Below are 125,704 nucleotides of genomic sequence, written 5' to 3'. Positions count from 1 at the left end.
ATCAAAAGTATAAGGAACTTCTTAGCTTCTTAGCCTGTGAAAAAAAGTTTTGGATATGAAACACAAACTTACTGCCTTATATCATTGAATGCTTTCTTGCATATATTCTAATTATGATAATTTCAAAACAGTGAAGCAATTCTCTGAGTCTGACTGCAATTTCACAAATGAACTTCAGAAAAAATGCTGTATATTGCTATTAGAAGCAGTATCACTTGCATATAAGTAATATCTATACACAGTCACCCCATACAACTCCTTGTTGCTGTTTCCATATTGTACAATTTTGTTGCCCCTTTTTTATTTTGTGAAAAACTGTGTTTCATAACATGTTTTGTATATTCTCTTCTTAAAAGTTAAGGACTAAATTTCAAACATTTGCACTTAAATTTGATAATAACAACAAGAGCACCTTGATCAAAGTTCAAAGTTAAAAAGGGGAATGCCTCCAAAAATATTGCTTTCAGAATTATGCCCCTAGTCTTAGAACTGCTTCTTGTCATGATAAGCAGACATTCCTAGTTTCATGCTGAGAACTTCTTAAGTATATGAATAATGGGCAACATTAAAATTTAAAGCATGACTTATTCTTAAAAATAGACAAGCTAAGTAAAATATCTTTTATTATGCTTTTTGCAATACGCAAAAATTCTCCCTTTTATTTATACATTTTTTAACATTTTAAGCTTATTTCACAGAATACTACTTTTTAGAACCCACTTTTTCAGATGTTGTCCTTTTTGTTAGTAGAACCTATATCAATTTGTTCTTCTTTTTTTTTTAAATAAAAACGATTGAGTCAATCTTAAAGAAAACATGTATTGTATTGTATGTAAAACCCCAGTCTAATAATTACAACAGATGGCCATAAGTTTAATTCTCCATGTCATTTAACTTAAAACAGACTGTTTACATCCCGGTGGCTCTCTCTTTGAACAGTTTCTTCAAATAGTCACATGACACAAGCAAGATTTCTTATATTTGAACTATTACACCAGAACTACACCTTATAAACAAGTATGGAAACATTGCCATTAAAATTTTCTTATGCATATACACCTCAAAGATTTTCTTTTTGATAAATATATATCTATATATATCAATATAAACTACACCTATACTGTATTTTGATTTGCAATTTTATAAATGTATCTAAATGCAAAAGAACAAAACATGAGTGTGTGTGAAAAATGATAATAATTCAGATATCATGGTACAGGTATTTCCACAAAAAACAACATTCAACAAGGCTTATGTCCACAGGAATGATCAGTACATTACAATATACAAAATAATAATTGAAATGTCAAATAATTCACATAAAGGTACTTACAGTAAATAAAAAACACTTATTTTATTAATCATATTTTTGTTTTAATTTATACCATCCTGTTTCTTTGATACGTTTTAAACAATTACAAAATAGCTATGGATAATTTTTCAATTTTGATGGGGTTTTTTTACATATAAGCATTATTTTTTTGTTCAGTTATTATTTGTAAACAGTCAAAAGATCTCTGATTTATTATGAAAAAAAAGGATTTGTGAATATGACTTCTTTCTGAATGAAATTCTAAATCTTAAAAAGAATACATTATAGAATCATACACACCTAATACAATCAAATTTGGCATGTACATAAGTTTATTCATATATCAATATATTTGTATATGCAAACATTGTACACCATTTGACAAGAAAAACACAACAAAAATTCAGTTTCGTTGTCAAAATGGTCTCTTTTTATATAAAGAGGAACGGGAAGAAAAAAAAAAACAATGATAAAATCTCAACCTCAATTGAAGGTATCCCTGAAATAAACATTTTAATAACAAGATATTAAAATGGTAAAACTCTTTTAAACTTTAAATAAAAACTTTTCAACTTCTGAATCTTAAAAATTGAATCCACTCAAAACATCAGCATTACCTTATTGCCAATGGCCAACATTTCCCTGTATACATGATAATATTGACTTTACTTGTTGTTATTCTTTCCAACCTTATTAATATTGATCCAAATAATAAAACCCAGGAATTTAAAACCAAAAACTGGGGGCCCAAACCTTTTGTACCTTTCCCAAAAAGGCCCAAACAAGTTTACAACACTTTTAAAACTATGTGATTTTTAAAAATTTCCCTTATATTAATAATGGGAAAAAATTTCCAAAAAATTTAAGCAAAAAAAGTCTAAAAACATAAAATTAGCATGGGAAAAAATGACCAAGTTGCAGGCAAAACTGCTTCGAAATCAAGATTTATTTCATTTCAATTTAAAAGAAGTTATTATTTAAAAGTTTTCAATAAAATATACCACAAAATTCAAAATTACATAACAAACTCATCATCATATACAGGGGAATACTATGTTATAACATTCAAATATATATAGAGAGAAATTTTGACATTACAATAAAAGACTTGTCAATCAGGAATGCATTTATATCTTACATACATACAATTTCTTGGGCATCCATTTGTACATCATAATTACATACACATATACACAAACCTAGAAATCTTAAAAAATAAAGAGTTCCTAGATTATAAGATAGATTTATATATTGAAGTCACCATTTCAAATACATGCAAGATAAATCTTTGAATTAATGTGGAAGTGAATGGCACAGTGAGTAATAAAATATATGTATCATATCTTGATACAGGAAAGTTGAAGACTGGTCAGAACATTTTGGCAAATTTATAGGCCTACACTTTTAATTGTCATTGATATAAATATAGAAACATTGCTGACAAATCTAAGACACCTTACTGACATTTGATTACTAATTAACATATATATCTTATTGTGCAAAAATTCTGGAAAGATAAAATAATAATTTCATTTTTAATTCCTCAGTGGGACAGAAAAAATGGGATGATATCATGATAATAAAGATATTCCTGTAAGACATGACCTTAAACCTTTAGAAAACCTTATTACCAATAAGCCACCTCCTTGATCATGAAATTTGCTCTTAATCAACAGGAACTTATGAAATAATATTGGAAAGTAAAAATAATTTTCAATTATGTATTCATGATGGAAACTGTCCATAAACAAGAGGGCCATGATGGCCCTGAGGTCGCTCACCTGTATATAGCCCCCCCCCCCCCCCGGCGCCCAATTTTTACCCAAGGGCTTTTATTTGTTTATTTGAACAGACTTGGTAGACACCCATAAGAAGATGTTTCATGCAAAACATCTAAGTTTCTAGCTCATTGGGTTTTTTAAAAGAAGATTTTTTAAGTTTTTTACTATACAACACATATAGTTAAAAACAATGACACCCTCGGGCAGGGCCAGTTTTGACCCCTGGGGCTTTTATTTGAACAAACTTTGTAGATATTTACTTAAAGATGTTTCATGCTTAATATTAAACTCTAGTTTATTTGGGTTTTTTTCAAAGAAGATTTTTAAGTTTTTTGCTATGTATATAAGGAAAATCAATGACCCCGGGGCGGGGCCAGTTTTTGACCCCAGGGCATTTTTTATTTTTGAACATACTTGGTAGACACCCATTAGAAACATGTCTCATGCTAAATATCTTAGCTCTAGCTCTTTGGGTTCTTTAAAAGAAGATTTTATAAGTTTTTACTATATGCATATAAGGAAAATCAATGACCCCCCGGGGCGGGGCCAATTTGGACCCAGGGCTTTTATTTGAACAAAATTTGGTAGAATTTCACTAGAAGATGTTTCATGCCAAATATCTAAGCTCTAGCTCTTACAGTTCTTTAAAAAGAATTTTTTTAAGTTTTTACTATATGCATAAAGGATAAATCAATGACCCCCCCGGGGCGGGCCAATTTTGACACCTGGGCTTTTTATTTGAACAAATTTGGTAGACACTCACTAGAAGATGTTTTATGCCAAATATCTAAGCTCTAGCTCTTACGGTTTCTTTAAAAGAAGATTTTTTTAAGTTTTTACTATATGCATATAGGGAAATCAATTACCCCCCAGGGCGGGGCCAATTTTGACCCCAGGGCTTTTATTTGAACAAAACTTGGGGTAGACATTCACTAGAAGATGTTTCATGCCAAATATCTAAGCTCTAGCTCTTTGGGTTCTTTAAAAGAAGATTTTTTAAGTTTTTACTTTATGCATATAGGGAAAATCAATGACCCCCTGGGGCGGGGCCAATTTTGACCACAGGGCTTTTATTTGAACAAACTTGGTAGACATTCACTAGAAGATGTTTCATGCCAAAAATCTAAGCTCTAGCTCTTACAGTTCTTTAAAAGAAGATTTTTTAAGTGTTTACTATATGCATATAGGGAAAATCAATGACCCCCCCGGGGCGGGGCCAATTTTGACCCCAGGGCTTTTATTTGAACAAACTTGGTAGACACTCACTAGAAGATGTTCTATGCCAAATATCTTAGCTCTAGCTCTTACAGTTCTTTAAAAGAAGATTTTTTAAGTTTTTTACTATATGCATATAGGGAAAATCAAATGACCCCCGGGGCGGGGCAATTTTGACCCCCAGGGCTTTTATTTGAACAAACTTGGTAGACACTCATTAGAAGATGTTTCATGCCAAATATCTAAGCTCTAGCTCCTAGGGTTGTTTAAAAGAAGATATTTAAAGATTTTTCTTTCGGTTGCCATGGCAACCAGAGTTCTGCATGGAATTAAAATTCTTTGAACAATTTTTAAAGGTGACCACCAAAGGAACATTCCTGTGAAGTTTGGATGAAATTGGCTCAGTGGTTTATGAGGAGATGTCATTTAAAGCAAAAGTTTACGGACGGACGACGGACGGACGACGGACGGACGGACGGACGCCGGACGAAAAGCGATCACAAAAGCTCACCCTGTCACTTTGTGACAGGTGAGCTAAAAACAAAGTCAAGTTATGTATTGATAGCTAGGAAAAAATAAACATAATTATATTGTAATGAGATTTATTTTTATTTTGAGCTACACATTATCTTAGTTGATTTACATCTCTTCATTTTTTGCCATAAAAAAATCATGAAATTAGACCACTAAACAAAATATTCCTTATGGGTTTTTTTTAAAGTTTTTTTATTTTTATTTTAGAGAATTTTCTTTCCTTACATCTGAACCCTGACATAGAATTGTTTCCATTTTAGAAGCAAATTTCATATCACTTCACTACTCAACATTTGAACATTCAAAATCATATTCTTCATTTTAACTTTTATCCATCCAAAAAACACCATTTATACCTAATAACCCAGTCATAACCCACAATTTACATTTCCACAAAAGGAAAACAAGTTTATTCATTGTACTTTAAACTCTCTTTCAAATCTTTTAATTTCTTAATATGCATTAATTTCTTTATTTCTGGCCTTTTATTACCCAAATAAATACATCTAGCAGCATGTATACAAAGCAGATATATGTCCTAACAATTTTCTACTGCAGACATCCGTCATAAACTAACAGGTGTTGCTAATCCATTCATGATTCTCTGCCAGAGCTCTTTTCTACAAGATTTTGTTCGTCGTAAACTTTGTAGCAGTTCTTGAAACTGGACCATACCCCCAGGTGTAATGTAGAACACATTTCTAGCACTACAGATGATGCTAACAAAGTCATCGTATTCTGATGTATTTATATGATGAATTCTCTGATGAGCACACTGCATGAACCTGCATGAAAAAATATAAAATAGTAAACTTTAAATGTGTGAATGACTGAATGATTTGCTTTGTCAGCAACAATGTCAATAAATTTCAGTCATCTACAAAAATAACAACAAGAGCAATCAGTGATCACATGTGTCGCCTCATGATGGCCAATTTCATGTTGGGACAAGTTTTGTGACAGACAGACAGACAGACGGACAGTGCACAACAAGACTTGGTACTGATCATTCCTGTAAAGTTTGGATAAAATTGCACCAGTAGTTTATGATAAGTAGTCCGGACAAGCTTTTGTGTATCTGGCAACACGCAGAAAAAAAAACACCTTTTTATCAAAGCGCCATAACTCGGCCAAAATTATTCAACCGGAAAACCTGTGCAATATGCGCAAGGATTTGAGCTACAGATCAATCCTGTAGTTTCATTGAAATTGCATTAGTGGTATAAGAGAAGTAGTCCGGACAAACTTTAAAAATAAAAATTATTAAAGGGCCATAACTGTTACAAAAATCATTGAACCTGAAAATGCTGACAATATGCACAACTAGACTTGATACTGATCATTCCTGTAAAGTTTGGATGAAATTGCACCAGTAGTTTATGAGGTGTAATCCGGACAAGCTTTTGTGTATCTGGCAACACACAGAAAAAAACACCTTTTTATCAAAGGGCCATAACTCGTCCAAAAATCATTCAACCGGAAAACCCATGCAATATGCTCAAGGACTTTAGCTACAGATCAATCCTGTAAAGTTTCATTGAAATTGCATTAGTGGTATAAGAGAAGTAGTCCGGACAAACTTTAAAAATAAAAATTATTAAAGGGCCATAACTCTTACAAAAATCATTGAACCGGAAAATGCTGACAATATGCACATCTAGATGTGGTACTGATCATTCCTGTAAAGTTTGGATGAAATTGCACCAGTAGTTTATGAGTAGTAGTCCTGACAAGTTTTGTGACGGACGGACGGACAGACAAACAGACAGACAGACAGACGGAGGAGAAGTAATCCCTATATGTCGCCACTACTCTGTAGAGACGACACAAAAATGACAGATTATGTATCAATGGAACAAAAATAACAAGGTTTCTTGGATTTTCTACTAATACAAACATTTTTTTTTTTTCAATTCAATTTCTTCACGTATTTCACTAAGGGCCACTTTCAAGTTTTACTTCTGACGCAACCTCAGTTGCACTTCTGTGCATTATTTAAGGCACAAACAGGCACCTGAGTAGAACCACTCTTGTTCCGTAAGCTGCCTTGATAGCTTCCTCACATGAAAAAATCCAAAGTTTAATCCACAGCAAGCCATTTGAAGTCAATGACCTTAACCATTCGACCAAGGATGCCCCAAAGTATAAGACATACTCTTTGTCATAACAAAACAAGAGCCACGCAACTACTAGCATATCAGAGATCTGTAGACCTAATGCTTTCTGCCAGTTTAATCTGATAAAATGGGAGTCTTATTTGTATGGTTGTTATTTACGCAAATTTTAACAGACTTTTTTGTTATATCATAGCAATTGGTCCATCTTACTAGTTCTACTGGATAACTAACCAATAATCTAACTACTATATCAACATGATTTTTTATCATAAAGTTATACTTTCTTAATATCTATAATCGAACTTTAGTATTGCTGTAGAACATAAATTAAAATACCTCCTATGACTTTATTCACTTACATTTGAAGACATTTTTGTACAAGTGGGTTGAGTATACCAGATCTAAGATGACTCTGTACAGCTACAGGGTTGTTCCTGGCTAATACCTGAGCAGCCTCTATGGCAATGTCATACAGTAGGAATGGACTCACTACTGCATTCACAACACTAGCTGTAAACTGCTGCAGGTAACTTGTACCTAAAATTGTATCAAATCAATTAAAACTTACTTACATTCACCGATGTCATTAAGTTGGTAAATCAAAACAATAGCTTGTAGTGAGGTAAAGCCTTCCATTATATAATTCTTAGTTACATTCTACATAAGAATAAATATACAAATTGACAGTGTCATAGTAATATCACCTCTATTTCACATAATACAACTGGCTTGGTCACAATACTAAGTGACATGTTATTTTCGTTATGAAAAAACAAAACAACAAAACATGTACATTATTCACAGTTAAACTAAACAATGTCTATAGAAAAATAGTACAGTATCAAGAATACAATATAACTAATATATCAGATGATATCTTATCACTATAAAAATTTACTTTCAAAGTGTGAAGACTCTGGTGATAGAATTATGATATTATGGCTAAAATTAAAGTTGTTTATCTATCAATCTATGTGTATTGACAGGGTATACAAAACAATGTTACTATTAAATATCAAGATCTTAAATAAAGGGATTTTTTACTTATCAAACTTGGGGTATCTTTTTTTAATATGAAATGACTTTTTAGCAATTGCGAAATTTATGAACAAAAATATCATACCAAGTTTCATTGAGATATTTAGGAGCCATTTTACATCATCTCCCATTGGTGGGTTTCTGGCATATTTTGTCTGTGGTCTGTCATCATGTACTCTTCTTGCAAGAGTTTCTACAGCTAAAATTCCTACTCTGAATGCAGCATGAAGATAATGTGCTTGTGTAGGATTCAATATAGGATTAGTCCCTGAAGTATGTAGATGATTAACATCCTCATTTGGTTGCTGAGGCAACGGCAAAGGAGCCTGTTGCGCTAGAATTCCCTGAATAGAAGCAACCTGACAGTTCTGACTAGGTAAAACTTGAACTTGCTGTCCCGGGGCAAGTTGGCGGTAGTGAGTGCCTGATGAGTATGCCGACTGTGGGATGTTGTTAAACTGCATTGGACTGTTGTATGTGAATGTCGCCACATATGGATGAATGTTCTGTGCATGCATGGGAATGGATTGTGAATATGGTGGGACAAATGGCTGGATCTGTTGAACAATGTTATATGTAGGTTGTACAAACGTTTGTTGATGTTGCATGGGGTGATGATGGTGGGGACTAGGCTGTGGGACTGGTGGAATGGCAAAAGGTAACACTACAGCTTGTGTAGCTAACTGTCCATTGTGTGAGAATATCTGAGCTGATGATACAGTAACTTGATTCATTTGATTAGCATTTGGTGGAGTGTTGCTGTATGGAGCAGCCTGCAAGTTTGCAGGACTCGAGCTTCCAGCTTGAACAGGAGACTGTGAGGGTGCCACAGGCACTGTAGGTGCTGACTGTGGTCTGCTCTCCCTTCCATTCCGATGCTGGTTATCATGACCAGGTTGATTGGCAGCTTCTTCTGATAATTCATACCATCTCTTAGCAACATGAAACAACACTTCCGGATAAACTCCTCCCCCTTTTGCTGCACTTTCAACAGCTAAACATGCCTTCTCCAGCATTTCCCTACTCTGTTCCTTACACTGGAACAATGCTCTTTGAACTTCAGATGGGTTAAGAGCATGAGCTTGGGGTAAGCATGACAAAGCAAGTTCAGCAGCAGCTCTAACAATGTTATGGTCCCGGCCTCTTGATGCTCTATCTGCCAATGAAGCAACTTCCGGAGGAGTCAGGTGCCCCTCCCATGTATCAATCAAAATATGGATAGCAGCACTGCCTATCTCCATAGCCTGTCCTGTTATTTTTAAAAGTAAGATTTAGATGACACTTTTATCAACAAAAAAAGCATGTAACATTATGAACATTATCTGTATTTACTTTTCTACATAATTTAACAGGAAAGACTCTTTATTACAAGTTTATTGCTTTTTTTAACATATATTTTGTTTATTCTTAAATAACAAGAGCAATCAGGACAGCAATCTCAACTATTCTCAGTGCTTGATAGTAAAACAAGTACCTGGATAATGTAGAACTCTCTTAGTTCAAAAAGGGCCATAATTCTGTCAAAATCTAGGCCTTGGACAGTAATCTATAAAGCACTCAAATAAGTATGTGAAGTTTCGCCAAAACAACCTCTCTCTTTCCATAAATTTAAATCTTCAGTAAATGGTATACAGTCGAACTTCGTTCGCTCGAACTCGGAGGGCCTGTGCAAATTTGTTCGAGAGATCGGTAGTTCGAGCCAACCGAGTTTGAACTATAATTACGTTGATCATATGCCTAAAGGTTTTTCTAGCTTACATCGGTCGAATGATAAATGCGTCAACATAATTGTTTGTTAGTACATCTATTTGTCGAATATTTCATATTCAGAATTATTAGCCCAGTGTTTTAATTAAGTATTAACGGTACGCTGTGTCAATCTATATTCATGCATATTGTAATTGGTTGAGTTCGATTGGGCAATCACACCAAACTTATTGAACAATGTTCAAAATGTATTTATATGTTTTCTAATGAGATGAATTTAATTTTTGAAAATAAATTAATGAACTATTTATTAAAAACATTTACAGCAGCATCTATTTGTAGTCATTTACTAAAATAAACACACATAGAAGTATCATTCTATAAAAAGATAACACTGTTACGATTCACTTTACATGAACCACGTTTGTAGTTAAAGCCGTCCTGGTAAACGGCATTCTTTATTGGCATGATTATTTTACTTATTTCACAAGTATTTTCTTTTTATTGTTACCATAAACGGCAAATCAATTATATTATCATACAAATAAATCGGTTACAACACCTCTTATTTTGTATCAATTAACCTTAATTACCCTTGTCACGACCACGAGGTGTTAAAAACATGCGTCGCCGACTGTCATTTATTTAAGGACATACCAACTTGTCTTTTTGTGTTCGACCAAAAAGGTGTGATTTTCACTATATTTCTGCCGAAGGAACCAGAAATCAGGTTCGAGAGTTCGAGCGATCGGTGTTCGAGCAATCCGAGGTAGAACAATATATATTATATAGGAATTTTGCCGGGACTGGGCATTGAGTTCGAGCGAAGGGAGGTATTCGAGCGATCCGAGTTCGAGCGAACGAAGCTTAACTGTATATCTTTTATTTTGTTGTCATACTCAACATTTATTTTAATAATTTAACCTACTTAGAAATATTTTATTCAATCAAAAACATACCATTCCTTTCTTTTATAAACATATTCAAACAATTTTCTTACCTGAAATCCATGAAACATGTGATGAGTATGTCCTGGAGAGCCAATTAGGAGCCACACAATTCTGTAAACCTAAAGCATAGAGACCAATTTGGAAAGAACACAACTGTAAATTGCGATGTGGACCAGTGGGTTGATTTGTATTGGACGGCTGAATAAACTGTGAGGTGGAGCTACTGCCCCCTGCCTTGTTTAATATTGTCTTAGCAACCTCCCACATCCAGTGTGCAGATGCTTCACTAGGCTGGTTTGGCACTGTGGGCATAATTCTACTCTTGCCCTTAAATCTGGTGATAAATACAAGAAATTTTGTGAAATTTATTTGCATAAATAACAGAATCATGTAATTAAGGAAAAAGTTATATTTACAGTATATACTGTATTAAGAGCACTTTAAACCCTGAGAAAAAGTCAACACAAGTGCTGTCAACTAACCTGAAAACATATTTTTTACTTAGAATTATTCTGTTCAAACTAGAACTGCCACTATCATGGCGTGAATACCCCCGCATACCACTTTGTCAGAATCAACAGTGGCCATTTAGAGCTCAAGGACAACCTCCCTGCCAAATCTGAGGTTACTAAGCCAGTGCATTGCTAAATTATGTATTCTACATGCTTCAAATGTGAAAATGTCAAAATCAATACATTGCGGACAGGACATACTTTAGCAATTGAGAAGAAAAGCTTTTTTTGTCAAGGTCCCTGTGACCTTGACCTTTGACCCAGTGACCTCAAAATCAATAGGGGTCACCTTATAGTCATGACCAACATCCATGCCAAATATGAAGACTGTGGGTCAAAGGAATCTAAAGTTATTGGGTAGACAAACTTTTTGAAGTCAAAGTCCCTGTGACCTTGACCTTTGACATGGTGACCTCAAAATAAATAGGGGTCATTTACTAATCATGACTAACCTCCATCGCAAATATGAAGACTGTGGGTCAAAGGAATCTTAAGTTATTGGGCGGACAAGCTTTTTGCAGTCAAGGCCCCTGTGACCTTGACCTTTGACATGGTGACCTCAAAATCAATAGGGGTCATCTACTACTCATGACTAACCTCAATGCCAAATATGAAGACTTTGGGTCAAAGGAATCTTAAGTTATTGGGCGGACAAGCTTTTTGAAGTCAAGGCCCCTGTGACCTTGACCTTTGACCTGGTGACCTCAAAATCAATAGGGGTCATCTACTACTCATGACTTACCTCCATGCCAAATATGAAGACTGCGGGTCAAAGGAATCTTAAGTTATTGGGCGGACAAGCTTTTTGAAGTCCAGGCCCCTGTGACCTTGACCTTTGACCTAGTGACCTCAAAATCAACATGGGTCATCTACTAATCATGACTAACCTCCATGCCAAATATGAAGACTATGGGTCAAAGGAATCTTAAGTTATTGGGCGGACAAGCTTTTTGAAGTCCAGGCCCCTGTGACCTTGACCTTTGACCTAGTGACCTCAAAATCAATAGGGGTCATCTACTAATCATGACTAACCTCCATGCCAAATATGAAGACTGTGGGTCAAAGGAATCTTAAGTTATTGGGCGGACAAGAAAAAACCGACGGACGGACGGACCGACAAGCTGATTCCAGTATACCCCCCTTACAACTTTGTTGTGCGGGGGTATAACTATACATTGTTTTTTTATTTACATTTATAGCTTCAGTGCATGAGAATTTAGCACTTATTATGTATCAGTATTATAACAAATATTGCGAATGCTCATCTCATGGTTTTGATAAAGTAATAAATGAACATGATTTACCAAATTTCAAACAATTTAAAAACAACATATATATACCCTTACCTTATCCCTTTAAGATTCGGTGTTGAGCTTCTCGAATCTAAGATAAACTGAGATGTTGCAGCAATTCTTTGATTTAGTTGACCAACAGGACTGTAACAGAAGTCAATGAAAAATTTCACATCAGATCATTTTTGTGTGACTTTAAACTTCATAAGTTTAGTGATAAACAAATTCCTTAGAGCTAATAATTCATACTTGTCTGAATGCAATCTTCCTTATCCTTTATCAAAATATCTAACTAATCTACAGCAAATTTAAGTCACACGGTGAGAAAAATGTGCAGCCTGACATGGACTCGAACCCTGAACCCTGGGAATACCGTACCGCAGCTCTACAGACCGAGCTAACGGGCCGCTTACACATCATCTCCCCTAAATAGTGAACAGTTCTGAACGGTGACATACTCCCCTGCTATACTGAAATTTGTCCTCAAATTTCTCAGGGTTACAGATGCTAATTGCTAATTAAACTCTGAGCTATATGCAATCACGGTTCACCGTTGGGCGCCAAATGTCAAAGGGTGAGAAAAATGTGCAGCCTGACCAGCACTCGAAACAGGGACCCTCGGAATACCGTACTGCCTCTCTACCGACTGAGCTATCCGGCCGCTTACACATCTCCCCTAAATAGTGAACAGTTCTGAACGGTGACATTTACTATCAAACTAAATCATGAATTACAAAGAAGACCACTACAATACCTTTCATCCCTGATTTTTGCTCTCAAGTCTCCCTTATCCCCTGAACTAGATGATCCTAGAGAGTCACTATCACCACTAGATCCACTATCACTGCCTGGCCCCTGATGTTTGCCCCAAGCTCGACGTACTAGTGTAGGAGAGTTATCACTTGAAGTTGTTTCAGGGGCACTACTGTCAATGGCAGCCATACCTAGTATTCAATTAAAAGTATTTTAAAAGCATTCTTAAATGACTCAGATTATTTACATTTCAATCTACTCAAATTCATATGACCTTTACAGTGTTGGTGTGAAATTAAACCCAACAAACAATATATCTTTCAATATATAGAACATATCAATCATAGATTAAAGTCATTAAGTTATAATGAATTATTATATTATAAATTTTGCAACACTTTCATACAACTATCATTCATAAATGTATACTGCTTAGATTCCACGTTGAGGACATGTAGTTTGCTAATAAGTGACATTATGCCCATCTAAGTCAAAATAACTTTAGATTTTGCCATAATTCTATAGTTTTCAATTTACAGTCTATTCTATGTATATAATCAATATTACACGCCTTACTCAGATATTCTATAAGTAGCCTTCGGAATGTATTGTTTATATTCAGTTGATAGAAAGAGTGGAGCAGTCTTTTTATATTGCAGGCAGTTGCTTTACTGTTTTTTTATCCTAAACATTTTTCACTATCAATTACTGGTCAACTTGACAGTGAAACAAATGAGCATAATGTCACATTAAGCTCTTAGATAGTTTTTTTCTTTTAAAAATTTATACTTTTTTAAAAACTAAAACACCCATTAGAAGAAAAGAATAGGGAAAGCAACTTAATCTTTAGAACAAAGACAAATATAGACAACATTTATATCTCTTTACAGATTCCATTTCGAATAATCGCATACAACCAGTTTGAAACCATTAAGATACCTTGCGATGGTTTCTTCTTCAAAGCCATACACCTCAACTTAGCCTCCAACGCCTTGTAATTGTCCCCTTCTTCCTCCACAGCTGAACTGTCTGTGTCTCTACTACAATTAACAGAGAATTTGCCTTATCAGACCTTATTCAAACAAACATCTGTTGAAAAATTACTGCTAAATATTCATTACAAAAGGACTAGAAAGCTGTTTTCTCCAATAACAAGGTCACCATATAAATTTACATAAAGTATATTAATGCCTCCATATGAGCCAAAATATTTCAAGAAAATCAAACTTGAGAAAAATGTACTAAGATTTTAAGTAAAAAGACTTAAGTAATAATTTACATGCTATGTGCAATTTATAACTGATTTTGCAGTATTTATCACTACATTTTTACTGCTTGACCACTGCAGTACGAGCTTTTTTGTACACTTTTACCTCTTTTTGGTAATTTACATATATATTAAGTGCTATTTACAATGTGTACATTACTTTTTTTGTTCGCTTCACAATATTTTACTTTTAAATACATTTTTAAAATCTTCATGACAATAAACACGAATGTGGATGCATGGTGCTTTGATAGTGGAAATGGTTCAAAGGTTAAAATTTGTCTTACCTTTGACCATATGTTAATGTATATGTTGTTTTTGGTCTGGCTCCTGATCCTGCTGCACCTGAGCTAGAAGTTGCCCCTGATGGTCCAGGTCGTGGATCAAAGTCATCTGTTGGAGGGAACTCATCAAGTTCCGAGGCTCTTGTTCCTCCAGACACAGATGGTCTCCCTGTACCTCTGTTTGTATGATGATCTCTAGACTCACCATTTGCAGCAGAGGGAGCTGAAGTGGGTGGTGTAACAGTGACTGTATTTCTAGGTGTCAGGTATGTTACCAAACTAGGTGCCTTATAAGAGGGATGTACTTCTTTGTCCAACAACTTGTCCATTATCTATATAATATAATACAAAACACACATTTAAAGATATAAATTTTTTCATTCTTATCAGTTCCTAGTCAGAAAATGAGATCTGCCAATTTTTTAACAAAATAACAATCCCTTGATGAAAATTCATTTTCAAATCCATTAATTCAATCATCCGGCTTGAATAATTGCAAATATTGATTTACAAAAGTTGCTTAGTACTTCACTTCAGGGTTGTTATATTCCTCTAGTCCTTTAAGATTCCAGCACAATTAACTGTTTAAAATTGAATTATAGCTTAAGTCAGCGCTAAGGGGTGTGAGAGAATGATGCACTTTTACATTATCTCTCATGGACAGAATCAAATTGCAATTTTCATGTAACTTTGTTGCTTTCATTGTTCCAAGGTATATCCCCTTTTCCAGATTTCTTTACTTGATAGTTAATTAAAAGTTGTCTTAAAGTTGCTAAAGGTAAAATAATTCCTTCAGAAGACAGGATAATAGAATTAATTAATAAGTCACAAATCTTAACATATGATATATAAATCTTACTTTGCTCAATTTAACAACATCATCTTTGTAATGTATCAGCATGGCAAGAGCAAGTTCCCCTCTCTGTTTTCTAGTACTCTCACACAACAGTGGATGGTCAGCTTCAGATACATTTGCTTTCATTCCTAAAAAAAGCATATACAGTAAACTCCGCTTATAACGAACTCATTGGGACATTCAAATTCTGTTCCTTATATCCGGAGTTCCTTGTAAGCATATAGCGAATTAGTTCCTTGTATCAGGAGTTTTTATAGCGAACAGATTTACATATAACGAACTGATTGTTAAACATCATCCGCCATTTTTAAGAGCATTTGATTAAGAATAATTAATCATTTATTTCTTTTTTAGACACAATACCCGAGAGCGTACATTTTGGAATTTGAAAATCCTTTGCTATTTCAGTTTTAGTGTTACTCCCTTTCTCAATTCTTCATAAAACATCATATTTTGTTTCTTAACTCACTGCACTGTGCTTTTCATTTTCTTTCAATGAATAAGAATAAACAAAATTTTCCATTTTTCTTCCTTTTATATTGAATATATTCTATTATATTTTAAGGGTGACTTTAACTAATAATATATAGATTTCTTTTCATTTCAATCAAGCATACTTTGTAGTTTTCTATGGATTATGTTTGCAAGCATGCGTGATTATGTTGAAAACCGATAATTATTTTACTCGAGCAAACTATTAAAGAAAAGAAATTATAGAATAAAAGGAATTACCGTTTTATCTTTGTGACAAGAACTCAAGCTAAAACAATTCTAAATAGAAAACTATTACATACTTCTATACAAATTCATTTTCATATATTGAATTACATACAACAATAAACGGTACATTCCGCGAGATTTATTCCGTGCCAATGAAAACGAAAGTTGAAAATGCGGGATATATTTACAAATAGACGATATTTGGAGTTCGTTATAAAAGTGTAATTTGATGCACTTTTAACTAAATTGGGACTAAGAAATGAGTTCCTTGTAAGCGATAATTCCTTATAACCGTGTTCGCTGTAACCGTATATTTTTTTATGAAATAAAGAAGGGCAAAATTCGGGCCAAAATAAATTGTTCCTTATAACCGGAAGTTCGCTATAACCGTGTTCGCTATAAGTGAAGTTTACTGTACTACTAATTTCAGATTAAGCATTAAACATTATCATGTCCTGAAAACATCATCAGAATTAATAGTTTATTTACAAAAATACATGCATATCAAATTTATTCTAGCTCCTGATCAGTTCTTGTAGTTTTCATAAGTAAGAAAATGAATGATCAAATAAGACAAATAATCTTATTAGAAACCAACACTGTCCAATAACTTTAACAAATGATGCAAACTTAATTCAGCCACACATATACCACAGCATTCTAACATGTATAAAAAAAACATTTACCAAGGGAGGCAACACATCCATCAAAACCAAGTTTTTCATCTCCAGGCTGTTTACATACTGATGCACCTTGATGGGACATACATGACAGAGATGATGTCATGGGACATGCTAAAAAAGACAAAACATAATCTAAAATCATACTGATTCATAAATTATTTGCAAGATTTACTACACCATCAAAATAGCCATTCAGTACAAGATTATTAACATTCTAGAGTCTAAATTTCAAAGATTCATTTGTTAATGGCCTTTTTTTCTGCTTTTTTTTGTTGGGTTTAACATCACACCAACACAATACAAGTCATATGGCGATTTCCAAGTTTTAATGGTGAAGGAAGACCTTAACCCTTTACTCCACAGATACGCGAATCTACTCAATTATCCATTCCCCCATAGATACGTGAATCACCGCACTCATCTCATCTCCATGTATACTCGAATCACCGCAACTGTCTTATCTCCATACATACGCGAATCACCGCAAGCAAGTTTAAATGCAATTTATAAATAAAGTATAAATGCGAGGAATCCCATGAAATCATTTATGTAAACTTTAATCAAAGTTCTACCAGTTGCCGATGTAAAATTTTGTGGTTTATATTGAAAATTTCTGGACAGGTAGAGTTTAAATCACCACGTGTTTACTGCAGATTTACTGGTAAATCTTACGACCTTGACCACGGAAAAGTACTGGGAGTTTTTCCCTAGCCGAGATAAATATAGCTTGGCATGCCCCAGTTACATGACAAATTCAATATTTTTAGCACATTTATATTTAGAAAGAAGAATTGATCATGTAATCACCAAAATGTGTAAATCAAGGGGTATTTTACATGTTAACAGTTGGACATGCTTTGTGCTATTTAATTTTAAAAAGTTTGTTGATAGAAAAGAAAAAAGGATTAAACATTAGTTTTGTGTAAATGTGTTGACAGTTTTGGTGTTATGTAAGTGCAAATTAATTAGCCAATAAAATCACGGAGAACGGTATATCACGCTGTGCAATGGAATTTATGCAAATTAGCAAGGGGCCATTTAATTAGTTGACTCGTGGTACATTGTTTATTCAGTATCGCACAGCTGTCAAAACAAAGCAATCAAGGCTGATTGTCGGCATTATTTTAAGATGGTTTTTTTTTAAAGAAAAATGCATAATATATATACATGGATTATTAAATAAATAGGCATTAAAAATATTACATTCATAATGAAAACAGAAATAAAATATAGTAATACTATTGTGTTTTTGCCTTTTTATCTTCAAAGCCCCTCACTTTATAGATCTTTAACCCTAAAACATTATATGCCAGCCCTTTTCTAAAATTACATTTAAAAAAACCTTTTACACCAAACATTTTTTTTAATAGAATTTAAAAGTGCAAAAAATAATTAAATTATCTGAAAAGTAGCTAAATCATTGTAAATTAGTAAACTGTTTGGTTTAAAGCCTCATATCTCTAGATATATTTTTCACATTTTCATGAAAAATACACCATTAGAAAGATAATTCAATTTAGAAAATACTTTATATTGGTCACTAATTGATTACTACAAGATTTAATAAAGTAATACTGATTTAAATAACACTGATGTAGATGTTTGTATTTTTCCCAATAACCTGTATGGAGATAGTGTACAGTACACTGATAAGAGTGTATTGGTTATCAGTCATCAATAGTGATAAGGTAGTATGGACATGATAAGGGCAATTAAGTTAAATGTGTATGGGGTAAAGGGTTAAGTATCCTTCTCTGCATTATTTTAGGCACAAACAGTCACCTGAGTAAACCACCAAAATCCCGTAAGATAGCTGTATAGCTTTCTCAAATGAGGGAATCCAAATTCCTTGTTGGGATTCAAACCCACAGCTGTAAGGGGCAAGTGGTTTAAAGTTGATGACCATAACCACTGGTCTTTAAAAGTGAAAATCATTTTCTTTCTAGTTATAAAGTAAGATCCTCTGGCATAACATAAGCTATAAGGATAGTTTAAGGTTATATAGCCCAGTAAGAAAGATTGTAGGCATACAGCATGCAACCATTTGTGCTCAAACATATGACCTGTAATTCAAACTAGTACATAAAATTACCTCCAAGACAAAAAGCATCAAATATAAAGCTGGCAAGAGAGAGAGGTAACAATGCTTCTCCCCTTGATTTTATTGTTCCTTCTTTTAGTTGATCTGCCCTCTGACGTAATATTGCCATCTCCAAAGGTCCTAGTGGGATTTTCTTCAACAATGTCAAAAGTTCTGTCTCCTGGTAGGCCAATTTTACCTGAAAAATTATTTACAAGTTCTCATAACTTTAAACTTACACTTAAACATGAGCTGAAGGACAGCTTCCTGGACTTTTTCAGTCCTCATATATGCAAAAAACAACAACATTAAGTGAATTCAGTTAATGGTTATCACAATTTTATAACAATTTTGTAGTCACAAATGGGCATAATTCTGAGATAAAAAATATATAGATCTTAGATGATGACCTGTAAATATGATCACATAGAATGTTTATGAAAATTAAGAAATTCTCATATATTAAGACAGATGTTACACACAAAGAATTTTATTGTTCATTCAAATGATATGAATAGGCTGATGCTGCTAGGTTGCATATGTCAAACCCATTATTCAATGAACCCACTACTTCTTTAAAATTATTTAAGCTAAAAAATATATTTCCATATTCAATAGACATCAAGCACTTGTAAATTGTAATATGAACAATAAGATTGCATGTTCATAAATGAAAACATTATAAAACAAAAATGTGGTAAGGTAAATTTCTAACCTCCATGCTTTTACAGGATGCAGGTGGTCGTGGCATCTCTAATACAAACATTCCCATCTGGAAGGCTAGATGCCAAGTTTCATGTTCCTCAAGTAGGACACTACACAAGAATGCAGCCTTTGAAAGTGTTGTACTTGCCAGCATTGTAATACTTGTCAATGCCTTCTTTCTCTTTCCTAAACAAAAATAAATACATTTAATAATAACCTTAATCATGTAATCATAAGTGATGATTAAAATGAAAGCTGGTTAGATTTTTTCTGAGATGAGTTTATTTTGAATACGAGGTGGTCATTTTGCTTTTATCACATACAGCTAAGAGTTTTTCAAGTTCTGAGGCAGCTAAAATGCATTCAAGACAGGCATCAAGCTACCTCCTAATGACACCCCTGTGCCTATGCTTGTAGTATAAAAGCAAAATACTGTAGTCTGACCAGACTCTTTACCTTTGATTTCTCTTTTTTAACATCTGATTGAAAATTCCTTAAAATAAAGGGTATTTCGCAATACTTACATTAAATAATTTTGCGATCCTAGTCACAATCACAGATTCGAGGTGGAAATTTTTTTTCAAGCAAAATCAATCCTTTGTTAAATAATAATATATTGACAATTTAATGAGTAATCTGATGACAAATGTTAAAACAACAATAAAACCACATGGCAAACTTATTTCAAACACCTATAAAAAAAATAACATCTCAACATTACTCCAGTATTGTACAATAAATTTACAAAATCGATCTTACCTTTCACATTAGGTACAGCAGCACTCTCTGCCAGCAAATCTGGAGGGTTTTGAAGCAGGTCCTCAGCTAACTGCTGAGCTAGCTTACAGGCCTCTTTTGTATGACCATGAGCATGCAACGCTTCAGCTCTAGCAAACAAGATCTGACAAGTAAAAAAATACTGTGTTTTCAATATCCAAACTTTGAGTTAATACTTGTAACTGCTAGGGGTGTAACAATACAGCAAAAACCGTGTTGCAATATATTGCCATTTTGCTGAAGCGTATTGCAATATATTGCAATACGTATTGTCGTGTATGTTTTGATGTAAAGATGGAGTAACATTTATATATTATTATTAATATATGTAAATATTTTTAGTAGAAACTTAATAAAAATGTAAGGAATAAATAGAAAGTAGTGTCACACAATTTGATAAACAAAACTAGTCGCGTGTGAGCTTCACATCTGGGCCGCTTATGTAAAGTTTGCGGCCGCTTATTGACTTTTAAGTGTACTAATTGTCGGATACTTTTATCTTACGTTGGCGCCAACAAAATTTGCCAATTAAAGATTTTATGTGAAATTTGTACAAAATTTATGGTGGCATATTTCTGCCACCAGATAACCTGATAACTTACTAGTTAATTAAGAGGTTAACTAGTTACGTAACTAGTTAACCTAATACCTAACTAGTTAATTAAGAGGTTAACTAGTTACGTAACTAGTTAACCTGATAATTTACTAGTTAATTAAGAGGTTAACTATAGTTACTTAACTAGTTAACCTGATAATTAACTATTTAGTAATATGGTTATCTGGTGGCAAAAATATGCCACCATAAAAATTAGAAGGCAATTAATTGAAAATTATGATTTTTTATAAAATACCGGTTTTCCAAAAATCGTACCGCGGTTCGAAATTTATTTTTTCATATTGCAATATATTGGTATACCGGTAAACCGTTACACCCTTAGTAACTGCACTAATTTAAAAAAAATGAAAAGCGACAATGCAAATCTGCGAGTGTGAAAAAAGGTAAAAACAATTCATTATTCACGTAACAATACTATAAACAGTAATATTATGCAACCATTTTGCCAAAAAGATCTTTGTCAGAAAACCATTTATAATATGTGTGAAAGTGTATTATATGAATAATTTAAAATCTTTTTGTATCATTACACTCATGATTTCAAGAAAATTATATAGCATTATGATAACAAGAATTAATATTTCTTAGGGTCATGTAATGATTGGAAAGCATCATCATAAGTTTATGACAAACAACAATGACAACTTTTTCTAAAACTATGAGAAATAAATTACTTACATCTTGTCTATTCTCCAGACATTTAACACCAGCGAAGAAATTGGGTTCTTCAGTGTTCTTTTCTTTCCTTTTCTTGTCTAACTCGGTCGCTTTAGCTCTATCATAAAAATACATAGAATATTCATCTCCAGACATTTGTGACTCAGAGGATTGCTCAGCATTTACACTCGCCCCAGCACTAGCTACTGATAAGCCAGATGTTGAGGGTTGCACTTCATCATTTCTTCCTTGTGCAGCTAACTCCATAAAACAGTCAACATCATTATTTTGATTATCAATTTTACTATTATTGTTTTGTTTTGATTCCCTACTACTGGGATTAAATAATCCAAAAGATTCAGCATCTTCTAAAGAGTTACTTCTTGATGTGTGTTCTTTCATTTCAGACCCGGAATCTGAATCTCGGAACAAAGAGCTACCTCTCTCCGGTTCACAGAAACCCTCTGAACCAGAGCTCATGGCACCGTCATTATTGTGACCCTGACCTGGCCTACTTGGGTGACGATGTCGCTTGTTTTTCATTTCTTGTGGGGAATGATGTTCATTTAACATATTTGTTGCCTGAGCTAGTGTTGTCATGTCATCTGTGCTTATTAGATTTTCAGAGCATACAGCCATTGGCTGTATCCTTGATGGTTTTTTGGCATCAGGATCTAAGTTTCTATTAAACCTATATCTCAAACAAGAGAACATCTGAGAGTCAGAGTATGTCACACCAGGTATATGATAATCATTCCACTGTAATATACAAGCTTCTATTCCAGGTTTAAATCCACTAAAATTCTCTATTTCAGACTTCTTTAATGTGCCACCACTACTTCCTGAATTACTGTTCCGAGCTCGTTTCACTTTGTCAACAGTAGATATATGCCATTCTTTAAACTTTGCACACATGTCATCTTTCTGAGATGGACTGAGTTTAGGATTAAGGGCAGCCAATTTCCATAGGTTGACTATTTCGTCACATAGACTAGAAGCTGCATGCTGTGTAATACTTGCACTGCTGTTACTACTTGACCTTGAACTGATCTGATTGTTGTTATTGTTTGAAATCTTCGTCATAAACCACCATATCAAAATCTGAAAAATATACATTCTTAAATTGAAATATCAAGCAATTTTTTCTGCACCTTACAATAAAAAGCATACAAAATCATTGATCTTCATCTGTATAGTATATTTGTAATTTAAATATTCACAAAAGACATTTTACAATTCATTTTTCCAAGGTCTATATAAATTTGCTTATAAGTTTTATATATATACGTTACATACTCAGAATAATTTCCAGCACAACTTAAAACTATGTACAAACATTAACTAATAAATCCTTAAACACCATTTTATGATAAAATCATAAACTAGATGATTTAAAAAAGAAAACAATGCATATGAAAAATATTAAAATTTTTGAAAAAAAAATTATTATTGTACACTTTTATACGTTTTCAATAGAAAAGTATCTGTGTACCTGTTCACATTGGAGAACCTCATCTGTAATGATTTCCAGGAGTGGCAGGGCATTATGGTCACTTCTTCTGAACATTTCTCGTGCAATAGACAGCAAGTTCCACATGCCTTCAGGTTCACGTCCCCTCAGAGGCCGTAACAAACTTTGCCATTCAGCAGCTGCTGGTGGTGCTGTCTGTGTCAGGAAATTTACATCACTGTAATGAATAAACAATGCTTTTATTGTTCACATTTAAACACACTTAAAGTGTCAAGACAGGTAAAAATTAATTTGGAAAATTTAAAATTTATTCAATGTTTAACACAGTAAAAATCCCCACTAGTGAATTAATATAAACTAGAAAGTTTTTTTGTCACATAAACATGTTTCCCATGTTTCAGGGCTCTAGCTAGACCAAAATTTTAGGGAGAAGTGACTTCTCCCTCAGCTCCTATCAGGGAGAAGTTTGACGACATAAGGAGAAGTGAAAAAGTGCTTAGTACATTGATTTGATCTATAAAAAAGAGTTTTACCTATTTATTGATAGTAATATTTGAAGTATAAGTTCTAAAACCCTCTATCATCAGACCATTATAATGTTTTCTTCCTGATTAACTCCACACACCCCCCTCCCTTAAGAAAATATTCATTGTACAACACATACTGGCAAAATTCTCAATGAAAATTGATGTAAACGATACCTTAAGGAATTTTCATTAATAAACTATATTTGAAGTGCTATTGGACATATTTTAACAAAACAATTTTTCCTTTTGGTAACTATTATTTTCATCGTAAAAATCGGCATCGCGAAAATATGTGACAAATGAAAATTTGTCTGTTTCCTGCAGAAACACTTACAATTCTCGTTGTTGTTGATTTTGGTTATATTTAATTAAATATTCAATGATTATTTTTAGATTGTTATTCATCCGCTATTGCAACAGGCATTGTAAAACAAAATTTTCAAATTTGTAGTTTACCGCATAATTTACCGACGTTTATGTAACTTTTTGAAGACAAAGTTTATCTACTACTGTTTTTGACTTGTCCAAAATTGGTCTAATGTGGGTCAATGTTTTTTAAGTTCTTTAACAAATTTCATTTTTACTATCAAACAGGTATCAAACCATTTACTTGTGCTTCTGTGTGTATTAATTTATATGCAAGTAAATTTACACGGTCTGTGTGAGGTTGCGTGTAATTACTGTCAAATATGGTAAAAGCAATTCTTGGTGTAATCTTTTTACACAAAATAGTGGCAGGTGTCGTAAAATTATGCCTAAAAAATGTGATGTTTACATCGGCGAATTTCTGATGCATCTGCATATCATGTCACTTAAATGTGTTAATTGATGTCAATTATCGGCAGTAACTGCATGTGCGTCACCAATTCACTTTGATTTATGCCTGGAGGCAAGGATTAACTTAATTAACATGCACTGTATGATATATATGTACATGTGGTCAGTAAAAAAATGCGGCGAAATCGTTTTCGCTTTGATGTTCAAACTCGGCGAAGTTCTGACACTTTAGGCGACTAAGTCGCCGAAATCGCCCAGTTGCTAGAGCCCTGTGTTTGTACTCTAGAATGGAACAGCAGCATGTAAATCCCACCAGCAGTTTGACCTGTGAAAGCCAGACAAGATTTTTTCTATTTTAAGCTGTAGCAGTCATTTTGTGCAGGGAAGCGGAACATGCCGGACATATGCCAACAAGGGTTGGCACTGATCACTCCTGTTAAGTTTCATCATATTCCCATCAGCAGTTTGACCTGTGAAAGCTGGACAAAGATTTTCTATTTTAAGCTCTGGCAACCAGTTTTTGCAGCAAACAGAACATGCCAGCAATATGCACACAAAGGGTTTATACTAATAACTCCAGTGAAGTTTCATCATTTTTCAGCCAAAAAGGATTTTCTATTTCTAGCTCTTCAGCCATTTCATGCAGCAAAGCCGAATGTGCTAGCAATATGCATAAAAAGGGTTTCTACTGATCACTCCAGAGTAGTTTTGTGGAAATCCCTTCAGCAGTTTGTCCTGTGAAAGCTGGACAAGGATTTGCTATTTTAAGCACTGGTGACCATTTTGTACAGCGAACAGAACATGCCAGAGATATGCATAAAAAGGGTTTCTACTGATCACTAGTTTCTTTGTAGTTTCTTCAAATTCCTGCCAGCAGTTTCACCTGTGACGGACAAGGTCTTGTGGCCATTTTGTGCAGCAAAGCGGAATGTGCCAGTGATATGCACAACTAGGGTTGGTACTGATCATTCCTGTGAAGTTTTATCAAAATCCCATCTGCATTTTGACCTGTGAAAGCCAGACAAGTTCAATACAGACAGACAGATGGCGGAAGCAAAAACAATATGTATCCCGAAAATTTTCGTACACATAATACTACATCTTTAAAATATATTCAGTCAAATACCTGAAAACAACTGGAGAAGGTACACAAAACTTGACTAATGTTTTCTTCACATTTTCATGAAGTTGTTTCTCATCAAGACACCATGAAGTCTCCTCATTGGCTTCTGGCCCAGCAGTTGGGTCTGGAGCACCACTTATTGTGTTCATTTCACACTCTTTGGATGATATAAGCTTGTCAAGCAATTCTTGGGCTATTGGAAGAATCTGAAAAAGAATGTTGCAACCTATTAATATAAAGGCAGTGCATTATTTATACAGTGAGCCTTGAATAAAGCAAACTCATCAGGATCATTGAGTTATTGTAAGCTATATCCAAAATTTCTTATAGCAAATATATGGAATAACTATCTTATGAACAACATAATTATAACAAACACAACTTTATAACCTGAATCCAACAGAAGTGAAAAAGAAAGCAAGTTGTAGAACAATTACCTAGACAAGCGTTCTGACCAAGTTTCATGACAGGTGTGTCAAAAATGTGACCACTTTGACCTAGTTTTCCATCCGAAATGACCCAGTTTCGAACTCATCCTAGCAATTGACTAAACAAGCATCCTGACAAAGTTTGATGATGATTGAGTCATAAGTGTGACCACTAGTGTGTTCACAAGCAATTGTGGACGTACGACGGACATTAACCGATCCTAATAGCTCACCCTGAGCAAGCTCAGGTGAGCTAAAAAGGATTGGAGTTATGCTGCAAGTAAGTATTCTATCAACAAAATTATTATTTAAGATAAAGAGGGAGGAAGATTAAGTCCTAGCAAGAGTATTCCTTGTATCAGAGTTTGTGCTATATCCAAGTTCACTTCAAGTCAGGGTCACTGTAATGATTTATATAGAAGCAAAGGGCAGTATCTATATAATATAATCTTGGAATATTGAAAGTACTTGACTTCCAATGAATCCCAGTCTTACCTCTTTTGGCATTTCAACAATAAGATATTGGGCAAATTTCTGCAACTGATCTCTCTGCAACTGTGCCAGACTTTCAGACACTGGTACACGCTGTGTTACTGACGAGCACTAAAATATATAACAAAACTTTAAGACTCCAATGTTCAACCTAAGTATTCTAAAGACCTAAACTAAAGTAATAATATGTTTTTCGGTGTGCAACCAGTTTTTTTTTAAAGTATTTCAGCCATGCTTAGGCAGGCAATTATTTATAGAAAATTATGTTTATGATTATGAGCTACTTACATTACCAAGCAATGTTGCAAACTATTAACATATAAACCACTACATAAATCAGAATTCATAAAAGAAAGTTATTTTTAGTATTCTGACACTATATGAAACTAGATTGGAAAAAAAATTACATTGGGCTTGCTTATTTTCTTAGACTGGTAATTTTTAATCACGTGGCATGTCTTGTGCTTTAATATCTTGTTATAATCAGTAAGTTTTTGAGTGGCATCATTCCAGCAAACTATACTTTCTGAGCACATTAAAACTTGTATTAAAATATTAATATACTGTGTCTGCAATCTTTAACTCAAGTTAACTCTAATGCATTAAGTTCCATATATACCCCTTTGATTATGAATTGATAAATGCAAAAGAGATGTTTTATATAAAACTCATCTGGCTTTTTGTTCAATACACAAGTCATCCTCAACTAACCTGGTGAATCCTGAAGAGACAGACAGCTACAACATGGGAACACCAGAATGCATTGCTGTTGCAAGTACATGTGCACTGAGTGATCCTTCTTCTGTCAAACAGTATTGCCACTTTATAACTTCCTTTTTGCTGTGGCAAGTTGTGGGGTGGATCAACAGTTGCACTGAGGTGAAATCCTGCAAGAGACGTCACATGCATGAATATTTGTTCATGATACGATTTTTAACCAATACATAATTATTACTTTAATGTAACATTTTTTAGATCTTTAATTTTTTTGTTATGTTCAGCTTGGTACTTTCCCTTCAATGCCAAAAGTTTTTTCTAAGCTAAAAACTTTATTTAATACCATGTTATGCATTTTTCTGCAATGATTTCCTTTACATCTAACAATCATTTCCTGTAAAAAAAAATCAGTTTTCTGAAACTATGATTTACAATTTAATCATAAATTATATAGTACATGTCAAATTAACTAATCATGAGCCAAGGCCTGTTCAATCTTTTCAAGCATTTTTGAGGAGATAACATGATAAATATTCAAAGATTAGTCAATTTGCTCACTTCCATTAACTAAATATCTAACTGACCCAATAATTGATATGATAACCAGTGATAATTTATCAAGATCTACTATCATATACATTAATTACCAATTTGCAAGGCTTTTTTGACAGCCTTCCCCTTGTATAAATGATCTCCTTTCTGAAACTCCTCTGCACTGCCATTTGCTAGGCAAGAGTAAAGCCTGAAATAAACATAATATTACCTACAATTTTCAATTCTGCTCAGTATGTTAGAAACTGGTTGGACATGACTGAAAATAGTAAGACTCCATGTCAGATGAAAAGTAAATAATACATACAATCAAGACATTGAAATGCCATATCACAAACACGATATATATTATTGGATACTATAAATGAAAAAGACCTTAAATAAAGCATAAATTCCATTACATTTCAATGTAAAACAAAATAAAATGTAGACCTGATATCTTCCTCGCTATCTGGGAAGCTCCAGTATGTGATTCTAAGCTGAAGTGGTTCTGGTATGGGCTGGGGGTATTTCTCTACCACGCCATAGGGGATATTACATGCCACAGTCTGAGAAGCAAGCTCTACCAATGACATTACTGGGTGACCTTCTGAAAAATATATTAACATGTTAAGATAAAAGAGGTAATAATACAATTAGCAATACTAGACTATCATTTTCAGTATCATTACTGTGTTATACAGAGTAGTAAATCATTTCTTATGTTAAATGTGTTGAGTTTGTAAAATTTTGTAAAAATACACACATTTGCACCTATATTAATTATATCTATTTGAGTGTTAATAAAGGAACATTTATCACATGTGTACCAGCTGTTCAAACAATCAGCATCATTGTTGGTTTTCTTTACTTCTCACTAAGTAGCTCATCAATCAATTCTGGATCTTTATAAATTAACTTTTGAATTCATATTTCAAATTAATTGCTTTCTGTGGCACATATTGTCTGTCAAAAAAGGGGGGTCATGATTTTATCAATCAGAAGCTTTAAAGCACTTAAAAATCTTTTTGTAAGATAGTTAACCGAAATTTAAAAAGGAGTTCATATATAATATGCAGTGTTTACAAATTCACAAAAGAAAATTTTCAATTTCGTTGAAAGTATACATTTTAATATACATTTGACAACTATGTTCTTTATCATTTGAAAGTGACAAAAGGGTGGTAGACCCTATCTCAAACTGTGGTTTTAAATTCTATAGAGCTCCACTTTGAACACATAATGAATGTGTCTGACAACAAAGCCTGAATATGTGTAGGATCAATGAATCAATAACATTAGATTTATTACGGCAGGTTCAGTTAAACATGCACAAATGAAGTCAAACCAATAAACCAAGCTGAATGACTATCCCAGAGAGTTTAATGGTTTTGTATTTTTACAGAGCAGAATCTTTAATCCATTTTAAGAATAAGGCTCTGAGATAAAAGTGGGTCAGTCTAGCACCTGCTCTATAGTTACATGCAGTGCAGTCATATCACATAAAACAATACTGTTTTGTTTTTTTTAACAAATGCATCAAGGCAAATTCTGATACATTATGATCTTTTCAATTCTAATACCCAATTAGCTTTAATAGTCAAGTTAACAATGGAGAACCCAAGGTATATTAGACAGTAATCTACAGAAAAACTGAATTCATTTAAGAAAGTACATGTCAGCCTATATTCAATTAAGTAAATGTGCTTTTCAGTTTAAAAAAAAAAATTGTTTTTTAATCATTATGTAGACGCTAAACTAAAACATTACTGACTGCAGTGATTCTTTTTTTTTTACATTGCAGAGTCTGAATACAGACTTTTTCCCTTTTGAAAATTCTCTACTGAAGTCTGAAAATTGCCAACAATTCTCCAAACCACTTAACTTTAAGACATGCACCATTTATGTTTTGTACCACCTGAATATCAGTGAATTTTGATCTATAAGGTTTTGATAAATGTTCTGAAAAATACTATTTAGTGAAACTCAGGGGGTTACTAATACTAAAGAAATCACTAAAAAGAATAAGAATGTTTGTAATAATGCGACCAAATCAACAAACATCTAAATTGTAAATGGTGCTTCTCCAGTTAGACCTCAAAAACATGCATTGTTGTTTTTTTTCAAAACTGATCAAAAGATAAAATGGGTATTGTTACTGCACAAAAGATGTGTTATGTCTATTATTAATACCTTCAATACATGTGAATGTCCTGTACTAATATATATAGGTCAATAACCCATTGGGTCCTGACTTAACTAGTGTATGATTACTTAGTATAATCTGACAAGAATGACTATGTTGACATATGAGCTTAATGACCTGTGGGTGATTAAAACTAAATATTAGATCATTCATGTCTAGATACATGTACTTATTTCACATATTACAACAGTTCTTTGTTCATTTTAAGTATAACAGTGTAACAACTAAATTCTTCTTGTTTCCATTTATTTAAAAAGAAAATCTGTTATAAGTTATTAATTTAATAAATGCAGGTTACTTTTCTTCAGATATATAAAATTCATATTATATAAATATGTATGTACATGTATATATAAAACCAACATAAGAGGACAGTAAAGTGTTAATTCAGAAGTATACATGATAATATAAACTATTTTCAATGGAAGTGGTATTAAAATAATGATGACCAAAGAATTGACCAACAGGATGGTTCAATTACAACTAGACAATAAATTAAGCTATTATTACCTAACAAGGCTTCAAAAAGGCTTCTTTTTAGAAGTAAATAACTAACAAGAACCATTTGGACCATAAGTAACAAAGCAAAAAATCACTTAATTTCTAACTATAAGTATAAATCAATAATTGGCATTTGTCCTACTTAAGGTTTTTATTCAATTCATGTTCACAATATAATGTATTTGACATGAATAACATAAATATGAATAAAACAAGCAAATTCATTGATGAATACTGGTTTTTACTAACCACAAAAAGTGCACAAAAGATAACTTTAATAACTTATCACATTAGTTTTTCTTTCTCTAAGTAATGATAAATGTTATGTCCAAGTATAAATCAAAGCTGTGTATTATTTAGTATCAATAACAATTTATGGCATTTTAGCAACATTCAATAATTTGACATTGAAGGTTAAGGTCATTTCAAAGTCAATATCATGAATGATTGAAGTATTGATGGTTGCCATAAAGTTATGTTAAATACTGTCAGCAGTTGCTTAGAAATACCACAGAAACCTCAATGTTACTCTGTATAAAACTGCAAAGTTTATCAAGGTTCAAAAAACTGACAAGGACATGCCAAGGTCATGTTCATCTCCTTTTGGTATTGATGGCTCTTATAATGTTTTAATCAAATCTAGTCAGAAGTTGAATTTTATTTTGTATACCTTGTACATACTCAGCACAACCCATCAGGGATCTCGAAAGTTGAATGGTCCTACCAAGATATGCAAACACAATTGCCAGAAAAGCCATCATTAGCATACTATATGTTTTAACATTGTTTGGTTCCAGTGATTTTTCCCCTAAATTTTACAGCTGAATAAAGCTGTTTCCCTATTCTTCCTTAGAACAGCAGCTGACTTCAGCTTGTAGATAGATTTAATAGACTGAAACACACAAAGCTGCCCATATATATAGCCTCTGCTATATACCAAGCATGTTAAATTGAAAAGAATTTAATTTCAGGTTTTATACTTTTTTTATTTATTGTGCTATATTTTCCATATCAGAAAGTCACAGATTATTTTGAAAATTGAAAAAAAAATCACTGGGATGAATTCAGATTTTCAGTCTTCGTAAAAGACAAACATATGGCCCAATGGCTTACAAATATTCCTCTAGCCTACATGTAAGCTTTGTGTTATGTTGTTTTATTTTCAAAGGCGTATTACTCTAGGTAAGTAGGTGAATGATTTATGCTTGTTTAAGTACAGCATAATTATGAAAGTAGGCAAAAATTATGAACAATGTCTGCTCATTTTTTTTAAACATCTTTTCAAATTGGTTTAATAGATATAGTACAGGTGTCATTCAGTATTTTCATGATCTATTTTCAGTTGGTTTACCTTGATGATTATTCCTTATCCCAACGCGATTGATGACTTCCCGCATATGAGAGCATATAATATGTTTTATCAATATGTCAATTTTGTTTTTATTCTAATTCATATTTCAAAACATCTTTGCAAACATAATAGCTGTACATGGTGCAAATACTCAGGGGACCAAAAGCCAGCCAACATATACATGTAGCTCAATTGGGGCATCTTTCTGTAGCTTGCAATGTCCTCAAAAATCTAACATATCTAATATTCTTCTGCAACCTGTGGTATCAATAAACTCAAATACACACACATTAGGGGATCAATCAATGAGTTGTCAGTAGGACAGCATGATCAACTATTCTCAGTGTTTAATGGTAAAACTGGATAATGTAGGAATTAACAATAAGGAAGGTTTAATTAAAAAAGTTCACAAAGGGCCATAATTCATTCATATTCCATACCAGAGTTATGGATCTTGGACAGTGACATATGTGATGATCTGAGAGACATGTGTTAGTTTCAAGTGAATGCCCTGTGCTGTTTTGAAAATTGATGTTGCATTCAAAACTTTAACCAGAAATTGTTTTAGCTTACAAAGGGTTATATATTCAAGTCAAAACAAATTTTTGTTACAGTTATGGGCCTTAGACAATGACCTCCAATTTTTTCTCAATCAAATGTCTCAAGTCAAAAGGAAACATCTTTCATGGTTGATGAGATATGATGTTATTACAGTTATACAAGAAGTTGTGTGTAAAAATTAAAATAAAATTTATGCAATCAGTCCATCATAAAACAGCTGACCGTGATAGAATAGACTTGCTATGGTATATTAAGCAGATTGTTGCTTCTGAAATATTCAGTACACACTGACCTTAATGGGTCTGGATCAATATAAAACTATAAAATTTTCATTGAAGTCTTTTACATGTAAGTAATAACTTGTAAATACCAGGTTAAAACTGAAACACCATCTTTACCTACATGTGAGCAATAAATATAGAAACTTCATCTCCAAAGATTAATATTAATAAAACAAAAACACAGAACATACACAGTGCCACCACTTGTCTATTCAAGGCAACAAGTAAAATAATTAAATTCAAAAGCGTTATTATTGCTGTTTCGCACTTTCCATCTTTGCATGTTTAAGATACAAAAGTTCCATATTTTTCATGTGACAAAGGGGCATAACTCTAGAAAGACTGATCACCGTAGTTAATACCTTGTCCTGCTTATGTGCTTTGTGACCCCTAACAGAACACCTTGATGATTACTCACAATCATTTCCAAGTTAATACTGTTTAAAAATAATTCTACAAAGCGTGAACCGAAAAACGATACATTGAATTATTTTATTAGCAAAAAATTGCTGTGAAATTATCACAGTGAGAGGAAAAACATATGAATCTATTTTCATACTTGACGACCAGGACTCAAGTGACCCCCTTACTCATTTACAAAGTAAACCAACCACTAACAGCATTGTTCAATTAAATATGAAAAACATCACTCACTTAATAATAAAGAATGTAGAAGGAGAATTGCATGAATTTAATTTAGCACTGGTAAGCCCTACCAGCGTCTTCCCCTCTTCCTAAAAAAACCTGTAAATACAATGTTTCCATATTGGATGATTGTGATACTCAGTATAACCAAATGAGCAATATTCGTACCCATTTCACTTCATAGCAAATCAGTGATTTTTTTTCCCAATTTTCAAAACAACCTATGGCTTTCTGACGGGGAAAATATAGCTGGATAAATCAGCAAAGGGGTAAACCTGAAATCAAATTCCAACAACTGAAAATGGAATTTACCCAGACATTTTAAGAAAAAAATTAATTTCAATTTCATTCAAACAAGCATGGTACATAGCAGATGATATATATAGGGACAGATTTCTGTCTTCTAGCTGATATTAGTCAGATTCTGTTAAGTCATGGTTCTGGTAAGGAAGAGCACTAGGCATTTTAGGGGCAAGTTTTAGTATTTTAGGGGAAAATATACCTTTTTGGGGCTAGGGGAAACAGCCTTTATGCGGCTGTTAAATACAGTGAAAAAAAATCACTGCACCTCATGTAAAGTATAAACATTATTCTCACACCCAATTTATTCTCCTTTTTTTGTCCTCTTATTTTTCTAAAATATTGTTTAAAATGTTTATAAATGCATAATTGTCAATACTCCTGTGAAATTCAGAATTTCCACCAATTTTCACACACAATCCCCCCCCCCCCCCCCCCGCCCTTAAGCTGCTTGTGCAAAACAGCTTGATTTCTTTTTGGTCTGGTGAATGGTAATTTCTTCAGGTCTCATCTAGATATACTTTATTTTACTTCATGGCATGCTGTTTAAATAAATACTAGCATGCCAGATTCCTGGCACAATCAATGATTGACCTTCACAGACAATATTGGCTTAAGCATACACATTCATATCTAAACTTTTTATTTTGTCGGGTTTTTACATTGTTCTAACATTGTAATGGTCATATGGCGATAGTCCAGCTTAACAGTTACATGTAACTCGGCGCATTCCTCTGCATTATTTCAAGCCAAATGGGCACCACAGGGAAGCAGTGGTCTAGTACTAGACAAGTTAAGGTGTCTAACTTTCAACCCAGGGATCATAGGTTCAAGCCAGTATCAGGTCACAACCATGTTTCTTCATATAACACCAGAAAATGGACTCGAAAATGATAAAAATAAGTTGCAATAACATGTTTTTGCAATCAAACTTTTAAAAAATAAATATGTTTAAACCAAACTGGCACCTCAATAAAACCACCAATGTTCTGTTACTACATGGATATCTTCCCAAGTTTCCCACGTGAAACAGTCCAAAGTCCTTGGTGGTTCATAGTGCTGAGGGGCAAGTTGTTTTAATGATCTCAACAACTCGACAATGTATGGCTCTGGTATGTAAACTGGAATCTTAATATTAAACCAGTGATTTTTTTCACTTAATTGGGAAGAGGCCTTAGCCTCTTGATTTTGGGAAAAAATGTCGCTAAAATTGCTAATTTGGGACGAAAAAAGCGGGTTTCAGTTAAGATTTTTGGGAAAACTGCATGATTTTAAAGAAAATTTCAATTGGGAAGAGGCCTTTTATCGGAGTCTGTTATATAAGCAGGAAAATCACTGTAAACTGACTGTCATTATCATTTATAAATAGAAATTGCATCAGGTATGGAATATATACATATAATGGATTATTGAAATCGAACAGGAATCTCATCACTAGTGAGTAGTGAGAATCAAACTAGGGCCTGATCCAGTCTACTTTTCTTCAGATGTTTTTAAAAAATTTGTATTGTCTGTGACATAGATTCATCCTTGACCTAATGAAATCAATTGAATATTTATCAGCATCGAAGTAAAATTTAATGTATCTTCCAAATTTCTTGAGCATAGAAAGCTTGGATTATTGGAAAATATGTAACACACTAGTAGAACTGCTTATAAATGCTTTGGATCACAAATCATGGCCAACCTTCGAATAAAATGTTTGACAGGACTTTGTTTTACTTTATTTAAAAACACTGTAATTGTGTTTATTTTATTTTTTTCAAACGAAGCAAAATGTACAAACCTTGCGATTTTGAAAAGGATGGACTTGTCTGTCCACCATTTTGACGTTTCCATCCCCTCCAATTGTTATTTAAACTTTCAGTTTCACTTAGCCAAGAGCACATGGACTCTTCCTCAAAACGCTCACTATCATCGAAGGAGAACCTATCAACATCATTGTCCCAATCAAACATGAAATCCATAATTCAAGAAACCGTAAAATATTCAAGAACAAAAATCGACTAAAAATCAGTCAAAAATCGAAGCAGCAGACGTCCAAATTTTGTTCTGAAATCTTCAAAAATCATGCTCATTTTTCTCTTTTGTTCCAGTAAACATGTTGTTGAACTACTAATCTTTGATATTCAATTTATTAAGGAGTGGAAATTTGCTATATAAAGGATATTTTGTGGTTAAATCAGTCTCTTTGTTGAAAATTCATGTTGATCGTCACAACAATAACAAACCTACTCGCAAATTTCCGTGGAAATCCGGTAATTTCCGTACACACTTCCTGCAGGTGCTCTACAGTTTCGCGGAAGGATAATTTTTCCACGGAAGAATTGTTTTCATTATATATTCGGGTAGATATACATATACAAAAATAAGAAAACGTGCTTTGCCTAAAGCTAGATTATGGCAACTTTATGTTCAAAGTATATAAAGTACATAAAAAGGACCCACAAAGCCAGCCTTGTAACAAGTACAGTACTACTTAGAACAGTTTATAAGACATGTGGGACAAAAACAGTACCCAGATTATGAAAGTAGCAAAAGTTAGTTAACATAAAAGGTAAATGAATGAATGAATGAACGAACGAACGAACGAACGAATGAATGAACGAACGAACGAATGAATGAACGAACGAACGAACGAACGTGAATGAATGAATGAAGAACGAACGAACGTGAATGAATGAATCAATCAATCAATCAACGAACGAATGAATGAATCATATATGAGCAAAGTCTAAATGTGTCTGGTAGCGAGTTCTACAACAGTTTGGTGATTTTCCCTTCACATATCAATAGTCACCAATATCTGTGAGCACTATACCTAAAGTAGTTTCGCGGGCATCACAATATAATCAAATCTGAGAGATAATAATATTGTAACTAACCAATCTGGCGTATACATTTTATATATTTTGGTGTTCACCTGTCAGTTTGTGTATCTATCATTTATAATTGGTAGTACACATGTAAGGATCTATTGTTGATATTGTATTAACATTATTTTCCTTTAAATATACTAATAATAATTATAGTAAAATAATAAAATGAGTAACTCAATGAAACACCAGACTATTTCTGTACTGTAGACCTTCATAGAAACAGCATCAAATCAACCAAAATTATACAGTGTTGTTAGCTACGTAATTTACATTCGAGGATATAACACTGTACCAGAGACATAGAGTTATCTATGTCTCTGACTGTACTATACACCCCCCCCCCCCCCCACCCCCACCCAAAAAAAAAAAAAACATTACAAAGCGTGGAAATATAAAGTTTTATTCATTTAAGCGTTCTCTGGATTATTTCTTAGTTATAACAATAAACATTAAACCTACTGTACCTACAATATTTTGATAATTATATAAATATAATTCATCTTCATTTTTATTCCGATTATCAAATTCTTTATCCACTTTATCCAAAAAAAATGCTTAGTTGACTATCTAGTAAAAGAATTACAAGAAATCACAAAGTGAAGCTCTTCTTAAACTTTATTTTATATGCACACATTGCATTGTTGATCTATATCCCTATTTTACATTCAAAATACATGTATCCTTTTTTCTCGTCTTATCAGGGAATTAAATTAATAGTAAATTCCAACTTTAATTTTAATTATACTAAACTAAGTTTAATTGAATCATAAAACACAAATATTTCCTATCATAATATTTTTAAACACTTTATTAAGAGTGGGACTAATGATTTGAATTTATGTTCATAACATATATGTAGCGAGCAACTTTCAGCAACTAATCAAAGTCTCAGATAATACGAGAAAGTATAAGTGCTTGAGGGCCAGTATTTACAAATAGAATTTTTTTCGTTATTCTTTCAGACATGATGTTTCATTTATTCAAAATGTCTAAAAGGGGCATTTTCTGTGTATAGGGCAAAAATCACTATCTAGGAATGATATGTACAGTAAAGCTCATTTATGCCCATTTAGGCCTTAGTCCCACGATAATACGAAAAAAAAAAAAAAACAAAACAAAAAAAAACAAAAAAAAACACACACACACATTATTATATGTTTTGACATGTCGTTCAATTTAAAGAGATGCAAACATTTTTATTGCATAAATTTTATTATAAAAACCTTGCACTCTTGAATAGCAACGTTATGAAAATTGTGAAAAGTAATTAGGCCTAAGGGCTTAAAGAAATTAAATAAGGCGCCACGATTTTCCGAACAATTTTTATAGCGTTTTATTGTTGCTTTTTTCCCCAAGAATAAGAGCGAATGTTTTTATGTTATTATTTTTCTTTTCATTTTTTTGAAATGCATAAATCGATTCTTCTAATCATTTATTTTATCATCGTTTATACTTTTGGCAAATTATACGGAATTGGTTCTTTCCGTTATGATACGTCGATTTCGTTAATTGAAAAGAAATCAACTTCCTTTTCATAAAAACATCCGAAATATAGAAGGTTTACAGAATTGCTTTATAAAATCCAAATAATCTGATAAACTTAAGTAATGAATAAATATTTTAAGCATTCATAATGAAAATTTCAAATGTCATACAATAGATTGTGTTGTTATTTTTAATATATTAATTTGTCAATTTGATTATCGTAAGTAACAATGTCATGACTGTCGAGTGCATCTTGGTTTTGTACTCGAGGGGCTTATTTGAAGTATCCGTCAAGACATACTTTTACTATTTATAGTCTTAGTTGGTTCTTATGTTAGACAGAATTTTTGTTTTCATACTGAAACACTACAAATTTCAAAGTTGCTCATAACTGGACAGAAAATAAAATAAATTTACTAGATTCTAGTTCACTCCCCAGTTGCAAGAATATCTACCAGCAAGCAAGCTTTTGGATTGTGCATTGGTACCTGCATGTGATTTAAACATTGGGAAGATGTCTAAATAAAATCTATAACTGTCATGCTCATTATCCTAAAGTTTATCTTGTGTGATATGAAACCGTGAAAGTTTCTTGGCTATTATGTCTTAACCAGTAGATTGCTGGGCCTATTAATATGACATCGCTTTGAGATATTTTTTACTTCTTGGTAAAGCAACATTGTATCGAAAATGCTCATAAACAAAGAGTAATAAAAGAAAACGCACAAGTCCGCGCAGAAATACATTTATTTTGAGCTGTTCATGAAAAAATGTAAAAAAAGAAATACCTTGTAACAAAAATAGTGTGTCACATCTGAAAAATCATGTTTAAATCCTTTTGTATAATTAAAATCCTTATACAGCCGACAAACAAATGGCTGTCACACAGTATTTGATTGGCTAATGCCGGTATTCCATTCATATGGGAGCGCGACATGAACATTTAGTGTGAGGCGTGAGTTTTCACGCTCACACTATTCCATTCATCAGGTTAGCGTGAAAATAATTGTTTTGTCCAATTTGTTGGAAAGAAAATATGTCGCAAGATGAGTGGTAGTAATTTCTTACTCTCATGTTATTATAACAGAATTGTCATAAGCATGCTTGCAAAAACGATTCAGAGTCAACTCGTCCCCTGGTCAACTCGTCCTCTGGTCAACTCGTCACCTTTTTGGTCAACTCGTCCCTTGGACAACTCGTCCCCTAGTCAACTCGTCCCCAACTCGTCCCCTATATTTCATTATTATTTGTTATTCATATATTCCATAAATTATTATAGACTGTTAAAATATATTATATAATGACTGAATTATGACATATTTTGACGCTTTTTGTATGCGAATATTTGGAGTTTGAGTTTTTTTTTATCTAATAATAAGTATATATATGCATAAATCTGATTAAATTATATACAGAAAAAAACACGAAGACGATCAATAGCAACAACATTTACTGTATAAAAACATGTTTCAAATGCAATGATGAAATATCATATAGTATGTCTTTTTTGTCAATATTATATCATATATATTCACTTTCACTTTCATTGTTTTTTGCATGCACATATTTCATTGTCTTTTTTTTGACATTTTACGACTCTTTGGGTTTATATAAGTTCCCGAATTCTCTTAGAAGTCCCGTTGATGACAACTCCCCATTCCTGTACCTGTCCCACAGCTGGTGCGTCTGTCCCTGGAGAAAGGTGTATTTTTTCCGTTGGTAGCGGCATTGGTCAACTATAATAGATATATTTATCTCTTTAATGCGAGGACATGGAGGATGTATGAATCCATGAAGGCATTTCTCAAATTCGCTACAAATTTGTCTAAGACATATACAGTCTAAAAATCAAAGAGTTGGACCTAATTTTAGTTTTAATTAACATTAAAAATCCGATTGATTAAACATTAATTGAATTTTTGCAAATTTTAAAATTTTACGTAAAAAGACGTTATTTTATTAATATTTCGATATCAATCAAATTCATTATTAATTCTACATAAAAAGAACTATTTAAAGACATTGGTTTACAACATAATAGTGACAAATAGATCGAAAGTAGGGGACGAGTTGACCATATTAGGGACGATTTGACTCTTTGAGGACGAGTTGACCAAAAGTAGGGGACGAGTTGACCAAAAAGGTGACGAGTTGACCAGAGGACGAGTTGACCAGGGGACGAGTTGACCGGATTGCGCAAAAACCACACACTTAAATTAACATTGTTTTGCAACTGAAATTAATTTATGTTAGGTGTACCTCTCAAGCCAGGAATGTTGAGTCAGCAATTGTCTGTGTCCCTGTACTCCTTTAGGGACTGGGCGTACAGAATAGGGCATTTTCTAATTGCTTCTATAAGTTTTTCTGTTGCATCTGGCATGGACAGAGGGCCTTTCATCATGGTGGCTTTCTGTCTGTGAATGATGTGCGTGAATGTGAAAAATCACTACATGTAGCGATCGGTTTAACGCTCGCGTTACACGATCACATGTCATAAGTTCACGTTTTACGCTCGCGTCAATAAGGAATACATAGTGATACAATAGAAAATAGTTTGTATGATTTTTTACGTTCGGGCATCACATTCACGCTTTATGTTCACGTATAGATGGAATACCGGCCTAATAGAATGCAAGTGTTTATGTGGGTACGAAATATTTTTGAATGAAGTATTTGCTCATGATGCAATGTCAGCGTGTACAAAAAGGTTTCTTCATTATAAAATATGGAATCAATCAATGAGTGAGCATGACATTGAAAAAAAAATTTGTAAAATTTTGATTAAAGCTTTGAAAGGTTAAACATGTTCTGAAGTTTTCATTTTTCTATTCCATTTATGAGCAATATCTATTAGAGACGTGGGACTTGGCCATCTAAACATAAACTATAACAAGCACATAACATCAATTATTCTGGACTAAGAGATTCCTGATATAGAGTGGAAACTAATATGAGCATGTGTTATAAACTGTAATTGTGGTTTTGTACATGCTTGTTTTTGTAATCGCAAAGAAAACATTAAATTGAAATATAAAACTAAAAGAAAGTATGATTTCTTGTAATAAGGTCTCAATGATCTCAGTAAATTAGATGTCGGGTTTCTAGCCAAAAAACAGTGGTCAGGCATAGGATTGCCCCACCCCTGACAAGGGATTTTCCCCACTCATAACTCAAAGTAAATTTCTTAAGCTCTGCACATGAGTAGTACTGGCCTTGCAAGAAATTAAACCATAATGAGTACATAATAATGATTGATTTGTTAAATTGAATGTTGATGTACAAATTTTTCTTTCAGGATGGCACCCAGAAAGGGAAAGACCCAAAAACAGGAAGAGCAGGTCACATTAGGACCCCAAGTCAAAGATGGGGAAAATGTGTTTGGTGTGGCCCACATTTTTGCTAGTTTCAATGATACATTTGTCCATGTAACAGATTTATCTGGAAAGTAAGTTTATAATGCTTAAATAAAGGAAAATTATATTGTTATAACATAAGATGGTTAGTCATTTCCAGCCAGAATTTTCTACAATGTTGACATCTGGCTAAAAACATTAATCATCACTAAATATAGCATCTTGCTTAGACTTATGATTAGGAAGAATATTAGAAATATTGCATGTACAAATATGTTAACAATTATAATGATAATAATAATGCATAGGAAAGGAATTAATTATTATACTCCTACCACATAATGTGGAGGGGGCTAAGCTATTATACTACCATCACTGCTGTGTCATGCCATCTGGTCCGTATGTCAAAAACTTTGGTCAAATCTTCATCTTAAAGCAATGAGCAAAACAAATGCCACCACTGCGCCGGGGTCATAGTTGCCCTTAAAGGTCAAAGGTGAATGTTTATGAAGATAATTGTATAAAGCTTATAATACACAGCTTTTAAGATTAATATCCTGATTCCATTACCACTTGCCTAAAATAGAATTAAATTTGTTTCCCCTTCCCTACCTACCAAACAAATTTGCCCCTACCCAAGATTTTTTCAGGCTCTTGAAAGTATTTTTTTTTCTTTCAGAGTACATGGTAATGCATGTACATTACTATTGCACTAAATAAATTAATTTAAATAGTTCATTATACATATATGCAGAGTATTTATTATTATGCACATATAAAAAAATTTTCCTACCTACCTCATTTTAATGGGTCGTGAAGGGGAAACAAACATATTTTTGGCCCTATCAGAATTTATAATGCATGGCCTCATAAGTATTTCAATATAGAGCTGGCATGTTTTGAAGTGCCAATAATGAAGTGCATGTCTGATGATGGGGAACAACAATTGTGATATATTTTTTTAGACAATACATTACAAAATATGCTTAAAAAGTTTCTTAAGGAAACTGTCAAAAACTGTTTCTTTAAAGAAACTGTCAAAGCGGGCCCTGGATTTTTACAATTTTACCAGATATTCTTTATTCACAGATTTCATTAGGATCCATTTTCAAAATGTTATGTAAAGAGGAATCAAGTTTGTTAAAATGTAGTATGACTTGTATGTAAACTTTGGTTAAAATACTTAATATTCTTTTTCTTAAGGGAAACAATTGCACGTGTAACTGGTGGTATGAAAGTGAAGGCCGACAGAGATGAGGCTTCACCATATGCTGCTATGTTGGCAGCTCAAGATGTAGCTGAAAAATGCAAAAATCTTGGAATTACAGCTCTTCACATTAAATTGAGGGCTACAGGTGGAAACAGGTAGGACAAGACAAAAAATTCTTTCTCTGAACGATTAAGATTTTTTTTAGCATAATGTAATATTTTTCTTTTTAGCTCACCTGAACCAAAGGTTCAGGGTGATCATCGTGTGTCAACAAAACTGATGGGCAGATTTACTTAAAATTTGGTCTGTAGCATCCTTGTAACAGTCATACTAAAATTTGCTCATGCCATTTCAATAGGCCCCTTTTAGGGTTCAACATGGCTAAAAAAAGAAAAACCTGTAAACATCTTCTACTACTAAATAAAATGATGGATGATCACCAAACTTTGTCTGTAGCATTCTTAGGTAGTTTTGTATCAAATTTGCTCATTTTAATTTGATTGGCTCCTTTAAGGGGTCTCTAGAGCTAAAAATAGAAAAATCTTTAGACATCTTCTACAGAACTAATTGATGGATAATCACCAAACTTTGAAATTTTGTCTAGCATTCTTGGGTAGTCTTTTATCTTAGACTGAAAAGCAGTTGTTTCTGGTGAGTGACTCAGGGCCATCATGGCTCTCTTGTTTGTTACTGTTATTTTATTACTAGTCCAACATTGAACTACAGTGTTTGTTTTTTTCACCAAAATATTTGGCGAAATTCTGCCTCATTCCCCCCTCAAAATAGTTTTTTTTTTTCCTCCAAGCAGAAATTTCCCCCCATACGGCAGCCCGAATTTGCCTGCAATGAATATCATTTTTTTGCAACTTACTGCCGAAAAATGTTTTATTTGAATTTTTATGCCTGTAAGACTTACTGTTAGGCAAGGTTGTTTACAAATCTATCTCAGGGAGGCAAGGGGAGCTACTCCGGACGTCCAAACAAGTTTAACATGTGACACATCAATATTTTAGATCCTATATTAAGAAAACGCGACGTATTTTTTAAACTTGTGTTGCAAGAGTTGCTCCCCTATTCTACCGGGAAGAAAACAATATAAAATAAATAAATAAGTAAAATCCCCCCTCCTATTGCATTTTTCCCCCTCCAAAGGGCAAGGATCCCCTTCCCCCAAAAGTGAAAAAAAAACCACTGAACTAAACCATCATTATTGTTCTTTATATGATTTTGATATATGATTACTTTGATGCTGAATTAAAATTTTGTTAGTTCAAGTGCTATTATAGAGAGCACTACATGTGAAGGTCAACTACCTCTGCTGTTTGTTAATTCCTTTATCTTTGCTGTGCATTTGGGTACGAAGTAACAAAATAAAGTAGCCTATCCTTTTTCAATACATTAAATGTAAAGCTTTTTGTTATGAAATATAAAATGGATTTTTATACCCCCAAAAACGAAGTTTGGGGGGGTATATAGGAGTCACCCGGTGGTCGGTTGGTCGGTCGGTCGGGCGGTCGGTCGGTCGGTCCAGACGTCCGTTGCATTTTCCTTGTCCGGACCATAATTTGAAGACTAATGGTTGGAATTCAATATAACTACATACAATGGTCAAGCACATTGAGAGGAAGTGCAGTGCACAAGAACCATAACTCTATCTTGACTAATTACAGAGTTATTGCCCTTTGTTACTTTTCCTTGTCCGGGGCATAACTTGAAAACTACTGGTTGGAATTCAAAACAACTTCATACAATTGTCAAACACAATAAGGGGAAGTGCAGTGCACAAGAACCATAACTCTATCTAAAGTAATTACAGAGTTATTGCCCTTTGTTACTTTTACGTTGCTTTCTTTTGTCCTGACCATAACTTGAAGACTAATGGTTGGAATTCAATATAACTACATACAATGGTCAAGCACAATGAGAGGAAGTGCAGTGCACAAGAGCCATAACTCTATCTTGACTAATTACAGAGTTACTGCCCTTTGTTACTTTTCCTTGTCCGGGGCATAACTTGAACACTACTGGTTGGAATTCAAAACAACTTCATACAATTGTCAAACACAATAAGGGGAAGTGCAGTGCACAAGAACCATAACTCTATCTAAAGTAATCAAAGAGTTATTGCCCTTTGTTACTTTTCCATTGCTTTCTTTTGTCCGGACCATTACTTGAAGACTAATGGTTGGAATTAAATATAACTACATACAATGGTCAAGCAGATTGAGAGGAAGTGCAGTGCACAAGAACCATAACTCTATCTTGACTAATTACAGAGTTATTGCCCTTTGTTACTTTTCCTTGTCCGAGGCATAACTTGAAAATTACTGGTTGGAATTCAAAACAACTTCATACAATTGTCAAACACAGAAAGGGGAAGTGCAGTGCATAAGAACCATAACTCTATCTAAAGTAATTACAGAGTTATTGCCCTTTGTTACTTTTCCATTGCTTTCTTTTGTCCGGAGTATAACTTGAAGACTAATTGTTGGAATTCATTATAAATTCATACAATGGTCAAGCACATTGAGAGGAAGTGCAGTGCACAAGAACCATAACTCCATCTTGACTAATTACAGAGTTACTGCCCTTTGTTACTTTTCCATTGCTTTTTTTTGTCCGGAGCATAACTTAAAGACTAATGGTTGGAATTCAATATAACTTCATACAATGGTCAAGCACATTGAGAGGAAGTGCAGTGCAACAAGAATCATAACTCCATCTTGACAAATTACAGAGTTATTGCCCTTTGTTACTTTTCCTTGTCCAGAGCATAACTTAAAAACTACTGTTTGGAATTTAATACAACTTCATACAGTTGTCAAGGACATTAAAAGGAAGTGCAGTGCATAAAGAGCCATAACTCCATTTTGACAAAATACAGAGTTACTGCCCTTTGATACTTTTCCTTGTCTGGAGCATAACTTAAAACGTACTGGTTGAAATTCAAAACAACTTCATACAATGGTCAAGCACAAAAAGAGGAAGTGCAGTGCACAAGAACTATAACTCCATCTTCAGTATTTATAGAGTTATTGCCCTTTGTTCCTTTTCTTTGTCTTTCTGGACTTATTACAGAGTAATTCAATAAAACTTCATCAATGGCCAACCACATTGAAAGGAAATGCAATATACAAGAACCACAACTATCTTTAATTGCCCACAACCATAACTCTATATTTTAATTCTTTTACAAGATATTCTGTTACTAGTAACATCCTCATTTCCGAAGCAGTCTTGTGGGGGTATTAATCACATTTAGTGATAGTTCTAGTTTGTATCTTTTTTTTTTTACAGGACAAAGACCCCAGGACCAGGTGCACAGTCTGCTTTGAGGGCTTTAGCCAGATCTGGGATGAAGATTGGCAGAATTGGTAAGCAATAGAACAACTTGTGAAACGCCTATTGGTGTATTTATTTTGTACTGAAATTAAGCCATATCTGACAGGTCACAGTAAGGGATTGAACTTGTTATATTTGTCATACAGTCCTTAGTGCAGTTGGAGTACAGTCAATATTTGCATGCATTATTGGTTTTCAAAATACATACGTACATACATCCACAATAAGTAGACAATGTGTTGCATGCTAGATCCAGCTTACTATCTTGTGTTAAGGTCACTGAAATGGATTAAACTTGGCTTTTGTGCAGCTGTAGTGTGTATTATATGGTCCGTAACTTCTGCATTTGTTATTGGATTTAGTACAATTGGCAGGGTCTTGCCCATCTTATTTAGGATAGGCCTCTGACATAAATTGGGACAAGTAATTCAACATTTTTAGAAAGTTATACATGGCTTCAAAGTATAATAATATATAATATAACCTGTCACTTATTTTAAGAAACAAGTCAAACAGTTCTATTTTTCACTAAGTTGAACAGTTGGATTTGTTAACTGCTTTTAGAATTTGGTCTTGAAATGGGGAGGGGGGGGGAGGCTATTTTGGATTGAAACCCAGAAAAGGATGAAAATGCCCTGTATGGACACCATTAGTAATTTGTAAGATTATTTGTGCAAGACCCATATCTGCAACTTCAAAGTCTAGGCTGTACTGTAGATGTAAAATGTCAATTATTGATTTTGAAATATTGGACATATATGTCTTCATGTGTTCTGTGCAAGACCTATGTCCACTTCTAATCTTAATTCCGGGGTATGATGTTTAGCACCTGGTCGTCCATCGGTCCATCTGTTAGCAGTTTTTGTGTCATCTTTTGAACCTGTTGAAGGAAATTTGAAGCTTCATGGCAGAAATGTTAAACGTAATGAGACAATGTGCAGAGCAAAGTTTGGCCTTCCTTAGGTCAAGGTCACACTTATGTCATTTTTGTATCAGTTTCAAAATTTTGTGTCTGCTCCGTTAGAATGAAATTAAAACTTTTTGTCAGAAATATATGTTACAGTGAGGCTAATCTTGTTGTTTTGTAAATGAAAATCTGCTCTGCTGAGGGTTAATGCCTCATGTCAGTTTTTCCTGCCACACATTGGACCAATTACAATTCAGATTAAGACAATGTATCATATTGATGTAAATTAAACATTAATGTTTTCATTTTTCAGAGGATGTTACTCCAATCCCCTCAGACAGCACCAGAAGGAAGGGAGGTCGTCGTGGTCGCAGATTGTAAATTTGTATTTGTTCTGTAGCTACATAAACTGCAAAGAAAAAAATGTAAAAAACATAGAGTTGTTGGTGGTATATTTACAGATCTTTGGATAAAATTAATTTTGATTCCATATGGATTGGTGTTGATTCAACTGTTGATGCATATAGGATTTTAATTAGCTTCTCTGTTTTGAAGAAAAAGTCGAGCTATTGCGATGGCTGAGTCGTACTGGTTGTTATTGTGCAATAACTTCCATATAGCCCTTTTAAGCTTCACTCAAATAATTTTATAGATATTTATACACCTGGAAATAAGTTCAGCACATCAGGCATTTTGCCTCTATTTTCACATGACCACAACTGAAATTTTAAATTTTATTTGGGCAATGGTATGAACCATCTGTAGTCAACCTGCCACAACTAGAACAAGCTCTGCACCGAGAATGGCAAAATCCCCTCAAAATTGCATTAGACGCCTTACTGGTAGTATGAGGAGGATTGAGACTATCATCCTTACACATGTTTGTAAAAATTGGCTACATAATGTAATTTTAGGTTACGTTATCGTCAACATTTACCAAAAATATCCACCAGTAGTAAATGTTTCGAAACGCTCCAACACCATACTTTAAAAACATTTTTGTTATAAAAAAAAACACATTTGCAATTAAGCCCTCATCTGTTGACAGTGCTTTCAATCACAACCAGTTTTTAATTTCTGGGGTGTGCTTTACTTATTTCCAGGTGTATATATGAAACTTAAAATGCTTATGACCAGAAGCAATTTTGTAATATGAGGGGAATTATTCTGAATGCTATATTCTTGGGAGTTATGTCTCTTTTTACCTTGACTAATTATCATAATTGCTTCTTAAGTTAAATGATTTCAACTGAGTTTTATCAACATGAAACTTGATACACTTGCAAAACAAGGGGCATAATCCTGAAAACAATGTAATAAAGAGATGGATAGAAATGGTATTAAAGAAGAACAATATATTTGTATTTATAGTTGTGCCCCTTTTTACCGTGACTTGCTGTCATAATTGCTTATTAAGTTGACCTTGCATGATTTCATGTTTGTTATCTCAACATGAAACTTGGAACTCTTGATCTTGAAAAGGCGTAATTGTAAAACAAGGGGCATTATCCTGAAAGCATGATATAAAACATATTTGTCAAAATTGTCTATTTAGTAAAATGATTTCAGAAGTTTAAAAGATCAAGATAAAAGTTGGAATATGTGTCTTGGCACTGTTTAAAGGCAAGGAACATTAAATTCAGAAAGCTATATCTTTCTGTCCCTTTTTTTTTTACATTGAATTTTTTCATAATTACTTTTTCAAAGGCTATCTACTCACAATTGTAAGACAAGGGACATAATCAGATTAATCCTGAAAGATATACTTGTAGGAGCTATGACCCTTAAAACATGAACTAGTTAAAGAAAATAGGTTATTGATAGTGGTTGCCATTTGCAGATGAGCATTGGCACCACAATTGTGCAGTGCTCTTGATAAATAGAAATTCTTTTGTGTGATAACACTGTTGAAACACCTACTCATTAAAAGCCAAGTAAGTAAAATTGCAGAATACATGCTTGCATATTTGATAGAAATATGTTTAACTTGTATGAGGAAGCAATCCAGGTTGCTAGCAGGTCAGTGATTCTACTCTGGTGTTGCTTGTGCTGAAATATGCACAGAGGGGCACCTTGAAGTCTTGCTCTGTCAGTAAAGTTGTTTAGTCAAACATTTAGACCTTGATAGTGTTGGCCTGTTTGGTATGACTTAGAATCCAACCAAACAAGAGCTGTCCGTAAGACAGCGCGCTCGACTTTTTTATTGCTTGCCAATAAAAAAAGTTTTTGCAGTAAAAGGCAATACAAGAATCTCTGTATTTTTAAAGTGAACTAGTTGTTTGATACCCTTGAATATTACAGCAATGTTTATATGACATAATTTATGGTAAAGTGAACAAGTGGATAGGAATGAAATTTTTTTAGATTTTTTAAGTTTTTTAGTGCTTGCCTATAATACAAAACATTGACAGTTAAGGGCCATAATTCAAATAAAATCTTTGACAGAATTACCTTCTCCTGGACATGTTTGGGAATCATGATTGTAAACAAGTATTCCAACTTTCAAATTAATATCTCAAACAGTTCAGTCAAAAAAGTGGACTGGTACTAAAAACTTAAACCAAGATTCTAAGTCGATAAAAGGCCTTAATTTTTAAAACAAATCCTTGACAGAGTTACCTTCTCTTGCGTACAGATGGGGGTAATGATGTGAAAAATAGCATTAAAAGTTTCAAAGCAATATCTCAAAGGGTTAAGGCAATAAGTGGATTTTACCCATATTCAATGTATTTTCTAAGTCAAAAAGGGGCATAATTCTGTCAAAAAACCTTGACAGAGTTATGTCCTCTTGTCTGTTGATGAAGGTCGTGATGGTAAACAAGTATGGTCAGTTTCAAAGCAATACCTCCAATGGTTTTGAAATAAAGTGAGGTGGTACAAAAAACTTAACCAAGCTCAATACACTTTCTAAGTCAAAAAAGGGCCATAATTCTGTCAAAAACCTTGACAGAGTTATGTACTCTTGTCTGTAGATGGAGGTTATGATGGTGAACAAGTATGGTAAGTTTCAAAGCCATACTTGTAATACTTCTGAAATAAAGTGGGGTGGTACGAAAAACTTAACCAAGGTGTGACGCCGACGCCGGGGCAAGTAGGATAGCTCCCCTTTTCATAGAAAAGTCGAGCTAAAAAGTAAAGCTCTAATTTTAAAAAAGCTCTTGACATTTAAAATTTTAAAGTTAAATATACATGTATAATGAGAAGATTATAACTGATATGAAAAAGGATATTAGGTTCAAGCTGGTGGTAAGCTTCAAGTACTAGAAACATTTTGGAGGGCTAAAGCTCCAAAAAAGGAAGGTGCCATTTAAACCTGACCAATTCTGAATACCAGTATGACTTGATTACTTACTTAATGTGAAAACAGTGCTATTTTACATGTTACAAACTTTGTCCCAGCTTAGAAAAGGAATGTTTTAATATGACAAAATTGAAAATGTGACTTAAAACTTGTGTGTTTCCTGCTTATACAAAATGGCCAATTCCTTTAACTTGAAAGGAATTTCTGAAAAAGACCTGATTCTAGTAGGCACATGTTATTTTGTCAATATAACAGAATAAAATATTGGCCATTTTCATTTTTCTTTAATAGAATGTCATTTCCTCAGCTGTGAAAAGTGATGTTCCATTATCATTTCTTAAATGATTCTGTCGATTGATTTATGCACGTTTCACATTTTCATCATATGAAATTGGATGGAAAGATGGTAAAATATCAGACAGGCTTTAATATAATTGTTAAAGTGCAAAGAAAAGTACTTTGCATTATGTAGTGGTTTATGTACTTAATTGGAAGAAATTACATGCATCTTTAAAAAAAGATCTTAATGAAAAAACTATACTTTGTCCATTACAATCTGTAAACTATTGATAATTGTTGAGCATTTTAATGAAAAACAAAAGGTAACTTTTCATAATTGGTGTTTGAAATAATATCCAAGGCAAGGGTTTCAAGGTATTTAGCTGCTTTTTCTGACGTTAGCAGTAACTGTTGTCCTATGATGTTAGGTATTTAAAATGAAATACCTGCACCTTAATTTGCTGACCAAGGTATTTGAATGCATTTGGTGTTGATGTATATAGGATTTCAATTAGCTTGTGAAGTTGTCTGTTTTGAAGAAAAATTCGAGCTATTTATTGTGATGGCCGAGTTGTACTATTGTCATAGTGGCTGTCGTTGTGCAGTTTCTTTCATATAGCCCTTTTAGGCCACAGGCGCTAGTCACATAATCAAATATTTTACATAATCGGTCCATATATGTATATAAAGACACAGGCGCTAGTCACATAATCAAATATTTTACATAATCGGTCCATATATGTATATAAAGATATATATCTTTATATACATATACCAGTATGGACCGATTATGTAAAATATTTGATTATGTGACTAGCGCCTGTGTTTTAGGCTTAACTCTAACAATTTTTAAGGTATCTATATGAAACTTAAAATGCTTACTTATTATGACAACAGGCAAATGTAATATGAGGGGCTTATTCTGAAAGCTATATTCTGGAGTTATGTCTCTTTTTACTTTGTATTTCCCTCTGTTAAAAAGGATGAAAGTTCAAGGGCTTAAGAGACATTGACCTTTAACTACTTTAAATACGAATATACAGGATATTGCACTCTTCAATTGAGACAAAGAAACATGTTTACAATTTTGGTTTAATATTTATCACTCATTATTGTGATGTATTCCACATTACTTCCGTATCAGTTAATAAGTTGTCATGATTTTGCACAAAATATGTTGTAACAATTCATTTCTGACACCAAAACTTTTTGATAAACAAGAGCATGGCATCAAGAGAAGCACATAATTATGGTGTCAAAGCTCGTCTGATAAAATAACCATTTTTGACAAAGAATTGAAGTAAATTAGGCGCATTATTCTAGAATATAATAAGGGGCAATACTTTAAAATATAGCTTCCAGAATTATGCTCCTTGTTGAGATAAGCAAGTATTCCATGTTAATGTTTATAACTTAAAATTTATGAATAATGGGTTACACTAAAGATTTTGCAACAAAGGTGATGATCAAACAGACAAGCTACAATTAAATTTTGCTCATAAATTATGACCATTTTTTTTTAAATATTCAAAAGAAGTGGACTTTGTTGCTATAGAATTTGTTCACTGTACAGGAGTCCGCCTAACTAAATGAAGGCATGTCTTTTTAAAGTGTTCATAGTCCGGATATATGACAATTTTCTTGTTTAAAGTACTTATTTACATTTGGTTTTGAAGTTACCTATAATTAAGTGCTTCACTGATGCAAAAGAAAGGTGCTGGTGAAGATACTTATTAGAACGAGAGTTTTCAATAACAACAAAATAATTCCTATTTGTTTCAACAGCATATAAAAGCCAATTTATATACCCACTTGTACAAAACTGGGCTTGATAATGCAGGCATGTTTTCCTATATTACCATAACTCTAGCCTTCAAGTTAAGGAGTATACCTATTACCTGATTATCTGGGGCGTCCGTGGCCGAGTGGTTAAGGTCGTTTACTTCAAACCACTTGCCCCTCACCGCTGTGGGTTCGAATCCCGACAGGGACTTTGGATTCTTTCATTTGAGGAAGCTATCCAGCTAGCTTACGGAACGTCGGTGGTTCTACTCAGGTGCCCGTTCGTGCCTGAAATAATGCATGGAAGGGCACCTGAGGTCTTCCTCCACCAGTAAAGCTGGAACGTCGCGATATGACCTATACTGTGTCGATGTGACGTAAAACCCAAACAAGTGCTGTCGGTAGGACAGCAACGCTCAACTATTCTTAGTGCTTGATAGTAAAAAAAGCCTTGATTAAAAGGTAAAATTTTCTAAGTAAAGAAAAAGGCAAAATTTTTCTTTAAATCCATATTACAGTTATAGGCCTTGGAGAGAGTCCTATTATGCTCTCAAAGAAGAGTATAAAATTTCAACATGTTTCAAAGCCTTATGTCAATGAATTTTGAAAATATTTGAGGTATTCCAAAAACTTTAACGAAAATTCTAAGTCGAAAAAGGGGCATTATTCTGTCAAAATGCTTGATAGAGTTACCTCCTCCTGTGTACAGGTTGGGGTCATGATGGTGAACAAGTGTGCAAAGTTTCAAAGGCATATGTCAATGGACTTTGAAAATATTTGAGGTATTACAAAAACTTTAACGTAAATTCTAAGTCGAAAAAGGGGCATAATTCTGTCAAAATGCTTGATAGAGTTACCTCCTCCTGTCTACAGGTTGGGGTCATGATGGTGAACAAGTGTGCAAAGTTTCAAAGCCATATGTCAATGGACTTTAAAAATATTTAAACTATTACAAAAACTTTAACATAAGTGGTTACGCCGACGCTCGGGTGACTACAATAGCTCTACTTATTTTTATCGAATAGTTGAGCTAAAAAACAAACAAACCTGATTATCTTTAAGTAAAGGTGTAATAAACAAATTAAGGGATGTTCCTTGCAATGTGGCAAATGCAATGGGACCCACATGTTCAACTATTTATAACAAATTCCTTCATGTTTCAAATAACATAGGATATCACGAGTTCAAGACGAAATTGTTAAAAGCAGGCTTTTCATAATTATGACAATATGAAATTAAAACACAACTTAAAATGCTTAAAGCTAAATCATGTTTTGCAGACTTTTCTATATTTGTTTCATGTGATGAATAGTATAGGTTTTGATAGTTTTGCTTAGAATAGAGTACATGAAGAAATAATATTTTGTATTAAATGTACTATAAGAGTTGGCTTGATTTTTTAAACAAATCAGACATTCTTACCTTTTCATACTTCAACAGAAATATTCTCCATTATTCTATTTTTAGGCTTGGTCTAATTTGTGTATTTATCAGATCTATGCAAGAAGTTGTAATATTATTCTCTCTAATCAAACTCATTTAAGTTGAAACTCAAAACTCAACACATGTTACAATGTATATACTTAAAATGATGACAGAAGGATAAAAAAGTTCCAATTCATTGTGATGTCTTTATTAAGTATGATTTTAATTATATATAAAGATATAGCATTAAAAAATGAATACATTCAACAAATTTGAAAAATATACAAAGTATACATATAAGTAATAAAAGCACCCCTAGAGCTTCTTACAAATAACCATGCTGCTATTCCCAACTCTACCACTATATAAAACAACTCTTACAACATTTAGCTTATCAACAACTAATTAAGCTGTTTACATTTGTTCAAACTAACCATTACAGTTCAAGCAAGAGGATACCCATATCATCTTTGTAGATGATATAAAATGCTTGTAAGAAACGATATATAACAAGAATGTATATGAATTCTGAAGCGAGCAAAATACACAAAATTAACTGAATAATTTGTAAGTTATAGCAACTTAAAAGCAAACCAACGCAAATCTTGCTGTTAGTTTCCCTTCAAGAAGTATACCTTACCTAACATTTATTTAATTAACTATCAATTAATTAAATACTGACTCAATTGCTCAACATCATTATTTACATTTCCAAAATCTTTTTTCTGTCATATTAATTCTGAAGAGTTGACTGGAGATGTTATTTTAAGTAATTATCGATAGTGGTAGTGTTTATCCTTAAGCCTTAAATAGACAAAGTAAATACACTTCAGACTTTAGCAACCACACTCTGGGGTTACATTCTCATCACCAAAAATAAATTCTGGATAATTTACATTGTAGCATGTATCATAAAGTAAGATTTCTGTTTACATGTTATATCAATGCCCATGAACACAACCTAGAATTGGTCTATTTTTTTCATGAAATAAGAAACTTGAAGATGGTCAATCCCTGCTATATATATACAATATAGAATGGAAACATTACTTATTAGTTATTCTGTTCTGCTTTTCCGCTTATAAATATTTATTTTTTTTAAGTTTATCTTGCATAAAATCATTTAGAGCAGATCCCCAGGCACTTAATTGAAAGTGTTTAAAAAGAATTACTTAACAAAAGATCTAATAACAACCACAATTAAGCTTTCATTTACAAAGACTGACTTCTGTTTATTGAACTGTTTCTGTCCAAATTTGTATATGTAAAGGCGATCTAGAGTAAATTTAATTCTGCTAATCAGTACAGACTTGCAATCTATAATGCATGTATGTTATAAATGCTATCTATACAAATCATAAACTTTAAATATATATAAACTGTCACATTAAATATACAGAACAGAACCAAACAGGTCACAGCATGTCCCTCACTAAACTAGCATAGTCATTTTACATTGTAAAAGAAAAACTTAAGAAACTATGTGAATTTAAATTTGACAGAAGATGATTTAAATGGTGAAAAAAAAACCACAAGACAAAAAACGCCCCATAAGGAATTATTTCAATTTCTAATTATCTGGTCAAACTTATTTTTATTTTTTGCAACCTGAAAAACGTATAACTACTTAACATACATATTGGTCTATTTGAATCTTAATTCAATGCACTATAATTTGGTGTACATGTAACCAGACAAGTAAATGTAACAAAGGGCGGATAAGCATCAATAGATCACAACAGGTTACACCGGAACCACCTAAACAGTAAGCTAGCCTCAAGCTAGCATTGATAAGGACACAAAGAGGAATGAAGGGTGTATAAGCACTTAAAACAAAGGCTGAAGCAAACTAGATCAACAGCTTATAGAGTATATAAAGCCTCCAAATAAACATCTGCATACATACATATGAAATGATCACAGAAAATAAACTTCTAACAGCAACATTAAAAAGAAATCACACATGTTTAAACATGTAACATTGCAACTGTGCAAAGCTGCAAATATAGAGTGATCAATGGTTTAAAATAACTTCATAGAATATACAAATCACTAAATTCCACAAAACTTTCATATTACAATTAAACATAAATAAAATAATTAAACAGAATGTTGTACGTATGCTTATGCTAGCAGTTTTTTATGTTTCAGATTTTATATGTGCAATATAGTTTAAACCAACACCATAGATAAAATTTTAAAAAAAAAGACAAATATATCTTGAATTTAGTCAGCATGTTCAAGAAACAATAGAAGAATGATAACACTTATCTATGTCATATGTGCATAATGTCTTCTAAGAAAACCTACTAATTTCAACATTATCAACAAGATTGTATAAAAATTGTCTAGAAAATACAAATCTTATGTACACATTTTTGGAACTATACAAGTATGTACATTCAGACATTTTTTGTATGTTTGATATACAAAAAAAATAATAAAAAAATCTGAATTTTTGGAAGCTGGTAACATTTTATTAATACCCCCCACCGACCCACATCTTGTAACACTAGTGGAGCAGTCTTATTCAACAAACATTCACTGCCAAACTAAGTTCCTCAGGTGGAGGTTATCTAGCTCTTTGCAAAACTTTCATTGCTTTATATTCTGAAAATTGTTAATATTTTTAATAAAGTACATGTGTATATTTAAATTGTATATTGTAATCTATCAATATTTTAAGTTCATTTTGTCCCTTAAAGTGAAAGCAAGATCAATCACTTACACCAACATCAAAGGCAAAAGCATTATCCAATCATCAGATGCTCTGTTACATAGATAACAAAATATGAACCTTGACTTTCGAGCTATAACAAACGTGAAAATCACATGACAATTGTGATGTACAGGTTGATCATTTTTAAAAAGGTATGTATAGCATTCATTTAGGCCATGGTTGCAAGTAAACATGTTTATTCCAAATATAAACAAGTCAAAAAGTAGTGACGTATCAGCTAGAACTTGCAACTTAAAGTAGACTTTATAAGTAATAACTTTTCTAATAAAAAAAAAAAAAAAAAAAGGTTTCAATTGCTTCATAATCAAAATTCTGATTTAACATTCATTTTAACTTGACGTTTGATTTGTACAATGGCAAAAAACATGTTTGACACGTAAACAATAACACTGTAACAAGATTCAGTCAACAAACACTGAAGCTTAAAGAACACTTAACGGAACTTTGTTCACTTAATATAAAAAAACCTTGTGCATCCATTTCTTCTCAAATTCTGACATTCTTTTCATTTTGACTAAACTTGTTTTATCTTCTGGCTGAATATCTTTACATTTTACGAACTTGGATTTGACCAACCCTTATTGAAAAAAGTTAAAAGGTGGAAATTTTCAGTTTTGAAAATGATGTGAAAACTTGTGAATTTCATTTACACCATCACATGTAAATTTGTTTATAAAATGAAACAAAATAATTTCAAGTTAAAGTCAGAGATGTTAAGAAATAGAAAAACAACGCATGTCTAACAAATACTATGCATGATCAATTTTATCTTTTTTACACATAAAGATGGAAGTCCTCATAAAAGATTACACTTGGGCTTTTTCTTAGGCTTGGGTTTTGGACACAGTACTGCTCTGATGGCTTCATCAAACACCGTCTTCAGTCCCTTCTGTGTCAGAGCAGAGCATTCTAGATATTTGACGGCCCCAATTTCTTTTGCCATTGCAAGGCTTTGTGGGTAAGTAATAGGCGATAACTTCTTTTCCCGTAGTTTCTCAACAGTTTCTTTGTCTTCTCTCAGATCAAGCTTGGTTCCAACAAGTATAATAGGTGTATTTGGACAATGGTGGCTAACTTCTGGGTACCACTGAAACCAGAAAAGTTCCATGTCTCAGTTATTTATTTACATTAAGTAACTTCTTCATAAAATGAATAGTAAAGTCATACCCCTATGGTCTTGACAAATGTTTTTCTTTTACATTTGTATATGCTGTGTATGTGAATATTTTTGCATCAAAAAAATTTAAGAATACCTAAAAGTGGACTTTTTGAATACTTAATATCATTCCAATGAAACCATTTCTTGACATGTTGAAATAAAACAAGCAATCCATAAGTCCCCTACCGGTTAGAACCCCAGCAACATTCTGATGGGCCATTGGCCATTCAATTTTACCAGTGAATGAATGACATGAATGAATTTAAATCTTTTGAGTTCTAAGTTTGTCTATATCACAGTAATGTGTTAAGTTTCCCTGCCTAGTAAGGAAATTATGTTTATACAACCTTGTCATATTATTACGATGTGGGATTTTAAAGTAAATCCTATAAGGAATGAAGAAGTTGGAGTGAAAAATACCAATTTCTCGAAAAAAAATCTAAGTTCAAGGGGGACATAATTCTGGAAATAGTCTTGCTAGAGTATTTAACCTTCTCAAAAATGTTGAGTGATAATAAGAAACATATATATGAAGTTTGAAGTAGATACATTAGGAAATAAAGAAGTTATTTAAAAAAGACAACATTTTTTTTCATAAAAATTCTAAGTTCAAGGGAGGTAATACTGATAATTTTTGTGCTAGAGTTGTAAACCTTGTCACTTATGATGTGGTTGATGACCAGAAACTTATATTTAAATATTGATGTAAACACCTTAAGAAATAAAGAACTTATAGTGAAAAAGCTGAAAAAATTAAATCAGAAATCTTGAAATTCAGGCTATTTGTTGCCATAGCAACCAGAATTTTCAACATAGGAAGAAAAGAAAAAGATATGCATAATCTCCAGACTGCCATCTACCCATATTTCAAGTTTCATAACAATATTTTCAGTACTTTTTGAGTTATCACTGGATCCAGTTAATATGTTAAATTTGCCATATTTTCAGACTATTTGTTACCATAGCAACCAGAATTTTCAACACAGGAAGAAAAAAAAAGACGTGCATAATCTCCATACTGCCATCTATCCATATATCAAGTTTCATAAAAATATTTTCAGTACTTTTTGCGTTATCGCGGGATCCAGTTTTGTGGACGGACGGACTGACAGACAGATGGACGGAGGGTAAACCTAAAGTCCCCTCCGGTTAAACCGGTAGGGGACTAATAACACATTCATGGTATACGCTTATCATTAAAATAGCTATGGAAAATCAGGCCATTAATTTAGAAAAGGTAATGTGCTCTAGCCTAGTTATTAATCAGTCACGTCATACAACAATTTAGTGATTTATCTTTAATGAAATAACAACTTTAACAAGCTTTGTAAAATTTCTTTTATGTTTAATATGTCACTCATTATGTGTAACAGCATTTATATGTTAATAATAGCAATAATTCAGGATACTCATACTTAGTTTAGAATAGTTTTTGTTTGAAGTAATAAAAAATTCACAGTTAAAGTGACATGTTTAAAAATACTGTATGATAAATAAACAAGAAACTTTATTATGTCATGATTCAATTGAGTGCAATCATAAATGAAATAATGGAAAAAATTGGCAATTTGTTAACTTTGATTTTTAGAAAAAGTAACATCTAAGTTCTTAACACTGTGCCGCCCACTACTCATGAAAAACAAAATATCCCTGTACTACTTACAAGAACTATAACCTCAGTTCACACTTTCCATGTGATTTTTTTTGGATAAATCACAAATATATTTGCAAATTAATTCATCATTCTACTTGCACTGTAGGCAGACTGTATTTACCTTTAACAGAAATCTGTTTTTTTTGCTATTTATAAACTGATTTTGATACTCAGAGGCAAATATCTTAGTTTCTAAGTTGAATATTAGGAAACAAATACAATTTCACTATGATAATAAAAATAATAATAAAATATATTAAATGAAACTAACCAACGGAACATATATCAAGTTAATTTTCAGAAAATGGGGTTTAAATACTATGGTCTTTCCACACATTAACTTACAAAAAAAATATTATTTTGTCATATGAATGACACATTATCTTATGATAATTTTCTTTAAAAAAGTGATCAGGTGTACATAAACTTGAACTAATTTTGTTACAATAGTGAGTTAAAGCTGTTGAAGGGCCATTACAAGTCATGTAATTAAAATACCCTGTGAGTGTCCAAAAAAAAAACTATCATTAAATTGCTTCCCTTAATATATTTCTAATCTTTTTTAAGCAAAACATGTACATTTGCTGTATCCATTTTTAATAACAAAAATAAAAGTTAAATGGTTAACTAATTATCTCAAATGATATGCTGTTTACTTTAATTGATACCAGATATATCTTAATTTAGAAAAGAATTGTCAATACATATATGGTTTACTATTGACGCAAGCAGGAAGAGATGAACACTTTTTATTGAATATAAGAGGGTCACAATGATAAGTATAACAAATATTTATTTAATACACTACAAGTGCACTTTATCTTAGCATACATGTAGGTACATGTATTAAGCTAAAAATAGAGCACTGTATGTTAAAGGGCTCCAGTGGGGTTTTTGGACAGGTTGGGACTGGATATTTTTTTCCAGATGTGTGTACCATTTGATGTATGTTTGATCCAATAACATGTGTGCAAAAATTCAAATCATTTGCTCACTCAGATTTTTTTTAGAATAATCATTTATCTAATTGGGCAAAATGACCCAAAAATAAAGTGTTTAAATGGCTTATAGTCAAAAGGCACACATTAAAATGATTTTCAATTTAATTCTAAATACATTGTATATTACCTTTTTTTCATTTGCTCAGTTTCCTGTTTGGGGGCCCCAGTTGATTTATGTAAAAATTTCAAATTTTATGTTCTAAGAGTTGAGCTCCTTTAAAACAGTACTATTTTATCATGTTTAAAAACGTAATTTTTAACAAGACATTCCTTTATCAAAGACCTCAAGTTTTCGTCATACTAGTCTTAAAATAAAGACAATCTCTAGGAATTAGTCAATAGATCTGAGTCTGATGTGAACAAAGATCTAGATCAGCTTGATAATGTTAAAAGAGATTATTGAAAAAGAAAAAAAAATGTTTTTAAATTTAAAATAAAACAAGAAGCTAATGTAACCTACCTTAGCCCTAACATTTTCAAAACTGGCAGGGCTTATCAAGGAGAAACAGATCAAAAAAACATCCTGAAACACAAAATATAAAAGATCATATTCAAACAGATTTAAAACATCAAACATCACATTTATTTTTTTTTAATTTGTGTGCCTTTATGTCCAAAAGTTTTTGCTTTCCTTTCCCATGTCATTTCAAAGCAACTTTAATGTATATATGCCAGCTAACATCTCAAGACATTTTACCACTGCTTTCAAGTTAAGAACTTTTGAAGCTCTGATACATGTATTGATGCATGCAGTGCCAGAAGTAAAATGAAACTCATCATTTATTAAAGATCCTGTGTGTTTTATTTAAGGTTGTTACCACACTTAAGTGAAATTTTATACATGTATATAATTATGATTCTAGAACAATTTTCAAACATCGGAGAATATGTAAAATATGAACTGCAAATACTTGTCAAACTTGTCAACATTATATGCAATCATTTAAAATATATGCATTCATTTCTTATTAAAAAATTTGACTTAGACTTTATAAAAAAAATTTCTAATTACCTCCTTTATTAGCATGAAATGTAAATTCTGTAATATCTTTACAAATCATGCTTTTTGGAACTTACAAGATTGATAAATCTTCATTTGAGCATTATATTTTTGATATAAAACCATAAAAAAATTGAGTTACAGGATCTTTAACTGCAATAAAAACAATTATTTTTTCTGTGCCCTTGTAACAATGTAAAGTAATTATTTTCCTACATAATGTAATATAGAGAATACATTGATGGTTCATGTTGGGATGGAAAAGGTTTATCTGGCGAGCGAGAAAGTGTATCTTGACAAGCTTTAGTGAATCATGATTCTTTTTTGCAGTGAACCAGATAAACCTTCTCCTATCCCAACATAAACCATGTAATTGATTTATCCTGCTTTTGTTTACTTTGATCATGTTTTTAGATTATTTAAATGGTTTCATTCTTCCTTTTCCTCGATAAAACAGCTTCTATATGTAGTTTTGTTTTGCTGCTAACCATGTGACGTCATCATATGACGTAATGACTGGAGATAGGTAAGTTGGATAAACTTGCTACTGTCTATAATATTATCATGCAACTGCTATGGTAACTGCCCGATAACAATTGCCTGATAATTATTTTTGATATCACGTCAGTAGCCTGATATTAGCCCCGCCCATTTTAACGGACTTTTTTCAATTGCTTATATTCGAGCATTTTCATCAGCATGTGAATTCTACAATGTAATCTCATACCCTTACAAGTCTACAATCAATATGGGAAATTTATTTATTTATTTATTATTTGGATTTCAATTACGAATAAATTAGATAGCGAATAGTTTTAGCACCAACTAAATGAAGTGACGTCATAATTTATATTGCAAATGACATCATCGATGTTCATGTCATACTATACATGTAATCATAACAAACAGGCTGACGATTTTCTTTGAGAACTTGTAAATGTTTACTTTATTTGCCGGATTATTATTTAATAAGTGAACAAATTGTTTCGTTTAAAAAATAAGACGCATGTTTGTGTAGCTTGTGTTTGATTGCCGATTTGACTTTTCTTTGATTGAAATTATCGTGAACTTTTTGAATTTGACAATTCAAGACAAAAATTGCAGTAACGTTTAGTTTATGTGATTCTAAGCGGATTTTTGGATCCATGTTTACATTAAAGGTAAGAATGTTATCGTATTAGGCCTACATTCTGTTGTATCTTTTATCCGAGTCGAAAGAAAAAATGGCCGCCAATTACAAATTCAAAGTGTCAGGGGCGGAGTTTCAAGAACAAAAATTCCCCTTTTTAACGAAATTCGGCAAGCCTCGCCCTTTCTAGCCCATATCAGCCTCGCCTGATAAAATTGATATCAAAAGACAGTAGCATGTTATTCTCTATTTATCAGCTTCTATATGTAGTTTTGTTTTGCTGCTTACCATGTGACGTCATCAAATGACGTAATGACTGGAGATAGATAAGTTGGATAAACTTGCTAAGTACTGTCTATAATATTATCAGCTGGATAAAGCCTTGCCAGAGAAGCAGGATAAAATGAATTTTGTAATCATCCAAATAGGCTTAACCTTGAAATGCTTAGAGAAGTCATATTCAGAATTAATGATGAGAAAGTTAAAACACCTGGATCCAAACCTTTAAGCTTGTTTAAAGCGAACTCTTACATATAATATAGCAATACAAAGCTTGATTGTTTGCTACTTGTGTATTTTATCCAAAAAAAACAAACAAAAAACTACAAGATTAAAAAGGTAATACATACTGTCTGTGGGTATGAAAGAGGTCGTAACCTGTCATAGTCTTCCTGCCCTGCAGTATCCCATAATCCTAGATTAATAGGCTTGCCATCTACCATTACATTGGCTGAATAATTGTCAAACCTGAAAATTTATTTCAATGAAATCAAGTAACATCCAATTACATATAAAAACTTGGATATTGACATATCCTAACAACTTAAGAAATAGAAAGGATAGTCCAAAAATAACATATATATTATGATTGTACAGCAAAACATTAATTTGACACAAAGTCTCACCTGTGTAACATTATATCAATTTCATATTTGTGCAAAACAAAACAACAGAAGCACAATTTTTCATGTCCTTCAAAATATAAATAATACCGCTAAATCTATATATATAGTATGCCTTATTCAAATAAAGATACTGGCAAACCTTCTTGACACTAATAATAATTAGCTAAGATTCAATACTTACACAGTTGGAATATATTCCCCAGGGAAGGCATTCGTTGTGTAACTGATCAGCAGGCATGTCTTACCAACAGCACTGAAAAAAGACAATTTACTTATTATTCAACAGAATAATGATTGACAAACGATTTGTTCTCTAAAATACTTTTTAAAAAACTAATTGTGAAGTTATCGCATGTATGTCTGTAATATCACCATTATTTACACCTCCAAAAAGCCAAAATAGCTGCAGTAAATTACCATACATGTGGCCTACATAACCTTTGACAGGTTACATTCAGGCTAACTTTCTAAAAATCTATAAAAGTATAAAGTTTATTTACAAGATGTTATGACATAACAAATGATTAGAATATTAAGAATTATCATCAACAATATGATATTTATGGATTGTAAATTTGACCAAGTCAATAATTATACCCAGTTATAGAAATGAAGTATGGATAATTGAAAAGTCTTTTAGAATATAATTGAAAAAGAAAGATAAAGTTTGCAAAACACTGTTCTAAAGAATAGATCCATGCAAAAAGTAAGTTAAACCAGTTAGCGAGAAACTGAACATTCATTGCTTAGTTATGGTTGGTTCCAGGAATGGTTAAAAGACTGTTACAATAAGTTTATAGTTCTGGCTTCCATAACTTTATATGTTGTTTTTATTTTGACGTTGTGCAGCAGTAAAGTTATGGGTCAAGTTTAACCCTATTTGTAAAGGCTTCAACAATTCTGAATGAATTCATGTTTTTTTTTTTAAAAAGAAACTTCAATGACATCGTGTACCCAACTATTTGTTAGGGAAATATGTAGAGATTGTTTACCAATATGGAGTCTGCTTTCAAATGATATTTTGTGGGACTTCAAGTTTTGGGAATTCTAGCATCTATTTTTAGTAATGGACCATACACTGTTTTTAGTACTGTATGATTTTAAATACATTTGTAAATACAAAAAAAATAATCATGAATCATCACTCAAAACATATAAATCCAATGTTTTTGGTACAATGTCAACAAATACATGTTGGATTCTTATTGTTCTGAGTGATGCTACGTGAATTATATGCTGTATATGTTTTGGGTGAATTTTCATAATTTACAGACATTTAAATAATTAATCAACAGTATTGATTTTTCAAATATGTAATTATCAACAGAAAAATATCAAAACCATACATTGATATTGTCAAGGGGAGCGGTGGCCTAGTGGTTAAGGTGTCTGCCACTCAACCCAGAGATCATGGGTTCGAGCCCTACTCGGGTCAGGACCATGTTTCTTCATATGACACCAGTACTGGTTGGTTACCTAAATTCTCGCAAATGACATGATGATTAAGCATATATCATATGTGTTTAGGGCAGTAATGGCAGTGAATTTTATAAAATGTAAACGCACTTATAAAATTTGAGGCATTTTTTCATCGATCTAACATTCTTTGTTCAAAAATATAGACTGAAGTGTACAAAATATATCTAAATAGCTCTTGTCCAGATAACGCAAATTTATTGAATTACATAGAGGATATTGAATGAGTGTAAGTCCAATACTGAACTTATTGAACGAGTTGAGTAAAATTTATATTATGCGAGCCTCTGGCGAGCATAATATTATTTTATTCAACGAGTTCAATAAATTCAGTAATGAACTTACACAAATTTAATATTCTATTTATCACATACCAAAAAATAAAGACCGTTTAAAGTGAAAAAGAGTCATTTTTCATTGACGCGCCTACAGAACAACGCTAACATTTAGCACGTCTTTTTTACACTATGTTTGTTTAACGCAAGTGACGTCACATCAAAATATATGCACGGTCGTGCAATACCATTTTTACGGAGTCGCAAAATCGGCACAGATATGTGATAAACTAATTTACAGCATGACATAAATATGTCAGACTCTCAGAGCGCAAACAGGACGTTTCGGCCCCAAACCAAATCGGCCCCAGTATAAAAATCGGCCCCTGGACGTTTCGGCCCTTTTCCGCGAGACGTTTCGGCCCTACTATATAGTACAGACAATTAATTAACAACAATTGATTTAAAAAAAACAATTATGACCCTTTAATTCTTTAAATAATTATTTATTATCTTTTGATCTCTTGAACCATTTAGATATACGTTAATGTTTTTAAAGGTGTAACAAACAATAAAGGCAGGTTAATCCTTAATTTATAAAACAAACCACTAAAACTTCTTGATTAAGAAAGTTAATTACAATTATTCCTTAGAAAACATTATTTTTTTATCTTAATTAAACTATAGGCCTACGTATTTTTTTCAAGGTGTAACTAATTAACTGTTTATAGCTTTATGTAAGTAATATCAGAGAAAACTTCAAAAGATTTAAAAAAACGGTTTGCTATAATCTCCTGATAATATTTTTAATTATTATTGTTATTAGATAATGATAGATGCTAGATGTTATAAAAGTGATTGAAAGACTGAAACCAAATCATAAATGTACCTGCTATATATTTATTAATTAGTTTAATCAAACAATGTTGACAGTGACAAAAGAATTATAGATATTATGGCTTCTGTTTTCTTTTCATTGTAAAATTACATGACCGGATATTTCGATTTTCACGTGCATGAACAACTAACTTTCCTTACCTGATAATTAAATGTGTTAGATTTTTCTATATCAAGGAAATAATTACGAGTAGCTATTTATTATGAGATATACATAAACATTGAAGTTAACATTAAATGCAACAAGTTTCTAATCGTTGATGGTTTTGGTAAAGATTTAATCTTTTACGTAAAATATATAAGACGTATCGTAAATCTTTCAAGGTACTTGGAAATTGGCGTTCCACTTCATGAAAATTGTCATTTATGATTATTATAACTATGAAATTTTAATATACCGGTTTAAAACACAGCACTTATTCTGGGGCCGATTTGGTAAAGGGCCGAAACGTCTGGGGCCGAAACGTCTTGGGTAATTTGGGGCCGATACGTCTTGGGGCCGAAATGTCTCGAAATCCTCAGAGCTCTGGTCAGGTCGACTTTCGATATGGAATTTGGCTTCAGCGAACATGTCTAGCAGTAATATAAAACCTGTTCGCTGAAGCCTCTTTAGGTAATAAGCGTACTGTATAGCTTCCAACACAATTTATAACTAAAATAAATTTGTATCTATAATAGTAGAAAGTAATCAGGAATGAATGTAGGTGGCTTATGTCACTGTGTGCTCACTGCCATGAAAAGGAGGGTAACTACCAACACCTCCATTTTGGACACATAGAAGTGTCATATAACACAGTATTTGTGACTTAAAAGGCTACTATTAATGATGTCATCTTGTCTTACCTTAGTCATGGAAGAATCATTTCCTGATCAGCATGACCAATAAAACAAGCCATAAACTCAAGGATTTTAATGTCACAAAGAAATCAACAGTCAGGGAAATACTACATTAAATAGACAGATATGCAAAAGAACTTATAAAAAATCAGAAATTTGATATTAATCAGCCGAGCAGAACGAAAAAACTTCAGGAACTTGTGCTCATAAAAAGTAAAATATTTCACGTTTCTTACCCGTCTCCAACAACCACGCATTTAATCGCTTGCATGTTTGTACAATAAATTATATCCCTGAATAAATACGGAGTGGTCGAAACGATTCCAAAAGTGGTTATGGGGTAAATTTAGATAGCAACATGTATTTATAACTGGTTCAAAATGGAGGAGCAGCTTGCTTTATATATGTGCCCCCAGCAAAGTTACTATTTTTGGATAAGCCGCTTGCAACGTTGACAAAATCTTGTTAGACCTCCGGAACGTACCGGACAAAATTGACTATTGTCCGTCATATTCCGAATCGAGGAGAATTAAGCGTAAAAGCTTCGTATCTTCTCAGTACCTTTATAATACGTACATTTCAACAATTAATTACCTCTGTCTCCAGTTAACATCACTTAACAGTATATGGATAATACGCAGATCCATGGTAAATACCAAAATTATTAAACGTTTTATTAAAAGCATCCAACTATTTTAAGCATACTCACTGTTGGTATTCAGTCCTTTTACATTAAAACAATACTCTTTCCTCTTTTCATAGCATATGATGGCCAAGCGGAAGACTCTATGATGGGCAATTTTTAAAACCGTCTCCTGCTGTTATAAGTAATGGTTATAAGGGCTTTTCTTGCTGCCCGCCTTTCTCTAACGCACTGAGTACCTTATTTGTTATGGTAATTATAGGGTCCCCTTTTAAATGTGTTTCCACAAACATTTTCTTATTTAATTTATTTTCCGCCTACAACCAGAATTTCGTTTGGCGGGGATAATTTTATTTACACGGCACTGTCTAATCGGAACATATTAGGCCTAACAATATGGTTAATTTGGTGCACCTTTAACTGGTTAAAACTCCCCGTAGTCCTCTTTTCAACTCAATATTTCAAGTTGGTGCCACTTTGTTTTCTTTAAATTTATGTCTTGTTTACAATTGTTGTTTTGTGTGTTTGTTGTGTCACTTGTTGTGGTTCTGTGTATACTCAGTTCCTACTCTTTTTTATAATTTTCGTCAACATTAAATATTTCCTTACCACTGGTTAATTTTTCCAATTGTTAGACCTCCTTCCCTATCCATTACCCTTACACTGTTTTCCCTATAGCTGTCATCCCCGTTTCTTCGCTTTTATCTTAGTATATAATCAAGTTAGTTGATGTTCTCATGTAATTTCCTACGATTTCCCCATTTATAATTTAGCTATATGATTGATACGCCCCGTCCTTGCCCCGACCTAATACTCTCCTTTTGTTCTACTAAAATAACGTAGTACTTCACCGTTGCGAGAAGTGGAAAAATGCTCCTCGTATGTTAAAATAAAAATCCCACATATGATTGGAGTCAACAGAAAGCCAAAATTACGCTCAAAAACGGTGGTCAAGCCATCATTTTTACAAATGATCTTGAGAAGTAAGCAATTTCGAGGAAATTGTTTTGATGAGGGATAAAGAATATGTCTTCGCAGTCGTATGCGGCTATTCCTTTTTTCAGTTTGGTTAAATGAAGAATGTATTGGCCAGTTTACTAACCGCGTTGGAAATCCTGTCAGGTATCCGCCATATATTATGGAAAGCCATGACTGTCTTATATTGTTCTTTTTTCAATTAATTTAACCATGTCGATTATATATAAGTTCACTTCGACTTTATATGAATTGAAAACACCTTCTTATTAAATCGTAAGTCATTTAATCACATACCTCCGTACATACCCATGCCGCTTTAACGACTCCGTAAAAATGGTATTGCACGGCCGTGCACATATTTTGACGTGAAGTCATTTTCGTCAAGACGCGCTAAATTATAGACTCGTCAGTGAAAAATAGATCTGTGTTTTTTTTTTACTTAAAACGGTCTTTGTTTTTGGTATGTGAAAAATAAAATATTAAATTCGTTTAAGTTTAATACTACATTTATTGAACTCGTTCAATAAAATAATAGTATGCTCGCCAGAGGCTTGCATAATATATTTTTATTCAACTCGTTCAATAAATTCAGTATTTAACTTACGCTCATTCAATATCCTCTATATATAAATCCACAGTTACAATATATGAAACCATACCGTCAGTGTATGGAACCAAGGTAGCAATATATAAGTTGATTTTCTCAATATATGATGCCAGTTTTTCAATATATGGTACCTAAATTTTTGCCTTATTTTGGTTAAAGCACGTACAAATGTGTGCAAAATGACCCCATAATACAATGGCATCATATCGTATGTATGATACTTTCACAAAATAACTATATTTTGGAAATTTGAAAAATCATTATTGTCTGGTTATAAAATAAATGACAAAAAATGATTTCATCGCAGATGGCAATGGATTTGATTGCAACGCAGTGCGATGTGCCCGATAAAATTCATGTATATTTTGAGGGTTTAACTTGATGTAACACACTTTTCAATTGCGTACAAACCTTTTCTTACGTTGGCATCTGAGAAACGTGTTTATTTGATGTTTAAAACACTAGGTGTTTCCTGTAAAACATTAAAACATAAAACAAAATTCAGTCATATACTTACCGACAACAGCAAACGGCCATATTTTATCCTACGCTTTTGCGACGAATACTCCACCGCCTCTTTGATGGACCCACCGCTTCTGCGAAAGCTATGGCCAGTGTGATTAAGAACAATATTAAATCATTTTTGTCATGAACTGGTTAAAAATCAATTTACTGCCATTCAATGCACAAAAACATGCATCACTATTACTGTCAACTTTGACAGTAATAATACTGAAAGTTATGTATTTTTCTATTACCTAAAATAAAAAAATAAATCAGAAAGCAATAATCACAGTTATTTCTTTATCACAATCTTTAACATGTTTTGGTGATTAAATCACAGTGCAGTCATGGACAGCAAAATGTCCCACCGTAAAGGAGGAAAATGCATTTCAAAGGGGAAGTACATGTACCTAACCCTCACATATATGTAAAACTCATGTTGAAACAGCCATTCACTCTGGTTTAATGAAACATTTTAAGTTTCAGGCAAAAAAATCATGACAATATATAATTGACAATAGTTAAACAACAACAACAAAACACAAAGTCCTTGCAAACTAATCATAGTAAATACAAAAGAGCAATAACTCCAAATTGGAGGGTTGTCATTCTTGTTTGCGTTTTTTTTTTCTGTAATCCATCCTCCAATGAAGTTTCAAATTAATTATTCTTGTGTATTGTGTATTATCACTTAGATATAGTCACAGTTGATATCTAAAATATTTGTTCTACATATGCTCTCCAAGATGTCCTGTCATTTGTGCTTTCTTACGTTGCCATGTGTTTCAGACATTTGCCCACACTAGTCGCAAACAAACATTATTTCTGCAAAGCAAAACGTTATTACATTGTATATTCTTAAAATATATTATCTGTTTGTTTTTTTGGAGATTCGATTTGAGGAGGAATTGCTTCAACAGAACCTAATTTGTTTCTAATTCTTTGGCCGATAACTGATCTTCTAAGAACAAATATTTATGACATTGATATGGAAAAATATGTCACATCTATAGTTATTAAGATATAAGTGTCGTATTTAAAAAAAAATGCTGTTTCATTTATTTCTAACATACTTTATGAATACATGAACTTAAAATATAACGAGAAATGTCCTTTCTAGCCCTTAATTGACTCATATTATTGATAATTTTGTTATAGAAACTTGCCATGAATGGGTACATGGAAGTATACAGCTATGAAAAAGAAAAATAATGATCTACTAGCTATAAGCAATCAATATGTGAAACATAAAGACCTAGATCTTTGAACTAGTGATCCCAAAATCAATAGGGCTCATATACTATATATGGTTATTCAATATGTGAAATATGAAGACATTGTAATAAATAGTTTCATGATAATGAGTGGAAACCATTATGACATTTAAGGCTCTTGTGACCTTCACCTTTGACATAGTCACCCAAATATAAATAGGGGTCATCTACTAGTTATGACCAATCAGTATGTGAAATTGTGAAATATGAAGACTTTGTGATAAATAGTTTCAAGATGATAAGCAGAAACCATTCTGACATTTAAGGCCTCTGCGACATTAACCTTTGAACTAGTAACCCCAAAATTAAAAGGGATCATTTACCATTTATGACCAATCAATATGTGAAATATGAAGACTTTGTGATAAATAGTTTTCAAGATAATGAGCGGAAACCATTTTGACGCTCAAGGCCCATGCAGTGACTTTGATCTTGGACCTAGTTACCCCAAAATCAAAATAGGTCATGTACTGATTATGACCAATTACTTAGTATGTTAAATATGAAGACTTGGTGATAAAGATCTTTACGATAATGAGCGGAAACCATACTACCATTCAAGGTCGCTGCGAGCTTGACCTAGTGACCCCAAAATCAATAGGGCTCATCTACTACATATGGCTATTCAATATGTGAAATATGAAGACTTTGTGTTAAATAGTTTTCATGATAATAAGTGGAAACCATTCTATCATTTAAGGCATTTGTGACCTTGACCTTTGACCTAGTGACCCAAAATCAATCTACTAGACTAGTTATGACCAATCAGTAAGTGAAATATGAAGACTTTGTGATAATCAGCGAAAACCATATGGTCTACCGAGGGACAGACCGAAAATTAGGCTTTTGAATAGAAATATTTGAAATCAATCTCGCAAAATGTGTAATCATCACTCCATTTACATTCCAGTACATTCAAAATAATTTTCAAGAAGGTTTTTAACCTTAGTTCTTATAAGTTGTGGGAAAGTCCGAGAGGGAGCATTCAGAGAAAAACACTTATCCCATTTTCAGGACTAAACCAGGCAATAATCTATAAACCTTTTTACAATTATCTCAATGACTATAGCCATTCTTTGGTGCGCTACATTATTTCTTGATACTCTCACTATTGCTTAAAATAAAATTGTGTTTTACCTTCGAGTCGACGGATTTTCTGCAAAAAATGGTCCAAGTGGGAGCATTCCGCAGGTGCGCGATGACGAAGTATCCTACCATTAATTAAAGTAAATTTCCGACGTGATTTGTTTATCAACGTCATAATTGACGTCATATGGCCTGCAAGCATTCGTTTTTTGTGCTGTGCAAATGCACTTGACAGCCCTATCTGTGTGATAGGCGAATAGTACAGAGTCTTGTGCCATTTCATGATGTTCTATAAAAATTAAATCGAATTAGGAGTTTTCAACTCCTACGTAGGACTTTTTAAATCCTACGTAGGAGAAAAAAGCCTAATTAGGAGATTTAAACTCGTACGTAGGGCTTAATAACTAGCTCCCACGTAGGACTTTGAAAATTCCTACGTAGGAGATACAAAAGCCTAATAAGGGGTTTAAAACTCCTACGTAGGAATTATAAACTTCTACGTAGAGTTAAAAAAAGCCCTACGTAGGAGTTTAAAGCCCTATGTAGGAGTTTTAAATTCCAAAATAGGCTTTTTTTTCTCCTACGTAGGAGTTATAAACTCAAGCCATAAACTTTTACTAGGATTAAAATCTTTCAAGCATTCCATTTTGATTAACATGTAGGTATTAGACAATTATCAATAAAAGCTTTTTAATTCTAATTTAACTCACTGAAATCTTTTTCATGCTGTACAAGTACATGTATGAAATGAATTAAATACACAGATGTTCTTAAGAAAGCAATTACAAGTACATCATTAAAAAATAACAATAGATGTTCACAAGCAAATCCAATATGTTACCGCGTAAAACTGCTGCAGACTTCCCGGAATCGTTACTAAGCGATTAAAACCCCTCTTAAAACCCCTCTTAAACATCCTGTAACACATTTTTCATTGTTTTCAATCAGAAATAGGATGCTCTTGTTAAGATTTATCAATATTGCAGGTTCCAAAAAGCATTATTTATAAAGATATTACAGAATTTAACATTTCATGTAAATAATTTTTTTTATTTTCTATAAAGTTTTAGTCAAATTTTACAATAAGAAATGCATGCATATATATTTTAATGATTACATTATAATGTGCACAAATATTTGCAGTAAATATTTTTACGTATTCTTTGATGTTTAAAAATTGTTTTATTTTCATATATAATTTCACTTAGTATGGTAAACCACTTTGGTCACAACATACAACATACAAGAGCTTTAAAGTAGCAGCATGATATATTATTTTTTGTTAACATATTTCATTTACCTGTGTTAAATAACAGAAACATTTTGAGTTACATCTCTTTCCAGAATAAATCACAAGAGTATGGAAACAACAGAACCGGGCATAACCGGTTCTTTTAAAGATATTTATTGTTACTGATTTGTTTAAAGTTCTATTGCATATGTTGACAAAAGATTAAAATCTTTAAACTCGTGAAGTTCTTTATTACTTTATTATATGATAATGAAATAAAGCAGAGGCTAAAGGAAAAGTTGTAAATCATAAACAACATAATATTATATGCTACAACGTATATCCTAAATAATGCTTTTTCTTTGAGACATTTATAAACATAACTTCATTGTCTTGAACGTGGTTAAATTAGTTTAAAGATATACTATGCTCATCTTTAGGTGAACAAAGACTTTTTTTTTGCAGAAATTTATTGAAATTTACGTAAGTCTAACCGAATGCGTCTAATTTGAATAATAGAATGTACAAACTATGCTCGGAAAGCTGCATTTTCTATTATTGGTCATGTTCAGTTGGCCCTTTCTTATAAGTTTCTTCTCCAGAATGATGGCATCGATTTACAAGAAAAATGTGTATGCCCATAATAAATGAAACTTCACGTAGAAAATATTCGCGTTGTGCTTCTGTTATGAAGAACAACATGGTATTAATGACATAAAACAAACAAAAGATGTAATTAACAACGTTTCATAAAATTTGGCTTGAAACTTTTATTTCAGTTCTTTATATATAGTTTTGTTTTATCAAAAAAGTAGAGAAGTAGAGAAAAACTGAAGTGAGTGTGGTGCTCCAATCCTATTTTTAGTCTCACTCCAGATCTTTACAGACATTCGTCTACGTAGCATTTTTTTCGGTTATTTTAAAAGAATGCAGTGAACAGCTGACAATTCCTTTGCAGTCATTCTACGCGTGAGTAAAACCTCGCATGTATCTTCATGTATATATAAATTCATTTAAGAGAAAAGACGACATCTGCCGTTTGATATGAAACATTTGTTTGAATAAACAATACAATGTCTTGGAAAAGCGAAATACATAAAAATGAAGAAGCACACATTAAGAAAAATCTTCGTATTAAATATATGCGGTATGAAAAAATAGCAAGAAGAAGAGCAACGTATACAGAACGTAAATTCATCTTCAGAAGTGAATTAAAATGACCTTGTTGCAAGTCAGCTTTTCGCGCATATTGGTATTTTATGCTTTATATATGTTACCTTGTGAAATTAACCTCGGCATAACAGTATGTTTAAGAACTGTTATGTTATTGATCGACAATTAATATATTTTTGCACGAAAACAATGAACAGGTATGTACCATACGCGAAACGTTGCACGTCCCTTTTTGATGACGTTCGCTTCTCGAAGAATCCGAGTGGTGCGATATTAGAATGTTTAAGCTTTTTGTCGCTCATTCTCATAAGCAGAAACACGAGGATGCATTAAAACCCAAGTCCGTAGGACGAGGTATTCAATTAGTCCGAGTGTTACGGAAAACAAGCAATTATCATAGTATAGCAAGCAATACATGAACCCTTCTATCGGTAAGAACCAGGGCCATTGGTCATTCAATGATGCAAATGAATAAATGAATGACATGACTGAACCTAAATCTTTTGACTTCTTAGTTTATATCATAGTAATATGTTAAGTTTCCCAGCTTATACTAGTTAGGAAATTATGTTTAAAAAAGAAATCCAATTTCTCAGGATGAATATGTATCATCAATGTTTCAACTTTTCTCAATTTTAAGTAAATTTGTTGGAAAATTTAAATACAATGTACACAAAATTAGACCAAGCCGGAAACACTAATCACCCATTCTCAATACCATTTACAAATATTGAATCACGGAGAGTGAAAAAATAATGTTCTGAGATCATAAAAATAATGTTTAAATATGGAAAAAATTTACAGATGAATGATACATATTTTACTATTTAAATACATACTTCGAAGTTCTTTACATATTTATCAATGAAAAGCAGTTCGACATTAGAATGTTATTGGTTATTTATGATACAAATAAACTCCTCATGGTAAACTAATTCATACATGTTACGGTTGTTTTTTTCACCCAAAATGCCAAAAAGTAATATAATAATTTTGTAACGTACATTTCAGTTTAATACTAAAAATATCAACAATGAATTCATTTAGAAAGTCTGACAGGAATGGGAAAACTTAAACATTTCTGTTTGGTATTATTCCTTTTCCAAATATTTTAACATCTAACTACAAAAATCATTAACACTTGGTCAGAATGAGACATTGTATATGCACTCAGAAATAAGATGTATTTTAATTGATGATTCTGTTCATATAAGGTAAAAAGTACATGTGAACATCATTATATGCGTATTTAACCCTTATATGACGACATCCGTATGTTTAAATGCTTTAAGATATCAATATTTAGCATTTTTGAAGACTTTCTTAAAGACTTTATTAAATACTGTTGTAAACTCTCATTGGTAACGTACATTTTAGATTTCTGGCATAGGTGTTGTACATACAAAGACACCAAGTAATATTTAACATTGTAAACAAAATGTTTCCTTTTTTAATTTTCATAACAACAAACATTTTTACACCATAAAATAATTTAAAAAGACATGTGATCATCCCTGTATGCTACGTTATTCATTGTTATGAGAATAATTTTGTAGCAATGTCCAGAAATGTTTTGAGCCCCATTATGGTGTAATTGATAAAGTTTGTTGCATTTTCATGAAAACAAATAATAAAAACATATTTTACTATCGCAAACTTCAATTTTATGTGCAACTTTGCAAGTAACATACATTTGAAGATGATTTGTCGAAAGTCCTGTTAATATATTTCATTAGAAATTCGTATCTTTTAAGACATTACGGTCACCAAAATCACATTTGTGAAATGCAGGTAAAAATAAATGCTTTAGAAATGTAACGCATTAACTTGAAATGATTAATTGTTTTGTTGCTTTACAACATATTCAAGTGTTCTGTATACAATTACGTAAATTCTGAAAACAATCATTTACTTTATACGAAACATTGCTTATATAAAAAAAAAACATTGTTTGCTTTTATTTTATAAAACATTGTTTCTTTCATTTCACGCTTTGTTTGTCAAATATTTCGGATTCTGTAATAAGTAATTCTACAATAACGCTCTTTGCAAAGATAACTTTCGGTATCTTTCAGCTCTTTCTCTCCCGTAGCCTTTTTGAATCTCAGCTCTTAATTCCGGCCCTTGAAATTTACGTTACAACAATTGAAACGTACTTTACTTGTTGTTAATGTAAGTGAGAAATCATTGTTTTGTTGACCTTTATAGTTCATACACAACGCACAACAATGCACATTTGAGTGTGCAGATGCTAGAGAAAAGATTAAAAATGTTAAATATCATCACAACTTTTCAAGTTAAACAACCACATATTGTACTAGTCCCAACTTTTGTAGATAGAAAAAAAATACCTGAATAAAATTCATATCCAACTGATGCAAATACATTTATCTTTAATTTGTTTTCGTTTCTAATCATCCTATTCTCACTTGTTATTACATGAAAAACATTATCATGAAGTAACTTTTAAGAATTCGGGAGATACTCTTCATTGAAATTGCTGATGATAGTTTTGAAATGTACGTTACCAACAGTAACGTACATTTCATGGTACTTTTAAGCAGAAATATGCTTTCCACTACTACCTTTTGTTTACATTGCGAAAACACTTGCTATCACATCTCAAAATCCAGCAGAATGTTTTCAGTTGATATATGTTTATATACATAAAATGTTTTCTAATATATATTGTGATATCATAAATCAAACATGAATTTACCTCAAATTATATTCACAGTGACACAATACAAGATTTATTGAGGCTTTGATGTTACAAAAATCTTTGCTCCATATTAATTATCTTACCTAACGTATCATATTTTAACTGTAGTGAATATTTTTTAAATTGTGGTAACGTTCGTTTCGGTAACGTACTGACCACTTTTCAATGAAGATCTGGACATAGTCTTGACCAATTATAACAATTTTTTAACACATAACTTCTTATTGAAGAAAGCTTTAACTGCTTGACACAAGTCTACCTCTTTACATTTTCATCAGTTCCTGTAGCATCAGTAACGTACGTTTCGCGGCAAAAATTACGTTTTAATTTTCTCAGAAAATCATCCATCAATTACAGCATCTTTATATACCACCTTTAAAATAATTATTTCGGCCACTATGGCCAATTATCTGCCAGAAAACTTCAAACTTTAAAAGATTTTATTTTTTTAAATATTCTTCACTGTTTGAAAACACGCATTCCAAAAGGCATGTATCAGTGAACAGGAAGAAACAACAATTTTGTTTACATTTTTATCATAGTTTTCAGTATGTTTCACTGTTAAATTCACGCTAAGGCATTGTGAGATATACAAACAGCAAACAATTGTTTTATAAAAGACCAATTGAAACATGAAAAGATTTAAAGTTCATTTATCTTACAGAGGCAGTCACGTACATATCATTTTTAACTATTGTGCCATCAATATTTTTTTCAAATCATGACATTTGACCACCTTTTTTGTTTTGATTTAATTTAAACGGAATAGGTTTGTTTAAATCAAATATAAAGCACATAATAAGACGAATATGTTGCGTGGAAAGCGTTTTTATCTATTCTGTAAATGATATTGAGAATGCATGTAGTGTAAAAAAATAATGGTGGGTATTTCTGTTGAAGTACAAAAAGGTAGAAATGTTAAGAGAATCATGCCAACTCTATAATATATTTAATACAAAGTATAAATTTAAATGCTATTCAAAACCATCAAAAGCTATAATATACATCATATGAAATAACATAAAAATGTCCGCAAAACATGATTGTTTAAGGATGTTTTCGGATGTTTTCATATAAACATATAGGCAAAATTAAATCTGTTCAATAACATTTTTGGCATGTTGTTAGAATATGATAATAGAAACATTTTAAGCAAACAAAAATTGGGGTCACCGTTCCACTTCTGAGTTATCTACCCTTGAATCAGTATGTTTACTTATTTGTGGTCATTTCAAGGGCAGGGAACTTATATGTATGACTTAAAAATATTGCTTTTACTTTTGGACTATGTTTTCATTTTTACTGTAGATCACAATAAAAAACAAGAAAAGCATTGATGCAAAGCATCAAAGGGCGTCCAAGCAAGAAATACAGCAAGTGAAGATGAACTAGTAGACATCTGATGACCAGATATTCTTATAAACTTTTCAATGGTTAATTGGTTTTAAGTTATCAGTATTGTATATCATTTATGAATGGGCGGACGAAATACATTATTCATCATGAACTTTGGTAAGCATGCTAGAGATTTGAATATTAAATGATTTTTCCACAGGAACTTTAATTCTATCAATATTAACGATAATATCCAAAACATACAGGTCTATAATATCCAAAATATACCCCCTAGATGGTATAAGGTTATTTATTCTCTATAGGGGGTGTTTTTGGATATTATCATTAATATTGGTTATTTGATAGAATTTCAAGTTTATGTGGTATTTTCTTTGGAACATACAAAATAATAGTCGAAATGAACAAAGTCTGTTAATTGATTTATTTGGGAGGCCAATCTACGGTTTTAATTAATTACTTCAAAAACCTCGTCTGACCCATCAGTGTGTTTACATTCCTGTCAATAAACCCATAACAAATAATGTTAAAATTGCAGACGAAAAATGAATATACAATGATATAACAATTCGTGCATTTAATTGTTGATATATGTTTGCATTTCTTTTCCTGCAAAATTCTCCAGTTCGTTATTTATTACCATAGCGCGACAGGAAAATGACCGTTTCGGTAAACTAAAACTACTTTTATATGTAGATTTTCGGACTTTCACAATGTTAAGGTCATCGTTCTATTTATTGGTAAAGCAATAACACACATAATAACTCACTGTGTACTACAAAATGATTAAATTAAAAAACCGAAGAGAGCGATTAATTGACGGATAAGATAATATCATTTGAATATGTTTACATTGCGAAATTATCCAGTTCGCTATTCATTGTACATATCGCAGCATTTCAATTTTGATTATCAAACGTACTCATACCAATCGGAATGTTCGGCAATTATGCCCGACGAAAAGGCCCGAGAAGTTGCAATTGCCCTTTCACAAAATCTGATTTAATTCCATAAGGGGCGTCGCGCTTCGGTGCGGACGCCAATAACAGGTAATTCCATATATTATTCCTGTTAAAAAATAAAATATTTAAGTTTGAATAAACAGACTTAAAAGTCTTTAAAAAAAGGCCCCTACCGGTTAGAACCCCAGCAACATTTTTGAACGGTCATTGGTCATTGAATTATGCCATTGAATGAATAAATGAATGAATGAATGAATGAATGGTTGAATGAATGAATTAATGATTGAATGAATGAATGAATGACATGACATGAATGAACTGAAATCTTTTGAGTTCTTAGTTTGTCTGTATCTTAGTAATGTGTTAAGTTTCCCTGCCTAGTAAGGAAATTACTAGAATGAAAATTATTACCCTATTTTTATGTTTTTATGAGATATGTCAAGGTTGCCATCACTAATGTACCTACTATATATTTTAGTAGGGTATAAACAACAGATAATCAAAAATCCAATTTCTCAGGATAAATACGTATATAACGTTATTTATTACATGCGTTTCGGTGTTTTATAGAAATATATCAGTTAGTTATAAACTGGTAATTTCATTGTTTGAAACAGTGACATTAACAATTTGATAATTGTATGTTGTATTATTATTTGGCGGGCTTTTTATTTAGTACTAGGTTTAAATGTCTTTTTAAACATTTCGTGCATATAATAAAAAAAATTGTTACGATTAGTGTAAGATCGAAATATATTTCACCTCATGAACACCAAAAGTTCATAATTATTTCACTCGTGACTGCTCCGTTCGTGAAATATACCTTTTGGTGCTCACTCGGTGAAATATATTCCGATCGTATACTGAACTGAACAAATATCCTCTATATATACAATGTTTCAACTTTTCTCTATTTTAAGTAAATTTGTTGGAAAAGTTCTTTAAAAGTGATCTCAGAAAACCGTTTTTAGAAATGAAAGAAAGATGGACCGAGAGACACACTGAAGGCAAATCTTTTAAATAGTCCTGGTTATAACCAGAATATAACATTTTTAAAAGCACAATTCTTAAATCAAAAAGGAGATAACTCTTGAAGTACAGTTGCTAGACTTATAAACATTGCCATACATGATGTTAGTGTAACAAAGAACAATTAACTAAAGTTTAAAGAACATACCATTTATAGTCTCAAAAAAGAAAAGTGAAAAATAACAACTTTCAAATATATTTCCATTTATGTTTTTTTTTAAGTTTAAGTAAGAGATAATTCTTGAAATATGGACGCTAGATTTATAACCCTTGTCATATTGTTATGATGTGAGTTTGAAGTAAATCCGATAAGAAATAAACACTGCGGATGATCACGTGACCAAAACCGTTCAATGGGCTCATAAAATGGCGGTTAAACGCTCGGTTTAAGGTAAGCATACAGTTAACGTTAAATTGATATGTAAAACTAGGCTGCACGGAACCCCTGTATAAAAACCACGTGCTGTTCTGTTATTGGTTACCGTACTTTGAAGCTCTCTCTGTTTAAGCTTGAAAGTCGAAAAAGTTGTTTTGGTTGATGAGTACAATGGACGAACAGGTACTAAAATGCGTTGTTTTCAGAAAAAGAAACGCATTTTGAGCAAAATTAGCAATGGCATCTTGTGCACAATTGCAAGTTTACCGGTCATGAACAATTGTCTGTCTTATTTCGTCAATTTGTTTCATTTAATTATGCTTGTTTCCCGCTTCCTGTCTTTGAAATCATACAAATATAATATTTTATTTTTCTTTCAAGCAAATCTAAGATTCAAATATGAAACTTTCTGTTTCATTACAAACAATTGATACTGAAATGAATGTTAAATTGTTAGAACCTATTTATAACCTTGATATCTTTCGTGTTTGTTTTTTCGATAGGCTTTCGTTTCGTTTTGTTCAGGTTATTATGAAAGGTGTAAACATTCCATTTGATCCATTAGTCATACTAAATATTTTACTATAATACATATTTTTTCTCACCAAATTGTAACTATATATTACTATTATCCTAAAAATGTAATATAGGCGTTTTCCATTATGTATTTGTATATGTTTATATATGTATTCTGCTGATGTTTCCCGCTATTGTAGGACTTGTGCATTTTGTAAATAAATTGAAATTGAAAGTGAAAAGTAGGAAGAAGTATTAAATTAAAAGAATTCATTTAGCTTGCTATAAATTCTCATCTTAAAAGTATTCTGCTTTGATAACACACGTGTACATCAGCTTAAAAGTATTTACAATACAAAAATAAAATAAAAACATGTTTTTTATATATTTTTTTCTTAATGTAGTTAATAATGAATTAATGTGGTACATTGACTTTAAGTAAACAAACCCCTGCTCTATATTTCATTTCATAGTTTAGAAGATATTTGTATTTTTTCTTTCCTCTTAAGTATTTTTTGTTCTGTTCTTTTCCGATCAAATGAGGCGAAGGGAAAATGCCCTAAACGCAATCGCTGTATACTCGGTGTCCTGCAAGATGAATTGTAGTATATCAAGATAACCTAACGCAGGAAAATACATACATATATATTGTACAATTTAGAGCATAGAATCACTTTATTACATGCTTTTCGGTGGTTTATAGAAATATATCAGTGAAATAAAACTAGTAATTTCACTGTAAGAAACAGTGAAATTACCACTTTGATAATTTCACTGTTTTGAATTTAAGCCCCTTACGTTGTTTCAGTGAAATACAAGCGTACACAGTACTGGGTACCAACTTAATGACGTGACGTCGTAAATGCCGTCACGTTGTATTATAATTTGGCGCGCTTTCTATTCAGTATTAAGTTTAATGTCTTTTTAAAACGTTTCTTTGCATGTAATAAAAAGAAAATTTGTTTAGTTTAGTGTAAAATCGAAATATATTTCACCTTGTGAACACTAAAAGTTCATATTTCACTCGTGAAATATACCTTTTGGTGCTCACTCGGTGAAATATATTCCGATCTTACACTGAATTAAACAAATATCCTCTATTTAATACCACAGTGCTTACAGCCCTTTGATTAAATTACTGTGTCAGCATATTACAAGAAAAATACAGCATCACGTGGTATATATAGCATCAATATAGCCAATTTCTGCAGTGTGAAGTACAGCAGACGACATTTTACATAGACTGAGAAATATGGAACATCTTTTGGGCTTTATTCTGGTATGTTTTCACATTTATTAAATTTCAATATGTCTGTTTGTTCCTTGAGAATTTATGTTTTCACATTTATTAAATTTCAAAATGTCTGTTTGTTCTTTGAGAATTATCTAAAAAGCCTATAATTATTATTTATTTAACCCTAATCATTTTTTTTTTTTGAAATCTTTATTTAGTGTATGTTTCAATGTGAATATTCCACAAAATATGTGTATATCAAAAAACGACCCCAAATCCTTTTACAACCGCATGCTTAGTTCAAGACAAAATTTTTTTTTTATATTAAAATTGTCATACACAATTGATGCGTTGTAGTTTAACCAAAAATATTTGTATTAACCGTGAAATTTACAGAATGATTCTTTGAACAAATAGTATCAAGGATATGCAGTGTCACCAAATACATATTTATATTAAACGTAACAAATTTAATAAGTATATAAGTGAATCATGGACTAATGCATTTTTAAGAATACAGCGTAAGCATAATAACAAAACAAAACATAAGTTGTCTGACACTTAAAAATCATTACATTTTTGAAAGTATCATTTCAAAATCATTTTTTTTTCAACGGCGTCTTTGATTAAAACATACGCTTACATAACTTCAACGATAATCTTTTAGGGTGAAACAAAACACAAAAGAAAATTATTGCTGGTATAATTCTGATATATTTAGTATTATTTACCATAAGTTAATTTGTAGCGTGTCATATCATTTTGATTTACTTTCTTAAATTTTTCAACGTTTTACTGTAATATATAGGTTATGGACGCTTACGTTACCGTTTTTTTAAAGAAATAATCCAAATTTATATATAATATAGGGACAATCAGGTCCGAAAACCATAAAAATAATCTACTGTCTCAGGATGATAATTTGGTCTTAACGGTACATGGAAAAGTCCAAAAACGGGGTTTTCTGGATTATTATCCGATATCGTAAAAGTAAACTCTTACATATACTATATAGCATTATTCTTACAGTATCAATTGTATATTACCGTTATGGCTCTGCCGGTAGATCGAAGACATTGTAACTTTTAATATTTTGAACTCATAGGTTCGAACCCAACGTAGTGCCATTTTATAACCACAGTTTTTTCTTCTTTATCTGTTTTTTATTATTATTATTATTTATTTATTTTTCGTTTTCCTTTTTGATTTCTTCTTATAATATATATTTTATAGTATATATTTTTTTATTTCTATTCTATTTTCTTTTTGTATTTTTTGATCGCAGAGTAATAAAATATTCGATCTCATATTAATGTAATAAACTATGTATACGAATTTTTTTTTGAACAATTGACTGCTCTGAGGTAAAAAAATGTGTCTTACCAGTAGTCGAACTTCTGCCTGTACGGGTAAAACACATTACTGACACGGTTGCTCTACCTACTGCGCTAACAAGACATATGATAACATGTAGTTTAATTTTCATTTTTATAGGTTGTGGCATTGATCTGCCTAACCTATTTTTTGCATTGTTATTGGTCTTTGTTATGTAAACAAAGGCTCAAGTTATCATCCTAGGACAGTACAATTATTCTTTTATCAGTTAAGTACAATTATTCTTTTATCAGTTAATCTCCTTAATTATTTTCTTCAGCATTTTAAACTGTTTTTGTTAACGAAGAAAAAATATACATAATTATTATCAAACAGAGTAAATATCATATTTAATTATTAAATCGGGATGAAAGTTGGAAGTAATTTTTTGAAATTATATTTTCTAACGTTTTTTATTATTATCATTATTATTATTTGTACAATATTTAATGATTAGTATTATCATAATAGCTTAATTATATTTTTCATGATTAAAAAAAAGGATGCATCTAAGATAGCTAGTTGTACATTTATATAACATTGATAACACTGATACTTATTTTAGCAAAATTGTCATGATCTCAAGGGAAACAACTCCTACTATTTTAATATCGATGCTCATTTATGAGTTGTACCTCTTGTCATGAACACTTAATGCATAGGAAAAATTAAAAAAAAGACCGAAGGTCTAAACTCTCGATTAGGCAGCAATGAGACATATTTGCCCTATACACTGTCAAACTGTAAAACTTTTTTTTTTGCATTATATAATTGTGTTTTCAAAAGTTGAGCGACACAACTTTTAAAAAGTTGAACGCTTGGAACAGAGTTTTTTTTAAAATTTGCATTGATAAAGAGTATACATTCCAAACAAAATTCAATTCAATGTTGCATTATTTAAGTGTTGATTGCCTAGAATATTTATTTTTTGTGTGTAAGATGTTTTATTTCATCTCGTGAACTTCAAAAACAGTATTCTCACGAGTGGCGTAGGCATTGTCACACCGCACTTTGGGGTCAAACGCACTTTGGGGTTCGACCCCAAAGTGCGTTACGTACTTTGGGGTCCGACCCGATAGTGCGTAACGCACTTTGGGGTCCAATTTCGACCCCAAAGTGCGTTAAACAGGTACATATGCATTTTTTAACATCAGGCAAACGACCGCACTTTGGGGTCATAGAAAATGAATGTTCATTATGTTTTAAATAATATATTGTAGTCAAAGCCAATGGTAAACAAAAAATCAGGGTATTAAATAGACGCAAAACATATGCCCTGAATTATAGTAGAATCAACAGGGATTTAAATGGTCTTGATCAGTAAGTGAAGAACTTTCACCAAATAAATCATCAAATAAAAAATTTGTATCAATTATTAAGCTTAACATATTTTTTTCTCAAATTTTCCATTTATTTTAAAAGAATGTACACCTTTCATTAACTCCATTGTTTTTAGCTAAATGCATTATTTTCCCGTTTTTTATTTACACATTTTATAGAAATATGATAGTCTTTGCATAGACAAAGGTATATAAATTCTGTGTAATCTAAGTAAGACGTTTCAGTAACAAATGTGTGTCTGATAATATGTTGAAAGAGCCATTTATTTAGCTAGGTGTAAATGCGGCTTTAAGTAGTAGTTCGTACAGGCAGTACTAAAAATATCAACTATTTAAGTAGTCGCACATTAAGAGCGGAGCTTCAGAATAATGTAAAATTCTCAGTGGGGATATAGAGGGGATTGTGGGGTATCGATCCCCCGAGGGTTAAAAATAACGTTTTAAAGGCCCATTATGCTTTTTTTATTTTTCTTAAAAGCCTAAAAATACACATTGGCCAATTACTTGAACCATCTTTTTCACCTGTTGCTTTTTGGCAATGATGAGTTCAGTTATAGTGAATTAGTATGTTATATGGAAGTCAAATACTACATTGTTTTGACTACTTTTATGACAAAAAATTTCACATTTCATTTATCGCTACTTTATTCAGGTAACAAGCATCTTACATTTCTCTGATATCATTATTTTAACATTAATAAATTCATGTTTGCTCTTTCTAAAGAAGTATGGAAGGTTTCCCATAAAACAGCCTATTTATAGTCCGATCGAAAAACTTGATGTTTCACCAGATCATTGCAATAGAGTATACTTATAGTTCTTTGGAAAACAAATATTAACTGCATTTTATTTCATTCCCAACATATTTAAAATGGGGCTCAACATGGCACCATACATAATTTATTTTAGTTTTTTGTACATATGTTATTTTTTATTTTTCGTTCATATTTTGTACATGACGCCATTTGTAAAACACCATTTTTAAACACTTCGCCATCTGTAAATTACAGTACCCCATTTGCAAATGCACCAACATTTTCATTTTTTTGGAGGTATCAAAAAAAAGAACAACACTTTTTAGTATAAATATATTCTGCATATGGTCTCGATGTGGTTAACATTTGAAACAAGGTGCCTTAAAATCCTTCATGAGGTTGAGAAGAATGAAACCCAAGTCTTAATCCGAGATTTCGGTTTCCGTTTCCGGTAACAACATTCAAATTTTTCGAGCGGATAAAAAAATGATAAAAAACATGTAATTTCTCACGCATCCAAGAAGATTTTGCGAGTATGAGATACAGGTAATCTAAAAAGATGAACTATTGATGAAATCCATGATATATGAAGCAGAAAAGTGATTTACATGGAAGTAAACACCTATGAGTTGTACCGGATATTTACCTGATATTTACCTGATATTTACCTGTCATTGACTACTAGACAAAACCTATATGAACTCCGATAAATAAGCACCGTACATATAGATATATCACAACAATTGTTAAAATTATGTTACATTATGGGAAAAAAGAGAAGTGAAGAAAGAAAGATTCAGGTAAAAGGTCAAAGGTCATCCTCAAATAAACGTAAAGTGTTGTCTCCAGGTCAAGAAAATTCAACTGAGAAAAAGCCTAAACACACAGATACTGAATCTGTTGCTGATAGTGAAGGTAGTGTAGGTAGTGCATGGTGTGATATTGAAGATTCTGACTATAAATTGAATGAACTAAATTTTGACCTGAACATGACTGACTCTCACAATATAACATTTGGTGATAACCAGTTCGTACTTAATCCATCACAACATTGCAACACTCTCAACTCCACCGTGCTGAACACAGGTCAACCTATGGCGGTCCCACAACATGTACTCGGTGTGGTCCCTGGCATGCCATCGCCAATTCTGACACAACAGTCAACCCCTACTGCACTAACCGACAATGATATTTTTAGAATTGCAACAGTCCTGAAATCTATAATACACAATGAAATATCCCTAATGGTAGAGACAAAGGTAGATGAACAAACAAAACCTCTGAAAGAAGAAATATCTTTACTTAAGAAGGAAAACCAGTCCCTTCGTAAGAGTATTTCTGAAATAGAAACGAGGGTTGACAGACAGGAGCAGTATAGTAGAAAATTATGTGTAAGAATCGGCAATTACGCTTTCGAACCAGGTGAAAACACTGATCAGATCGTTCAGGATGTCGCCAATTCGTGTGAAGTAGGTATAAGCCCTGATGAAATTGATAGATCCCATCGTGTTGGTAAATCCAAAGAAAATAGGCCTAAAGAAATTATAGTTAAGTTCAAAAGTCTTGACTCTAAAGTCAAGTTCCTAAAATGCAGAAAGAAACTACGTGATCGTAAATCTGATATATTCATAAATGAGGATCTCACCAAAGCCAGGAATGAATTATTCTACAAGTGTCGTGTCTTGAAGAAGAATGCTGCCTCTGTCATTGAAAAAACTTGGACTTTCAATGGTAACATTTACATACAAGTGAAAGGCAAGGATGAATCCATCAAAATCCAAAGTATGACAGATTTACAGCGTTTCGCTCCGTAGACTAATAAAAATATTTACATTGACCAATAAAACCAGAACTTAATTAGAAATACTGTCTACATACTAATTAGATATATTTTGATTATAATATGATGACATAAATGTTTCTACCTAGTACCTACACTAAGTTTGTGTTAGACTAATGTCTATTAGTATTTCATAGATTTATACCTTTAACAAATCAGAACTTTTTCACCTGCATAATAAAAAATTAATTGTTTATATTAAAACATAAGTTTATAGGGACATAGTAATATAATATTTGCATACCTTAATTCTGTATAAATGTTCATTATAATATTTTAATCCAATATTGTATGAAGTTTCACTGAAAAATAAAACTTACACAGATAATAAGACATGACCTTTATCAATTTGTGTAAATTGAGTCATAGTAAAAGTGAATACTAGTTGTGTAAATTTTGACCAATCTAGATGTAGTATTTACCTGACCCATTTTTATCTTCATTTGTAAAAAGAGCCGTCAATGAAAAAGCGTTTTTCACATGCAGTTTTACCTATTTTCTCTACCGAAATAAACCAACTACACCATGTGCAACATTTTTATTTTTGACAGACTGTGAATCTTACTAAACCAAAGGTTTCATTTTTCCCAAAATGTATTTCAAATTTGCTGACATTGTAATATGAATTATTATGATTTAACAATGCACTACTGACATTTTGTTGTGGATTGTTTTTGTTTGTTTTTTGTTTTTGTATCTTGTAATGAGAACATAATAGATGTATCATTTGATATACTCAACTCTATTGTCACAGGTATGATGTTCTTTTATCGTTAAAATTAGGTGATGTTGAAAGTTAGTGTTTTGTTTATTTGTTTTTTTTTCTTACTGGGGCAATATTTTGTTGACATGTATATATCTTTGACTAGCTAAATATGATACTATATAATCTGTGTCTTGATGATGATGTACAATAACTTGGCATTTATAATGTAAATATGTGTTATTATCTTCTTATAATATGTATCATTGCATAATGTCCTAAGTGAATAATGAATGCATAGTTATATAAAGATTAATAATTATATGTGTGTGATGGTTAGATTGTTACAATCAAGTCAATCATATAATTATACAAACTAATATTGTTTTGTGATAGAAATACACAAATGCTGTTCATGAACCTATCTATAATCTAATATTTTTCACTTTGATCTTTTATACATTCTCACGTCCAAATGCTTATGATTTCGCACTAAATATAGTCAATTAAACCAATACGACATTATAAGGCGTGTATTGATTGACAGCATTGGTCATTGAAGCAAGGGAAGCAACTTATTTTTAACAAGTAATGGGTCGTCATTGTTACTCTCCCTTCTTGAAAATAATAAAACTTAAAAAGTAAAAGAAAAAAAAAAGATTATTGTATTTAGAATACATGTTTTATTTATGAACATTATATGAATACACTACAAATTGTCCCTTTAAAATTGTTTTCATTACAAAACTGTTATCCATCTCTCACAGTTTATTCAATGCAGAAATTTTTATACGAAGTATATATTACGGGTAAATAGCTACCACTGGTTTTCATATAAATTATTATATGTATATCTCATCTTACAAACTTCTTGATTTATTTTCATTATCAATATGGGTAGTATTACATGCCCATACGATCTTAGCAAACTACTTTACTTTTTTCTCAATATTTCTCATTCTTTTTTCTTTCCTTTACCGGCCATTGTCTTTGTAGGGATTTCTCACCTCATTATCTACGCATGCCAGGAATAACCTAATGTCCATTGATATTGTTGTATATAGGGTGAGAATAGGTCTTTTCTCTGCTCTTCACTGGAAACTTAAAGGTTTATCTCGATTTTCAAAATTTGAAACACTGCTGTGGTTATCCTTTCTGATCATCTTATGTGGTGATGTGCATCCTAACCCAGGGCCTGAATCAACAACATCCACGTCTGAGTCCACAACTACAAACGCATCAAATTTTCATGACACTTTTGCTAATAATTTAACAATTGTTCATTACAATGATCAGAGTTTTCTAAGCAGCAAAAAAAAAACATCCTTCTTACTGAGCTATCTTAAATTATTATTTTAGCTTTTACTGAAACATGGTTAAGCCCAGACCTTGACTCTTCAACTATACATTTTGAAAACTATTCATCACCACACAGAAAAGACAGAATCACTGATAAATATGGCGGAATTTTTGTTTACGTTAAAGATAGTATAAATGTAATAAGAAGAATCGATTTAGAAATATCCAACACAGAATGCAATTGGATTGAAATTAAACCTAAGCACAAAAAAATTCTCCTTGGTACATTTTATCGTCCACCGAACTCCTCTCAAAATATTCTCACTAATATAAAAAACTTAATTGGATTTGCTAAAGATACTAATATAGATATTATTGTTACAGGTGACTTTTACATTAATACACAGAAACTCTCATCTAAACAGAAGATTGATAACATTTGCATGGAGAACGGCTGATAACTGAACCAACTCACTTTACCAAATCATCAAGTTCTGTTCTAGATCTCTCTTTTCTTTCCTCCACGGAATTTCTTGCTTTTTGTGGAGTTGATGAACCCTTCCTATATCAAAACATACGATACCACTGCCCTATTTTCTGTTGCTTTAAGTATACTAAAAATAAGTTTAATTCTTTAAAAAGGATACTATGGCAATTTGATAAGGATGATTATAATAGTCTTAGACAGAAAGTCAATCTTAGACTTGAACACATTAAAACATAACGATATCAATCAATATGCACTCAATATTACGTGAAAAAGAGAGAAATAAGAATCCCTAAAGAAAGCCCAACAATTCCTAACAAAACAGTTACAATCAGACAAACAGATCCACCCTGGATGCACAATGAAATAAGAAAATACATCAAAAAGCGCAAAGGAGCATACGATAAAGCTAAAAAGTCAAACAATCAACATCATTGGGTTATTTATAAGCAGTTAAGAAACAAAACAACACAACTTATTAGAAATGCACGCACCAGTCACACAAGCAAACTTGCTGAAAGGTTAAAATCAAACAACCTGACATCATCAGATTATTGGAAAATATTGAAACAATTTATCAAACCAAATACACAAAATAGCAACATACCAACTATCACTGACAACGACAAAATATACACAACAAACATTGACAAAGCCAATGCCTTTAATAACTTCTTTCAATCACAAACTGTACTTGCTGATAACAACAAACAACTCCCAGAAACAACACAAACTGTTCATAATCACTTAGAAAACATAAATATAACACCACTAGAAGTCGCATCAATACTTAAATCACTAAGCGTAGGAAAAGCGGTAGGTCCAGACCTCATAAACAATAAAATCCTAAAAGAACTCTCTCAAGAACTTGCTGAACCACTTAGTTGCCTATTTAATCATTCTTTACAGTCTGGTAAAGTTCCTTCACAGTGGAAATTAGCCCATGTATGTGCTGTGTATAAAAAAGGAGATCCTCAAAATATTTCTAATTATAGACCAATCTCACTTCTTAGCACTCTTAATAAAGTAATGGAAAAAATTATTCACAAACATGTTTACAACTTCTTTCTTGATAACAACACTATTACTTCACTCCAGTCTGGATTTGTTGCCAAAGATTCTACTGTAAATCAACTCACTTCAATTTATCATACTTTCTGTCAAGCTCTTGATGAAGGCAAAGAAGTTAGAGCGGTATTTTGTGATATTTCAAAAGCTTTCGATCGGGTCTGGCACAAAGGTCTAATACATAAATTATCTCTAACAGGTATATCTGGTAAACTTCTTGAATGGTTCAAAGACTATTTATCTGATCGACAACAACGAGTTGTACTTTCTGGATCTACTTCAGACTTACTTAATATCAACGCTGGTGTTCCTCAAGGCTCAATATTGGGACCTATTCTGTTTATTGTCTATATCAATGACATTGTCTTGGACATACAATCAATCATTAGACTGTTTGCTGATGACACATCTCTCTATCTTATCGTTGAAAACCCTATCACCGCTGCTGAAATCATGAACTCAGACCTTAATAAAATAAGTAATTGGGCAGATACTTGGCTTGTCAAGTTCAATCCGAGCAAAACAGAATCAATTTTTATAACTAAAAAACATCGTTCACATACTAGTAATCATCCACCTCTTTTTATGAATAATATTCAAATCTCTGAAGTAGAATCCCATAAACATCTTGGAGTTACGTTATCCAACAACGGGGACTGGTGTGAACACATTTCTAATATTAAACACAAAGCTTGGCAAAGAATCAATATCATGCGGAAACTTAAATTTACCCTAGACAGAAAGTCCCTAGAAACTATTTACTTCTCCTTTATTAGGCCAATATTAGAGTATGCAAACGTCGTATGGGACAATTTGACACAAAAAGAGGAACTTGAATTGGAACAGATACAGTTGGAAGCAGCTCGAATCATAACTGGAGCCACCAAATTAGTCTCACTATCAAATCTGTACAAAGAAACTGGTCTTGAAACTCTTAAATCTAGAAGGCTTAAACACAAATTAATAATGTACTACAAAATGACAAACTTCCTGGTACCACCATATTTATCTTCTCTAGTCCCTGAATCTGTTGATGATGTCACTCCTTAAATTATAATCTTAGAAATGGCCATAATACCAGAAACATACATTGTAATACTCAATTCTTCTCTAAATCTTTTCTTCATGCTACGATCAGTGAATGGAACCAACTACCTGTGGAAGTCAGAAATTCAGAAAGCATCGGCATATTTAAGAAAAAACTAAATTCTACACTTTCAAAAGTACCTATATACTATTATCACGGTAACCGTAAGTCCCAAATCTTACACACACGACTTAGAACCCATTGCAGCATTCTAAAGGAAGATCTCTTCTCTAAAAACATAATTGATGACCCCTTCTGTCAGTGCGGTGAGATTGAAGATTCATGTCACTTCTTTTTTTAATTGTAATCAATTTTCCCGCCAGAGAGCCATATTCAAGGAACAGCTTCAACAAATAACAACAGTTTCATTGTCAACTATACTGTATGGCGATAGAGGTCTCAGCGATGAAACAAATGCCAAAATATTTGATCTTGTACATGAATATATCTCTAGCACACAGCGGTTTTGTCTTGCCTAACTCCTTACATAATTCATAAACAATATAAATGGTGTACTTACGAGCGTTTATCACGTGCTTTCATAATTCAACATTCTTTTAATTCATCCTATACTATATTATTATGATTTATAATTTGTCTCTTATTTAACAATAATAATAAGATACTAGGTCTTATATCCAGGATTTAAATACTCCCGATAACCACAAAAATAATTCAAATAATATATATTGACACATAAGTAAAATTTCCTTTTCTTATATAAAAATTATCACAGATATTTGCTGTGCAAAACTGACCTATCATCCCAATCAAAGACAATGGCCACTTCTCTTTATATATAATCGCACATTTGTTGTAATTCTCATTTTTTTCGTCGTTTGTTGTATTTTCATTACTTATCTCACTCTTTCTAGGCGTAATAATATAATTATTTCATGTTAGTAACTAGTATACTTACAAGTACGTGTTGTTACATTGCAATTTGCTTTATTTTTACAATTTACAGGAAAGAAATCTACATAAGTCTTTGACTTCCTTTTCAATCCTGTTTATATAATGTTGTTGTATCATAATTGTATATGTTTGTATTATATGAAATAAATACTGTTTAAACCAAGTCTTAATCCTTTGACCTGTAGGTGTGACCCGACCTTGAGCCGGCACATCTGGCATATAAGTTCTGCACATTATCTGGATGTGCTAAAGAATTGACGCAAATTTCGTAAAAATCCTTCAAAGCTTTAAGCATTTTTTCTAAATCAGTGGAATATAAGGACCTATTTAAATCTTTTATTGTGCATTATTGTAATACACCAGTCATTTTTCACCACCTCCCTTGCCCCCGGGGGAGTGCGGGTTAAAAAAGAATCGTGTTTTAATGTTTGCGCTGTCCCGCGGCATAAGGCAGGAATGTTATTATCTGAGTATCCCGTGCAGGGCAGTGGTCGGCTTGGTTTAAAGTCAATGCCCCCACCCGCTATTCTTAATGGGTGGGGTTGAGTGGTGCATATTCATGGAATAATAACTGATCACCAATCAACAGCCCTTTCAAAAAGACACTAATATAATAGTATATAATAATAATAATAAAAAAATTATTATAATACATATAATTTTAAAAAATGGGCCGAAAAGGGTCGGCCGAAACCAGACTTGACCTGCCGAAAACAACTGGGCCGATTCCAAAAATGGTCCGAAATGTGTCCAAACCACTGTGCTAGTTTAATACTCAACTATGGGCTGTTATGAGATGTGAAATCTGTTTTAATTGGCTAAAATATGTACGAAAAACGAAAATAAAATATGTGCGAAAAACTAAAATAAAATATGTATGCAAAACTAAAAAAAAAATATGTATACAAAACTGAAAAAAAATGTATGCAAAACTAAAATGAAATACATGTATGTATGTAAAACTAAAAACAAAAAAATGCAAATATCTCTTTTATGCCAACGTAATTTTGTTATATGAACACAATTTTTAGATATTTCAAGTGGTAAAATTAATGAAACTTTTATCACTTAAGCATCATATAAAGTATTGACCGCCATCTTGAACTCCACCTCAAATATTTCAATGTCGCAGATCGAAAATAAGTCAGTACTCAGTATTTAAGCAGAACTCAGATGACAGCTTTAGACCTCTGGAACCCAAAGTGCGTTGATATGTAGCATATTAACGCACTTTTGGGTCAATTTCTCGATTTTGACCCCAAAGTGCGTTGGACCCCAAAGTGCGGTGCGAAGTTTAACGCACTTTGGGGTCGGACCCCAAAGTGCGTTTGACCCCAAAGTGCGGTGTTACAAGGCATATCGCGGTAAATTCATTGAGATTTAATTTGTATAAGCATATTATGTGTTTCTTCTCATTTCATCATGAAAAAACTTTTAAATAAACAGGCGTGAAAAATTGAAAGTATATATAAAACTTACTGTATCTACATATACTATTAACCTATAAAATCATTTTATAAAAATTATATTTTTATGATAAGATTAGGATAATAGCATGCATAACGCATTAGGTAAAGGCAGTTTAGAAGCGCTATTTGTTTCATTTCAGTTATGCATAGCACTTGCGAGCATGTCAAATGCTTTGGAGATTGGCTGCAAAAAACCAAAAGTCTATGAATGCATGACACATAGTGATGTAAGTTCAATTAACGTTTATAACAATCAATGAAAACGACGTATCTCTCTCCCTCCCTGCCTCCCTCCCCCTCTCTCTGTCTCAATGAAAACGACTGGCCACTTCTGGGTTGGAAGCCTACTGGAAAACGATCCATCAATTAACTGTCCAACGCGTAAAGCAATCGGTCAAACGCCACTAATATCTGTTAATCTGACAGTAATTGGCATATGATATTAACTTTTTGTTCCATATAAATTTCTAGATGACAATCCAGGTCAATATTTAGCCAACGAATAAGCTTCAAATCATTTCTAAACAAATTGTCTAGTACGATTAAAAACATTAAAAAAATCATTATTTCCCTTTTATAAAATGAAAATATTTTGAAAATAGGCAATATAAATTTAAATATATCAAATTAAAAAAGTAAAATACATGTAAAAATACAACTGCACTTATAGCCAAATAGCGTAGGCTCGAGATAATTGATTTGATTTACAAAGATAAAGTGTTCTTTCCCTTGATTTATATTTATAATAATGCTTGCATGATTGACAACTATTGCAAAATAATTAGGAGTCGGGTTGAGAATATTGAAGAATTAGAGCTAATAAAAAAGTTCGTACAAAACTCGGTTATAAGGTAAAGCAGATTTTTCTGAATCTGGTTTGATAAGATATCTTATGAGAAAGTTCGTAGGTGGAGAAAGACATTTCTGACAGACAAAGATGCAGAAATCTGGTCGAGCTGTAACTGTAACAGGCAAAACTGGGAAATAATTTAAAGTGATGGCAGGTACACGAGTCTTGATATTATAAAAGCTATTGGCATATCGGTATCCAAATGGAAACCCATACATTGACATAAGACCAAAAAAGTAAGAATACAAAGGGTTAAGACATTGCTCAAAATGGTTGCTATCTTAAAAAAGAAACAATTCGCAAACATTGTTACTGGTGACGAAATATGGGTTCACTATTTCCGACCAGTAAGAAAATAATGGAAACAAAATATGGCGAGCCAAACAACGGTAGGATTTAGGCGATATGTTCGTTTACTTCATTATAATACTCCATCACATACATCTGAACTGATGAAGTAATTTTTAAAGTCGGAGAAGGTTACAGTCTTACATGTACATCACACACCATACTCTCCAGATCTAACCCTTTCCGGCGGTTTTCCTTTTGTCAAAACTTTATTCCAATATGGTTGTCGGCACAAGTTCTGGTAAATACCATTGGCTCAGCCATTCCTAAATCAGCGTACATTGACGCATTTCATAAATAAATTCAGTGATTAATATTATGTATTTCAAACAATAGAGAATATTTTAAAGGAATGTAATGTCCATTTGACTATTTGAGTCGGATTCTTTTAGATATCGTACAATATACATTACATACCGAGCGACTCTGGTATTTTGCAATTAATAATTGCGCAACATACATTTTGTCAAAGGAATGACTATTGACTAAAGAGTAATAGAATATAAAATAATATCATTGAGAATGATGTTTTTGTTGTTTCCAAATAAGGGGGCAGGGGACCTAAAAATTAGCAATTTTGTAGTTAAGTGTGGTCAGAAACACAATTACAAATATTTCAAAATCTATAACACAGTCAGATGACCAGCTGCACAGCATTATTCAAAGATATATATATAATTTTTCTTCATGACTTCTTTATTCAGGTGATAAGCATGTAAAATCCCCCAAAAAGCATTTTTTAATACTTTAAAATTCATGCTGGCCAGTTCTTAAGAAAGCAAAACTTATATGTATCCGAGGAATAATGTGCCTTAAATAACCAATTTTTGCCAAAATATTTTTTTCAGTGTGAAGACCAAGGATTAAAAGGAAATGCCTGCGTTGACAAAAATCGACAAAAAATCTGTATGAGATGTAAGATATGTAAAAATGCTTTAGATTAAAAATTAATCCACGTGAGTAATTTTCAAATAAATCAAAAGAGAAATCGGAACGGCAGAGCAGACGATAACAATGCGAAAGTTTAGAAAAATGTTTTATAGAAATACATTTCTGCAAAAATATTTTAAATATATAGAAATTTCTTGGTTTAAATCGAACATGTGGCGAATGTAACACACTAGAATGACCCTGTATATATTTATGGTCCCCCAATCAATACTTTTATAAGAAACCTTATGCTCCCATCATGCTACAAATAACATATTATTATTTCTTTGTAATTGTAACCCTGTTAAAATATTTTTTTGTATCGTCATAAATTATAATGGTTTATGTGCGAATGCGAAACAACGCAAAAGCTAAAAATAGAAATACCTTTAAATGTCTACGTGTATTTATACAGAACTAATTAATGGATGATCACCAAACTTTTCTTGGATAGTCTTTTTATCAACGTTCAACGATAACATGTCAAAAGTACAATAGTGAAAAGTCGAAATAACGAAACCAGGATGGTGAAAAGTCGAATATACAATAATAAAAAGTAGAAAGTACTATGGAGAAAAGAGAAAATCCGAAATAACGAAACCACTATGGTAAAAGGTCGAACTTATGATGTTGAAAAGAAAAATGATTTCAAGTTTTTACCATCGTGGTTAAGTTATTTCGATTTTTCACCGTCGTACCTTTGACTTTCATCATCGAACCGTCGACTTTCACAATCGTAATTTTGTGTTTTTTGTTTCGATTTATGTGTGTGTGTCACGATGGCCTCAATGGAACACCGTTATATTTACTTCTAGTGCTTTAAGAAAAACAACAAGTCTAAAAAGTACTTGTCATTGTACTTCGCTGCACATGTTCTGACGAACTGATTGAAGGTTCACACTTTTATCAAATATCATAGCTTAAATATTCCTATCATAGCTTTCTTGATTACCTTCAAAATACATTCAATGCTTTATATCATTCAGGTCAATGTGCAAAATTTCATCAATGTAGATGGGATAAAAATGAACTTGTTTGTGATAACTGTGAAGAAGGTTATTTTGGTGACCATTGTGAATGTCAAAACGGTAAATTATTAAAAATTGATCTTTTTCATGATTCTTTTTCTGGTTTAGATTTACCTTGGTTGTAGAATTATTTACTTTATGTATGTAAAAGAATTTCTAATTTTGATATTAAGCCATTTGTAAAATCAGTCAATTAAAACAAAACAAATTCATATGTACAAGTCATATGTTTCACGTTTATCAGTTTGCCAAATAAATTTTCCAGAAACTAGTCCCTGTGACTTAAACCCTTGTGTGAACGGTTGGTGTGTAGAATATGGTGAAAGTTATCAATGCAAATGTAAACCTGGATGGGAAGGAGTGCACTGTGATGCAGGTAGTGCAGATATTTTTTTTATCAAAATTCGAAAAGGTAAGCTTAAGTAAGTATTACATTGTCTATCAAGATGATGACGTACGTGTTTGTAACCCGTCTGGAATGCCCCTCATGAGTAATTCGTAAACAACGACATTTTCGCTTGACTGAAGAATGTTTTGTTGTTACTGAATAGTTATTATTAGCTCTCCAGAGCCGAAGGCTCAGGGTGAGCTATTAGTATCAAAGGGGGATGCTCCGGCGTCCGTCGTCATTTGTCAACAATCGTCTTCTTCTCTGAAACAACTAAGAAGATTTACTTCAAATTTGGTCTGTAGCATCCTTGTGACAGTCAAACTTGAATTTACTCATTTCATTCCGATTGGCCTCTTTTAGGGGTCTCTAGGGCTAAAAATAGAAAAACCCTTTAAACATCTTCTTCTACAGAACTAATGGATGGATGATAACCAAACTTTGTCTCTAGCATTCTTGGGTAGTCTTTTATCAAGTTTGCTCATATGAATTTGATTATCTCCTTTTAGGGGTCTCTAGGGCTAAAAATAGAAAAAAACCTTTAAACATCTTCTTCTACAGAAGTAATTGATGGATGATTACCAAACTTTGTCTGTAGCATTCTTGGGTAGTCTTTAATCAAGTTTGCTCATATGAATTTGATTGGCCCCTTTTAGGGCTGCTAAAGCTAAAAATAGAAAAAAACCTTTAAACGTCTATTTCTACAGAACTAATTATGGATGATCACCAAACTTTGTCTGTAGCATTCTTATGTAGTTTTTTTTATCAAGTTTGCTAATATTATTTTGATTGGCCCCTTTTTAGGGGTCTCTAGGGCTAAAAATAGAAAAAACTTTTTACATCTTCTCCTACAGAACTAATTGATGGATGATCACCAAACTTTGTGTGTAGCATTCTTGGATAGTGTTTTATCAAGTTTGCTCATATTAATTTGATTAACCCCTTTAAGGGGCCGCTAAAGCTAAAAATAGAAATACCGTTAAATGTCTATTTCTACAGAACTAATTAATGGATGATCACCAAACTTTGTCTGTAGCATTCTTGGGTAGTCTTTTATCAAGTTTGCTCATATGAATTAGATTGGCCCCTTTGAGGTGTCTCTAGGGCTAAAAATAGAAAAACCTTTAAACATCTTCTCCTACAGAGCTAATTGATGGATGATCACCAAACTTTGTCGGTATTGTAGTGTTTTATCAAGTTTGCTCATATCTATTTGATTATCCCCTTGTAGGGGCCACTTAAGCTAAAAATAGAAATACCGTTAAATGTCTATTTCTAGAGAACTAATTAATGGATGCTCACCAAAATTTGTCTGTAGCATTCTTGGGTAGTCTTCTATTAAGTTTGCTAATATTATTTTGATTGGCCCCTTTTAGGGGCCGCAAAAGCTAAAAATAGATAAACCTTTAAATGTCTATTTCTACAGAACTAATTGATGGACGATCACCAAACTTTGTCTGTAGCATTCTTGGGTAGTCTTTTATCAAGTTTGCTCATATTAATTTGATTGGCCCCTTTTAGGGGCCACTTAAGCTAAAAATAGAAATACCCTTATATGTCTATTTCTAGAGAACTAATTAATGGATGATCACCAAAATTTGTCTGTAACATTCTTTGGAAGTCTTTTATAAAGTTTGCTAATATTATTTTGATTGGCCCCTTTTAGGGGCCGCAAAAGCTAAAATAATAAACCTTTAAATGTCTATTTCTACAGAACTAATTGATGGATGATCACTAAACTTTGTCTGTAGCATTCTTGGATAGTGTTTTATCAAGTTTGCTCATATTTATTTGATTGGCCCCTTAAAGGGGCCGCGAAAGGTAAAATAGAAATACCGTTAAATGTCTATTTCTAGAGAACTAATTAATGGATGATCTACAAACTTTGTCTGAAGCATTCTTGGGTAGTCTTTTATCAAGTTTGCTCATAATAAAGATATGAATTAGATTGGCCCCTTTTAGGGGTCTCTAGGGCTAAAAATAGAAAAAAACCTTTAAACATTTTCTCCTACAGAACTAATTGATGGACGATCACCAAACTTTGTCGGCAGCGTTTTTTTCAAGTTTGCTCATATTAATTTGATTATCCCCGTTTAAGCCCCAGGTCATGGCATTTCTTCAAAGTATTGTTTAAACATATTCTATGCTCAAAATAATATTAGAATATATTGACATTCCAACACTGAAAAGCAGTTGTTTGTGGTGAGCGACTCAGGGCCATCATGGCCCTCTTGTTTCTATAATTCTTTTCTTCCGCTATTAATGATTCACATTTTTTTAATATAAAAATAACTATTTTAAGATTTTAACTTAATCATCATCTATAGTATGAAAATGTTAACATTTGATTAATGAGTATGATCTCATATGATATAAATTGCGTGCACAAATCCATATGGCATGAGGTGTATCATGTTTCAATGAAAAAAAGCTATTTTAACTCAGCTGATGTGCGTATATTAAAAATAGAGAAAAACAGAAACCCTCTGTACATGTATTTAATGTCAAATAGTTATATGCTATTTTTGGGAGAGATTTTAAGGGAAAGGCACACTTATAGCGTGTAGCGTTTATTTTTTTGTTTAAAAATTTTTTGTTGTTTTAAAAGGAGTTTTGTTGATTTGTTGAAGTTGGTTGAATTTAATTGTGGTTATCTTTATTGGCCAGGTTTCTTTGGATGTGACTAGTTGTTTTGGTTGTTGAGTTATATCTGTTAAGTAAGAAATATTTGGTTGATATTGGTTGAATGTTGGGAGTGATTTTGTCTTGTCAAGATTATATTAGTTGATGCTTTGTTTTTTGAGAATCTCTGTAAGTACTGGGTGCTTTAGTATGCTTTTCTGATGCTGATTAGATTTTGTGAAGTTATTATTGTTGGTTGAATGTTTGTGGTTTAAACTGTATCTTAGAGTTGTGAAAAATATTCATTTTTGTGTATTTCATTTTTTGTGTTCTGTTTTTTTGTTTTGTCTGATCATAAGTTGTTAAAAGCTTGGGCTCGCGAAAAGGTATTTCGCACAAGTGGTTGGTTAATGATGTTTGTTTGTTTTGGGGGTAAATAATGATCAGAGTTCTTTGTTTTGGGTGTAAGAAGTAATCAAAGTTTGCATGTATTGATTTGAGATTTAAAAAGGATAAAAATACCTAAATATTGGTGTTAATTAAACAATTACACGCTCGTTTTCCAACTGAGAATATTTCAATTTTAAGTCAGGCGGTGCTGCCCAGCCTCCATATCTTGGAAATAAGCTTTTGTTTTATTACTAAATCTTTGCTAAGATTAAATAACATCAAGGCAGTCTTTCTCCTGACAATTTGGGGGCTCGTCCGGGATATTCTCTTTAAGTTGGAATCTTTTCTGGCAAAATATTTTTTGTTAAACTTTGATAAAAATTTTGTTAAAATATGATAAACAAGATCAACAAGGAAAGGCGGCGTTCAATGAACGCTACCCCAATACGACCCAGCAGCAAGAACCAGTGTTAAGGAGCCCAGGCGGACCCTTAGTAACCTTAGATCATTTTCGATCTCTTTGTAAAAAAGAACAGTCTAAAATAGCTGTTGGGCGTAAATCGATAAACATGTGTTGTGGTGTTATACAAGTAAACCCTCTGTACAAGTTTAAGTGTAGAAAAGCGTTGACGGACTGTGTTTTAAGTTTATGTAAAGAGCACCCTTGGTTGAATGCTGTTTATACTGTGATAGACTTAAGTGGTTTTGGGGAGACATTTGTTGCGATAGTTTGAATCAATGTGATAATAAGTTTATATCAATGATGAAGATAGGGACCTATAGCTTATAATTTGTTGAAGTTAGACATCAGTTATTGATAAAGTTTATTACAGGTGTCCAGTGGGTGATTATTCATAAAAGTGTACGTTAAAGTTGAATAAATAGTTTTTACCGCTGGTGCCCAGTTAGTTTACCTAGTAGATTAACACTAAAAGAAGACTAAAATAGAGTAAAACAGAATCCCTAATGAAAGCCCAACACGACATTATTGAAAATGTTGCAGGCTCGGTATATATTTTTTTCACTTGAACTAAAATCAGAAGTAAATGCGTTGCTTCAAGAATTTGAGGATTTTTTTACTGACGTTCCTGGAACTACAGATCTTAAATTTCACAAAATTGAGTTGACTGACAAAACGCCAATTCGTATTAGATAATATACGATAACATTTGCAAAAAGAACAGCGGCGGTAGAGGATGAAATTACGAAAATGCTTGAATGTGGTATCATTGAAGCAGCAAATTCTGATTATACTTCTTCAATTATTTTGGTGAAAAAAAAAGGATAATACATAAAGCTTTTGTATTGACTTCAGACGGCTCAACTCTGTAACAAAGTTTGATACAGAACCAATGGGAAATGTTGAGGATGTGATGGCAAAGTTCAAAGAAGATAAGTTCTTCACGAAAATTGATTTGACCAAAGGTTTTTAGCAAATAACTATTTCAGCAAAATCAAGACATCTTACATTTTCTACAACAGAAGGTAGTTACCAATTCAGAAATGGTCAATTCTGGTGCAACATTTAATAGAATGTTGCGGAAGTTGCTTTCCGGGGTAAATGATACTGATAACTATGTAGACTATGTTCTTGGACATACGGTAACATGGGAGAGACATATGAAGATGTTGAAACAGTTGTTCGAAAGAATACGAGAATAAAATATCACAGTTAAACCTTTTAAATGTATAAATGGATTTCAAAGTATACCATTTACCGGTCATGTTGTTGGCAAAGGTCAAATGAAATTTAAAGATGACAATTTGAGTAAGATTAGAGACGCTATGCGACTAGAGTCAAAGACTAGAGTCAACTGAGATCATTTCTTGGTTTAACTGGATACTACAGAAAATTCATTGCTTCATTTGCAGAAATTGCTGCACCATTGACAGATCTTACACAGAAAGGACAGCCAAATAAAATCATATGGAAACCAGAACATGAAAATGTCTACGAAATTGAAGCAAGTATTGACACGATCACCAATACTACGACTTTCAGACTTTTCAAAGTCATTTGTTCTGCAATGTGATGCTTCAGACACCGGAGTTGGGGCTATACTATTTAAACAGTTTGATGATTGTCTGCTTCCAATAGCTTACGCAAGTACGAAATTGCTGAATTGAGAAAGAAAATACTCGGTTATCGAAAGGGAATGTCTTGCAATGGTATTTGGAATGAAGTAATTCAACAAATATTTGTATGGAAAAGAATCTGAACTGCATACGGACATGCTTGTTTGTTTGTTTTGGGTTTTACGTCACACCGACACAGTATAGGTCATATCGCGACGTTCCAGTCAAATAGAAATATGCGAGTTTTGGGAGAGATTTTAGATCAGCTAGGGAAAGGCACACTTATAGTGTGTAGCTTTTTTTGTTGAGAAGAGAATTTGTTGTTTTAAAGAGAGTTTTGTTGAAGTTGGTTGAATTTAATTGTGGTGATCTTAAGTGGTCAGGGTTTATTGGATGCAATTAGTTGTTGAGTTATATATGTTTGGTAAGAAATATTTGGTTAATATTGGTTGAATGTTTGGAGTGATTTTTTCTTGTCAAGATTATATAAGTTGATACGTTTTTTTGAGGATATCTGTAAATATTGGGAGCTTTAGTGTGCTTTTCTGATGCTGATTAGATTTTTTGAAGTTAACATTGTTGGTTGAATGTTTGTGGTTTATACTGTATCTTTGTGTGGTGTTTTTATTGTTTTGTTTGATCATAATTTGTTTAGAGCTTGGACTCGCCAGGTGTCTAGTATTGTTTCGTATAAAAGACGTAGATGTGAAAAGATATTTTAGTGGTTGATAAATGATGTGTGTTTGTTTTGGGGTTAAATAATTATCAGAGTTTGTTGTTTAAATGTATATATTGATTTCAGATAGAAAAAAGATAAAAATACCTAACAAATTGTGTTAACTAAACAATTACACGCTTGTTTTCCAACTGAGAATATTTCAATTTAAAGTCATGTGTTGCTGCCCAGCCTCCATATCTTTGAAATTGGTCCTTGTTTTATTACTAAACTTTTCCTTCGATTAAATAACATCAAGGCAGCCATTCTCCTGTCATCAAATGTCCAGTAATCCACGTTACAAGAAGGGAATATCCTATACCAACTGACTATTCTCTTCATGGAACTATTTTAGAAGCGGCAACATTTGCCAAATATCTTGCCGTGGATATATCAAATGATTATTCTTTGGACCAACGCATAAAAAGGCATTTCCTACGTCCCAATACAAAGATATACATCAGAGTCCTTTAAGTTTGTAAGACCTTTTTCAACTACAAATATGCTTGTAAAGTTTGTTGACTCATAAATCTAACTTTGTAAGACCGCCATGGTCATTCCGAAAAGTGACGTCTATCCTTGATCGACCTCATCAAGTAACCTTTATTCAATGTTTTTTTTAAAGAATAACATGTAGTAAATGTACATTGCTTATGTGTCAATGATGTTTTTTATGCACATCATATTTTACAGATGTTGATGAATGTTTATCAAGTCCATGTGGAGTTGGTAGTTGTATCAATGAAATAAATAGATATAAATGCGAATGTCCAAACGGTTATGTAGACAACTGTCAAGGTGTAGATCGTAAGTCGTTTTTGTATAAGATTTATTATCATTATTATTTATTTGTTGTTGTTGTTGTTTCTATGTTTTAATGATATTCTTACAAGTATACACTATCAGGTCTAATCCTTTGTCAACTATTGACATAATTGTTGAATTTTAATGTCAATTGAAGCGACCTTTTCAAAATCATAACTATTATCCTTTCACCATGTCAGCAGCAGACAAAAAATACAATTTCGAATATAGGGAATATTAGTTGCTCTACTTTGAAGATCGATATATTACACAGAATCAACACGGGGTGGTCTATTTTCACGAGTGGCCAAAAAAATGTCGATGCTTTTTAAAAGGATTGAAATAAATTTTACTGTTTATTGTCGCATAACATCATGCACACTCCTACGTGACACATCAAATCATTACGTCACAATGATCATTTGAAAACATAATTTTATAGATTTTCTCGAATTATATTTAAGTTTGACATGATGTGTGCAAATGTAGATATACGAAACTTCCTATAGTCATGAACATTTTATTTGCAACGGAGTGTTTTTATGACCAAATTTTAAATCCTGTTGAGGGCCAACCAATTCTACCTTATCAACCAGTGTAGATCAGCTGGCACATATGTGATCATGGTCAGTACTGTTGGTTATACAGTCAGTTATTATTTTCAAATTTTCCTTCTAAATGATGAATGATTTTGTCTAGACTGAAAGATTGACAAGTTTATTTAAGAGATTTATCGTGGTGTTAATTTAAGTTTTATTCTGTTATTACGCATTTAGATATTGTTATGTTACATTATCAAAATATTACTTCATTGTACACTGAAAAGTAATGCTTCTTTTATATTCTTGTTCATAAAGTATGCATGGATGATATTAATAGAAAGCGCTATAAAATATATGCAAATGACAATAATTTATATAAGAGAGATTTAATTATGGTTCTTCTCCGGTTCTGATATTTAGTACGTGTAAGTATACATAGCTTTCCTGAAAAGTAGATGGCATGCCAAATTTTACGAGTAGTATATAATTTGAAACTTAAAAAAGACGTTGGGAATGAGATATTGCAATCAAACTTGATATCAAGCAAGTTGATGTGGGGACTTAAATTGTATTTGCTTTTGGACCTCCTAGAATCAAGTTTAATGTTACTGAAAATAGAAAAAAGATTTCCTACTAGGAATAAAATATTTTAAATAAGCTTGGTTTATAGTAAACCTCAAAGTTGGCTTCAGACTACTATATATTACATAGTTTTGACCTTTTTCTCTCTTTTATTTTTTTGGTATACAGATGAAACATCATAAAATACAGGTCAAGTTTGACAACTCAATTAACACATAGTTTTAAGTCAAGACATCAAATTCACATTTTCTTTAATTTTCTAAAGCATATATACTACGAAGAAGCTTCATTTATGTGGCAGGGGTTAAAAATATAGAAATTCAAAGAATTTGCTTACTTAATGATATTGTTCACATATTATTTTGTACAAGTAGATCTATAAATATTACATTTTTCGAAATTGAGAAAACAAAAAAAGTATTATACTAAAAATGTGCATTGTTTGATTTAAATTATGTATGCATAATACATAAACACTGTTCCAGCACATACTATTAAATCATATTCATATTAATAGATTACATTGAAGCACTGTTCACTCTTTGTCTTGCCTAAGTAAGTTTATTTCAAGTCATTTTGTCATGTACATGAGAGAAAATAGCAAATTATCAAATGTCTACTTTTGTTTTTAATTTCAAGCTCAACTGGTTAACCTTATTATCGGTTACAGAAGCGTGAGTTCGTCATTACCGTTTGGTTCCTATGGGGCATACAAAGTCGTAGATAACATTTTTGGGAAAACATTGGAGTATTCGTTCGCTTCGTACGTTAAGAACCCATGGATTAAAATTCAGCTCATAAAAGAATACGGAATCAAAAGAGTTGTTATTTATAATAGACAGGAACAAGGCTGTAAACATAATTACGATATTATTATGGGAACAAAAAACGACTGTGGTAAGTACTAAGAAAATTTTATTGATGTTTACTTGAAGGAAGTTTCCATTGAAGGAACCTCATTTTAACCTTTTCCCTTATATAGACTTGTTTTGACGGCTTTTTGTCCCCCCTTTTTTGAGGCCTCAAACAGTGAAAAAATGCCCTATTTAGGCCCCTATCACTGTTTTTCGTTTGAGAAATGTTGTTAAAAAAGTGAAGACTTTTTCGGCGCGGCCCCCATCAAAATGATACATCAGGGGATTGCCAATGTTTGACATGTGACAGGCTAAAAATGGCCTCAGGTTGATCTTAAGATAAAGTGTAACAAACGCTGAAAAGCTTTTTACTTTATCTCAATGCATTGAGAAGTTGCAGCCCTTTGAAATCAGTTTTTTTTCAGTGATTTTTCGCAAATTTGAGACATCCCCCCGTTGCCATGGTAACAGGAAATTTAAGATGGAGCATGTTGTTACAGAGGTAAAGGTTCAGTCAACATTTGTGCCAAGTTTCATCAGAGTATTGAAGAGCATTTTTCATAGTTTTATAACAGTTGGAACTGGTAACAGGAGGCTTTTCAATCAATATGCTCATGTGGTAAAAGGTTAAATAAGAAAGGTTGACGGCATCAAAACAATTGTAATTTATAATAAACAAGTAGTTTTCAACGTTTGAATTCACGTACAATGATGATGATTGTTGCAAGTCATTGCATGCTTTGATTTTACAACCGTTAGATACCCACGCTTGATTATTATGTAGTCTGCTAATAAATGTTAATGATTCAGCTGAGGGTTTTCGACGATGTGATTTTACATTTGTTTTTAAACCAAATAGTTTGAGTAAAATAATATGAAAATAATATAACAGCTATGTGTTCTACATTACTTTGATAACTATTTTTGCCAACAGCTATTACATGAAATCATACTGGTCACATAATACTAAATTTATATATTTAAATATCCTATCTCAAATACAAAAAAAAATCAATTACTAATCAATTGGGCAAAGTAAGTTTCAACGTAAGACTAAGAGTCAAACACATTTTATTAACCCATTATAATATCTAAAATAGGTCAAGTTAGCATGTTAAATGATATAAAAATAGCATTAAATATCAATTTAAAGTCAGCACATGTTAAAGTAACTAGTAATAAAGTCCAAAAAAACATGTAAGAGTAACCACTGATAAAGCTTAAGGAAACTCTGAAGAATGTCGAAACTAACGAAACAATAATAAAATCCAAATACGCATGAAAAAATAGATGAAAAAAACACTTAAGAATGTCGAAATATAATGATCAAGTGTGCAGGTTCAAGTGTCAAACAAAATAAATTTTGCACTTTTGAGTGACCAATAAAGGAAGATCAAATAAACACGTTAAACTATGAAGCAATACGTTCAATAAGCACGTAAGGTAGTCCAGTAATAAAGATAAAGTTTTCAGGCTCGTGTTTCTACAGAAGATCAATATAAAAACGTTACAGAATCAATAACCAAAAAGGCAATCTAACATTTAGCATGTTCGATTATTATGTAATAAGGTTGTAATTAGCACGTTAATGTGTCGAATTAAAATCAAGTTAAAATACAACCAAGAATATACGAGTGTGTAGAGTGTCATAAATAAATAAATCACGTTAGAGTGTTGTACAACAGTAAGTAAGAATGTCAAAGATAAAGAAAAAATAACAGATAAGAGGTCCTAGTATCAATATCGAGTAACAATGTTAAAGTTTTTAATATGAAAGATACAGCAAGTACACGTTATAGTACCTAATGGTGGAGTAAGCACGTAAAATATTAAAATCCTCGGGACGTTTTTTGTGTCGCCTCTACGGAGTAGTGGCGAAATATAGGGATCACTTCTCCGTCGTCTGTCTGTCCGTCCATCTGTCCGTCACAAAACTTGTCCGGACTACTCATCACAAACTACTGGTGCAATTTCATCCAAACTTTACAGGAATGATCAGTACCAAGTCTAGTTGTGCATATTGTCAGCATTTTCCGGTTCAATGATTTTTGTCAGAGTTATGGCCCTTTAATAATTTTTAGCTCGACTTTTTATTTGAAAAAAAAAGTAGAGGTATTGTTATAGTCGCGACGGCGTTGCCGTTGCCGTCCGCAAACTTGTACCTGGATCATAACTTTTTTTATTTCTTGGTGTATTGTCTTCATACTTGGCCGCAACAACCCTTGGGACAAGACCTTTCAGTAGACCACACTAACCTTGACCTTCATTCATTAATGACCTTGACCTTCAGGGTTAAAATTCCAAATTTTGCTTGTTCATGCTGTTATTGGCTGTAACTTTTTTAACTTTGTTATTTTTGAAAGGATTGTCTTCAAACTTGAACATAATAATCTTCAAGGATATCCCTTAAAAATAACCACACATACCTTGACCTTCACTCATAAATGACCTTGACTTTGAAGGTCAAATTATTGAAATATTCATTTTTTTGGCTATTATTGGCTGTAACTTTGTTATTTTTGAATGGATTGTCCTGAAACTTGAACATAATAATCTTCAAGGATAACTCTTAAAAATAACCTGACAGACCTTGACCTTCACTCATTAATGACATTGTCTTTGAAGGTCAAATTATTGAAATTTTCATTGTTTTGGCTGTAACTGACTGTAACTTTGCTATTATTGAAGGGATCAACTTCATATTATAACAGAACATTCTTAAGGACCAGACCTTGTTGTTTATCAAACCCAAATTTGCTTGGGCTCTTTAATGACCTTAACCTTGAAGGTTAAATTACTGAATTTTCTCAGATTTGTGCATTAAATGACCATAATTATATATTTATTGGTGTGTGTGTGTGTATATATATATATATATATATATAAAACAAAAAACACAGTCCATGAGTTAACTTATTTAATTATTTGCCAACCGGTTTCTCTTATGATCATCAGGGCAAATGTGACGTCGTCGCATAGTAACGACGACGTTTTTGTGTACACATGTGTACGCATAATCTAAAAATAGTAACGTCATTATATAGTATTAAGTTTTGGATTAAAAACATCAATAAAATAGCGTTCTTTAGATAACCTAGCTGAAACGTTTTTACTGTGAAATTTATAAAATGGGAAAATACAAAATTTCGGGTCTTTTTTAGAGCATTTATCTAAATGCTCACTTAAAGGTAATTGTCTGGTTGATGGGTCTCTTATCTGCTGAGCATGAACAGTTTTTCTGTTTCTGAGTTTGTCACGTGTTTGGCCTATGTAAAATTCTTTGCAGCCGTTGCAAACTAAAACATATAAAACATTTTCAACAGTACAGTCCATATTTTCTTTTGTATGAAATATTTTATCCTGAAGTTTTAAAGAATATCCTTCTATTAAATAATCACAGAGGCCACACCTCTGTTCGTTGCATTTTTTAACACAGGGCATTATATTGTTTTCTTTAAATTCTGAACTTATTAAAATGCTTTTTAAATTTGGTAATTGTCTTTTGCATTTTATTATGTTGGTGTTGCTTATTATCTATTTTTCGAATTGCGTGTTTCTATTTTTCGAATTGCGTGTTTCTATTTTTCGAATTGCGTGTTACTATTTTTAGAATTGCGTGTTTCTATTTTTAGAATTGCGTGTTACTTTTTTAGAATTGCGTGTTTCTATTTTTAGAATTGCGTGTTACTGTTTTTAGAATTGCGTGCTACTATTTATAGAATTAGGTGTTTCTATTTTTGGAAATTGCGTGTAACTATTTTTAGAATTGCGTGTTACTATTTATAGAATTGCGTGTTACTATTTTTAGAATTGTGTGTTTCTATTTATAGAATTGCTTGTTTCTATTTTTAGAATTGCGTGTTACTATTTTTAGAATTGCGTGTTTCTATTTATAGAATTGCTTGTTTCTATTTTTAGAATTGCGTGTTTCTATTTTTAGAATTGCGTGTTTTTATTATTAGAAATTTCTTGTTACTATTTATAGAAATTGCGTGTTTCTATTTTTAGAATTGCGTGTTCCTATTTGTAGAATTGTGTGTTACTATTTATAGAATTGCGTGTTACTATTTGTAGAATTAGGTGTTTCTATTTTTGGAAATTGCGTGTAATTTGCATATTATGTTATACCCCCTGGCGTCCGTCTGTCTGTCTGTCCGTCCGTCCGTCCGTTAGCAATTTGGTTTCCGGAGCATAACTAAAGTTCCATTTGGCCCACAATGTTCAAACTTCATAGGATGATTGTCCGTATTGAGTAGAAGACCCCTATTGATTTTGGGGTCAAAAGGTCAAAGTCACTATTACCTTAAAACTGAAAACAGTTTCCGGAGCATAACTTAAGTTCCATTTGACCCACAATGTTCAAACTTCATAGGATGATTGTCCATATTGGGTAGAAGACCCCTATTGATTTTTGGGGTCACAAGGTCAAAGGTCAAGGTCACTGTTACCTTGATACTGAAAACAGTTTCCGGAGCATAACTTAAGTTCCATTTGGCCCACAATTTTCAAACTTCATAGGATGGTTGTCCATATTGGGTAGAAGACTCCTATTGATTTTGGGTCAAAAGGTCAAAGGTTAAGGTCAGTATTACCTTGAAATTGAAAACACTTTCCGGAGTATAACTTAAGTTCCATTTGACCCACAATATTCAAACTTCATAGGATGATTGTCCATATTGGGCTGGAGACCCCTATTGATTTGGGGTCACTAGGTTAAAGGTCAAGGTCACAATAACCTTAAAACCAAAAACAGTTTCCGGAGCATAACGTAAGTTCCATTTGGCCCACTATATTCAGACCTCATATTAAATTGAAGACCCCTATTGAATTTTGGGTCACAAGGTCAAAGGTCAAGGTCACTATTACCTCAAAATTGAAAACAGTCTCCGGAGCATAACTAAAGTTCTATTTGGCCCACAATATTCAAACTTCTTAGGATAATTGTCCATATAAGGTAGAAAACCCCTATTGATTTTGGGGTCACAAGGTCAAAGGTTAGGTTCATTATTGATAACTTAAACCTACAGCTGTAAAATTTTAAAGGATGAACAGCTAATTCCCATGTCTTAGAAATGCTTCATCCTTACTAAAAAAAAACACAACACTTTCGGGCATATAATGCTCCGCCTAGCGGTGCTCTTGTTAGAATTGCGTGTTACTATTTATAGAATTGCGTGTTTCTATTTAAAGAATTGCGTGTTACTATTTTTAGAATTGCGTGTTTCTATTTATATAATTGCGTGTTTCTTTTTTTAGAATTGCGTGTTTCTATTTTTAGAATTGCGTGTTACTGTTTTTTAGAATTGCGTGTTATTATTTATAGAATTGCGTGTTTCTATTTAAAGAATTGCGTGTTACTGTTTTTAGAATTGTGTGTTTCTATTTATAGAATTGCGTGTTACTATTTTTAGAATTGCGTGTTTCTATTTATAGAATTGCGTGTTTCTATTCATTTATTCTATATATATATACAAAATAGATAAACAAAACTCATGTTACAAGACAGACCAACTAAATTTATAAAAAGGAAACGTTAAGATATGTTCAAACCTTTCTATGTTTGCGTTTACAAAAAGTAAAAAGTCGAGCGTTGCCCCGCCCGGCGGTGGCTCTTGTTATTTTTAAAGTTTGTCCGGACTACTTCTCTTATATTTAAATGAAACTTTACAGGATTGATCTGTAGCTCAAGTCCTTGCGCATATTGCACGTTTTTCCGGTTGAATGATTTTTGGCCGAGTTATGGCCCTTTGATAAAAAGGTGTTTTTTTCTGTGTGTTGCCAGATACACAAAAGCTTGTCCGGATTACTCCTCATAAACTACTGGTGCAATTTTCAAACTTTACAGGAATGACAAGTACCAAGTCTAGTTGTGCACTGTCCGTCTGTCTGTCCGTCTGTCACAAAACTTGTCCCAACATGAAATTGGCCACCATGAGGCGACATATGTGATCACTGATCACTCTTGTTTATAGACATATAGGCAGCTTAAAAGCATATAGGATTTCATTAAATTGGGCATGTTGTTAGTATGTAAAAGCAGAAAAATTCCAAAAGAAAAGAAGTTTGGTGTCTTTCAACGATCTCACTTTTGAGTGATCTACCCATGACTCCGAATTATTTAGAACGTAGGAGTATGTTGTAATAGAGATTTAGTCAGCTTTTGTACAATAATAAAATCCAAACCATCGAAATGCTATAAAAGTAATGAATTGTATGAAATCACCATCACAACATGTGGATGAAATTTACTGCAGAATTAATATTTGACTTTTTGTTTCAATCATCGGTTCCTAAGATAAGATTTGACAAGAGCCTTAACAACTCGTCTCTCTGAAAAAGGTACTATACATGAGCGGAACACTTGATCCGTTATTGTAGCTTTCGATTTTACCAATTTAAAAAAAATAAATAAATAACACCTAATATAAGTAATTAAATGAATTAATTATGAAAAGAAAATCTATGGCCACTCTTATAAGAACTTGGACGTTCTGCCTGGTCACTATATAGCTACGATCACATGCCTAGGTAGCCCAATGCAGTATAATATAACAAAACATGTCCACGGACAGCGCGCTCCGCTTTTCCCCGATTGAAACAAGCTTGTTTCTGAGGCCATTTTACAGCAACACCTTTCATTCTTAGGCAGTGTCGGCTGTAACTGTCTTTATGAAGTTTTCAGAATGATGATATTGTTCTAAAAACACTATAAGTTACTGCAATGAAATAGAGTTTGGCGAGTTACAACAAAGTGACATTAAGTTTGCCGTATTTTTGTCCTTTAATGCTCAAAATACTCAATTTATAATAACTTCTTTGTAAATATTTCGCTGTTTCTAATTAATATGATTTTGTCAAAATGTAATTATATATATATACATTTTTGTATATATATATATATATATATATATATATATATATATATATATATATATATATATATATATATATATATATATATATATATATATATATATATATATATATATATATATATCACAGCATTGTTTATAAGTCGTTTCACAGAATCATTGAATGTACATTTTACTTATAAGCTGTTTTTGGTATCTACTAGTATTTTATCAAATTGTTATTTATTGCAGCGGCTAGACTAAGGGATTTGACGATATATGTTGGAGACAATGTTTGCGCACTCTATGCAGGTCCTGCAACGAATCAATATTATGTCGAAATACTATGCAATCAACGAACGTATGGAGATTCTCTTAAAGTAGTAAAAGACGGACCCGGGCTTCACTTTTCTGAAATACAAGCATTTTCATAACAATATTAACACAGTATATATTTAGAAGAGGGAATACATTACGTACTAACATTTTAAAATTTGTGCTTATGATTAAAGGGATTCCTTTGAGTTTTTACAATATTAACACAGTATATATTTAAAAGAGGGAATACATTACTAACATTTTAAAATTTGTGCTTATGATTAAAGGGGTTCCTTTGAGTTTTTTCGGCATTGCGGGACAGGAAATAATTTTTTCCAAATAAATGTTCCATTTGATGTAGGTCTAGACAAATAACCCGTGTGCAAAATTTTAGATCATTTGCCTACTCCTTTTTTTTTCAGAAAAAAATATTCTGAAAAACGTTGCAACGCTTTAAACCCAAATTATGCTTGATCTATGTAAGGAACTCAAATGTTAAGTTTTTAGGCTTTTGGACCTCAATGGAGACCCTTTAATGTTTGTAGGAGCCGATTGAAAATTGTACCATGCTTAGAATAATTTTGGGGAAAATGATATAGAACTAATAAATAACATGTAAATATTCTATCGGATAAAATATTATGTTTTTTATTATTAATTTATATTTTTAGGGCTCAGTGCAAGAATATGTTATTCTTTATTTTGGAATAGAAAAAGTAGTGATATTTTATGTGAATTAAAAAACACCTAACATATTTACCTACCTACTCTAAAAGTATGAATAGGTTGTGTATACATGTCGGAGAAGTGTTAACTTTAAAATCAATATGTAATTATCTATCACATAAAAATATATAGTACAATATAATTACATACACGCTTTGTATGCTTTTTAGGGTTTAACGGCACGTTGATATATTACTGGTCATATTGTGACGAACACTATACTTACAAAAATATCATTATTAAATCTGAAGTGAGTTTAAAAAAATGTAAGTTTAATCTTAGAATACAAATTTACATCTTTTTAGTAACAGGTAAATATATTTGATTGAAATCAAAACAGATCTGAAACTATTTGACGGTTTAGAAGAGATAAAAATGATGACAGGTTAAGCCAGATGTTGGTATTATAAAGTTTGTTGAATATGACTTTGTCCAAATTTGATTTATATTCAGATAAAATAAGTTAACTGATGGGAGAACTGTACATTTACTGCTTGAGTATTTAAAGAATCATAAGCCAATATCATTTACTTTTTTAATTTGTTATATTTATGTGGGATCTATTATTTCACTGAACTAGTTTTTAGATATCATAAAAAAGCTACAGGAGTAATAGAGTTTTCAAACATAATAGACATTTAAATGGAACTAATTGTGCTGATTTATTTCTATACTGCTTTGAGAGGAATTTATGTCAAGTCTTGCCCCAACACTTCCCGCTACTTAGATGATATCCTGAACATGAATACTCATTATTTCGATCAAATGGTAGCTAAAATATATCCCAGTGAACTTATATTGAATAAGACTAACTTTTCAGACATTATTACATCTTTTTTTAAATTTAAACAATTGTATCATTAACAATACTATAGTAACTAAATCTATAATAAAAGAAATTATTTTGACTTTAATTTTAAATGTGAACTATCCTGATTTACATCATATGGAGTATACATTTCTCGATTATTTAGATTTCGTCGCCTGAAAAACGTTTTGTTCTAAGTGCCATTTTGTTGTTTTTGAGAAAAAAGCATGTAAAGATTTAGTATTGCATAACTTTTTTATTTATTGCCGGTTTTTGAAAATTTAAAAACTACTAAACGTGGTGTCGGGAGAATAACTCAATATCGTTAAAGATAATTTATGTTGGTTTTAATACTTCCTTGCTTAAAAACCGTAGAAAACATTTGGAGATAGAACAGTCCTTGTAACTTTTTTTCAAAAAATTGTTAAAATCAAAGTGTTCAATGTGACTTAGAACATTATGTCTTTTAAGTTGAATTGATTTATGTCACATAAAACAGTATGTTTTATCTTTTAAAAGGCTGCCAAAATGTTCTCGGCTAATTACCCCTTGATTAGTAGTCTTTGAGACCCACACTAGACCATATGCATCTATGACATTTGAAATTTTATTAAAATCCTTTGATCCAGTACATTATTAAATGGCATCAAAACAAAAATATAAATAAATAAATAAAGATTAAATACCCACATAAATTTTGTAGACGTTTTTATCTATTTTATAACTTTAGCCATTACAATTTAATACCTTCAAATTGATTCAATGTCTAGAAAAAGAAAGCTGTAGACGCAAACGGGAATAGGAAACTTGCAAATCCTCTAGAATGCTGGAAAAATCTTTCAAGAATTTTTTTTATGAAAATTCAAAAGATGGTCAAATTCAAATTCCTTCCAAAAGTTTGAAATAGTAGTAATTATGTTGTAATGCGCTTTACACGTTCTATTTTTGTTCGTAAGAAGTTCTTCTAATTGTAGGAATTAAAAAATAGTGGATATATTTTAAGTAGGCAATGAAAACATATCTGCTAGAAAAGACCTTAAAGGTAGAAGAAAGGATGACTTATAATTCAAAAATTCATATTTAAAGATTGTCCATGTACAAAACATTACAAACATTATGTCATATTATAGCATAAAATCGGCTTTTTCCCACTCTTTTGCCCATGTTATAACGGGACCAAAACCATGTGTTAACATAGTCTTGTTATAGCCCGGTTTCATCTATGCGCAATACATAAAGGGCCCAGTAAACAAATAAAAAAATGACGATTTGGCCTGTTGGCCAAAGTGTTAAATTGAAAGTATTGATTCGAGGGCCTCAATCGCATTACGACAAGCAGCATTAAAGTAACTATGACGGAAATACGGCGTATAGACATCGCCGCTAATCTTGGTTGTCGCCCTTTCTAAGAAACGGACAGTTGTCAATGTAAACAAATAAATGTTATTCAGTTTAACCCTCAGATTAACTTACAAAACAAGATAACACAAAATGAATATGAGAAAATGTTATTTTATTGATGTTTATATTGATAAATGATCTTTATATTTCTTAAAGAGAATAATGTTTACAGAAGTGCCTGATATTCTGAGCTTGAAAAGAAAAACGATTCTTATGTCAACCGTCAATCTTAAATAATTCTGGGAATTTTTGAGGGTCATAATTTGTTTGGGCAGAGTAATTTAATGTGTTTTTTTAGTTAATAAATCTCCAATGATAAGCTTTGTTCAATCAATTAAAATTCGAATTTTCGAACGGTTCTGAACATTTAAATTTCCCAAGTTGGTCCCGAAAAAATAAAAGGCATACGTAAAACATGTAGAATTGGATAAATACCGTCCAAGCACAAGGATTTTAATGTATGTGTTTTGTATTAAATATACATCATGAATTTTTAAAAAAAAAAATGCTATAATAGCGTCAAAGAACGTTTATTTTGTGTTATAAAGTCTGCATAGTCCCTCGGAACGGTTGGAGCCGCTCGGGCACCAACCGTTCCTCGGGACTCTGCAGACGTTATAACACGAAAAAAGGCTATCGTTATCATAATTGCGTAAATATTTTACTAAGTTTTACCATCGTAATTCAGAGTTTTAAAATTCAATTGTAATTTGAAAACTCTTTTACGAATAGGTATTAACATGCCTGATTGCTATGGAGATCATGGATAATAGTAATTTTTCTGCTGTCTTCACTAAAATTATCAAACGGTTTATTAAAAGAGGTTATGACCAAATAATCTTAAGGCATACCGCATGCTTGGTGTTCAACCCTTTTACAGTTGGACGCTACGATTTCAATGTTTGATTACATCTGGCGAACTAAGTTGGAGATTCTATGATGGACAGTTCTTAAAGCCCTTGGGAGTGTATTGTCTTCATATTTAATTTTTCAATTTTGCCGTTTTAGACTTTCTAAAGGGATTCTTATTATCTCTATTGTTTGCACTTATTTTGGCAAAGTCTATATGTGGTGTATGATATGCAGGCGTCATTACCTCTAATTCCCTTTCAAATTCCATTTTATTAAGTTCCAACCTTTGTTTACACGCAGTCTTTTAGTTGGGGACCATGCGCTGCTTTTCATGGAATGACACGCACGAAAGTGTCACATTGAAGGTTTCATGATGACCGTCGTATATATATCTGCGGATGTTCTTAATTAAATGTTAAATTTTGCTTTAATTGTTCTTAAAGGGCGCTTGCACTTGAAACTACCGTCCATGAACAGTCTCAATCAAACCGAGCCCGCAACATTTTCAACTTTGTTGTTTTACAAGTGCTTCTTTAGGGATTCTTTATTTCTCTCTATACTATAGTTTTTTAAAATAACATCGTTTAAGAATCAATATATATCTAAAATTAAAATAATTATCTAAAAATTAAATAAATGCAATTTCAATCCGTAGAAGACAATATAAAACGAGAGTTACTTCACATCCGTAGCAACATGTTTGCAAGGACACGGCCATTTCCATTAAAATATTCTGAAAAAAAAGAAAGAAAACAATGAATACAGTAGGGCTTAAATAAAACCATGAAAATAAATTTGATTTCTTAAATTGTGGAATTGAACTTCATTGCGTTCATTGATGATCTTGTTTACCTTATTTTAGATTAAAAGACGTATAGGGTTTTGGGTCATGTACAATAGAATAGGGAAAAACAGAATTCCGAAAGAAAGCCCAACACGGCAAAATTGAAAATGTTGCAGGCTCAGTTTGATTGAGCCTATTCATGGACAGTACTGGAAAGTGCAAGTTACCGTCCATGCTCTCTTGCACCGGCAGAAAACACAAAAATGGTAAAATTTTGAACTTAAAGCAAACGCAGATGTGTTCATACGGTGGTTTTCATGGAACATTCAATGTGACACGTTAGTGCAATTCCATATAGGAGGCGTAAGGTCCCCAATTAAAAAAAGCGCATGCCCTAAACGAGAAAAATTGAGCGGAAATAAATAAAATTAAAATTAAGGACTTCTGCTCAAAGGGTTTACATAATACAATTTTAGCATTACATTTATCGATTATGATAAACGTATCTTCAAATTCCCTTGTAGCCTCAGTTACAGAATCAAAAGAAATTGCCACATACGTCTACCACGTAGCTAATGTGTCATTCGCAAGATTCAGGTCTCTAGCTTAAAGTTCAAGGTCACAGCAAGGAATTGAACTTGATGCATTTGTCATATAGCTCATTGTTTTGTATACCGCCTGCGTGGTCGAGGGGTTAGAGTCGATGACTTCTAATCCTGTTACCTCTCTGGCGTGGGTTCGATCCCCGGGAGATGCTTTGGTAGTTTAGCACGGAGGGAGGTAGTCTAGTACTGATGTAACTCTCCAGGAACGATGGTTAGGAAACTCCCCGCCTTTATGACTGAAATACTGTTGGGTTAAGGCGTAATATGAAACACAAACAAACAAACATTGTGTTGTAAACGTTTGTGCCTGGCCCTTAACTTCTGTATGCCTTATTGATGGTACACTTGATTATTATGTAGCGTGGAAGGTCAAGGTCAGAGATAGCGTCCCGTTTACAACTTTGGCATGTTTGATGGGATTTCAATAGAAATACACATAAATAGTGAATGTGTTGTATGTTAGACACATGTCCTCACCTTTGAAGAAAAAAAATGAGAAAAAACAGATCCCTAAAGAAAGCCCAAAACGGCAAAATTGAAAATGTTGCAGACTCAGTTTGATTGAGCCTGTTCATGGACGCTACTGTCAAATGTAAACTACCGTCCACGTCCCTAGCACCCGCTTTAGCAGAATTCAACATTTAAACATGAAATTGAAAAGTTTTGAATTTAGGAACATCCGCAGATGTGTTCATACGGCGGCCATCATGGAACCCTTCAATGTAACATCTGTGCCATTCCATGAAAAGCGGCGTATTGTCTGTCCCAAAGTCATAGAAAACGTGTGCCCTAAACGAGAAAACAATTGGCGGAACTAATCAAAATGGAATCTGGAAAGGAATCAGAGTTTATGAAGCCTGCATATCACAGATAAGACGTCAAAAGACAAAGTTAAAAGCAGGCAACATATCCTAAGAATGATTCAACATTATTCAAGTAGGAATATTGGAACTACCCAACTAAAAAGTTCCAAATAGTTAAAACTAAATATACAACAAACAAAACAATAATGTCGTTCTGAACGATCTTTAAGGATCGGAAATATAACATCTCTGATTTAATATATGACAGGGCTGTTTACAGCCTCCACACGAAGTCGTAAATAGAGGTCAAATGTCAAATCCTGTCCCGTTTGAAACTTTGTCATTACTTGATGGATTCTCGAAACATTTAGAATATGTCTTAATTACTGTCAGGCTATGTGTCGCATGTAATAATCATTTCTGCATCTTCAAGGTAGAGGTCATTTTTGGAGGTCAAAGGTCAAATCCTTATAACCTTATAATTTTGTCATGACTTGAAAGACCGTCAATTTATCTAGCATGTTTTCATCTCAGTCAGACGATGTGCCATGCGCAGTACCCTTTGCCAAACTGAATTGTTGGAATTTGAAGTCAAAATTCAAATTGTGTTTGTCTACTATTCTCTTTAGTTTATCATTTTTTATTCCTTTGTGTGTTATCAAAATATTTCACCAGGGTCAGAGGTTTCATGCAACTCCCAGGTCAAGGTGGGTCATGTCATATTGTGGTGGCATCCGTTTCATGTGGCCCATTTCGACGGCAGTCATCCTAAAACAGACACTTATCAGATTTGTCGACTTTGGTACTTAGTAAACAGTAATCAAATTGCTGAAACTTTGTCAACATTGCTTGAAATAACAGAAGAAATTATAAACTATAAAACACTAAGAAGAGGCTACAGAGCGATAAGAAATGCAACGATAAATGGAGACTTATTTATAAATGCTAATTAAATTTTATTGAAATTTTCTTTAATTTTTTCCTCCTTCGATATCATCAGCGCTATTATATAAAGAATTTACATAATTTTAGTCTGAAAAATAGTTGTAGTTGGTCCTCTTACACGAATCATGAAGAACTTTTTAACATGTCTCAGAAATTATTGATCAAAATAAAACAATCTAAGTTAAATGGTAAGCAAAATGAACACTTTCCACCATTATTCACTGATATTTCATGACTTAATAGATGTTGAAGCTATCATTTTTTCTGAACTAACTATAATGCGCGAGCCACCCTTTTTGTAAAATACATTCAGAATTTAAATACTTCTTAACATAACGAAAGGTGAGACTTTAATATCAATCTGTTCAAGGTAGGTTTATTTATAGTGTTTGTGGTTATTGCCAGTATAACTTGTTAAAAATAATAAATTTTAAAAGTGGGTTTGAATTTTTCCAAACAAATAACTGATAAGGTTGATATCAACCGGGATGTAGCGTAACACAAATTCAGGCTGCAAAATTAAATAGGAACGTCATGACAACGAAAACATGTGAATAGTGGAAAACAAAGTAATAATTACACTGAATTCAAAAAGACAGAAATTTTTATAACTTGCAGAATCAAGGATGTTATAAAATGTGTGATCAAGTGCTTTAAAATGCTAAATTATGTTGGAGGAAATGTGAAATACGGTCTGGCAAATGGAGCCGTAATGCATAAAAAATACCAATAGAAACATATTTGGTGTTTAAAAGAAAACAAGGCAGATATTCTCTCTGAGATATCTGAATATAATAAGATGATGTTAACAGACAACATTTATTGCACCTAAATGCACATAATAAATGTGGACCACAAAAAAGTTAATGAAATAAAATTGAAAATGAAGATATAAGATTTCATTCCACGTTTATTTTTTTAATATAAAGAATGTTAATGTATACTTTTTCACTTATACACGGAGACAACTATTTGTTAATGTTAACACCAACACCAGATATAATACGCCAACACCACTTCATAGTTTACACTTTATTATGACTGCACAATAATCATTTAACAGATCATAATACTCATGACGTCGCTAAGCAAGAACACGACGTCATGACGTCACAATGACGTCACTAAAAGTTGTTTCTAAAAGAAGAGTATTCTAATTTAAACAAGAGTTGTAGAACATGAAATTAACATTCATTATATTTTCTTTTCTTTTCTTTGAGTTGAAGTTAATAAAATAAATTAATTTGATTACAGAAATTAAATTAATATGATTACAGTCTATATAAACTCTTCTGAAAATTGCCCTCCATGAAATACTTCCAGCAGATTGTAACCAGAAGCTCCTCATTTGGTCATGCAGACTGCAAGGTGGTATTTACCCGGACACCATCGTACATCCTTTACTTCATTCATTGATGGCGGCTATGTCAACCCACAGGCGCTTGTCATTTACTAACTTGGTGGAATGTATAGCATCAATGACACTTTTTGAACCACAAGGTATGATGTTACTTTGAAGCTTCATTATATCCTTTAGCATCTGTCTATAGTAATAGCCACATTCAAGACCTTCTTGTAGACTTAGCGCTTCAGCAGCAATTGTTGAGCGAACGACCCGTTTGATCTTGTTTGTATGCCATGCAGGTGGGCAACATTTTCCCTGACTGTCGGCTAACCATACAACAAAAGCCGCAGTACTTCCAGTCCCGCTGCCGATGTTACAAAGAGAAGTATCTGTAAATACCACAAACCTCCAGTCACTGACATTTTTGCTCAGTCTGGGAAATGTAATCATAGATCTCACATCTTTCAATCTGTTGACTGTTTTGACTGCCCTGCACAAATCACCTACAGTTGCTTGTTTTAGCTTGGTAATCAGGTCAATGAGTTCAAAAGCCATGTCTGGTCTACTTCCTTGTACAGCCCAGTTGATCTGGCCAATAATTTGTCTATAGGTGGATTGTTCTTCATCTGTAAGAATGTCTTCTTTCTGTTGCAGCCTCTTAGTATCTAAACTATGTGTATTTATATTTCCTACATACCGGGATTGGTCTAGCAAATTTTCTCTGGACTGCTGCATGACACTGAATCCAAAATAATCAAAATTGCCTTCCTCTACTTTTCCAGCTACAAATCTTTTTCGCAGACTCATCATAATTCCCTCAAGGCATTCATTTCTAGCATGTAGAAAATCATCAACATGGCAACATATTACACCGCTCAACTGTCCATTTGTATGCAAAAAGAACATTGCAGGATCCATATTAGACCTTTGACATCCAAGTCTCAGCAATTCTACCTTTACACTGAGATAAAACTGTCTTGCACCATCCTTGAGTCCATACAGTCCATGACGTAACTTCAAGACAACTCCTTCAGCCTTTTCACACTCCTTTGGGGGCTTAATGTACACATCCCTCCTTATCTCTTGACCTTGTAAAAATGCACACTTAATGTCAGTGGTCTTGACAATCCAATTGTTAATAAATGCAAAAGCAAGAACATTCTCATAGTTCCTTTTCCCACTGTTGGACTGTCACTTTGCATTTGGAATTCTTCTTCAAAGCCTCTTACAACAAGACGGGCTTTTGTCTGTTCATTTTTTGTTGTCATGACCCACCTAGTTGATAATGTATTTTGGCCACAAATTTTGACTTCTACGTATGTACCGAATTCTTTCAATTTCTGTAATTCGGCAAGTTTTGCCTCTGAGACATTTTTGTTAACTTTACAGGTCTCCAACACTAGATTCACATTGTCATTCACCAGTTCCCAGTCAACTTGATCCAGATTTATACTCTTCTTCTCTTTACTGATGTCTTCCATAACATTATACAATTGTTTGTTCTTCCCTGTTGCCTTTCCTGCCCTTCCAAGAACTTTTGCATGGATCCATAAATTAGTGTCTTGTGTTTTATACTGAATATTATCATTTGGTTTCAGGAACTTTCTATCTTGTGTATGTCTATCTCTGTCAGACCCGACAATTGGTATCTCTTCTAGCCTTTTTTGTAAATTATCATCAGAACTTCTTGTAGGTAGTTCTTCAGAAATCATTTCTTGATCATCTGTGTTTGTCAATTATTGCTGAACCTTGGCCCCTCCGTCTGCATCTGAATTTTGATCATGGTCTTCTCTATCCCACAAATTGTTAACCTTTTGTAGTCTATTTGGAGATACACGCACAAAAACTGCTCCGTGTCGCACAAACACTATTTTCCCATCTTAGAAAACTACCTTTCCTGGTCCAAGCCAGCATTCTCGACCCTCTCTCTTGTAATAAACATGGTCTCCATGTTCGAACACTTGTTCTGAAGCTCTTACATTATTTCTGAGTGCTCTTCTTACTCTTTCATCAGCTTCAGACTGTATAAACGCCCTTCGAGTTGCATGCAGAACATTTAAGTATTTAAGTGCTTTGCAAAAGCTTTATTGCTAGTCCTTCCTTGTTAAGCTGGCAAATTTTCGCTCATGATGTAGTTGGAATGTTGGGGTTCTGGCCGAAGACAAGTTGATGGCTGCTGTAACCATTCCACATTTGCAAAGAATTCCTCGCCATATTTGCCCATGATAGAAGTATCTGCAAATTTACCTTTTCATAATCTGCATGAAGCTTGGTCAGCATCATATCAAGAATTGCATGCACTCTTTCACACAATCCATTTTGAAATGGACTGTCAGCTGCAGTTATACATAGCTGAATGTTTAGTATGGATGTTATTTACCTTACCTCATCCGAATTGAACTCCCCTCCGTTGTCTGTCATCAAAGATCCAATCACTCCAAATCGCCCAACCCATTCTTTCATTAAAGCATCAATTATATTACATGGCTTCTTTCTGTCTACAAAAGCGGATAAAGTGTATCTTGACCACATGTCTATGATGTGTAATATCCAGCGCCCATTTCATTGTTTTAGGTCCATTGCAACCTTTTCGTTGAACCTGGAGGCCATTGACATACCTATCACTGGCATTGAAGGAGTCTTGGCATAACTTTACAAACTTCACATCCGTTTACAAACTGGTCAAGATCTGCTTCATACTCAGCTTTCCATATTCCAGCGTCCTTCAAAAGTGATGCCAATCTTTTCTTTGGATGATGAGCAAATTGTCGGTGCAGTTTCACAAGAGTTTTGCGTCTCTCTTGTGTGTTCAAATTCTCAAGGACAATTACATACACCTTTTCCACTTGAACTTCCACTGTTTTATCTATTGGAATGCAGTAATGGTCTGATGTTGTTAAGTTCAGTGCTACCTCTGTCCCCATAATGGTCGCTGTAATATTTTCAAGATCCATCTTTATTGCTGCTTTCTTCATTGCAGTACGAGAGAGTAGTAGAGAAATATCTGACTCTACAACATCAGTGGTTATAGCCACTGCCTTTCCAGCAACTACAGCAGGTATGAAAAACTCATCTTTTGATTTCAGGCATGTTCCCCTTCCAAATTTAAACACTCTGACCTTCTGATTGTAACACTTTCTCTCTGTGTGTATTGTCCAAAGATTCTAAGTAATTGTCCATCCAACTTATTCCACATACGTCGTCTGATCTCATCTGTATCATACCCAGTAAAAAGAACAGCGTGGTATTCAACTTCATTGACTCTATTTATATTTTCCCAGCTATCCGGGCATGCAGGCAACAAATGAC

General features: G+C 32.5%; 4 protein-coding genes across 5 annotated transcripts; 2 read left to right on the top strand and 2 right to left on the bottom strand.

Moving 5' to 3' along the window:
• Nucleotides 1-4,568: 4,568 nt before the first annotated feature.
• On the bottom strand, nucleotides 4,569-36,017 carry LOC132722143 (zinc finger SWIM domain-containing protein 8-like). The gene is made up of 21 exons (XM_060706577.1): nucleotides 35,554-36,017; nucleotides 28,376-28,532; nucleotides 28,039-28,133; nucleotides 27,386-27,561; nucleotides 26,678-26,785; nucleotides 25,758-25,960; nucleotides 23,349-23,544; nucleotides 21,878-22,957; nucleotides 20,566-20,707; nucleotides 19,817-19,992; nucleotides 19,114-19,300; nucleotides 17,025-17,132; nucleotides 15,622-15,746; nucleotides 14,766-15,094; nucleotides 14,151-14,251; nucleotides 13,213-13,402; nucleotides 12,513-12,602; nucleotides 10,705-10,988; nucleotides 8,083-9,246; nucleotides 7,319-7,496; nucleotides 4,569-5,627 (listed from the first exon to the last, which is right to left on the bottom strand). The coding sequence occupies exons 1-21, from the start codon at nucleotides 35,732-35,734 to the stop codon at nucleotides 5,408-5,410; spliced, it is 5,490 nt and encodes a 1,829-aa protein (XP_060562560.1). The 5' UTR covers nucleotides 35,735-36,017; the 3' UTR covers nucleotides 4,569-5,407.
• Nucleotides 36,018-38,111: 2,094 nt separating this feature from the next.
• Nucleotides 38,112-47,378, top strand: LOC132722142 (small ribosomal subunit protein uS11). 2 transcript variants are annotated; one of them, XM_060706575.1, is made up of 5 exons: nucleotides 38,112-38,204; nucleotides 41,427-41,576; nucleotides 42,688-42,849; nucleotides 45,992-46,068; nucleotides 47,257-47,378. In XM_060706575.1, exons 2-5 carry the CDS (start codon nucleotides 41,428-41,430, stop codon nucleotides 47,322-47,324), a joined length of 456 nt encoding a protein of 151 aa, XP_060562558.1. In that variant the 5' UTR covers nucleotides 38,112-38,204; nucleotide 41,427; the 3' UTR covers nucleotides 47,325-47,378. The 2 variants fall into 2 exon arrangements, with proteins under 2 accessions (XP_060562558.1, XP_060562559.1); XM_060706576.1 differs by having other exon boundaries at nucleotides 38,169-38,250.
• Nucleotides 47,379-53,922: 6,544 nt separating this feature from the next.
• Nucleotides 53,923-67,236, bottom strand: LOC132722141 (ras-related C3 botulinum toxin substrate 1). The gene is made up of 5 exons (XM_060706574.1): nucleotides 67,040-67,236; nucleotides 63,500-63,571; nucleotides 63,043-63,160; nucleotides 60,745-60,807; nucleotides 53,923-57,557 (listed from the first exon to the last, which is right to left on the bottom strand). Exons 1-5 carry the CDS (start codon nucleotides 67,072-67,074, stop codon nucleotides 57,267-57,269), a joined length of 579 nt encoding a protein of 192 aa, XP_060562557.1. The 5' UTR covers nucleotides 67,075-67,236; the 3' UTR covers nucleotides 53,923-57,266.
• A 15,223-nt stretch (nucleotides 67,237-82,459) lies between these two features.
• LOC132722140 (fibropellin-1-like) lies at nucleotides 82,460-115,679 on the top strand. Its single transcript, XM_060706573.1, has 8 exons — nucleotides 82,460-82,536; nucleotides 94,969-95,055; nucleotides 96,875-96,941; nucleotides 97,943-98,044; nucleotides 98,250-98,360; nucleotides 104,869-104,982; nucleotides 106,743-107,000; nucleotides 114,061-115,679. Exons 1-8 carry the CDS (start codon nucleotides 82,510-82,512, stop codon nucleotides 114,240-114,242), a joined length of 948 nt encoding a protein of 315 aa, XP_060562556.1. The 5' UTR covers nucleotides 82,460-82,509; the 3' UTR covers nucleotides 114,243-115,679.
• Nucleotides 115,680-125,704: the final 10,025 nt, after the last annotated feature.

This window comes from Ruditapes philippinarum, unplaced genomic scaffold (genome assembly GCF_026571515.1).
Source record: "Ruditapes philippinarum isolate M1 unplaced genomic scaffold, ASM2657151v2 ctg1046_1_1_1_1, whole genome shotgun sequence".
Classification (NCBI taxonomy): domain Eukaryota; kingdom Metazoa; phylum Mollusca; class Bivalvia; order Venerida; family Veneridae; genus Ruditapes; species Ruditapes philippinarum.
Note: the sequence above shows the minus strand (reverse complement) of the source record. Positions and strands in the feature narration are given on the sequence as shown.

Excerpts from the sequence above, each read along its gene's own strand:
- LOC132722143 (XM_060706577.1), bottom strand. The coding sequence starts at position 35,734 with ATGGATTTCATGTTTGATTGGGACAATGATGTTGATAGGTTCTCCTTC. Across the intron at positions 19,301-19,816 it reads CATCCTGTAAAAGCATGGAG|GTAAAATTGGCCTACCAGGA; the intron begins GTTAGAAATTTA and ends ATAATTTTTCAG. Across the intron at positions 9,247-10,704 it reads ACATGTTTCATGGATTTCAG|GACAGGCTATGGAGATAGGC; the intron begins GTAAGAAAATTG and ends TAAAAATAACAG.
- LOC132722142 (XM_060706575.1), top strand. The coding sequence starts at position 41,428 with ATGGCACCCAGAAAGGGAAAGACCCAAAAACAGGAAGAGCAGGTCACA. Across the intron at positions 42,850-45,991 it reads AGGGCTACAGGTGGAAACAG|GACAAAGACCCCAGGACCAG; the intron begins GTAGGACAAGAC and ends TTTTTTTTACAG. Across the intron at positions 46,069-47,256 it reads GATGAAGATTGGCAGAATTG|AGGATGTTACTCCAATCCCC; the intron begins GTAAGCAATAGA and ends TTCATTTTTCAG.
- LOC132722141 (XM_060706574.1), bottom strand. The coding sequence starts at position 67,074 with ATGCAAGCGATTAAATGCGTGGTTGTTGGAGACGG. Across the intron at positions 63,572-67,039 it reads TGCGTGGTTGTTGGAGACGG|TGCTGTTGGTAAGACATGCC; the intron begins GTAAGAAACGTG and ends GTCTTTTTTCAG. Across the intron at positions 57,558-60,744 it reads TTGAAAATGTTAGGGCTAAG|TGGTACCCAGAAGTTAGCCA; the intron begins GTAGGTTACATT and ends TTCTGGTTTCAG.
- LOC132722140 (XM_060706573.1), top strand. The coding sequence starts at position 82,510 with ATGGAACATCTTTTGGGCTTTATTCTG. Across the intron at positions 98,361-104,868 it reads AGGAGTGCACTGTGATGCAG|ATGTTGATGAATGTTTATCA; the intron begins GTAGTGCAGATA and ends CATATTTTACAG. Across the intron at positions 107,001-114,060 it reads GGGAACAAAAAACGACTGTG|CGGCTAGACTAAGGGATTTG; the intron begins GTAAGTACTAAG and ends TATTTATTGCAG.